The 137,502-nt window shown below is 38.5% G+C and overlaps 2 protein-coding genes across 3 annotated transcripts; both read right to left on the reverse strand.

The window, feature by feature from the left end:
- Positions 1–50,289: 50,289 nt before the first annotated feature.
- MTMR9 (myotubularin related protein 9) lies at positions 50,290–121,542 on the reverse strand. Its single transcript, XM_007192690.3, has 10 exons — positions 120,910–121,542; positions 107,980–108,088; positions 103,340–103,465; positions 86,586–86,759; positions 83,962–84,179; positions 82,908–83,069; positions 68,219–68,360; positions 66,182–66,402; positions 60,200–60,351; positions 50,290–52,943 (listed from the first exon to the last, which is right to left on the reverse strand). Exons 1-10 carry the CDS (start codon positions 121,089–121,091, stop codon positions 52,780–52,782), a joined length of 1,650 nt encoding a protein of 549 aa, XP_007192752.2. The 5' UTR covers positions 121,092–121,542; the 3' UTR covers positions 50,290–52,779.
- Positions 93,559–93,903, reverse strand: LOC103002073 (60S acidic ribosomal protein P1-like). 2 transcript variants are annotated; one of them, XM_007192689.1, is made up of 2 exons: positions 93,833–93,903; positions 93,559–93,757 (listed from the first exon to the last, which is right to left on the reverse strand). In XM_007192689.1, exons 1-2 carry the CDS (start codon positions 93,901–93,903, stop codon positions 93,559–93,561), a joined length of 270 nt encoding a protein of 89 aa, XP_007192751.1. The 2 variants fall into 2 exon arrangements, with proteins under 2 accessions (XP_007192751.1, XP_007192750.1); XM_007192688.1 differs by having other exon boundaries at positions 93,559–93,903.
- Positions 121,543–137,502: the final 15,960 nt, after the last annotated feature.

Genomic DNA, 137,502 nt, shown 5'->3' on the forward strand with positions numbered 1-137,502 from the left:
TGTGACTTTAGGAGAAACAATTATCTACTGTGGTCTTGGGGGGCTATTTTTATGTGAGAGTGTCCCTGTGTAGCTTATGTGAGTTTAATATTTTTGGTGCAAGAGCTATTTTTAGTTCGGATGCCTGCTGCCTCATTCCTCATTGTGTGCTTGCCATTATCCCCTTGATAAGGGGTGTGGAGATGCGGCAGCTGGTACCCGCTGCCTGAGCCAGCATCAGTGGCAGTGTCTGGCACCTGAACCAGGAGCCCAAGGTGGCAGTGGCAGTGGCAGCTGCTTGCACCCACTCCCAGAGCCTGCAGAGGGGGTGCCCTGTTGGCTGACATCATGCATGCGAAGAAAGAGGCTGCTGTGGAGGACCCTACCTTCCCTTCGCGCCCTCCAACAATGATGCCTCGCCTCTATGGCAGGCCCGGTCTCCGTCTGTGTATACCCTTGGTTGCACCCTCACCACACTCCAGCCCCTTCATGCTGTCTCCATGCAGCCAACCCCAGTCCCTCCTCCCCCGACACTGACCTCCAAAGCTCGAGCTTCAAGCATCCAGCCCCTCCCTACACCAATGGACACGTATCTCCATCTGGGGAATACAGGGCTGTGGCATGGACCATCTGTGCAGGTCTCTGTCTGTTCTGCATACCAGTTGCTGCACTAGCCTCCGAGGCTCTGAAGACCTCCCTCCATCCTGGCTGATCTCCCCACCAGTGATGGGGCTTCTCAGGGTGTGGGAAACTTTCCCTCTTCACAGCTCTCTCTCAGGGGCACAGGTCCTGTCATGATTCCCTTCTCTGTCTCTTTTTTCTTTTATCCTATCCTGCCACCTGGAGATACTTCTTGCCCTTTCAGAAGTCTGAGGTCTTCTGCCAACATTCAGTAAGTACTCTGTGAGAATTGTTACACATAGAGATGTATTTTTGATGTATTTGTGGGAGGAGATGAGCTCCACATCCTTCTACTCCTGTGTTAGTATTTGTTTTATGTTTTTAGGGGCTCTTATTGAATGCATATATGTTAAGCAGTGTAATATCCTCTTCTTGTGTGGATCCTTTCATCATTATATAGTGTCCTTTTTCTTTCTTTCTTTTTTTAAACATCTTTATTGGAGTATAATTGCTTTACAATGGTGTGTTAGTTTCTGCTTTATAACAAAGTGAATCAGTTATACATATACATATGTTCCCATATCTCTTCCCTCTTGCATCTCCCTCCCTCCCACCCTCCCTATCCCACCCATCTAGGTGGTCGCACAGCACCGAGCTGATCTCCCTGTGCTATGCGGCTGCTTCCCACTAGTTATCTATTTTACGTTTGGTAGTGTATATATGTCCATGCCACTCTCTCACTTTGTCACAGCTTACCCTTCCCCCTCCCCATATTCTCAAGTCCATTTTCTATTAGGTATGTGTCTTTATTCCCGTCTTGCCCCTAGTTTCTTCATGACCTTTTTTTTTCCTTAGATTCCATATATATGTGTTAGCATACTGTATTTGTTTTTCTCTTTCTGACTTACTTCACTCTGTGAAGGTATTTTTTGATTTCCCCTTTGATTTCTTCAGTGATCACTTCGTTATTAAGTAGTGTGTTGTGTAGCCTCCATGTGTTTGTATTTTTTACAGATCTTTTCCTGTAATTTATATCTAGTCTCATAGTGTTGTGGTTGGAAAAGATACTTGATACGATTTCAGTTTTCTTAAATTTACCAAGGCTTGATTTGTGACCCAAGATATGATCTATCCTGGAGAATGTTCCATGAGCACTTGAGAAAAATGTGTATTCTGTTGTTTTTGGGTGGAATGTCCTATAAATATCAATTAAGTCCATCTTGTTTAATGTATCATTTAAAGCTTGTGTTTCCTTATTTAGTTTCATTTTGGATGATCTGTCCATTGGTGAAAGTGAGGTGTTAAAGTCCCCTACTATGATTGTGTTACTGTCGATTTCCCCTTTTATGGCTGTTCTTATTTGCCTTATGTATTGAGGTGCTCCTATGTTGGGTGCATAAATATTTACAATCCTAAATCTTCTTCTTGGATTGATCCCTTGATCATTATGTAGTGCCCTCTTTGTCTCTTGTAATAGTCTTTATTTTAAAGTCTATTTTGTCTGATATGAGAATTGCTACTCCAGCTTTCTTTTGATTTCCATTTGCGTGGAATATCTTTTTCCATCCCCTCACTTTCAGTCTGTATGTGTCCCTAGGTCTGAAGTAGGTCTCTTGTAGACAGCATATATGCGGGTCTTGTTTTTGTATCCATTCAGCCAGTCTGCGTCTTTTGGTGGGAGCATTTAATCCATTTACATTTAAGGTAATTATTGATATGTATGTTCCTATTCCCATTTTCTGAAATGTTTTGGGTTTGTTATTGTAGGTGTTTTCCTCCTCTTGTGTTTCTTGCCTAGAGAAGTTTCTTTAGCATTTGTAGTAAAGCTGGTTTGGTGGTGCTGAACTCTCTCAGCTTTTGCTTGTCTGTAAAGGTTTTAATTTCTCCATCAAATCTGAATGAGATCCTTGCTGGGTAGAGTAATCTTCATTGTAGGTTTTTCTCCTTCATCACTTTAAATATGTCCTGCCACTCCCTTCTGGCTTGCAGGGTTTCTGCTGAAAGATCAGCTGTTAACCTTATGGGGATTCCCTTGTGTGTTATTTGTTGTTTTTCCCTTGCTGCTTTTAATATGTTTTCTTTATATTTAATTTTTGATAGTTTGATTAATATGTGTCTAGGCATGTTTCTCCTTGGATTTATCCTCTATGGGACTCTCTGTGCTTCCAGGACTTGATTAACTCTTTCCTTTCCCATATTAGGGAAGTTTTCAACTATAATCTCTTCAAATATTTTCTCAGTCCCTTTCTTTTTCTCTTCTTCTTCTGGAACCCCTATAATTCGAATGTTGGTGTGTTTAATGTTGTCCCAGAGGTCTGAGACTGTCCTCAGTTCTTTTCATTCTTTTTTCTTTATTCTGATCTGCAGTAGTTATTTCCAGTATTTTATCTTCTATTTTTATCTTCCACTTATCTGTTCTTCTGCCTCAGTTATTCTGCGATTGATCCCTTCTAGCGTATTTTTAATTTCATTCATTGTGTTGTTCATCATTGCTTGTTTCCTCTTTAGTTCTTCTAGGTCCTTGTTAAATGTTTCTTGCATTTTGTCTGTTCTATTTCTAAGATTTTGGATCATCTTTACTATCATTATTCTGAATTCTTTTTCAGGTGGGCTGCCTATTTCCTCTTCATTTGTTAGGTCTGGTGTGTTTTTACCTTGCTCCTTCATCTGCTGTGTGTTTTTTTGTCTTCTCATTTTGCTTAACTTACTGTGTTTGGGGTCTCCTTTTCGCAGGCTGCAGGTTTGTAGTTCCCATTGTTTTTGGTGTCTGTCCCCAGTGGCTAAGGTTGATTCAGTGGGTTGTGTAGGCTTCCTGGTGGAGGGGACTAGTGCCTGTGTTCTGGTGGATGAGGCTGGATCTTGTCTTTCTGGTGGGCAGGTCCACGTCTGGTGGTGTGTTTTGGGGTGTCTGTGGCCTTATTATGATTTTAGGCAGCCTCTCTGCTAATGGGTGAGGTTGTGTTCCTGTCTTGCTAGTTGTTTGGCATAGGGTGTCCAGCACTGTAGTTTGCTGGTCGTTGAGTGAAGCTGGGTGTTGGTGTTGAGATGGAGATCTCTGGGAGATTTTCACCGTTTGATATTACGTGGAGCTGGGAGGTCTCTTGTGGACCAGTGTCCTGAAGTTGGCTCTCCCACCTCAGAGGCACAGCCCTGATGCCTGGCTGGAGCACCAAGAGCCTTTCATCCACACGGCTCAGAATAAAAGGGAGAAAAAATAGAAAGAAAGAAGGAAAGAGGATAAAATAAAATAAAATAAAGTAAGATAAAGTAAAATAAAGTTATTAAAATAAAAAATAATTATTAAGAAAAAAATTTAAAAAAACAAAAAAAATGGTCGGACAGAACCCTAGGACAAATGGTGAAAGCAAAGCTATACAGACAAAATCTCACACAGAAGCATACAATACACACTCAAAAAAGAGGAAAAGGGGAAAAAATAATACATCTTGCTCCCAAAGTCCACCTCCTCAATTTGGGATGATTCGTTGTCTATTCAGGTATTCCACAGATGCAGGGTACATCAAGTTGATTGTGGAGCTTTAATCTGCTGCTTCTGAGGCTGCTGGGAGAAATTTCCCTTTCTCTTCTTTTTTTGCACAGCTCCCAGGGTTCAGCTTTGGATTTGGACCCGCCTTTGCGTGTAGGTCGCCGAGCGCGTCTGTTCTTTGCTCAGACAGGACGGTGTTAAAGGAGCAGCTGATTCAGGGGCTCTGGCTCACTCAGGCCGGAGGGAGGGAGGGGTATGGAGTGCGGGGAGAGCTTTGGGCGGCAGAGCCCGGCGTGAAGTTGCACCAGCCCGAGGCGTGCCGTGCATTCTCCCGGGTAGGTTGTCCCTGGATCACGGGACCCTAGCAGTGGCGGGCTGCACAGGCTCCCGGAGGGTCGGTGTGGAGAGTGACCTGTGCTTGCACACAGGCTTTTTGTTGGCTGCAGCAGCAGCCTTAGCGTCTCATGCCTGTCTCTGGGGCCCGTGCTGATAGCCATGGCTCGCACCCATCTCTGGAGCTCCTTTAAGCAGCGCTCTTAATCCCCTCTCCTCGCGCACCAGGAAACAAAGAGGAAAGAAAAAGTCTCTTGCCTCTTCGGCAGCTCCAGACCTTTTCCCGGACTCCCTCCCAGCTAGCTGCATGAGCTGCTTATAAATTTTGGAGATTAATCCTTTGTCAGTTGTTTCATTTGCAAACATTTTCTCCCCTTCTGAGGGTTGTCTTTTTGTCTTGTTTATGGTTTCCTTTGCTGTGCAAAAGCTTTGAAGTTTCATTAGGTCCCATTTGTTTATTTTTGTTTTTATTTCCATTTCTCTAGGAACTGGGTCAAAAAGGATCTTGCTGTGATTTATGTCATAAAGTGTTCTGCCTATGTTTTCCTCTAAGAGTTTGATAGTGTCTGGCTTTACATTTAGGTCTTTAATCCATTTCGAGTTTATTTTTGTGTATGGTGTTAGGGAGTGTTCTAATTTCATTCTTTTACATGTAGCTGTCCAGTTTTCCCAGCACCACTTATTGAAGAGGGTGTCTTTTCTCCATTGTATATTCTTGCCTCCTTTATCAAAGATAAGGTGACCGTTTGTGTGTGGGTTTATCTCTGGGCTTTCTATCCTATTCCATTGATCTATATTTCTGTTTTTGTGCCAGTACCATATTGTCTTGATTACTGTAGCTTTGTAGTATAGTCTGAAGTCAGGGAGCCTGATTCCTCCAGCTCCATTTTTCGTTCTCAAGATTGCTTTGGCTATTCGGGGTCTTTTGTGTTTCCATACAAATTGTGAAATTTCTTGTTCTAGTTCTGTGAAAAATGCCAGTGGTAGTTTGATAGGGATTGCATTGAATCTGTAGATTGCTTTGGGTAGTCGAGTCATTTTCACAATGTTGATTCTTCCAATCCAAGAACATGGTATATCTCTCCATTTATTTCTACAATCTTTAATTTCTTTCATCAGTGTCTTATAGTTTTCTGCATACAGGTCTTTTGTCTCCTTACATAGGTTTATTCCTAGGTATTTTATTCTTTTTGTTGCAGTGGTAAATGGGAGTGTTTCCTTAATTTCTCATTCAAATTTTTCAATATTCGTGTATAGGAATGCAAGAGATTTCTGTGCATGAATTTTGTATCCTGCTACTTTACCAAATTCATTGATTAGCTCTAGTATTTTTCTGGTAGCATCTTTAGGATTCTCTATGTATAGTATCATGTCATCTGCAAACAGTGACAGCTTTGCTTCTTCTTTTCTGATTTGGATTCCTCTTATTTTTCTTCTCTGGTTGCTGTGGCTAAAACCTCCAAAACTATGTTGAATAATAGTGGTGAGAGTGGGCAACCTTGTCTTGTTCCTGATCTGAGTGGAAATCGTTTCAGTTTTTCACCATTGAGGACGATGTTGGCTGTGGGTTTCTCATATATGGCCTTTATTATGTTGACATAAGTTCCCTCTGTGCCTACTTTCTGGAGGATTTTTATCATAAATGGGTGTTGAATTTTGTCAAAAGCTTTCTCTGCATCTATTGAGATGATCATATGGTTTTTCTCCTTCAATTTGTTAATATGGTGTATCACATTGATTGATTTGTGTATATTGAAGAATCCTTGCATTTCTCAGATAAACCCCACTTGATCATGGTGTATGATCCTTTTAATGTGCTGTTGGATTCTGTTTGCTAGTATTTTGTTGAGGTTATTTGCATCTATGTTCATCAGTGATATTGGCCTGTGGTTTTCTTTCTTTGTGACATCTTTGTCTGGTTTTGGTATCAGGGTGATGGTGGCCTCGTGGAATCAGTTTGGGAGTGTTCCTCCCTCTGCTATATTTTGGAAGAGTTTGAGAAGGGTAAGTGTTAGCCCTTCTCTAAATGTTTGATAGAATTCACCTGTGGAGCCATCTGGTCCTGGGCTTTTGTTTGTTGGAAGATTTTTAATGACAGTTTCAATTTCAGTGCTTTTGATTGGTCTGTTCATATTTTCTATTTGTTCCTGGTTCAGTCTCGGCAGGTTGTGCATTTCTAAGAATTTGTCCATTTTTTCCAGGTTGTCCATTTTATTGGCATATGTTTGCTTGTAGTACTCTCTCATGATCCTTTGTATTTCTGCACTGTCAGTTGTTACTTCTCCTTTTTCATTCCTATTCTATTGATTTGAGTCTTCTGCTTTTTTTTCTTGATGAGTCTGGCTAATGGTCTATCAATTTTGTTTATCTTCTCAAAGAACCAGCTTTTAGTTTTATTGATCTTTGCTATCATTTTTTCATTTCTTTTTCATTTACTTATGATCTGATCTTTATGATTTCTTTCCTTCTGCTAACTTTGGGTTTTTTTGTTCTTCTTTCTCTAATTGCTTTAGGTGTAAGGTTAGGTTGTTTATTTGAGATGTTTCTTGTTTCTTAAGGTAGGATTGTATTGCTATAAACTTCCCTTTTAGAACTGCTTTTGCTGCATCCCATAGGTTTTCAGTCATCATGTTTTCATTGTCATTTGTTTCTAGGTATTTTTTGATTTCCCCTTTGATTTCTTCAGTGATCACTTGGTTATTAAGTAGTGTATTGTTTAGCCTCCATGTGTTTGTACTTTTTACAGATTTTTTCCTGTAATTGATATCTACTCTCATAGCATTGTGGTCGGAAAAGATACTTGATATGATTTCAATTTTCTTAAATTTACCAAGGCTTGATTAGTGACCCACGATATGATCTATCCTGGAGAATGTTCCATGAGCACTTGAGAAGAAAGTGTATTCTGTTGTTTTTGGATGGAATGTCCTATAAATATCAATTAAGTCCATCTTGTTTAATGTATCATTTAAAGCTTGTGTTTCCTTATTTAGTTTCATTTTGGATGATCTGTCCATTGGTGAAAGTGAGGTGTTAAAGTCCCCTACTATGATTGTGTTACTGTCGATTTCCCCGTTTATGGCTGTTCTTATTTGCCTTATGTATTGAGGTGCTCCTATGTTGGGTGCATAAATATTTACAATTGTTATATCTTCTTCTTGGATTGATCCCTTGATCATTATGTAGTGTCTTTCTTTGTCTCTTGTAATAGTCTTTGTTATAACGTCTATTTTGTCTGATATGAGAATTGCTACTCCAGCTTTCTTTTGATTTCCATTTGCATGGAATATCTTTTTCCATCCCCTCACTTTCAGTCTGTATGTGTCCCTAGGTCTAAAGTGGGTCTCTTGTAGACAGCATATATGCGGGTCTTGTTTTTGTATCCATTCAGCCAGTCTGTGTCTTTTGGTGGGAGCATTTAATCCATTTACATTTAAGGTAATTATTGATATGTATGTTCCTATTCCCATTTTCTGAAATGTTTTGGGTTTGTTATTGTAGGTGTTTTCCTCCTCTTGTGTTTCTTGCCTAGAGAAGTTTCTTTAGCATTTGTAGTAAAGCTGGTTTGGTGGTGCTGAACTCTCTCAGCTTTTGCTTGTCTGTAAAGGTTTTAATTTCTCCATCAAATCTGAATGAGATCCTTGCTGGGTAGAGTAATCTTCATTGTAGGTTTTTCTCCTTCATCACTTTAAATATGTCCTGCCACTCCCTTCTGGCTTGCAGAGTTTCTGCTGAAAGATCAGCTGTTAACCTTATGGGGATTCCCTTGTGTGTTATTTGTTGTTTTTCCCTTGCTGCTTTTAATATGTTTTCTTTATATTTAATTTTTGATAGTTTGATTAATATGTGTCTAGGCATGTTTCTCCTTGGATTTATCCTCTATGGGACTCTCTGTGCTTCCAGGACTTGATTAACTCTTTCCTTTCCCATATTAGGGAAGTTTTCAACTATAATCTCTTCAAATATTTTCTCAGTCCCTTTCTTTTTCTCTTCTTCTTCTGGAACCCCTATAATTCGAATGTTGGTGTTTTTAATGTTGTCTCAGAGGTCTCTGCGACTGTCCTCAATTCTTTTCATTCTTTTTTCTTTATTCTGATCTGCAGTAGTTATTTCCAGTATTTTATCTTTTATTTTTATCTTCCACTTATCTGTTCTTCTGCCTCAGTTATTCTGCGATTGATCCCTTCTAGCGTATTTTTAATTTCATTCATTGTGTTGTTCATCATTGCTTGTTTCCTCTTTAGTTCTTCTAGGTCCTTGTTAAATGTTTCTTGCATTTTGTCTGTTCTATTTCTAAGATTTTGGATCATCTTTACTATCATTATTCTGAATTCTTTTTCAGGTGGGCTGCCTATTTCCTCTTCATTTGTTAGGTCTGGTGTGTTTTTACCTTGCTCCTTCATCTGCTGTGTGTTTTTTTGTCTTCTCATTTTGCTTAACTTACTGTGTTTGGGGTCTCCTTTTCGCAGGCTGCAGGTTTGTAGTTCCCATTGTTTTTGGTGTCTGTCCCCAGTGGCTAAGGTTGATTCAGTGGGTTGTGTAGGCTTCCTGGTGGAGGGGACTAGTGCCTGTGTTCTGGTGGATGAGGCTGGATCTTGTCTTTCTGGTGGGCAGGTCCACGTCTGGTGGTGTGTTTTGGGGTGTCTGTGGCCTTATTATGATTTTAGGCAGCCTCTCTGCTAATGGGTGAGGTTGTGTTCCTGTCTTGCTAGTTGTTTGGCATAGGGTGTCCAGCACTGTAGTTTGCTGGTCGTTGAGTGAAGCTGGGTGTTGGTGTTGAGATGGAGATCTCTGGGAGATTTTCACCGTTTGATATTACGTGGAGCTGGGAGGTCTCTGGTGGACCGGTGTCCTGAACTTCGCTCACCCACCTCAGAGGCACAGCCCTGATGCCTGGGTGGAGTACCAAGAGACTGTCATCCACACGGCTCAGAATAAAAGGGAGAAAAAAAGAAAGAAAGAAAAAGATAAAATAAAATGAAATGAAATAAAGTTATTAAAATAAAAAAAGAAATGATTCAAAAAAAATTTAAATAAAAAATGAAAGAGAAAGAAGAGAGCAACCAATCCAAAAAATAAATCCACCAATGATAATAAGCGCTAAAATGTATATTTAAAAAAAAGAAAAAAGAAAAGGGCAGACAGAACCTTAGAACAAGTGGTAAAAGCAAAGCTATACGGACAAAATCACACACAGAAGCATACACATACACACTCACAAAAAGAGGAAAAGGGAAAAAAATATATGTATCATTGCTCTCAAAGTCCACCTCCTCAATTTGGGATGGTTCGTTGTCTCTTCAGTTATTCTTCAGATGCAGGGTACATCAAGTTGATTGTGGAGATTGAATCCGCTGGTCCTGAGGCTGCTGGGAGAGATTTCCCTTTCTCTTCTTTGTTCGCACAGCTCCTGGGGTTCAGCTTTGGATTTGGCCTCGCCTCTCCCTGTAAGTCGCTTGAGGGCGCCTGTTCTTCGCTCAGAGAGGACAGGGTTAAAGGAGCAGCTGATTCGGGGGCTGTGGCTCACTCAGGCCAGGGTGAGGGAGGGGTATGGATGTTGGGCGAGCCTGCGGCGTCAGAGGCGTCGTGACGTTGCAGCAGCCAGAGGCGCGCCGTGTGTTCTCCTCGGGATGTTGTCCCTGGATCCCGGGACCCTGGCAGTGGCGGGCTGCACAGCCTCCCAGGAGGGGCGGTGTGGATAGTGACCTGTGCTTGCACATAGGCTTCTTGGTGGCGGCAGCAGCAGCCTTAGCGTCTCATGCCTGTCTCTGGGGTCTGCGCTGATAGCCACGGCTTGCGCCCGTCTCTGGAGCTCCTTTAAGCGTTGCTCTTAATCCCCTCTCCTCACGCACCAGGAAACAAACAGGCAAGAAAAAGTCTCTTGCCTCTTCGGCAGCTCCACACTTTTTCCCGGACTCCCTCCCGGCTAGCCGTGGCGCACTGGCCCCCTTCAGGCTGTGTTCACACTGCCAACCCCAGTCCTCTCCCTGCAATCCGATCGAAGCCCGAGCCTCAGCTCCCAGCCCCGCCCGCCCCGGCGGGGGAGCAGACAAGCCTCTCGGGCTGGTGAGCGCTGCTCAGCGCCGAGCCTCCGTGCGGGAGTCTCTCCGCTTTGCCCTCCGCACCCCTGTGGCTGCGCTCTCCTCCGTGGCTCCGAAGCTTCCCCCCTCCGCCCCCCGCAGTCTCCACCCGCGAAGGGGCTCCTAGTGTGTGGACACCTTTCCTCCTTCACAGCTCCCTCCCACTGGTGCAGGTCCCGTCCCTATTCTTTTGTCTCTGTTTTTTCTTTTTTCTTTTGCCCTACCCAGGTACGTGGGGAGTTTCTTGCCTTTTGGGAGGTCTGAGGTCTTCTGCCAGCGTTCAGTAGGTGTTCCTGTAGGAGTTGTTCCACATGTAGATGTATTTCTGATGTATTTGTGGGGAGGAAGGTGATCTACACGTCTTACCCTTCCACCATCTTGAAGCTCCTCCCGTCTGAGAAATTGTTTATCTTTCCTTCTATTCTAAATGATAGTCTTGTGTAGAGTATCCTAGGTTGCTGGTTTTTTCCTTTCAGTGCTTTGAATATATCTTGTAACTCTCTTCTGGCCTGCAAAGTTTCTGTAGGGAAATCAGCTGATAGCCTTATGGGGGTTCCCTTGTAACTGACTCTGTGCTTTTCTCTTGATACCTTTAGAATCCTCTCTTTATCTTTAACTTTTGCCATTTTAATTATGATATGTCTTGGTGTGGTTTGGATTCATCTTGTTTGGGACCCTCTGTGCTTCCTCTACCTGGATATCTGTTTCCTTTAGGTTTGGGAAGTGTCAGCCATAATTTCTCCAAATATGTTTTTGATCCTCTTTTCTCTTTCTTCTCCTTCTTGTATTCCTATTATGCGCACATTGGCATGGTTTATATTATCCCATAGATCTCATTTGTTGCTTTCATTTTTTTCATTTGTCTTTATCTCTACTGTTCTGATTGGGTGATTTCCATTATTCTGTCTTCCAGACCATGTATTCATTTTTCTGTATTATTTAGTTTGCTCTTTATTGCCTTTAGCTCGGTTTTCATCTTGGCAATCGGGATGTCTAATTTTGATTGGCTCCTCTTTATAGTTTCTTGTTCTTTGTTACAGTAATCCACATTTCTACTGATAGTCATTCTTAATTCCTTCAGCATTTTTATTACCTCCTTTTTGAACTCAGGGCCTGGTTGAGTGGAGAGGTCTGTTTCATTGTTTGTTCTTTCAGGGCATTTGTCTTGTTCTTTTAATTGGAAGTAGTTCCTCTGCTTTTTCATTTTACTTATATTTCTCTGACTCTATGAATTTATGAGAAATAGTTATTGGCTGTGGTCTCGAGGGGCTGTTTTTTATGTGGGAGCAACCCTCTGTAGACTGTGAGTCTATTATTTTGTTGCGAGGGCTGTTTTGGGTATGGACGCGGGGCACCTCTTTCCTCAGGGCGTGCTGGCCCTTGTCCCTTGCTAGGGGGGTGTGTTTGGTGTTGTGGTGACCAGCGCCTGCCCTGGATGTTGGCCGGGGCCTTCTCTCTGCTCTGTGGGTGTCACAACCCCATAGGAGGCAGGTTCTGCTTCCCAGTTGTCAGAGTAGATGCCACCGGCTTCTGTGCTCAGCTGTGGTGTGAGGTAGGCGGGTTGCAGCGCTCCACCTCAGAAAGGAGCCTCTGCGTGTTCTTCCCCAGGAGCTGTCTGCCGGGACGTGCGACTCTGTGATGCCACCTCCCACCCGGTACGTGTGCCCGCAGAGACCACTGTTGCTGGCCCTGCCCCTGGGGCCACCTCTGCTGTGAGGCCACTGGCAGTTGGCTCGGATTTCAGCCGGGCCTCCACGTACGTGTGCCCGCAGGGTTCACTGGACCTGCGGCCGCTGGAGCTACAGGCCCGCCGTCAGCGTGCTAACAGTGAGGCTGCTTGCCTGGCGCACGCCCCTCCTCTCCCACGTCGAGGGTGGAGTGCCTGTGGCGGACCTGTGCTCCATCCTGCGTGCATTGCCAGTTGCGGCCCGGGCCACGCTCCAGGCCCTTCAGGCTGTCTCCGCGTGGCCAAGCCGAGTCCTCTCCCGCGGTCTGTCCTCGGAAGCCCAGTTCCAGCACCCAGTTGCTGTGCACACAAGCAGGGGCGTGTCTTGCCCTGGGAAGTGCGGGTGGTGTTTCAAGGACCATCTGTGCTGGTCTCTGTCCACCCTGTGGGGCCTCAGACCAGCTCATGCACTCTCCTCCCAAGCCTCTGAATCTCTTTATCTGTCCCGGCAGACCTCCCAGCTGCTAAAGGAGGTTTCCAGGGTGAGGGAGCCTTTCTTCTTTCACAGCTCTCTCCCAGGGGCACAGGTCCTGTCTCGATTCCTCTTCTCCCTTTTCCCTTTGTCCTTCTCAGTTACGTGGGGATCTTTCTTGCCGCTTGGGTTGTATGAGGTCTTCTGCGGGCGTTCAGTAGGTGTTCTGTGAGAAGCGTTCCACGTGTAGATGGATGTTTGATGTATTTGTAGGAGGAGGTGAGCTCTACATCCCTCTGTTCTGCCATCTTGATCTCCTCCCCAACAAAAATTCTTCACTGTAAGTTGGTTTGGGCATAGTATTTAATAAGACATAAACCAGTCTCTATCTCTTTCTCCTGAAATTTCTGACTCCCTGTCATTGTGATAGTTAATTATCAGTGTCAACTTGACTGAGCCACTGGGTGTCCAGATATTTGGTTAAATATTATTCTGGTTGTGTTTCTCAGGGTGTTTCTGGATGAACGTAACATTTGAGTCAGTAGACTAAGTGAAGCAGATTGCCTTCTCCAATGTGGGTGGACCTCATCCAATATGGTGGAGGCCTGAATAGAACAAAAGGCTGAGTCAGGGAGGATTCGATCTTTCTCTTAGACAGTCTTCAAGCTGGGACATCAGTCTTCGCTGGCCTTTGGACTCAGGCTTATACTGGAACTCACATCATTGGCTCCCCTGTGGGGCTCCAGCTTGCAGCTCTTGGGACTTCTCAGCCTCCCTAACTGCTGATTTGATTCCTTATAATAAATCTCCACATAGATAGATAGATGATAGATAGATCCGATTGGTCCTGTGTCTCTGGAGAACGCTGACTAATACACTCAGTAAGTGAACCTGGCAATTCTGGCAGATAGAGAAGTCACCCAGATCTGGGGCAAATCCCAAAACAGAGTTAGTGCCAGAAAATACTTTCTTAATTAAAAAAAAACTTAATATTTGCATCATTTTTATTGAAATATTTGTATTTATGAACAGAGTCAAATCTCTATCAGGTCAAAATGATGGAACAAAGAGTCCTGTACCACAGAATAGGAAGTCCCCTTTTTTATTTAGGGAAAGGATCTCTGTTGAGTGTGTGTGTCAGAACAGAGTCTGCAAAAGAAATGTATCTTTTGCACAGTTTATTTATATGGTAATTGTGAATACCATGCACCTTTATGGAAAGATATTTATGAATAATTCAGAAAGAATCAAAACAAAATTGTCACTTGGGTAACTGCATTTTAAAAAGGTAAACATGAATAAAGACTAGATAGGAACAACAGAATAATTGTTGGGAACAATAAATGTTTATAAAAGTTTCCTCTGACTTTGTTTTGAACAATACAGGGCAATTTTTAAAAATTAAGAGAGCCTTTGGGGTAAATGCAGAGTATTGAAAACAAAGATTTGACTTCTGCTCCCTACCCAAATTCTCTAATGGCCATAAAGGAATAACAAAGGTATAAATATATCTCAGTAAATAGAAGAGGAGCAGAAATGTTGGCAGGGAAGAAAAGTCAACATTTTGGAAACTGAAAACTGGATTGCAGATGACTTCTTTGTCAGACCTAAGAAAACCAAAATTAGTCTAAGCTTTTAGGTGGGGAAAGATGAGAAGTAAGCAGAGTTCACAAGACCCCTAGGAAGTTGCAGGCCTTGGAGGTACCTGGCACCTCAGAAGGCAAATGGGGTAAAAATATAGAGGACTGGTTAAATGTTTTTAAAACAAAAAGTCGGGCCTTGGAGATCCCCTTTCCCACTCCACCCAGCCAAACAGAAGGCCTGGCCCTCACGGGCACAGCGAACACTGTGACATCGATGCCTGTGTCACATGACCCCCAAGCAGCAGCTTCTGTATGGTAACCAGGATTTGCTGCAAAGCCTTCCCTTGGCCTTTGAAGTCCCCTAAAAACTGGCAGCCTTTCAAGGCACCTGGGAAATGGATCAAACAGTATTCCCATGAGTGAATGTGCCGTCTGTGAAATCAGAAGAGGCCTAACAAGGGCTGTGTCTCTTTCTTCATGCAGGAGATGCAAGCTTGAATAAGTTAAGGCCTTTGCCTTGGGGTGCCTCAGCATGCATGCCCCTGACCACTGGACCTCCAGAAACCTCGGCAGTGTGGCCGGCCCCAGAATCTTCGCAGTTTATTTCCCCTCCCCTGGAGTGCGTTAGTCTTATCAAGGCACCTGGAGTACTTACCACTAGTCTTATCAAGGCACCTGGAGTACTTACCACCTTTGCTCCCTGAGTCTGAAAAAATGATTCATCAACATAGTGAACCACCCTCATGTTCTATAGCAGAGGTCTGCAAACTTTTTTAGTAAGGGGCCAGGTTGTAAATACTTTCCGTTTTGCTGTCACAACTACTCAATTCTTCATTGTAGAGTGAAAGCAGCCATAGACAATACATAAACAAAGGAGTGTAGTTGTGTTCCAATAAAACTTCAGTTACAAAAACAGGCAGTGGGCCAGATTTGACCTGTGGGCATTAAGTTGCTGCTTTCTCTTCTAAATCATCAAGTCCCTTCAGACTACATTGTGCCAGAGAGTGAAAAATTACCGTAGACCTGGGGTAAGATCCTGAATGAATGCTGCTGACGCACCAAGAATTCAGACTGCTTCCTGTTCTCTTTCCTGAGAGGGACTGAAAAGAATAAATTTGCTGGATAACTATTAGTACATCAGTTTTCAGAGGCTGTGATGTTCTGTTCTAGTAAAGAACCAACATCTGGACCACCCGGCTGTAATTGGGACTCCTGCTCAGTTACAGTAGTTCACCATCATCTACTGTAACCCATCTGGATTGTTTTAAAGTCTATTTTGTCTGATGAGTATTGCTACCCCGACGTTCCTGTCATTTCCATTTTCATGAAATAACCTTTTCCATTCCGCACTTGCAGTCTGTGTGTGTATTTTGACCCGAAGTGAGTCTCTTATAGGCAGCCTATTTTAGGTTCTTGGTTTTGTTATCCCACCTGCCACTCTGTGTCTTTTGCTTGGAGCATTTAATCCCTTGACATTTAAAGTAATTATTGATAGGTAGGTACTTATTGCCATTTGAAATCTTGTTTTCCAGTTGTTTTTGTAGGTTTTTTTTCTCTAGAAGAAAATCCTTTTATTTTTTTTGAAGTATAGTTAGTTTACAATATTGTGTTAGTTTCAAGTGTACAGTAAAGTGATTCGGAGATAGACATATATAAATATGTATATAATTTTCAGATTCTTTTCCATTATAGGTTTAATATTACAAGATATTGAGTAGAGTTCCCTGTAGGTCCACAGTAGGTCCTTGTTTACCTATTTTATATATAGTAGTCTGTATGTTAATCCCAAACTCCGAATTTATCTCTTGCCCCCTCCTGCTGTCCCCTTTGGTCATCATAAATTTTTTTTTCTATATCTATGGGTCTATTGATGTTTTGTAAATAAGTTCAGTTGTATCATTTTTTTAGATTCCACGTATAAGTGATATCACATGCTACTTGTCTTTGTCTGACTTACTTCACTTCATATGGTAATCTCTATGTCCATCCATGTTGCTCTAAAAGGCATTATTTCATTCTTTTGTATGGCTGAATAGTATTCCATTGTGTATATGTACCACATATTCTTTATCCATTCATCTGTTGATGGACATTAGGCTGCTTCCATGTCTTGGCTGTTGTAAATAGTGCTGCTATGAACATTGGGGTGCATGTATCTTTTCAAATTAGAGTTTTCTTCAGATATATGCCCGGGAATTGGAAATGCAGGATCATATCATAGCTCTAATGTTTAGTTTTTGAAGGAACCTACATACTGTTCTTTGTAATGGCTGCATCAATTTGCATTCCCACCAACAGTGTAGGAAAGTTCCTTTTTCTCCACATCTTCTCCAGCATTTATTATTTGGAAACTTTTTGATGATGGCCATTCTAACTGGTGTAAGTGATAACCTCATTGTAGTTTTGATTTGCTTTTCTCTAATAATTAGTGATATTAAGCAGTTTTCATGTGCCTGTTGGCCATATGCATTTCCTCTTTGGAAAAGTATCTAGGTTTCTGCCCATATTTTGATTGGGTTGTTGTTTTTTGATATTAAGCTGTATGGGCTCTTTGTATACTTTGGAAATTAATCCCTTATCATAGCATCATTTGCAAATGTTTTCTTCCACTCCATAGGTTGTCTTTTCATTTTGTATATGGTTTCCTTTGCTGTCAAAAAGCTTTTAAGTTTAATTATATCCCATTTGTTTATATTTCATTTTTTTTCCCATTATTCTAGGAGATGGATCCAAAAAGGTATTGCTGGGATTTATGTCAAAGTGTGTTCTGCCTGTGTTTTCCTCTAGGAGTTTTAGAGTATCCACTCTTACATTTAGGTCTTTAATTCATTTTGAGTTTATTTTTGTATATGGTGTTTGAGAATGTTCTAATTTCATTCTTTTACATGTAGGTGTCCAGTTTTCCCAGCACCACTTATTGAAGAGACTGTCTTTTCTCCATTGCATATTCCTGTCTCCTTTGTCATAAATTAATTGGCCATAAGTATGTAGGTTTACTTCTGGGCTTTTTGTCCTGTTCCTTTGTCTGTTTTTGTGCCAGTACCATTCTGTTTAGATGACTGTAGCTTTGTTATATAGTCTGAAGTCAGGGAGCCTGATTCCTCCAGCTCCATTCTTCTTTCTCAAGATTGCTTTGGCTATTTGGGATCTTTTATGTTTCCATACGAATTAAAAATTTTTTATTCTTGTTCTGTGAAAAATGCCATTAGTAATATGATAGGGATTGCCTTAGGTAGTATGGTCATTTTAACAAAACTGATTCTCCCAGTCCAAGAATACAATATATCTTTCCATCTATTTGTGTCATCTTCAATTTCTTTCATCAGCATCTTAGTTTTCAGAGTAATTTTAAGGTCTTTTGCTCCCTTAAGTAGGTATATTCCTAGGTATTTAAAATAAAATTTAAAAAAAGAAAGAAAAAACGATTAAGTCTTATTAAATGTGGATATTTTATCCTAGGAATACACTTCTGCTTTTTATAACACCATTCTGCCTACCAGAATAAAAAGAACAATGGCAAACAATCTTAAACATAAATTGTACAGAAGTCAAAAAAACAAACTTTTTCCATTTTAATTTTGATTTGTCTTTCTGTGGGTCTGTTTGGTTTCATCTTGTATGGGACCCTCTGTGCTTTCTGTACTGGATATCTGTTTCCTTCTTTATGTTTGGGAAGTTTTCATCCATAATTTCTTCAAATACATTTTCAGTCCCCTTCTCTCTCTCTCTTTTCCTTCTGGAACCCCTATTATGTGTAGGTTGGCATGCTTTGTATTATCCCATAAATCTCATATGTTGCTTTCATTTTTTTTCAGTTCTCTTTCTCTATACTGTTCTCATTGGGTGATTTCCATTATTTGGTCTTCCAGAGTACTTATTTGTTTTGTGTTATTTATTCTCTTTATTGCTTCTAGATTGGTTTTTATCTTGGTATTTGAATTGTCTAATTTTTATTGGTTCATCTTTATAGTTCCTTGTTACAGTGATCTGCATTTCTATCATAATCTTTCTTAAATCTTAGCATTTTTATGACCTCCATTTTAAACTCAGCATCTAGGAGACTGATGAGGTCTGTTTCATTGTTTTTTCAGGGGATTTCTCTTGTTCTTTTAATGGGGAGTAGTTCCTCTGCTTTTTCATTTTACTTAAATTTCCCTTTTTCTATGAATTTAGGAGAAACAGTTATCTACCATGGACTTGAAGCAGTGTTTTTATGTCAGAGCATCCATGTGTAGAATTTGAAATTCCACTTGTTCATTGCTGGTATGTAGGAAAATGAGTGACTTTTGAACATCAGTCTTGTATCCTGCAGCCTTGCTGTAAAAATTGCTTGTAAGTTCCAGGTTTTTTGTTTCAGTCTTTTGTTGTTGTCAGTTCTTTCTCAATTTTTGCATAGGCTATCATGTCAGCTGCAAACTAAGACAATTTTATTTCTTCCTTCTCAATCTGTATACCTCCTATTTTATTTTCTTATCTTATTGCGTTAACTAGGACTTCCAATATGATGTTGAAAAGTAGTGGTCTGAGGGACATTCTTGCTTGTTCCTGATCTTAGTGGGAAAGCTTCTAGTGTTTCAACAATAAGTATAATGTTAGCTATAAGATTTTGTAGATGTTCTTTATCAAATTGAGAAAGTTCTTCTCTAAGTTTGTTGAGAGTTTTTATCATGAATAGGGGTTGGTCTTGTCAAATACTTTTTCTGAATCTACTGATATTTTTATGTGACTTTTTCTTCTTCAGGCTGTTGGTGTTATAAATTACATTAATTTTCAAGTGTTCAGCCAACCTTGCATACCCAGTAGATAAGGGGTTTTTTAATATTTTTCTTTAAAATTTTAGGATTAAAAACGTTCTTTGTTCTGCTGTTACCTGCCATTTACTGGAAAATTTAATCTATTTATATTTAAAGTAATTACTGATAAGACAGGACTTCTGCCATTTTGCAGTTTGTTTTCTGTATGTCTTACAGCTTTTCTTGTCCTCATTTCCTCCATTACTACTTTCTCTGTGTTTAGCTCATTATTTGGAGTGACAACTTCTGATTTCCTTCTCATTTACTCATTTCCATTTCTATAGCTATTTTCTTTGTGGTTACTATGGCCATTACATATAGCAACCCAAGGTTATAACATTATAATTTGAATTGATATTAACTGAAATAGTGTACAAAAACTCTATTCCTATGCAGCTGTCTCCCCTACCCTTTATATTATTTTTTTAACATCTTCATTGGAGTATAATTGCTTTACAATGGTGTGTTAGTTTCTGCTTTATAACAAAGTGAATCAGTTATACATATACATATGTTCCCATATCTCTTCCCTCTTGCCTCTCCCTCCCTCCCACCCTCCCTATCCCACCCATCTAGGTGGTCACAAAGCACCGAGCTGATCTCCCTGTGCTATGCGGCTGCTTCCCACTAGCTATCTATTTTACGTTTGGAAGTGTACATATGTCCATGCCACTCTCTCACTTTGTCACAGCTTACCCTTCCCCCTCCCCACATCCTCAAGTCCATTCTCTAGTAGGTCTGTGTCTTTATTCCCGTCTTGCCACTAGGTTCTTCATGGCCTTTTTTTTTTCCCTTAGATTCCGTATATATGTGTTAGCATACTGTATTTGTTTTTCTCTTTCTGACTTACTTCACTCTGTATGACAGACTCTAACTCCATCCACCTCATTACAAATACCTACATTTCGTTTCTTTTTATGGCTGAGTAATATTCCATTGTATATATGTGCCACATCTTCTTTATCCATTCATCTGTCGATGGACATTTAGGTTGCTTCCATGTCCTTGCTATTGTAAATAGAGCTGCAATGAACATTTTGGTACATGACTCTTTTTGACCTATGGTTTTCTCAGGGTGTATGCCCAGTAGTGGGATTGCTGGGTCGTATGGTAGTTCTATTTGTAGTTTTTTAAGGAACCTCCATACTGTTCTCCATAGTGGCTGTATCAATTTACATTCCCACCAACAGTGCAAGAGTGTTCCCTTTCCTCCACACCCTCTCCAGCATTTATTGTTTCTAGATTTTTTGATGATGGCCATTCTGACCGGTGTGAGATGATGTCTCATTGTAGTTTTGATTTGCATTTCTCCAATGATTAATGATGTTGAGCATTCTTTCATGTGTCTGTAGGCCATCTGTATATCTTCTTTGGAGAAATGTCTATTTAGGTCTTCTGCCCATTTTTGGATTGGGTTGTTCGTTTTTTTGTTATTGAGCTGCATGAGCTGCTTGTAAATCTTGGAGATTAATCCTTTGTCAGTTGCTTCATTTGCAAATATTTTCTCCCATTCTGATGGTTGTCTTTTGGTCTTGTTTATGGTTTCCTTTGCTGTGCAAAAGCTTTGAAGTTTCATTAGGTCCCATTTGTTTATTTGTGTTCTTATTTCCATTTCTCTGGGAGCTGGGTCAAAAAGAATCTTGCTGTGATGTATGTCATAGAGTGTTCTGCCTATGTTTTCCTCTAAGAGTTTGATAGTGTCTGCCCTTACACTTAGGTCTTTAATCCATTTTGAGTTTATTTTTGTGCATGGTGTCAGGGAGTGTTCTAATTTCATACTTTTACATGTACCTGTCCAATTTTCCCAGCACCACTTATTGAAGAGGCTGTCTTTTCTCCACTGTATATGCTTGCCTCCTTTATCAAAGATAAGGTGACCATATGTGTGTGGGTTTATCTCTGGGCTTTCTATCCTGTTCCATTGATCTATATTTCTGCTTTTGTGACAGTACCAAACTGTCTTGATTACTGAGGCTTTGTAATATAGTCTGAAGTCAGGGAGCCTGATTCCCCCAGCTCCATTTTTCGTTCTCAAGATTGCTTTGGCTATTCGGGGTCTTTTGTGTTTCCATACAAATTGTGAAATTTTTTGTTCTAGTTCTGTGAAAAATGCCAGTGGTAGTTTGATAGGGATTGCATTGAATCTGTAGATTGCTTTGGGTAGTAGAGTCATTTTCACAATGTTGATTCTTCCAATCCAGGACCATGGTATATCTCTCCATCTATTTGTATCATCTTTAATTTCTTTCATCAGTGTCTTATAATTTTCTGCATACAGGTCTTTTGTCTCCTTAGGTAGGTTTATTCCTAGGTATTTTATTCTTTCTGTTGCGGTGGTAAACGGGAGTGTTTTCTTAATTTCACTTTCAAATTTTTCAATATTCGTGTATAGGAATGCAAGAGATTTCTGTGCATTAATTTTGTATCCTGCTACTTTACCAAATTCATTGATTAGCTCTAGGAGTTTTCTGGTAGCATCTTTAGGATTCTCTATGTATAGTATCATGTCATCTGCAAATAGTGACAGCTTTACTTCTTCTTTTCCGATTTGGATTCCTTTTATTTCTTTGTCTTCTCTGATTGCTGTGGCTAACACTTCCAAAACTATGTTGAATAATAGTGGTGACAGTGGGTAACCTTGTCTTGTTCCTGATCTTAGTGGAAATGGTTTCAGTTTTTCACCATTGAGAACAATGTTGGCTGTGGGTTTGCCATATATGGCCTTTATTATGTTGAGGAAAGTTCCCTCTATGCCTACTTTCTGCAGGGCTTTTATCATAAATGGGTGTTGAATTTTGTCGAAAGCTTTCTCTGCATCTATTGAGATGATCATATGGTTTTTCTCCTTCAGTTTGTTAATATGGTGTATCACATTGATTGATTTGCGTATATTGAAGAATCCTTGCATTCCTGGGATAAACCCCACTTGATCATGGTGTATGATCCTTTTAATGTGGTTGGATTCTGTTTGCTAGTATTTTGTTGAGGATTTTTGCATCTATGTTCATCAGTGATATTGGCCTGTAGTTTTCTTTCTTTGTGACATCTTTGTCTGGTTTTGGTATCAGGGTGATGGTGGCCTCGTAGAATGAGTTTGGGAGTGTTCCTCCCTCTGCAATATTTTGGAAGAGTTTGAGAAGGATAGGTGTTAGCTCTTCTCTAAATGTTTGATAGAATTCGCCTGTGAAGCCATCTGGTCCTGGGCTTTTGTTTGTTGGAAGATATTTTTTTTTTTTAAGATTTTTAGAAATTTCATGTAATGTCTGAAACATTTATATTAACATATTTCCATACAAATAACCCAATGAAAGTTTAGTATTAGTTGTTTTGTTTGTTTTTTTATACTGCAGGTTCTTATTAGTCATCAATTTTATACACATCAGTGTATACATGTCAATACCAATCGCCCAATTCAGCACACTACCATCCCCACGCCACCGCAGTTTTCCCCCCTTGGTGTCCATATGTCTGTTCTCTACCTCTCTGTCTGAACTTCTGCCCTGCAAACTGGCTCATCTGTACCATTTTTCTAGGTTCCACATACATGCGTTAATATACGATATTTGTTTTTCTCTTTCTGACTTAACTTCACTCTGTATGACAGTCTCTAGATCCATCCACCTCTCGGCAAATGACTCAATTTCGTTCCTTTTTATGGCTGAGTAATATTCCATTGTATAGATGTACCACAACTTCTTTATCCATTCTTCTGTTGATGGGCATTTAGGTTGCTTCCATGACCTGGCTATTGTAAATAGTGCTGCAATGAACATTCGGGTGCATGTGTCTTTTTGAATTACGGTTTTCTCTGGGTATATGCCCAGTAGTGGGATTGCTGGATCATATGGTAATTCTATTTTTAGTTTTTTAAGGAACCTCCATATTGTTCTCCATAGTGGCTGTATCAATTTACATTCCCACCAACAGTGCAAGAGGGTTCCCTTTTCTCCACACCCTCTCCAGCATTTGTTGTTTGTAGATTTTCTGATGATGCCCATTCTAACTGGTGTGAGGTGATACCTCATTGTAGTTTTGATTTGCATTTCTCTAATAATTAGTGATGTTGAGCATCTTTTCATGTGCTTCGTGGCCATCTGTATGTCTTCTTTGGAGAAATGTCTATTTAGGTCTTCTGCCCATTTTTGGATTGGGGTGTTTGTTTCTTTAATATTGAGCTGAATGAGCTGTTTATATATTTTGGAGATTAATCCTTTGTCCGTTGATTCGTTTGCAAATATTTTCTCCCATTCTGAGGGTTGTCTTTTCATCTTGTTTATGGTTTCCTTTGCTGTGCAAAAGCTTTGAAGTTTCATTAGGTCCCATTTGTTTATTTTTGTTTTTATTTCCATTACTCTAGGAGGTGGATCAAAAAAGATCTTGCTGTGATTTATGTCAAAGAGTGTTCTTCCTATGTTTTCCTCTAAGAGTTTTATAGTGTCCAGTCTTATATTTAGGTCTCTAATCCATTTTGAGTTTATTTTTGTGTATGGTGTTAGGGAGTATTCTAATTTCATTCTTTTACATGTAGCTGTCCAGTTTTCCCAGCACCACTTATTGAAGAGACTGTCTTTTCTCCATTGTATATCTTTGCCTCCTTTGTCATAGATTAGTTGACCATAGGTACGTGGGTTTATCTCTGGGCTTTCTATCTTATTCCATTGATCTATGTTTCTGTTTTTGTGCCAGTACCATATTGTCTTGATTACTGTAGCTTTGTAGTATAGTCTGAAGTCAGGGAGTCTGATTCCTCCAGCTCCGTTTTTTTCCCTCAAGACTGCTTTCGCTATTTGGGGTCTTTTGTGTCTCCATACAAATTTTAAGATGATTTGTTCTAGCTCCGTAAAAAATGCCGTTGGTAATTTGATAAGGATTGCATTGAATCTGTAGATTGCTTTGGGTAGTATAGTCATTTTCACAATGTTGATTCTTCCAATCCAAGAACATGGTATATCTCTGCATCTGTTGGTATCATCTTTAATTTCTTTCATCAGTGTCTTATAGTTTTCTGCATACAGGTCTTTTGTCTCCCTAGATAGGTTTATTCCTAGGTATTTTATTCTTTTTGTTGCAATGGTAAATGGGAGTGTTTCCATAATTTCCCTTTCAGATTTTTCAATATTCGTGTATAGGAATGCAAGAGATTTCTGTGCATTAATTTTGTATCCTGCAAGTTTACCATATTCATTAATTAGCTCTAGCAGTTTTCTGGTGGCAGTTTTAGGATTCTCTATGTATAGTATCATGTCATCTGCAAACAGTAACAGTTTTACTTCTTCTTTTCCAATTTGTATTCCTTTTATTTCTTTTTCTTCTCTGATTGCCGTGGCTAGGACTTCCAGAACTATGTTGAATAATAGTGGTGAGAGTGGACATCCTTGTGTCGTTCCTGATCTTAGAGGAAATGCTTTCAGTTTTTCACCGTTCAGAATGATGTTTGCTGTGGGTTTGTCATATATGGCCTTTATTATGTTGAGGTAGGTTCCCTCTACGCCCACTTTCTGGAGAGTTTTTATCATAAATTGTTGTTGAATTTTGTCAAAAGCCTTTTCTGCATCTATTGAGATGATCATATGGTTTTTCTCCTTCAGTTTGTTAATATGGTGTATCACATTGATTGATTTGCGTATGTTGAAGAATCCTTTCATTCCTGGAATAAACCCCACTTGATCGTGGTGTATGATCCTTTTAATATGTTGTTGGATTCTGTTTGCTAGTATTTTGTTGAGGATTTTTGCATCTATATTCATCAGTGATATTGGTCTGTAATATTCTTTTTTTGTAGTGTCTTTGTCTGGTTTTGGTATCAGGGTGATGGTGGCCTCATAGAAAGAGTTTGGGAGTGTTCCTTCTTCTGCAACTTTTTGGAAGAGTTTGAGAAGGATGGGTGTTACCTCGTCTCTAAATGTTTCATAGAATTCACCTGTGAAGCCATCTGGTCCTGGACTTTTCTTTGTTGGAAGATTTTTAATCACAGTTTCAATTTCATTACTTGTGATTGGTCTGTTCATATTTTCTATTTCTTCCTGGTTCAGTCTTGGAAGGTTATACCTTTCTAAGAATTTGTCCATTTCTTCCAGGTTGTCCATTTTATTGGCATAGAGTTGCTTGTAGTAGTCTCTTAGGATGCTTTGTATTTCTGCTGTGTCTGTTGTAACTTCTCCTTTTTCATTTCTCATTTTATTGATTTGAGTCCTCTCCCTCTTTTTCTTGATGAGTCTGGCTAATGGTTTATCAATTTTGTTTATCTTGTAAAAGAACCAGCTTTTAGTTTTATTGCTCTTTGCTATTGTTTTCTTTGTTTCTATTTCATTTATTTCTGCTCTGATCTTTATGATTTCTTTTCTTCTGCTAACTTTGGGTTTTGTTTGTTCTTCTTTCTCTAGTTCCTTTAGGTGTAAGGTTAGATTATTTACTTGAGATTTTTCTTGTTTCTTTAGGTAGGCTTGTATAGCTATAAACTTCCCTCTTAGAACTGCTTTTGCTGCATCCCATAGGTTTTGGATCGTCGTGTTTTCATTGTCTTTTGTCTCTAGGTATTTTTTGATTTCCTCTTTGATTTCTCCAGTGATCTCTTGGTTATTTAGTAACGTATTGTTTAGCCTCCCTGTGTTTGTGTTTTTTACGTTTTTTCCCTGTAATTCATTTCTAATTTCATAGCGTTGTAGTCAGAAAAGATGTTTGATATGATTTCAGTTTTCTTAAATTTACTGAGGCTTGATTTGTGACCCAAGATGTGATCTATCCTGGAGAATGTTCTGTGCGCACTTGAAAAGAAAGTGTGATCTGCTGTTTTTGGATGGAATGTCCTATAAATATCAGTTAAATCTATCTGGTCTATTGTGTCATTTAAAGCTTCTGTTTCCTTATTTATTTTCATTTTGGATGATCTGTCCATTGGTGTAAGTGAGGTGTTAAAGTCCCCCACTATGATTTTGTTACTGTCGATTTCCTCTTTTATAGCTGTTAGCAGTTGCCTTATGTATTGAGGTGCTCCTCTGTTGGGTGCATATATATTTATAATTGTTATATCTTCTTCTTGGATTGATCCCTTGATCATTATGTAGTGTCCTTCCTTGTCTCTTGTAACATTCTTTATTTTACAGTCTATTTTTTCTGATATGAGTATAGCTATTCCAGCTTTCTTTTGATTTCCATTTGCATGGAATATCTTTTTCCATCCCCTCACTTTCAGTCTGTATGTGTCCCTAGGTCTGAAGTGGGTCTCTTGTAGACAGCATATATATGGGTCTTGTTTTTGTATCCATTCAGCAAGCCTGTGTCTTTTGGTTGGGGCATTTAATCCATTCACGTTTAAGGTAATTATCGATATGTATGTTCCTATGACCATTTTCTTAATTGTTTTGGGTTCGCTTTTGTAGATCCTTTTCTTCTCTTGTGTTTCCCACTTAGAGAAGTTCCTTTAGCATTTGTTGTAGAGCTGGTTTGGTGGTGCTGAATTCTCTTAGCTTTTGCTTGTCTGTAAAGCTTTTGATTTCTCCATCGAATCTGAATGAGATCCTTGCCGGGTAGAGTAATCTTGGTTGTAGGTTCTTCCCTTTCATCTCTTTAAGTGTATCATGCCACTCCCTTCTGGCTTGTAGAGTTTCTGCTGAGAAATCAGCTGTTAACTTTATGGGAGTTCCCTTGTATGTTATTTTTCGTTTTTCCCTTGCTGCTTTCAGTAATTTTTCTTTGTCTTTAATTTTTGCCAATTTGATTACTATGTGTCTCGGCGTGTTTCTCCTTGGGTTTATCCTGCATGGGACTCGCTGCGCTTCCTGGACTTGGGTGGCTATTTCCTTTCCCATGTTAGGAAAGTTTTCAACTATAAGCTCTTCAAATATTTTCTCAGGTCCTTTCTCTCTCTCTTCTCCTTCTGGGACCCCTATAATGCGAATGTTGTTGCATTTAATGTTGTCCCAGAGGTCTCTTAGGCTGGCTTCATTTCTTTTCATTCTTTTTTCTTTATTCTGTTCCGCAGCAGTGAATTCCACCATTCTGTCTTCCAGGTCACGTATCCGTTCTTCTGCCTCAGTTATTCTGCTATTGATTCCTTCTAGTGTAATTTTCAGTTATTGTATTGTTCATCTCTGTTTGTTCTTTAATTCTTCTAGGTCTTTGTTAATCATTTCTTGCATCTTCTCAATCTTTGCCTCCATTCTTTTTCCAAGGTCCTGGATCATCTTCACTATCGTTATTATGAATTCTTTTTCTGGAAGGTTGCCTATCTCCACTTCACTGAGTTGTTTTTCTGGGGTTTTATCTTGTTCCTTCATCTGGTACATAGCCCTCTGCCTTTTCATCTTGTCTATCTTTCTGTGAATGTGGTTTTTGTTCCACATGCTGCAGGATTGTAGTTCTTGCTTCTGCTCTCTGCCCTCTGGAGCACTATTCCTTCTTTAACAATGTTTCTTAAACTATGTTGACATATATATTTATTTATATGTGTGTGTGCACACATATTTTAAAGGTTCTGAAATATCATAATTGAGCTCTCCAGGACGAGCAGAGCTGTGTTGAGCAAGTCCAAAATGGCATGAGAGAACCGGTATTATGATTTTTAATTTCAAATTCCACTTGTACATTGGTGGTATGTAGGAAAATGATTGACTTTTGTATTTCAACCTTGTCTCTTGCAACCTTGCTATAATAATCATAAGTTCCAGATTTTTTGTTGCTGTCAGTTCTTATGTTCTGCATGGATTATCATGTCAGCTGCAAACTAAGACAGTTTTATTTCTTTCTTCTTAGTCTGTATGCCTCTTATTTCATTTTCTTACCTTACTGCATTAGCTAGGACTCCTAATATGATGTTGAAAAGTAGTGGGGACATCCTTGTCTTGTTCCTGATCTTAGTGGGAAACCTTCCAGTGTTTCACCAACAAGTGTGATGTTAGCTGTAGGCTTTTAGTAGATGTTTGTTCTTCTCTAAGTTTGTTGAGAGTTTTTATCATGAATCAGAGTTCATTTTTGTCAAATACTTTTTCTGAATCTACTAATATAATTATGTGATTTTTCTTCTTCAGCCTGTTGATGTGATGAATTACATTAACTTTCAAATGTTGAACCAATCTTGTGTACCCAAGGCATCATGGGTTTTTTAATTTCTTTTCTTTGAAATTTTAGAATTAAAAATATGTTTCTTTTTTCTGCCATTACCTGCCTTTCATTGGCAATTTTAATCTCTTTGTATATAAAGTAATTGCTGATAGGACTTCTGCCATTTTCCAATTTGTTTTCTGTATGTCTTGTAGGTTTCTGTCCCTCATTTCCTCCATTACTGCTTTCTATTGTGTTTAGTTCATAATTTGGAGTGACAACTTTTGATTTCCTTTTCATATCCTCATTTCCTTTTCTACAGATATTTTCTTTGTGGTTACTATGTGCATTACATAGAGCAACCCAAAGTTATAACATTCTAATTTGAATTGATATTAACTTAAATAGCATACAGAAACTCTACTCCTATGCAGTTCTATCCCCCATCCTTTACTGATGTCACAAATTATATCTTTATACACTGTATTCCCAATAAGATAGCTTTATAATTATTTTTATACCTTTGTTTTTTAAATCCTGTAGAAAATAAAAAGTGGAGATACAAACCAAGATTACAATAATATTGATTTTTGTATTTGCCCATTTTTTACACTTAACAAAGATATTTATTTCTTCATATGGATTTAAGTTATTGTCTAACGTTCTTTCATTTCACCATGAATGTCTTCCTTCACTATTTCTTGTAGACCAGGTCTAGTGGTAACAAGCTCCCTGAGTTTTTTTTTTTTAATCTGGGTATATCATAATTTTTGGATCACAGTTTTTCTGAATATACAAATCTCAGTTGACAAGTTTTTTTCTTTCAGCATTACAAATGTATCATCCCACTGCCTTCTGGCCTCCCTGGATTCTGATGAGAGATCAGTTGATAATCTCATTGAGGGTTCCTTGCATGTGTTGATTTTCTCACTGCTTTTAAGATTCCCTCATTGTGACTTTCAGTAGTTTGATTATAGTGTCTTTCAGTGAAGATCTCTCTGAATTTAAAGTACTTGGATGTTTTTGAGTTTTTTGGGTTTGTAGATACATTGTCTTTCTTCAAATTTGGGAAGTTTTCAGCCCTTAATTTTTCCTATAATGTTTCTTCTCCTTGCTGTTTGACTCCCATAATCTATATGTTGGTCCACTTGATGGTGTCTCAGGTCTCTTGGGCCTATTCACTTTTCTTCATTCTTTTTATTTCTGTTCCTCAGACTGGATAATTTAAATTTTCTTGTCTTCATCTTTGCGGATTCTTTCCTCTGCCTGATCAGATAATTTGTTGAACCCTTCTAGTTAATTTTTCATTTCAGTTGTTGTGCTTTTCAGCTCCAAAATTTCTGTTTGGTTCCTTTTTATAATTTCTTTTTGTTGGTATTTGCATTTTGATCATACATTTTCCTGATTTCCATTATTTCTTTGTCCATGTTTTTCTTCAGCTCTTTAAGCCTATTAAAAACAGTTATTTTAGTCTTTTTCTAGTATATCCAATGTCTGGAATTTCTCAGGGATAGTTACTTTCAATTAATGTTTTTCCTTTCAATGGGTCATACTTCCTGTTTCTTTGTATGCCCTGTGATTTTTTTGTTGTTGTTATCAAAAACTTGATACTTGAATATTATAGTGTGGTATCACTGGAGATTAGATTCTTGCCTTTCTCCAGGGTTTGCTAGGGGCTTTATGTTTGTTTTATTATAATTATTGAAGGCTGTAGTAGTCCATTTGTTTAGTTACTTTTCCAATCTGTTTTTGAGAAGATGTATTCCTTGTCATGTGTTGTCACTGAGAGGTCTGTGTTCCTTTAGCTCACGTTCACCTAATGTTTTGACAGAGATTTCTTTGAATGCCAGAAGCTTAAAAAAATAACTAAAAACAAGCAAACCAAAAAGAAAAAAAACCTCTTCCAATCTTTGCAGATCCACTTCTATGTTGGGGCCCTCCTTCAGTACCATGCTTGCCCTGAACCTAGGGATAACTGTGAAGTGAAAATTTGGGGTCTCCTCAGCACTTTTCTAAATATATGTCTTAATCTAGGCATGCACATAGCCTAGATTACCTAAATTACCCCGTATATATGTTTTTGTTTTTCTTTTTGTTTTGGCTGCTTTGGGTCTTTGTTGCTGTGCGCAGGCTTTCTTTAGTTGCAGCGAGCGGGGGCTACTCTTCGTTTGTGGTGTGCGTGCTTCTCAGTGTGGTGGCTTCTCTTGTTGTGGAGTGCGGGCTCTAGGCACATGGGCTTCAGTAGTTGTGGCTTGTGGGCTCTAGAGCGCAGGCTCAGTAGTTGTGGTGCATGGGCTTAGTTGCTCCATGGCATGTGGGACCTTCCCGGAACAGGGCTCAAACCCGTGTCCCCTGCATTGGCAGGCAGATACTTAACCACTGCGTCACCAGGGAAGGCCTACATGAGTTTTTTGAATGTCTTAATCTCCCAAAGAATGTCCCCCAGCTTTTCCTCCCATGCTTTAGGTATCCTGACTGTTATATATTTTGACTGTAACATTTTCCCCCAGGTGTTTGTGGGTTGTTAGTTCTCCTTGCAGTATTTTCAGTCAAAGCCAACTACTTTTCCAGCCTGAGTTCTGAGTTAGGTAAAACAGAGATGAACGCCTTCTGTAAGTCCTTCAGGTATCCCTTAGACAGGTTACAACAGACATAAGCAACACTTTGTGACTAGAGTCTGCTCTCCTCCCTCAGAACCAGACAGGAGGTGCCCATAACACAGGCTAGCACTGTTCTCCTCACTCAGAACCAGACAGGAGGTGCCCATAACACAGGCTAGCACTGTTTCAAGACTGCCCTATGCTGGAAAGGGGGTGGGACAACAGCAAGTAAAAATGCCACAAATATTTCCTAAAGTTTTCAACTTGCCTTTTTTTTTTTTTTTTTTTTTTAATTCAGCATGTTCTTGGTTGCTGTAAATCTTTGACTGTTTTCCAGAGTTCTGACAAACTTGGTTTTGCAGTTTGCTTCTTGATGTTTCTGTGTGGGCATAAGAGGTTGGATCTGCCTACTCTGTCAATTTGCTGATGTCACCCTATTTGCTTTTTCAATGGTTTACTTTTTCCTGAACATTACAGTAGTTTAAAAATATTTAAAAATCATAAATTGGTTTATTAAACTTACAGTATTACTTTATTATAAAAATTTATTATCTTAATCATTTTTAACTGTACTGTTCAGTATTGTTAAGTATATTCACAACAATATATTTCCCCCTCCCCCAGCCTCTGGCAACCACCATTCTACTTCCTATTGCTACAAATTTGACTACTTTAGATACCTTATGTAAGTGAAATCATACAGTATTTGTCTTTTTGTGACTGGTTTATTTCATTTAGCCTAATGTCAAAGTTCATCCATGTTGGAGCAAGTGACAGGATTTCCTTCTTTTTAAAGACTAAATAATATTCCATTGTATGGATAGACCACATTTTCTTTATTCATTCATCTACTGCTGGATATTCATGTTGTTTCCACCTCTTGGTTATTACGAATATTGCTGCAATGAACATGGGTGTGCAAATATGTCTTAGAGATCTTGTTTTCAATTTGTTTGTGTATATACGCAGAAGTAGGATTGCTCAATCATAAGGTAATTTTATTTGTAATTTTTAAAAAATTTTTATTTATTATTTATTTTTGGCTGTGTTGGGTCTTCGTTTCTGTGCGAGGGCTTTCGCTAGTTGTGGCAAGTGGGGGCCACTCTTCATCGCGATGTGCGGGCCTCTCACTATCGCGGCCTCTCTTGTTGCGGAGCACAGGCTCCAGATGCGTAGGCTCAGTAGTTGTGGCTCACGGGCCTAGTTGCTCCACGGCATGTGGGATCTTCCCAGACCAGGGCACGAACCTGTGTCCCCTGCATTGGCAGGCAGATTCTCAACCACTGAGCCACCAGGGAAGCCCTATTTGTAATGTTTTTTTTTAATTTTAAATTTTCTTGAGGAACTGTCATACTGTTTTCCATAGTGGCCCCACCATGTTACTTTCCCAGCAGTTGGACATAAGGGTTCCAGTTTCTCCACATCCTCAATACTTGTTATTTTTTGTTTTTCCTACAATGGCCATCATAATGGGTATGAGATGATATCTCATTGTGGTTTTGATTTGTATTTCTCTAATGACTAGTGATGTTGAGTATCATTTCAGCCTTGTTAGCAGCCAAAACAAAAACAAATGTTGAGTATCATAACAGCCTTGTTAGCCATTTGTAATCTTCTTTGGAGAAATATCTATTCAGGTCCCTTGCCCATATTTTAATCTCATGATTGGTTTTTTGTTCGTTTTTTAATTGTAGGAGTTCTTTATATATTCTGGCTATTAATCCCTTTTTAAATATATGATTTGCAAATATTTTCTCCCATGTATATTGTCAATTAACTCTTTTGATTATTTCCTTTGATGTGTAGAAGTTTCTAGTCCAATTTGTGTATTTTTGCTTTTGTTGCCTGTGCTTTTGGTGTCATATTCAAGAAATCATTGCCAAATCTAATGTCATCAAGCTTTTCCCATGTTTTCTTCTAGGAGTTTTATTGTTTTAGGTCTTATATTAAAATCTTTAATCCTTTCTGAATTAATTTTTTTGTATATGATATAAGGTAATTGTCCAACTTCATTCTTTGTCATGTGGGTATCTAGTTTCCTAGGACCACTTTTTGAAGAGACTGTCCTTTCCCCATTATGTGTTCTTGGCACCCTTCTTTTTTTTTTTTTCTTTTTTACTTTTTTTTTTTTCATACACACACACTGTATTTTATTTTTACAAGAGATAAATAGACTGACACCAAGCATTGTACATGGATGACCACAACAAAAGCAACAGTGATTGCAATTACCAAACATGAAACACACTCATACTATGTCATAATATTGACATTCAGTCCAGTAATCCTCCACTGTAACAGCTCCTTTACTTTGCAGTGAAAATTGATTTGTATATTCTTTGCCTCTGAGTCCTTGTGGGATTTTTTTTTTAATTCAGACAGAAAGTCACAAAAATTATACTCATCCTCATCAGTTCACTCAGTCCCATGTAATTGATTTTTTTTTCATCTTGATCTTTTGTTAGCACTTTTATGAGTTCATCAGTTTTTCATTAGAGTTCTGAAAATGCTTATTCATTCAGTTCAGCAGTACAGTCAGTTACCAGAAACCTGTACTTGTCAGAGTCTTTTCCATGAATTTCTTGAAGATGAAAGCCTTTTATAGGAACATACTTGCAAAAGCATCAGAGTACACCCAGAACTGTCTGTAAATGACAAAAGACTTAAAAATGACCACTGTTAAAGATTTGATGAAAGTTCATAATAATGCAGTTGACAAGAAAATTAGTTATTTCTGAGATATACATTTTAAAGTAATAACTAGGATTATTACTTATAACATTATACCAGAACATATAAGATTTTTAGAAATTTCATGTAATGTCTGAAACATTTATATTAACATATTTCCATACATATTTCCATACAAATACAAATATAAGATTTTTAGAAATTTCATATAATGTCTGAAACCTTTATATTAACATATTCCCATACATATTTCCATACAAATACAAATATAAGATTTTTAGAAATTTCATGTAATGTCTGAAACATTTATATTAACATATTTCCATACAAATAACCCAATGAAAGTTTAGTATTAGTTGTTTTGTTTATTTTTTTATACTGCAGGTTCTTATTAGTCATCAATTAATACACATCAGTGTATACATGTCAATCCCAATCGCCCAATTCAGCACACCACCATCCCCACCCCACCGCAGTTTTCCCCGCTTGGTGTCCATATGTCCATTCTCTACCTCTGTGTCTCAACTTCTGCCCTGCAAACCGGCTCATCTGTACCATTTTTCTAGGTTCCACATACATGCATTAATATACGATATTTCTTTTTCTCTTTCTGACTTACTTCACTCTGTATGACAGTCTCTAGATCCATCCACGTCTCAACAAATGACTCAATTTCGTTCCTTTTTATGGCTGAGTAATATTCCATTGTATGTATGTACCACAACTTCTTTATCCATTCGACTGTTGATGGGCATTTAGGTTGCTTCCATGACCTGGCTATTGTAAATAGTGCTGCAATGAACATTCGGGTGCATGTGTCTTTTTGAATTACGGTTTTCTCTGGGTATATGCCCAGTAGTGGGATTGCTGGGTCATATGGTAATTCTATTTTTAGTTTTTTAAGGAACCTCCATACTGTTCTCCATAGTGGCTGTATCAATTTACATTCCCACCAACAGTGCAAGAGGGTTCCCTTTTCTCCACACCCTCTCCAGCATTTGTTGTTTGTAGATTTTCTGATGATGCCCATTCTAACTGGTGTGAGGTGATACCTCATTGTAGTTTTGATTTGCATTTCTCTAATAATTAGTGATGTTGAGCATCTTTTCATGTGCTTCGTGGCCGTCTGTATGTCTTCTTTGGAGAAATGTCTATTTAGGTCTTCTGCCCATTTTTGGATTGGGGTGTTTGTTTCTTTAATATTGAGCTGAATGAGCTGTTTATATATTTTGGAGATTAATCCTATGTCCGTTGATTCGTTTGCAAATATTTTCTCCCATTCTGAGGGTTGTCTTTTCATCTTGTTTATGGTTTCCTTTGCTGTGCAAAAGCTTTGAAGTTTCATTAGGTCCCATTTGTTTATTTTTGTTTTTATTTCCATTACTCTAGGAGGTGGATCAAAAAAGATCTTGCTGTGATTTATGTCAAAGAGTGTTCTTCCTATGTTTTCCTCTAAGAGTTTTATAGTGTCCAGTCTTATATTTAGGTCTCTAATCCATTTTGAGTTTATTTTTGTGTATGGTGTTAGGGAGTATTCTAATTTCATTCTTTTACATGTAGCTGTCCAGTTTTCCCAGCACCACTTATTGAAGAGACTGTCTTTTCTCCATTGTATATCTTTGCCTCCTTTGTCATAGATTAGTTGACCATAGGTGCGTGGGTTAATCTCTGGGCTTTCTATCTTGTTCCATTGATCTATGTTTCTGTTTTTGTGCCAGTACCATATTGTCTTGATTACTGTAGCTTTGTAGTATAGTCTGAAGTCAGGGAGTCTGATTCCTCCAGCTCCATTTTTTCCCTCAAGACTGCTTTGGCTATTCGGGGTCTTTTGTGTCTCCATACAAATTTTAAGATGATTTGTTCTAGCTCCGTAAAAAATGCCATTGGTAATTTGATAGGGATTGCATTGAATCTGTAGATTGCTTTGGGTAGTATAGTCATGTTCACAATGTTGATTCTTCCAATCCAAGAACATGGTATATCTCTGCATCTGTTGGTATCATCTTTAATTTCTTTCATCAGTGTCTTACAGTTTTCTGCATACAGGTCTTTTGTCTCCCAAGGTAGGTTTATTCCTAGCTATTTTATTCTTTTTGTTGCAATGGTAAATGGGAGTGTTTCCATAATTTCTCTTTCAGATTTTTCATCATTAGTGTATAGGAATGCAAGAGATTTCTGTGCATTAATTTTGTACCCTGCAACTTTACCATATTCATTAATTAGCTCTAGCAGTTTTCTGGTGGCAGTTTTAGGATTCTCTATGTATAGTATCATGTCATCCGCAAACAGTGACAGTTTTACTTCTTCTTTTCCAATTTGTATTCCTTTTATTTCTTTTTCTTCTCTGATTGCCGTGGCTAGGACTTCCAGAACTATGTTGAATAATAGTGGTGAGAGTGGACATCCTTGTCTCGTTCCTGATCTTAGAGGAAATGCTTTCAGTTTTTCACCATTGAGAATGATGTTTGCTGTGGGTTTGTTATATATGGCCTTTATTATGTTGAGGTAGGTTCCCTCTATGCCCACTTTCTGGAGAGTTTTTATCAGAAATGGGTGTTGAATTTTGTCAAAAGCTTTTTCTGCATCTATTGAGATGATCATATGGTTTTTCTCCTTCAGTTTGTTAATATGGTGTATCACATTGATTGATTTGCATATATTGAAGAATCCTTGCATCCCTGGGATAAATCCCACTTGATCATGGTGTATGATCCTTTTAATGTGTTGTTGGATTCTGTTTGCTAGTATTTTGTTGAGGATTTTTGCATCTATATTCATCAGTGATATTGGTCTGTAATTTTCTTTTTTTGTAGTGTCTTTGTCTGGTTTTGGTATCAGGGTGATGGTGGCCTCATAGAAAGAGTTTGGGAGTGTTCCTTCCTCTGCAATTTTTTGGAAGAGTTTGAGAAGGATAAGTGTTAGCTCTTCTCTAAATGTTTGATAGAATTCACCTGTGAAGCCATCTGGTCCTGGACTTTTGTTTGTTGGAAGATTTTTTTTTTAAATATTCCTGCATTTTATTTATTTATTTATTTTTGGCTGTGTCGGGTCTTCATTTCTGTGCGTGGGCTTTCTCTAGTTGTGGCAAGCGGGGGCCACTCTTCATCGCGGTGCGCGGGCCTCTCACTATCGCAGCCTCTTTTGTTGTGGAGCACAGGCTCAGTAGTTGTGGCTCACGGACCTAGCCGCTCCGCGGCATGTGGGATCCTCCCAGACCAGGGCTCGAACCCGTGTCCCCTGCATTGGCAGGCAGATTCTCAACCACTGCGCCACCAGGGAAGCCCTGTTAGAAGATTTTTAATCACAGTTTCAATTTCATTACTTGTGATTGGTCTGTTTATATTTTCTGTTTTTTCCTGGTTCAGTCTTGGAAGGTTATACCTTTCTAAAAATTTGTCCATTTCTTCCAGGTTGTCCATTTTATTGGCATAGAGTTGCTTGTAGTAGTCTCTTAGGATGCTTTGTATTTCTGCGGTGTCTGTTGTAACTTCTCCTTTTTCATTTCTCATTTTATTGATTTGAGTCCTCTCCCTCTTTTTCTTGATGAGTCTGGCTAATGGCTTATCAATTTTGTTTATCTTCTCAAAGAACCAACTTTTAGTTTTATTGATCTTTGCTATTGTTTTCTTTGTTTCTATTTCATTTATTTCTGCTCTGATCTTTATGATATCTTTCCTTCTTCTAACTTTGGGTTTTGTTTGTTCTTTCTCTAGTTTCTTTAGGTGTAAGGTTAGATTGTTTACTTGAGATTTTTCTTGTTTCTTCAGGTAGGCTTGTATAGCTATAAACTTCCCTCTTAGAACTGCTTTTGCTGCATCCCATAGGTTTTGGATCGTCGTGTTTTCATTGTCTTTTGTCTCTAGGTATTTTTTGATTTCCTCTATGATTTCTCCAGTGATCTCTTGGTTATTTAGTAACGTATTGTTTAGCCTCCCTGTGTTTGTGTTTTTTCGTTTTTTTCCCTGTAATTCATTTCTAATTTCATAGCGTTGTAGTCAGAAAAGATGTTTGATATGATTTCAGTTTTCTTAAATTTACTGAGGCTTGATTTGTGACCCAAGATGTGATCTATCCTGGAGAATGTTCTGTGCGCACTTGAGAAGAACGTGTAATCTGCTGTTTTTGGATGGAATGTCCTATATATATCAATTAAATCTATCTGGTCTATTGTGTCATTTAAAGCTTCTGTTTCCTTATTTATTTTCATTTTGGATGATCTGTCCATTGGTGTAAGTGAGGTGTTAAAGTCCCCCACTATGATTTTGTTACTGTCAATTTCCTCTTTTATAGCTGTTAGCAGTTGCCTTATGTATTGAGGTGCTCCTCTGTTGGGTGCATATATATTTATAATTGTTATATCTTCTTCTTGGATTGATCCCTTGATCATTATGTAGTGTCCTTCCTTGTCTCTTGTAACATTCTTTATTTTAAAGTCTATTTTATCTGATATGAGTATAGCTACTCCAGCTTTCTTTTGATTTCCATTTGTATGGAATATCTTTTTCCATCCCCTCACTTTCAGTCTGTATGTGTCCCTAGGTCTAAAGTGGGTCTCTTGTAGACAGCATATATATGGGTCTTGTTTTTGTATCCATTCAGCCAGTCTATGTCTTTTGGTTGGAGCATTTAATCCATTCACGTTTAAGGTAATTATCAATATGTATGTTCCTATGACCATTTTCTTAGTTGTTTTGGGTTTGTTTTTGTAGATCCTTTTCTTCTCTTGTGTTTCCCACTTAGAGAAGTTCCTTTAGCATTTGTTGTAGAGCTGGTTTGGTGGTGCTGAATTCTCTTAGCTTTTGCTTGTCTGTAAAGCTTTTGATTTCTCCATCAAATCTAAATGAGATCCTTGCCAGGTAGAGTAATCTTGGTTGTAGGTTCTTCCCTTTCATCACTTTAAGTATATCATGCCACTCCCTTCTGGCTTACAGAGTTTCTGCTGAGAAATCAGCTGTTAACCTTATGGGAGTTCCCTTGTATGTTATTTGTCGTTTTTCCCTTGCTGCTTTCAATAATTTTTCTTTGTCTTTAAATTTTGCCACTTTGATTACTATGTGTCTCGGCGTGTTTCTCCTTCGGTGTATCCTGTATGGGACTCTCTGCGCTTCCTGGACTTGGGTGGCTATTTCCTTTCCCATGTTAGGGAAGTTTTCGACTCTAATCTCTTCAAATATTTTCTCTGGTCCTTTCTCTCTCTCTTCTCCTTCTGGGACCCCTATAATGCGAATGTTGTTGCATTTAATGTTGTCCCAGAGGTCTCTTAGGCTGTCTTCATTTCTTTTCATTCTTTTTTCTTTATTCTGTTCCGCAGCAGTGAATTCCACCATTCTGTCTTCCAGGTCACGTATCCGTTCTTCTGCCTCAGTTATTCTGCTATTGATTCCTTCTAGTGTAGTTTTCATTTGAGTTATTGTATTGGTCATCTCTGTTTGTTTGTTCTTTAATTCTTCTAGGTCTTTGTTAATCATTTCTTGCATCTTCTCAATCTTTGCCTCCATTCTTATTCCGAGGTCCTGGATCATCTTCACTATCATTATTCTGAATTCTTTTTCTGGAAGGTTGCCTATCTCCACTTCATTTAGTTGTTTTTCTGGGGTTTTTTCTTGTTCCTTCATCTGGTACATAGCCCTCTGCCTTTTCATCTTGTCTATCTTTCTGTAACTGTGGTTTTTGGTCCACAGGCTGCAGGACTGTAGTTTTTCTTGCTTCTGCTGTCAGCCCTCTGGTGGTTGAGGCTATCTAAGAGGCTTGATGGGAGGCTCTGGTGGTGGGTAGAGCTGACTGTTGCTGTGGCGGTCAGAGCTCAGTAAAACTTTAATCCACTTGACTGTTGATGGGTGGGGCTGGGTTCCCTCCCTGTTGGTTGTTTTGCCTGAGACAACCCAACACTGGAGCCTACCTGGGCTCTTTGGTGGGGTTAATGGCAGACTCTGGGAGGGCTCACGCCAAGGAGCACTTCCCAGAACCTCCGCTGCCAGAGTCCTTGTCCCCACAGTGAAACAGAGCCACCCCCCGCCTCTGCAGGAGACCCCCCAACACCAGCAGGTAGGTCTGGTTCAGTCTCCCCCAGGGTCACTGCTCCTTCCCCTGGGTCCCGATGCGCACACTACTTTGTGTGTGCCCTCCAAGAGTGGGGTCTCTGTTTCCCCCAGTCCTGTCGAAGTCCTGCAATCAATTCCCACTAGGCTTCAAAGTCTGTTTCTCTAGGAATTCCTCCTCCCGTTGCCGGACACCCAGGTTGGGAAGCCTGACGTGGGGCTCAGAACCTTCACTCCAGTGGGTGGACTTCTGTGGTATAAGTGTTCGCCAGTCTGTGAGTCACCCACCCAGCAGTTATGGGATTAGATTTTACTCTGATTGCGCCCCTCCTCCTGTCTTGCTGTGGCTTCTTCTCTGTCCTTGGATGTGGGGTATCCTCCTTGGTGAAGTCTAGGGTCTTCCTGTCAATGATTGTCCAGCAGCCAGTTGTGATTCTGGTGCTCTCGCAAGAGGGAGTGAGAGCACGTCCTTCTACTCCGCCATCTTGGTTAATCCTCCGGCACCCTTCTTGAAGATCATTTGAAAACATACACAAGGGTTTATTTTTGGACTCTCTCTTCTGTTCCATTGTTCTCTCTCTTCTGTTTCATCTGTTCTTTATGTCTGTGTTTATGCAAGCACTACACTGTTTTGATTACTGTGGCTTTGTAATATATTGAATCCTGACTGGTACACCATTCCTGTTTCTTAACATTTCTGAGTCACTTTGTTTTAAATCTGTCTGTTGTATGCAGCCAAGTTGGGTTTTGCTTTATAAGTCAACTTGACTATCTTTTCTTTAAATATTAATAGATGAATCAAGCCCACTCATTTATTGATATGTCTAATGTTTGATTTTAATTGTCATATTGTTTTCTTATATTTACTGTGTGCATTGTTATATTTACTGTATTTATTTAACTTGTTCCTTTGGAGTTCATATTTCCTTGGGTATGAAAAGATTGGAATTTTTTCCGAGAGATAGCACCATAATACTGTTTATACAGGTGGCCATAGATACCTTTATCCTAACTTTTTACAATTTGATTTGTTAGGTTTAAATATCTTTGATTACTATTATTTAAATGACAATCAATGAGCTTATTCTTTCTCCATTTTTTTTCTCTTATTTAAAAAAATTGCAGTTTCTACATTGTCAAAGTACATAAATTCTACATATTCTGCCACCATTGTCTCTACCTTTGTCATAGTCTTGGATCTACAGTTACAATGTATTTACAGCTGTAGTCTATAGTTTTCCATCATCTCTTAATTGGATAAAACTCATTCTTCCACGGATTTTTCAGGAAGCACTCTTAACTGCCATATTCCCTGAGTTCTCACATGCTTAAAAACTTTTTCAATAGCTTTGATTCTAAAAGTACAGGTTAGCTGAATATAAAATCCTTGGGGTTATGCTTTTTCTTTCCATTTCTTGAAAATGCTGTTCTCCTTGTCTTACTTTGTATGTTGTTGTTGAGAATTCTAATGGCAACCCGATGGGTTTTTTTTAACATCTTTATTTGAGTATAATTGCTTTACAATATTGTGTTAGTTTCTGCTGTATAACAAAGTGAATCAGCTATGTGTATACATATATCCCTATATGCCCTCCCTCTTGTGTCTCCTTCCCACCCTCCCTATCCCACCCCTCTAGGTGGTCACAAAGCACTGAGCTGATCTCCCCGTGTGATGCAGCTGCTTCCCACTAGCTGTTTTACATTTGGTAGTGTATGTATGTCAGTTCTACTCTCTCACTTCATCCTAGCTTACCCTTCCCCTTCCCCATGTCCACAAGTCCATTCTCTACGTCTGCATCTTTATTCCTGTCCTGCCCCTAGGTTCATCAGAACCTTTTTTTTTTTTAGATTCCATATATATGCATTAGCATATGGTGTTTTTCTCTTTCTGACTTACTTCACTCTGTATGACAGACTCTATGTCCATCCACCTCACTACAAATAACTCTATTTCGTTTCTTTTTATGGCTGAGTAATATTCCATTGTATATATGTGCCACATCTTCTTTATCCATTCACCTGTCAATGGACACTTAGGTTGCTTCCATGTCCTAGCTATTTAAAGAGTGCTGCAGTGAACATTGTGGTACATGACTCTTCTTGAATTATGGTTTTCTTAGGGTATATGCCCAGTAGTGGGATTGCTGGGTCATATGATAGTTCTATTTTCAGTTTTTTTGTTTTTTTGTTTTTTAAATTATTTATTTATGGGTGTGTTGGGTCTTCGTTTCTGTGTGAGGGCTTTCTCTAGTTGTGGCAAGTGGGGGCCACTCTTCATCACGGTGCGCGGGCCTCTCACTATCGCAGCCTCTCTTGTTGCGGAGCACAGGCTCCAGACACGCAGGCTCAGTAATTGTGGCTCATGGGCCTAGCTGCTCTGCGGCATGTGGGATCTTCCCAGACCAGGGCTCAAAACCATTTCCCCTGCATTAGCAGGCAGATTCTCAACCACTGCGCCACCAGGGAAGCCCTATTTTTAGTTTTTTAAGGAACCTCCATAGTGACTATATCAATTTACATTCCCACCAACAGTGCAAGAGGGTTCCCTTTTCTCCAAACCCTCTCCAGCATTTATTGTTTGTAGAGTTTTTGATGATGGCCATTCTGACCAGTGTGAGGTGAAACCTCGTTGTAGTTTTGATTTGCATTTTTCTAATGATGAGTGATGTTGAGCATCCTTTCATGTGTTTGTTGGCAATCTGTATATCTCCTTTGGAGAAATGTCTATTTAGATCTTCTGCCCATTTTTGGATTGGGTTGTTTGTTTATTGATATTGAGCTGCTTGTATATTTTGGAGATTAATCCTTTGTCAGTTGCTTCGTTTGCAAATATTTTCTCCCATCCTGAGGGTTGTCTTTTTATCTTGTTTATGGTTTCCTTTGCTGTGCAAAAGCTTTTAAGTTTCATTAGGTTCCATTTGTTTATTTTTGTTTTTATTTCCGTTTCTCTAGGAGGTGGGTCAGAAAGGATCTTGCTGTCGTTTATGTCAAAGAGTGTTCTTCCTATGTTTCCACTAAGAGTTTTATAGTGTCTGGGCTTACATTTAGGTCTTTAATCCAATTTGAGTTTATTTTTTGTATGGTGTTAGTTAGTGTTCTAATTTCATTCTTTTACATGTACCTGTCCAGTTTTCACAGCACCACTTACTGAAGAGGCTGTCTTTTCTCCGCTGTATATTTTTGCCTCCTTTATCAAAGATAAGGTGACCATACGTACGTGGGTTTACTTCTGGGCTTTCTATCCTGTTCCATTGATCTATATTTCTGTTTTTGTGCCAGTACTATACTGTCTTGATTACTGTAGCTTTGTAGTATAGTTTGAAGTCAGGGAGCCTGATTCCTCCAGCTCTGTTTTTCTTTCTCAGGATTGCTTTGGCTATTTGGGGTTTTTTGTGTGTCCATACAAATTGTGAAATTTTTTGCTCGTCTGTGAAAAATGCCATTGGTAGTTTCATAGGGATTGCATTGAATATGTAGATTTCTTTGGGTAGTATAGTCCTTTTCACAATGTTGATTCTTCCAATCCAAGAACATGGTATATCTTTCCATCTGTTGGTATCATCTTTAATTTCTTTCATCAGTGTCTTATAGTTTTCTGCATACAGGTCTTTTGTCTCCCTTGGTAGGTTTATTCCTAGGTATTTTATTCTTTTTGTTGCAATGGTAAATGGGAGTGTTTCCTTAATTTCTCTTTCAGATTTTTCATCATTAGTGTATAGGAGTGCAAGAGATTTCTGTGCATTAATTTTGTATCCCGCTACTTTACCAGATTCATTGATTAGCTCTAGTAGTTTTCTGGTAGCTTCTTTAGGATTCTCTATGTATAGTATCATGTCATCTGCAAACAGTGACAGTTTTACTTCTTTTCTGATTTGGATTCCTTTTATTTCTTTTTCTTCTCTGATTGCTGTGGCTTAAAACTTCCAAAACTGTGTTGAATAATTGTGGTGAGAGTAGGCATCCTTGTCTTGTTCCTGATTTTAGAGGAAATGGTTTCAGTTTTTCACCATTGAGAACAATGTTTGCTGTGGGTTTGTCATATATGGCCTTTATTATGTTGAGGTAGGTTCCCTCTATGCCTACTTTCTGGAGAGTTTTTATCGTACATGGGTGTTGAATTTTGTCAAAAGCTTTATCTGCATCTATTGAGATTATCATGTGTTTTTTTTCCTTCACTTTGTTAATATGGCATATCTCATTGATTGATTTGCATATATTGAGGAATCCTTGCAATCCTGGGATAAAGCCTACTTGATCATGTTGTATGATCCTTTTAATGAGCTGTTGGATTCTGTTTGCTAATATTTTGTTGAGGATTTTTGCATCTATGTTCATCAGTGATATTGGCCTGTAGTTTTTTTGTGTGACATCTTTGTCTGGTTTTGGTATCAGGGTGATGGTGGCCTTGTAGAATGAATTTGGGAGTGTTCTTCTGCTATATTTTGGAAAAGTTTGAGAAGGATATAGGTGTTAGCTCTTCTGTAAATGTTTGATAGAATTTGCCTGTGAAGCCATCCGGTCCTGGGCTTTTGTTTGTTGGAAGATTTTTAATCAGTTTCCATTTCAGTGCTTGTGATTGGTCAGTTAATATTTTCTATTTCTTCCTGGTTCAGTCTCGGAAGGTTGTGTTTTTCTAAGAATTTGTCCATTTCTTCCAGGTTGTCCATTTTATAGGCATATAGTTGCTTGTAGTAATCCCTCATGATTCTTTGTATTTCTCCATTGTCAGTTGTTACTTCTCCTTTTTCATTGCTAATTCTGTTGATTTGAGTTGTCTCCCTTTTTTTCTTGATGAGTCTGGCTAGTGGTTTATCAATTTTGTTTATCCTCTAAAAGAACCAGCTTTTAGTTTTATTGATCTTTGCTATTGTTTCCTTCTTTCTCATTTATTTCTGCTCTGATCTTTATGATTTCTTTCCTTCTGCTAACTTTAGGGTTTTATTGTTCTTCTTTCTCTAATTGCTTTACGTGTAAGGTTAGGTTGTTTGAGATTTTTCTTGTTCCTTGAGGTAGGATTGTATTGCTATAAACTTCCCTCTTAGAACTGCTTTTGCTGCATCCCATAGGTTTTGGGTCGTGTTTTCATTGTCATTTGTTTCTACGTATTTTTTTATTTCCTCTTTGATTTCTCCAGTGATCTCTTGGTTATTTAGTAGTGTATTGTTTAGCCTCCATGTGTTTGTATTTTTTACAGTTTTTCCCCTGTAATTGATATTTAGTCTCGGAGCGTTGTGGTCAGAAAAGATACATGATACGACTTCAATTTTCTTAAATTTACCAAGGCTTGATTTGTAACCCAAGATACAATCTGTCCTGGAGAATGTTCCATGAGCACTTGAGAAGAAAGTGTATTCTGTTGTTTTTGGATGGAATGTCCTATAAATATCAATTAAGTCCATCTTGTTTAATGTGTCATTTAAAGCTTGGGTTTCCTTATTTATTTTCAGTTTCAATGATCTGTCCATTGGTGAAAGTGGGGTGTTAAAATCCCCTACTATGATTGTGTTACTGTCGATTTCCCCTTTTATGGCTGTTACTATTTGCATTATGTATTGAGGTGCTCCTATGTTGGGTGCATAAATATTTATAATTGTTATATCTTCTTCTTGGATTGACCCCTTGATCATTATGTAGTGTCCTTCTTTGTCTCTTGTAATAGTCTTTATTTTCACGTCTATTTTGTCTGATATGAGAATTGCTACTCCAGCTTTCTTTTGATTTCCATTGCATGGAATCTTTTTCCATCCCCTCACTTTCAGTCTGTATGTGTCCCTAGGTCTGTAGTGGGTCTCTTGTAGACAGCATATATACAGGTCTTATTTTTGTATCCATTCAGCCAGTCTATGTCTTTTGGTTGGAGCATTTAACCCATTTACATTTAAGGTAATTATTGATATGTATGTTCCTATTACCGTTTTCTTAATTGTTTTGGGTTTTTGTAGGTCTTTTCCTTCTCTTGTGTTTCCTGCCTAGAGAAGTTCCTTTAGCGTTTGTTGTAAAGCTAGCTTGGTGTTGCTGAATTCTCTTAACTTTTGCTTGTCTGTAAAGGTTTTTATTTCTCTATCATGTCTGAATGAGATCCTTGCTGGGCAGAGTAATCTTGGTTGTAGGTTTTTCCCTTTCATCACTTTAAATTATGTCCTGCCATTACCTTCTGGCTTGCAGAGTTTCTGCTGAAAGATCAGCTGTTAAGCTTATGGGGATTCCCTTGTATGTTATTTGTCGCTTTTCTCTTGCTGCTTTTAATATTCTTTCTTTATATTTAATTTTTGATAGTTTGATTAATATGTGTCTTGTTTTGTTTCTCCTTGGATTTATCCTGTATGGGACTCTCTATGCTTCCTGGATTTGATTGACTGTTTCCTTTCCCATGTTAGGCAAGTTTTCAACTATAATCTCTTCAAATATTTTCTCAGACCCTTTCTTTTTCTTTTCTTCTTCTGGGATCCCTATAATTGGAATGATGGTGCGTTTCATGTTGTCCCAGAGGCCTCTGAGACTGTCCTCAATTCTTTTCATTCTTTTTTCTTTATCCTGCTCTGTGGTAGTTATTTCCACTATTTTATCTTCCAGGTCACTTATCCATTCTTCTGCCTCAGTTATTCTGCTATTGATCCCTTCTAGAGAATTTTTATTTTAATTTATTGTGTTGTTCATCATTGTTTGTTTGCTCTTTAGTTCTTCTAGGTCCTTGTTAAACGTTTCGTGTATTTTCTCCATTCTATTTCCAAGATTTTGGATCATGTTTACTATCATTATTCTGAATTCTTTTTCAGGTAGACTGCCTATTTCCTCTTCATTTGTTTGTTCTGGTGGGTTTTTACCTTGCTCCTTCATCTGCTGTAACCCGATTTTAAATGACTCTCTTTGCCTGGAGGCCGTGGGGATTTTTACCCCCTCTTCATATTTAAAGTCTAATGGTTTTGCTAGGATATGTCTTGAAACTGACCAATCTGGATCCAAGTCTACTCAGACTTTCTTTTATTTCTGGAAACAGTTCTTGGATTATAGGTTTAAATATTTGTCCTGTTCCATTATTTTGTTTTTCTTCTTCAGGGACTACAATTATTCACATATTGGCTCTTCTCTGAGTGTCCTCTATGTCCATCGCTCTCTCTCTCATCCTTTTTGCTTACTATTTTTATTTTCACTCTTGGCCTTTCATGCTTTTCTTCAACGTTTTTAAATAAATCTTCAGTTGAACCTATTCTCCCTTGAGTAATTTCACCTTCAAGATGACTTTGTCTTTATTCCTCAGATTCTTTCCTGAGTTCATTTAACTCTTATTTTCTACCTTCCTGTTTCATTTTTGGTTATTTCTGTTGTGAGTTTTCTGATTTCTCATTTGAGGTTTTTTTCCTTATCATATACAGAAATTTTGTTTAAAGGTATTTATTCCTTTTGGAATGTGTGTTAGTTTTATTTTGCTTAATGTTTCATTTATTGGGGGATAATTTTCATCAGCTGAAATATTTTTATCCTCATTTTAATTTTATAGTTTTGCATAAATACTGTCTATTCTCTGTTCACTTTGTGCTTTTAAATTTTTTAAAAATAATTTTAAACTTACAAATACATTTTCAGTCTTTCCTTTTCCTCTGTAAGCTCCATAATTTACAAGAATACAGACTTATTTGGTAGAATGTCCCTTAATTTAAAGGCTGCCTGATGCTTCCTCATAATTAGATTCAGGTTGTGCTTTTTGTTTTTTGCAAAAAATGCCGTAAAAGTGATGCTGTGTTCTCAGTGGATCCTATCAGAAGGCACATGATGTTGATTTATTCCATTACTAGTGACGTTAATTATGTTTGGATTAGGTGGTATCTGCCAGGTTCCTTCACTGTAAAGTTACTGTTTTCCTCTTTGTAACTCGTATTTTATGGAAAGATACTTTTGAGACTATATGCTTTTGCTCACAAACTTTGACCTGCTAGTTTTAGCATCCACTGACAATGATTCCCTAGATCAGTTATTACTAGTGACTAAACAGTGATTTTCTAATGTCATCATTCTTTCTACATTTCATAGTTGGCATTCTACCCTAAGGAAGAGCTTTGCCTGTTCCCTCATTGATTTATTCATATCAATACATACTGAATAAATAGTATGTGTAATATATACTCCTAATTCTTGGGAGATATAGGTGGAAAGTATTTAGGTGGAAAGGTCATGATGTCTACAGCTTACCCTCAAATGTTTCAGCAAAATAATAGCAATCATACATACACACACTCAAGGGTGTTAAAGCAAATGTGAAAAAATGTTATACTGTTCACCTAGATTGAATATTTAAGGAATATCACTGTACTATTTTGCAACTTTTTTGCAGATCTGAATTTTTTCAAAATATAAGGTCCAAATATATATATAGCAATTTTAATCAAGACACTGCCAAAACCTTCACAAATATTTGAAAAAAAGTCAGCCTATAGATTTAATTTACTGCATTTGAGTGTATTCAAAGTTTATTACCATTGTCTATAGATATTTAACAATAGCATCTGTGCAACAGTCCTCTGAGGCAGAGGGAGAACATGACACAGAAATCTTATACACTAAGAGAACAGTACCGTGTTCGACACGTTTGTTTCTTGATTCAGTAAACCAAGCTTGACAGAGCAGCCAACTCAAGATAAATGATTCCAGTCTTAGGACATAAGTGAACTTACCACTTAAGGGAACATTACAAATAATACTAAAATGTTATGCAGACTTAACAGAAGTTCAGGATTTCCCCTATATGCTGACAGGTTCATCATATAGAAACCTGTACATTACAGCACTCTGAGGTTTTAGCAAAGCAAACATTACAGACACATTTGCTATACAGTGCAGTTTTATTGTGTAAGACATGAATAATAGTGCACTTAAATCCAAGAGTCATATTCAAATATATCAAGAGTCACAATTCAAATACATGGCTACTGAAGAAATACATACTTTTTTTAAAATTTATTTTTTAAAATAACTAAGTTGTGCAAGTACAACACTTTCAGTGTAGATGATAATAGATCTATAAGGATCCTAAAAAGCAGAATTCAGGGTGTATTTGTGTAGAATAGTCCACCTCTCCAAAAATACATGCATTTGAAAAAGTGAAGCAAATGTCTTGGGCAGACAGACACAGGCAGTGTTGCACAACTTGTTTTTATTACAAATCACAAATATATTTAATCTGTATACTCACAGATAAACAGAATGGCCCTAGAAGACAGTAAGCTCTCATCGTGAAGTATCTTTCACGACAATGCAGTGTCTGCAGTGAGCCCTGTTATTTTTCATTAATTAAGCAGAAACTACAGTTCTGCACTGTAGTTCAAAAATAGGACATTAGTTTATTTTAAAGGGAATTTAGATTAGAAGTTCAGACTTTCTAAAACCTAGCCCTAAAGTTTCAGAAGGTCTCTTCTGGGCTTTTGGTTTAAAGGAAGAAAATGCTGTGGACACTAGATTATAAGGACTGAGTGAAGGCAGAAGTCGTTTTATTCAAGAAAACAAAAATTAGCATTTCATACCATCTGAGAATAAATATTAATGTAGAAACCAGTCTTTTACTGTTTTTTGTTAAGATGGTGAATTACACAAAAATACTACCTATAATAACTTATTGTACCAGCTCTGGAGAGGGAAGATCTGAGCCATGTTAAAGAATAAGAAATAATTAATCTGTGTTGTCCTGAGGTATAGGATAAACCTGTATCAGAGGTACTGAATGAACGACTTCATTCTCTCGTAAATTTCAAAGCTTCCAGAACCAGGGGACTAACTGTTCTAAATACTGCCCATTTTTTGTCCAGGAAATACCTCTCTGATAAAGAGTGCTCCTAATAGGCTCATGTCATTTTAATTCATTAAATCTGGATATGGGTAAATACCAAAACTGTGTCTCAGGTTAAGGTCTGATAGTAAGTGAACCGGATGACTTAGTTAAGACTGACAATTAAAACAGCTAATCTTGAAACCAGATAACTTTAAGAGTTACATCTTTAAGCAGATTATTTTTAAATGCAGCAAAATGTTCCTATTTTTCACTTCAAGAGACAATTACTGGTCAAATATTTTCCATGATATTGACTTTTTTATTTAACATAAATACTGACTGAATCAAAGAATAAAATCTCACTAAATTTTCATCCTTTAAAATGAAAAGCAGTGACATCACCTCTACAAAATCAGGCTTTAGAATTCAAAGAAAAGTTTTAAAATTCTCCATACGGATCTTAAATGACTATCTATTGTCTTCCAAAGTTTTTCCAAAAATCACTTTAAAAACTTGCTTCAAAGGCCTAATTTTTCTTAGAAATAAATTTATAGGTGTCTTAAACCTATAAGGTTTTATAATGTCTGCTTGTTTTCTTCCCATTTAATAAAATCAAAATGGAAAATTTCAAACAGCTACTGAAAAGTCTTAGACCACCCAAAAAGTTTCAGCATTTCTATATAACCAACAAACTATGTTCTTCTGATTTTTAAAAAATTATTAATTTAAATCTAAGGATCCCTGTACTGTAGCAATATTTTTAAAATATTCTTTGTGGAGCTTACTTTTTTAAAAATTATTTATTTATTTATTTATTTTATTTATGGCTGTGTTGGGTCTTCGTTTCTGTGCGAGGGCTTTCTCTAGTTGCGGCAAGTGGGGGCCACTCTTCATCGCGGTGTGCAGGCCTCTCACTATCGCAGCCTCTCTTGTTGCAGAGCACAGGCTCCAGACGCGCAGGCTCAGCAATTGTGGCTCACGGGCCCAGTCGCTCTGCGGCATGTGGAATCTTCCCAGACCAGGGCTCGAACCCGTGTCCCCTGCATTGGCAGGCAGATTCTCAACCACTGTGCCACCAGGGAAGCCCCGGGGCTTACTTTTTTCATTCCAAAAATGTAAACCAGCCTTCACAATAATGTACACGAACTTGATTATATCTCACTTTATTATTGGCTTGTAATGGGGCAATCTGCATGCTCACTAATTCGGCCATCATTCTCTTCATTAAAGTTTTTAAAGCCATATTTATCAAAGACAATTCTCCAAACTTAACCTTTAATAAGTAGCTTCTCATAAGTATATCCACTGTAATTATTCTTTTTATCCAAGGGATGAGTAACTTTAATAGTATTACTAAAAACCCTCTGCAAATTATATTGAGAAAGCACTTGTCTTTGACAGAGTTCTCAGGTTTGGGGAAACCTTAGTATTTGCCTTATTAGATGACCCCTTTGAAAGTGCATTGATACCAAAGTTTGTTTTTACACCCTGTAAACAGAACTGAGGTTTGGACAATCCCTAATTATAAATTAACACTAAAACACAAACTTGTCCAAACAGCTTATGAATGCTGTCTCAATAAGAGAAAGAAAAATTGAAACACTATGTATGCTATTATTGTACTCTGGCTCACATGTAAAATGTTCATCAGGAAGACAGGTATAAGTTGATGGCATACAATTTCTCCATGACCAAGCCTAATAAAAAATCCCTCCAAAGTTTCCACCCACAGAATCCTTATGGCCAATTAATATTACCAGTGAGAGTCACTTCTAAAGAATCACTTAAAAAAAAAATCTCTATATGGTTTTCCTTATGGGTCCATTAACTGAGGAGAAAAAGGCTCCTTCTTCAATTTGGAGGATCCATAAAATGCTAGGGTGTTTCCTCTTTTAAAAAATTAATAGACATTTCACACAACACACAGATATCTACAGCAAGAAAGTACATCTTCTTTGCTCCTTGCCTTATTAGCCTTTAGGTGAGGCCTTTAATGCCCCAAGATTCATAACTATAGCCAAGAAAACAGGTCATGAATAAAACTGGGCTTGGCTTAGAGGAGAAAGCAGACAAATTTACCAAAAGAGAGCTCCAGCTGTGGATTGCTGTCTAGCCTTTTGCTACAAGTCTGAGGAAACAGAAAAAAAAAAGCTTGGGCAACTGGAGATAGAAAGTATTTGCCACTTTCTAAGGCTTCTGAACGTGGCCGTTAGATTTTGCTACAGTCGATTTTGAAGAATTACAATTTTAACTCAATACATAGCCCTAAAGCAGGGTTCAGTTTTGTTGTGTTTTACAATAAAATGGTTATATATAGATGGGATGGAAACGGTATTGATTGCCCTTCAACTATCCTTTTAAAGGAAAACTAGAATTGACAGTATCTGTTAAAACGACCTGTGCCACAAAACAAAAATGTACAAGGAAAGCACCAAACCACAAACTTTTAGAATTGCAGGCATAAACCAGCATAGCATATAAATATAGTCATCATTGTTTCTGTAACATTGAAACATTTCAAATTGGCTTCTGAAGTTTAAAACATAGCTGTATCATGTTCATAAACTTTCACCTCCACTTAAATTATTATTTGCCTAACAAACATATAATGGACAAATCAGCAGAGTCAAGATAAATTTTCAAAAGGCTCAAGACAATAAGAAAATTTTAACCTTAGTAAACTCTTAGAATATTTAAAAATAAAACACAATAAAACACACATATCCGTACATAAACCAGTGCAATAAGAACTTCAGACAAGGGCAGTGCATCTCTGGTTAAGGAAACCATATTTGTAGCTTAATCATAACAAATTAACGTGTATTCTAAATGACAGTTTAAGGTTACATCCAGCATTTGACACACATTTAACATGTGTCAAAACCCTGAAAAACCAATTCAACACTAATGATACCTTATCAGTAACAAATTCCTACTTTATTTCTATATTGTACATATTTTAGTGTCTACTGTTACAATAAATTTACTTCTTCTTAATGTAAATATCAGGACTATAGCTGTTGCCCTTGTAAAAATAATTGACCTTGAATAAATATTCAGCTTTTGCTTTCTTGACAAATCAGAATGAGGATGAATTCAGCTCTGTCAGTCCAAAAATATTTTAAAGAGAATGGCTTCTTTATGTGGCAAAGATATTGGAAATGGCATGTTAAACACAAAATTCTTGGTTTACCATTTCAGGTTTGAAAAATATTTCTATATTCGGAGTGCTTCCAAGTCTAAGCCTTTTTTTTAAACTAACAGATATTCCCTAAGAGATTAATCATATCCTTGACTGGTCTGGAGCACTGTTTGGAAAGTGGATGCAGAGAAAAGCTTAGGGTGAAATGGCGTATAACACAAATGGCATTAAATAGGTCACTTGTTTCGTGTAAAATAAAATGACTAGCACCTCCTTCCTGCTCCCAAAGTGAAGAGGCCTAACAGGCCACATGAAATGTGAATAATTATAGTAAGTTCCATTCATAAAGTTTTGAAGAGTCCATTATATTAGAAGGTTCTCACACCTAAAGCCTTAAGTTTAAGGATACTGTGTGAAAGTGAACTGAAGGGCAAGGGAGAGAGAGATGGGATACCAGTCCGGACAGTCCTCCAAGGGCTGCAGGGGATCTGGAATTCAGGGGCTCTCCTGCATCCCATCCTCAGTCTCCAGTTCTGCCAACTGCCGCCTAAGGATATTTACTTTTGCTTGTAATTCCTTGTTATATTCAATGATGTTAACCATTTCTTCATATGCTTCATCCAAATACTTGGAGGATCTGTTCCAACGTAGAAAAATACCTATTGAATGCACGAAAGAAAAACAGAAGGGTAAAGATACACACAATAGATTAGCATTATAATCCCATGCATTATAATCCTTCTCATTTTTTCACAATTCACATCTGTGTTTTATTATACTCTAAAATATACAGCAATCTTGAGGTAGTGAAAGAGTACAATTGAATACAGTATTCAAGAAGTCACTATGAGGGAACCCCCATAAGGTTAACAGCTGATTTCTCAGCAGAAACTACAAGCCAGAAGGGAGTGGCATGATATATTTAAAGTGATGAAAGGGAAGAACCTACAACCAAGATTACTCTATCCAGCAAGGATCTCATTCAGATTCAATGGAGAAATCAAAAGCTTTATAGACAAAAGCTAAGAGAATTCAGCACCAAACCACCTCTACAACAAATGCTAAAGGAACTTCTCTAAGAGGGAAACACAGGAGAAGAAAAGGACCTACAAAAACAAACCCATAACAATTAAGAAAATGGTAATAGGAACATACATATCGATAATTATCGATAATTACCCTAAACGTGAATGGATTAAATGCTCCAACCAAAAGACACAGGCTTGCTGAATGGATACAAGAACAAGACCCATATATATGCTGTCTACAAGAGACCCACTTCAGACCTAGGGACACATACAGACTGAAAGTGAGGGGATGGAAAAAGATATTCCATGCAAATGGAAATCAAAAGAAAGCTGGAGTAGCAAAACTCATATCAGACAAAACAGACTTTAAAATAAAGGATATTACAAGAGACAAGGAAGGACACTACATAACAATCAAGGGATCTATCCAAAAGGAAGATATAACAATTATAAATCTATATGCACCCAACATAGGAGCACCTCAATACATAAGGCAACTGCTAACAGCTATAAAAGAGGAAATTGACAGTAACACAATAATAGTGGGGGACTTTAACACCTCACTTACACCAATGGACAGATCATCCAAACAGAAAATTAATAAGGAAACACAAGCTTTAAATGACACAATAAACCAGACAGATTTAATGGATATTTATAGGACATTCCATCCAAAAACAGATTACACTTTCTTCTCAAGTGCGCAAAGAACATTCTCCAGGATAGATCACATCTTGGGTCATAAATCAAGCCTAAGTAAATTTAAGAAAACTGAAATCATATCAAGCATCTTTTCTGACCACAATGCTATGAGATTAGAAATCAATTACAGGGAAAAAAACATAAAAAACACGAACACATGGAGGCTAAACAATACGTTACTAAATAGCCAAGAGATCACTGAAGAAATCAAAACATACCTAGAGACAAATTACAACGAAAAAACGCCAATCCAAAACCTCTGTGAGGCAGCAAAAGCAGTTCTAAGAGGGAAGTTTATAGCAATACAAGCCTACCTCAAAAAACAAGAAAAATCTCAAATAAACAATCTAACCTTACACCTAAAGGAACTAGAAAAAGAACAAACAAAACCCAAAGTTAGCAGAAGGAAAGGAATCATAAAGATCAGAGCAGAAATAAATGAAATAGAAACAAAGAAAACAATAGCAAAGATCAATAAAACTAAAAGCTAGTTCTTTGAGAAGATACACAAAATTGATAAACCATTAGCCAGACTCATCAAGAAAAAGAGGGAGAGGACAAATCAATAAAATTAGAAATGAAAAAGGAGAAGTTACAACAGACACAGCAGAAATACAAAGCATCCTAAGAGACTACTACAAGCAATTCTATGCCAGTAAAATGGACAACCTGGAAGAAATGGACAAATTCTTAGAAAGGTATAACCTTCCAAGACTGAACCAGGAAGAAATAGAAAATATGAACAGACCAATCACAAGTAATGAAATTGAAACTGTGATTAAAAATCTTCCAACAAACAAAAGTCCAGGACCAGATGGCTTCACAGGTGAATTCTATCAAACATTTAGAGAAGAGCTAACACCCATCCTTCTCAAACTCTTCCAAAAAATTGCAGAGGAAGGAACACTCCCAAACTCATTCTATGAGGCCACCATCACCCTGATACCAAAAACAGACAAAGATACTACAAAAAAAGAAAATTACAGACCAACATCACTGATGAATGTAGATGCGAAAATCCTCAACAAAATACTAGCAAACAGAATCCAGCAACACATTAAAAGGATCATACACCACGATCAAGTGGAATTTATCCCAGGGATGCAAGGATTCTTCAATATACGCAAATCAATCAATGTGATACACCATATTAACAAATTGAAGAATAAACACCATATGATCATCTCAGTAGATGCAGGAAAAGCTTTTGACAAAATTCAACACCCATTTATGATAAAAACTCTCCAGAAAGTGGGCATAGAGGGAACCTACCTCAACATAATAAAGGCCATATATGACAAACCCACAGCAAACATCATTCTCAATGGTGAAAAACTGAAACCATTTCCTCTAAGATCAGGAACGAGACAAGGATGTCCCCTCTCACCACTATTATTCAACTTAGTTTTGGAAGTCCTAGCCACGGCAATCAGAGAAGAAAAAGAAATAAAAGGAATACAAACTGGAAAAGAAGAAGTGAAACTGTCACTGTTGGCAGATGACATGATACTATACATAGAGAATCCTAAAGATGCTACCAGAAAACTACTAGAGCTAATCAATGAATGTGGTAAAATTGCAGGATACAAAATTAATGCACAGAAATCTCTTGCATTCCTATACACTAATGATGAAAAATCTGAAAGAGAAATTAAGGAAACACTCCCAAGGAAACACTCCCATTTACCACTGCAACAAAAAGAATAAAATACCTAATAAACCTACCAAGGGAGACAAAAGACCTGTATGCTGAAAACTATAAGACACTGATGAAAGAAATTAAAGATGATACCAACAGATGGAGAGATATACCATGTTCTTGGATTGGAAGAATCAATATTGTGAAAATGACTCTACTACCCAAAGCAATCTACAGATTCAATGCAATCCCTATCAAATTACCAGTGGCATTTTTTACAGAACTAGAACAAAAAATCTTAAAATCTGTATGGAGACACAGAAGACCCTGAATAGCCAAAGCAGTCTTGAGGGAAAAAAATGGAGCTGGAGGAATCAGACTCCCTGACTTCAGACTATACTCCAAAGCTACAGTAATCAAGACAATATGGTACTGGCACAAAAACAGAAATATAGATAAATGAAACAGGATAGAAAGCCCAGAGATAAACCCACGCACCTATGGTCAACTAATCTATGACAAAGGAGGCAAGGATATACAATGGAGAAAAGACAGTCTCTTCAATACGTGGTGCTGGGAAAACTGGACAGCTACATGTAAAAGAATGAAATTAGAACACTCCCTAACACCATACACAAAAATAAACTCAAAATGGATTAGAGACCTAAATGTAAGACTGGACACTATAAAACTCTTAGAGGAAAACACAGGAAGAACACTTTCTGACATAAATCACAGCAAGACCTTTTTTGATCCACCTCCTAGAGTAATGGAAATAAAAATAAAAATAAAAATAAACAAATGGGACTAATGAAACTTCAAAGCTTTTGCACAGCAAAGGAAACTACAAACAAAACGAAAAGACAACCCTCTGAATGGGAGAAAATATTTGCAAACAAATCAATGGACATAGGATTAATCTCCAAAATATACAAACAGCTCATGCAGCTCAATATTAAAAAAACAAACAACCCACTCAAAAAATGGGCAGAAGACCTAAATAGACATTTCTCTAAAGAAGATGTACAGATAGCCAAGAAGCACATGAAAGGCTGCTCAACATCACTAATTATTAGAGAAATGCAAATCAAAACTACAATGAGATATCACCTCACAGCGGTCAGAATGGGTATCATCAGAAAATCTACAAACAACAAATGCTGGAGAGGGTGTGGAGAAAAGGGAACCCTCTTGCACTGTTGGTGGGAATGTAAATTGATACAGCCACTATGGAGAACAGTATGGAGGTTCCTTATAAAACTAAAAATAGAATTACCATATGACCCAGCAATCCCACTACTGGGCATATACCCTGAGAAAACCATAATTCAAAAAGACACATGCACCCCAATGTTCATTGCAACACTATTTACAATAGCCAGGTCATGGAAGCAACCTAAATGCCCATCAACAGATGAACGGATAAAGAAGATGTGGTACATATATACAATGGAATGTTACTCAGCCATAAAAAGGAACGAAACTGGGTCATTTGTAACGACGTGGATGGATCTAGAGACTGTCATACAGAGTGAAGTAAGTCAGAAAGAAAAAACAAATATCATATATTAACGCATATATGTGGAACCTAGAAAAATGGTACAGATGAACCAGTTTGCAGGGCAGAAATAGAGACACAGATGTAGAGAACAAACGTATGGACACCAAGCGGGGAAAGCGGCCTGGGGGTGGGGGTGGTGGTGGGATGAACTGGGAGATTGGGATTGACATGTATACACTAATATGTATAAAATGGATAACTAATAAGAACCTGCTGTATAAAAAAATAAAATTCAAAAATTCAAAAAAAAAGTCACTATGTACATGCTCATTAATTCTTCAAAAACCCCTCAAAATTATGAAATAGATCAAAATCCCATTCTCTGATATATTCAGGAATACAAACTGATCATTTACAATGCGATAAACTTTATAGTTTCACAATACAAATCTTTCTTTCTTTCTTTAAACAATTACAGAACTTTATCCAGACCTGTAAGACCTACATGTGTGAAATCACTTTCACTGGAAAAGTGGCAGTTACAGCAAAAGCAGAACTACACAAACTGTTATTTAAAAGCCTAAACTTCAGCACTCTCTCTCCCTCTGTGTTACTTACGAGACAGTCTTCCAATTCTGTAGGCAACTGCTTCTTTCCCCAAATAACAATAATTATCCTTTTATTATGGAGTAAAAGACATTTTCTCCTCTACACAGATGTACATTAACATATCAGCCCAGATGTACATTAACATATCAGCCCAAAGTAACGGCTTAAAGATACTCAAGTCAGGAGGCACAAACACCTTCCAGGCTGCAACAAGTCAGCAGCTGGCAAGTTCACAAAGGTTTTATGATTAGAATACTTTGTATTAGAATACTTTCCATAAACCAAACTGCCATGCACCCTAGAGAGTCCTTCTGTAATGTTTCCAAATAAACAGCAGAGAGACATTTTAAGGCCAGAGTAGTGTCATTATACAATCCATATACTTACCAGGAGAATATTATACCTAACATAGGATTTCTTCCAGTTCTAAGTTGAGGAGGTACTAAACATACAGAGAAACCCCTTTCTTAATGGAGTAGCAGGAACTCATTCATATAACAAAAAAATTTTCTTCTATCAATCACAATCCCTAAACTGTCAATAAGTTTTGGTAAAAACAAGTTAAATTGTCCTTTAGGCCATCGGACTCCCAATTTTGGCTTTCCTCCCAACTAACTAGATTCTCGTTTCAGTTATTAAACATGACAGTAGCTTTTAGGTAAATTGTCCCATAAGTCTTAAACAAGTAGTACAGCTGTAATCTCTCATTTAAGAGATCACCTGTCCTGCATATGTGACTATCTAAACACTCAATAAGCAAGGAGAAGTTCTGAGCAGCCCCAAATCCCCAAAGCACTAAAGCTCAGACTCAGAGACCCTGGAGACTGAGGCCACTTTCCCACAATTCTAACTAGGGGACACCTCGACTGATAAGATTAGAAGCATAAACTGAGGGGGAGGAAGCAGCTAATGACAGATATGCCAAGTGGAACAAGCCGTGAGAACTGACAGCCGGAGAAGTGACAGAAACAGGCTCGGTCTCAAAACAAGGAAGCAAAGCAACCTGAGACCCTTTTACACACAATGGGCAGTTTCCACACAAGAATTGCCCTTGAGAGCATAACGTATTAGAACACAGTATACTAACTGACATTTATAGTACTTCAGTTTACCAAACAGCTATCATTCCTGTGTGTATGCCTTATATTGTTTAATATAAAGATGAATAAAAATGTACTTACTACCTTCAAATTGGTTAAAAAGAAATTAAATGGTATTTTATAGTCTTTTGTTTAATGAACGGATAATATGTTTTAGATAGGTTTTGGTTATTTTTTAAAAAACAAGCTTTAGTATTTAAGGAGATAAGCTTCAGGAATCTGAAAAATTAATGCAGGTAAAACACGTTCTGGAGAACAGACATGAAAATTAAGCCTGGATTACTGTTCCACACAAACAGGACATCTGTCTTACTGCATTGATGGACGGCATTTATGTACGTTTCATGGAATCTGACTAGAATGACTAGCTCGTTACCCCTTCAACAGCCTTCAACAGAAGAATCTACCTAAGGACTACTTAATAAAGCAAACAGAAACCATCTCCTAGGAGCTTCCAGTTTATTCCTGTCCCAACCACCTATCACTTTTCTACACAAAAAGTAATATACTTTTCCTCACACCCATTAGGATGGCCTATCAAAGGGGGGAAAAAGCAGAAAATAACAAGCATTGATGAAGATGTGGAGAAACTGGAACCCGTGTTCGTTGCTGGTGGGGTTGTAAAATGATGCAGCCGTTACGGAAAACAGAATTACTGTTCCTCAAAATACTGAATGTAGAATTACCATATGATCCAGCAATTCCACTTCTGGGTACATACGCCAAAGAATGGAAAGCAGGGCCTCAAAGAGATGTTTGCACGCCCATGTGCCAAAACGTGGAGGCAACCCAAGTGCCCACTGATGGATGGATAAATAAAACGTCACGCACACACACACAATGGAAAATTACTCAGCCTTAAAGAGGAAGGAGATCCTGTCCCATGCTACCACATGGATGAGCCTTGAGCACATTAATTATGCTATGTGAAATAAGCCAGTCACAAAAGGACAAATACTGTATGGTTCCACTTATATGAGGTACCTGGAGTAGTCAAATCCAGAGACAGAAAGCAGAATGGTGGTTGCCTGGAGCTGGAGAGGGGCCCTGAGAAGTTGTTTATGGGTACAGAGATTTAGCTTTACAAGATGAAAAGTTCTGGAGACCTGTTTCACAGCAACATGATATACTTAACCATACTGAACTGCACACTCAAAGATGGTTAAGTTGGTAAATTTTGTGTTTTTGTCACAATAAAAAAAAAGTAATGTACCTTCTTATCTTAAGAAAATATCTGATATAAACAGCAGTATCCATGTACTCATGTACCCACAGGCAGTCAAGAGAACATCCTAGACTCTACTAATAAAAGGTTTGCAAAGGATGCATGGCTTACCCTCCCACAGCTGAAGACTCTGTGGAGCAACCGAAGGCCAGATGACAAGATTGTTGGCTTCAAAGAGAGGGTTGGTGAACTTACTCAGTTCACTGGGCCGGTTCACCCAGGACCATAGAGACATCGTTTTCTGCTGTAGCTTCAACTTACATCTGATCAAGAAAGAAAATTGCCATTAAAGCAATTAATTTATGACAACCACTATTAAATGCTCCTTCTAATAGGACAATTTCTTTTCTCTGTATGTTAGAAAGCAGAACACAAGACTTGTAGCAGAGGAACAAAATGTTGTAAAATTAAAATATTTGTCAGCATTTTTACCTGTCAACAACATCAAAACAAAGACTGTTTTGCAGGCTTCCAAAGCTGGCAACAAAGAGTTAATCCACCAAGAAGATATAATAATTATAAATATATATGTATGTTGCACCCGAGCCACACAACATATGAAGCAAAAACTGACGTAATGGAACAGAGAAACAGACAATTCTCTAATATAGTTGAGGATTTCACTATCCCAATAACTAGACAGAAGATAAATAAGGAAATGCAGGACTTAAACAAAATGTAAGACAAATATAGAAAACTCTACCCAACAGCAGAACACACATTCTTCTCAAGTGGACATGAAGCATTCTCCAGGCCAGACCATGTGGTAGGCCACAAAACAAAGCTCAATAAATTTTAAAAGACTGAGATCATCCAAAGCATCTTCTTCAACCACAAGGGAATGAAGTTAGAAATTGATAACAGAAGAAAAACTGGAAAATTCATAAATATGTGGAATTATATAACACACTTTCAAACAACCAATGGTTTAAAGAAGACATCACAAGAGAAGTTAGAAAATACTTACAGATGACTGAAAACAAAAACACAACATGCTAACACAACTCCTGTGAAAGTAATGCTCAGAGGGAAATTTATAGCAAGAACCTATGTTAAAAAAGAAAGATCTCAAATCAATAATCTAACTTTACACCTTAAGGAACTAGACAAAGGAGAGCAAACTAAGCCAATGCTTGCAGAAGGAAGGAAAAAATAAGATTACAGAGGAGACAGGCAAAAAAACTTTTTTAAAGAATAACATCAATGAGACCAAAAGTTGGTTCTCTGAAAAGATCAACAAAATTGTTCCTCTGGATAGAATGACAAAGAAAAAGGAAGATGCAAATAACTAAAATCAAAAATGAAAATGGGACATTACTACTGATCTTACAGAAATAAAAAAGATTTTAAGAAAATACTATTAACAACTGCACACCAACAAATTAGATAATCTGGATGAAATGGACAAATTCCTATAAACACAAAAATTACCTAAACTGACTGAAGAAATAAAAAATCTCAACAGACCTATAACAAATAAGGAAATTGACTCAGTAACAAATACTCTCTCCACAAAGAAAAGTCTAGGACCAGATGGTTTCACTGGTAAATTCTATCAAATATAAAAGAAAAATGAACACCAATCCTTCTCAAACTCCCCAACAAATAGAAAAGGAAGGAATATTTCCTAACTCATTTTATGAAGCTATTATCGCCCTGATGCCAATGATACAAGAAAACTGTAATAGGCCAATGTCCCTTACTAATATAGATGCAAAAATTCTCAGCAAACTACTAGCAAACCAAATACAACAGCATATTAAAAGGATTATATACCATGACCAAGCGAGATTTATCCTAAGTATATGAGAATGGTTCAACATAAGAAAATCAATTTATGTAATACACCACATTAACAGAACAAAGGGAGAAAAACCACATGATCATTGCAATTAATGCAGAAAAAGCAGATGACAAAACCGAACATCTTTTCATGATAAAAACACTCAATAAGGGGCTTCCCTGGTGGCGCACTGGTTGAGAATCTGCCTGCCAATGCAGGGGACACGGGTTCGAGCCCTGGTCTGGGAAGACCCCACATGCCGCGGAGCAACTAGGCCCGTGAGCCACAATTACTGAGCCTGCGCGTCTGGAGCCTGTGCTCCGCAACAAGAGAGGCCGTGATAGTGAGAGGCCCGTGCACCGCGATGAAGAGTGGCCCCCACTTGCCACAACTAGAGAAAGCCCTCGCACAGAAACGAAGACCCAACACAGCCATAAATAAAATAAATAAAAAATTTAAAAAAAGAAAAAAGAAAATGCTCCCTATTTCAAAAAAAAAAAAAAACACTCAATAAATTAGGAATAGAAGGGAACTTCCTCAACATGGTAAAGGGTACTTATGAAAAAAAACACAGCTAACATCATACTCAACATCACACTCATGTGAAAGACTGAAAGCTTTCTCCCTAAGATCAGGAATAAAACAAGAGCGCCTGCTTTCACCACTGCCATTCAACACTGTACTGGAAATTCATTAGACATGAAAAAGAAAGAAAACACATCCAAAGTAGAAAAGAAGAAGTACAATGATCTCTACTTGGAAATAACATGATCCTATGCATAGAAAATCCCAAAGAATCCACACACACACACGAACTACTAGAGCTAATGCATAAATTTGGCAAAACTTCAGGGTACAAGATAGACACACAAAAACAGTCACGTTTCTATATGCCAGCAGTGAATACTCCAAAAAAAAAAACAAACAATTCCATTTACAACAGCATTCAAAATATTAACATACCAAGAATAAATTTAACCAAAGAGGTAAAATATTTGTGTACTGAAAACTATAAAATATTGCTGAAAGGAATTAAAGACCTAAATAAATGGAAAGACATCCCATGTTCATAGACTGGAAGACAACATTGTTAAGGCAGTAATAACTACCCAAAGTGATTCACAGATTCCAATGCAATCTCTATCAAAATTTTCTTACAACTCAATAAAAAGACAAATAACCCAATGAAAAAATTGGCAAAAAATATCCAAATAGATATTTTTCCAAAGAAGTGATACACAAATGCCCAACAAACACATGCAAAGCTGATCAACACCACTGGTCCATTAAGGAAATGCAAATCACTATAATGAGATTTACACCACTTTACACCCACTAGGATGACTAAATCAAAAGGGCAAAAAAAAAAAAAAAAAAAAAAGGGCAGACAATAAAAAAATGGTGGAGATGTGGAGAAACTGGAGCCCTCATACATTGCTGGTGGGAATGTAAAATGGTGCTGCCACTTTCTTTCACAGCTCCTCAAAATGTCAGTTACCATATGACCCACAATTCCACTCCTAGGTTTATATCTAAGATAAATGGATATATGTCCACACAAAAACTTGTATACAAATGTTTAATGCAGCATTATTTATGGTAGCCAAATGATGGAAACAACCCATTCTACGACATGGATGAACCTTGGAAATAGTGAAAGAAGCCAATCATAAAAGACCACATACTGTATGATTCCATTTATATGAAATATTCAAACAGGCAAATTTATAGACCAAGAGCAGATTTGTGGTTAGCAGGGGCTAGGGGATGGAGGGAGGGAAAATGGATAGTGACTGGCAATGGATATGGGGTTTGTTTTGGGGGCGATGAAAATGTTCTAAAATTAGGTGCAGTGCTGGCTGCACAACTCTGAATATACCATTAAAAAAATCACAATAAATACACTTTAAATGGCTGAATATTATGGTAAATGCATTATATCTCAATAAAGCTGTTTTTAAAAAATGTTACATCTTCCCTTTTAACTGAAGTCATCTTTTACCAAGAAGTTTCAGTGGTTTTTAAAGATTTTTTAAAAATCTTTAAAGTTTAAAAAATCTTATTAGGCTAGTTAATACTCCAATCTCCCAAATTCACAGGGTTCAAGTAATTTCAGCCTTTGTATTCATAACAAATCTTAAAAGTTCTCGTTCTTTAGTGTGTAATATTTCAAAGGGAAAAAAAGGATGGTCATTGCTTTCTCTTAGGTCATCTCTTCTGATTAAACTCTATTGTGACTAGCAGAATTCTAGAACAGAGATGAATAGAACCCTAAAGTCAGGAAGCATTAAACTTTTCATCTATTGTTAATAAGGAAAAAAATAGGAAAAAATTAATAATTTATGTTCTATTTAGATTAACTACAGTGTTACAGAATAGTTTCTGGGGTGGAAAGGGAAATATTAATGGCATCTCCATCACAAATCAATCCAAATCCTACTTTTTGGAAGTAGGCCTGTTCTTTTGGCATAAGTAATGAATTCAAATATAATAATGTAAGTATAATCATTTCTAGAAAGTCAACTTAAAATGATACTAAAATACCCAAAGTAAATTTCATTAATTGAAAAAACTGAGGTACGACATTGAAAGATTCATTTAAGCCTAAATCATGAATGAACAGCTTAGGGACAATCCCAACCACCAACCTATCTGAAGGTTTTCACAGAGGTTTGATTTTGCAATGCCAACATAATGTAATAGGGAAGAACAAATCTGGCTCCATACTGGATCTGTTTCTTTTACTTTAACCTTTGTATTCTACTGCTTTTGCTACAAGTTAATCACTAAAGGAATGTTGCTACAGCTTAAAGAATACATAATGGCCCATCTGGGGAACCCTGTCTCCCATCCTGAGCAGTAAGCTAAAACACCTTTGTTTAGCTCCCAGGAAACATCCTGACCAGGCCCACCTGTGAAGGACTGCAGGGAGGAAGAAATGAACGCATCCCCTCCAGAGTCTGGCAGGAACCAGGAAACATTTGCAACAACTTATCACCTTGTTTTTTTTCTTTTTCTTTTTTAATTTTACCTCCTTACCTCCCCCTCTTTGTTTTGTAAAAGAAACTAGCACCCAAACCCAGGTAAGATGGTTCTTTGAGACACTAGTCCACCATCTTCCCAGTCTGCTGGCTTTCTGAATAAAGTTGCTATTCCTTGCCCCAGCATCTCGTCTCTTGATTTATTGGCTTGTCGTGCAGCAAGCAGTACAAGCTTGGACTTGGTACCAATAAGACATTTTATCTTGAGCAAGTCAGTCCTGTCCCAACTCCATATATTATCAGAGAAAACACTTAGAGCAAATACCCTTGGGATACAGAAGAAACAGTGCAAATTATAAACACACCCATTAAATCAGTCAAACTGATCATATGAATCACGTGTGGCTGCAGTAACTACAGCCAAAGCACAGTGAGAAAACTGTGGTGACACAGAACTTTCTATAGCAAATAGTTCTAAATTTTTCCCTACTTCTGAAGACAAGAATCTGTTAAGACACTCTAAAGTTGAAATATTTGCCAATTCAGCTTTAAGTAAAAAAAACATGTATTGCTCTATGTGCTTGAATTTCAAACAGGTAAAGATGCAATAATTCTATTCTTTTATGAAAACTGTTAATTGTTTAAATTTATTATTCAACTAAATGATGCCAGGTACCAGCCAAGGGACAAACCCTGCCTCCCACCCAGAGGAAGCCTTTAGATTGTACCCAAATGAGAAGATTACCAGTTAAGCATCTTTAATGATCATTCTGATATGAATCTTCTAATTAAACCTATAAACTTGATGGTGTCTGGGTTATGAAGTAAGGTTGTCACTCTGGGCCTAAGGACAGTTTCTCGGTATAAGAGAGAAAAATCTAGAGCAGGAGTAGGAAGACCTGTACTACAGCCATACTTTTGGTGACCAACAGGCTGTGTGTCCCTGGACAAGTCATTCACTTCTCTGGATATTACCTTCCTAATCTATAAAATTGGACGGAGGGTAGAATTGAATTATATGTTAAAGCTTCTTCCAGATGTAAGATACTATGCTCCTATATAAGGAAAGTAACATTTTAATGGCTGCTCAATTATTCAAAGCTTTGTAATCAGTGTATGGACTAATTTTAATCAAATAGAACAAAATCCAGGATATGCTCTCACCTAGCATGTGATAGGCTCACAATAAATTACGTAATTTAATTTATACTAACTGTAACCTCTACCATCTTATAAATAACATTAATGTAGAACCAAATCCTGGTATCTTTTAGGAAATGACCAAAACAGCTAAAAATAAAATGCCCCCCCCATGAGCAGTGTACCCACCTTTCACTTTCATTGTTGCCCAGAAATGTTCCAAACTGTGAGGCATATGCATGCTCAAAGAGCATGATGAGGAGATTCTCATTAAATTCAAACGAACAAGGGAACTGACGAAGTATCTGCCACACACAGTCCAAGAAGAGAAGAAATACAGGCGACTCCCACTTCTGCTTACTATTACAATAGGCCGACTGTGCACAGCGCTGTTGGAATGGGTGACCAGCCTAAGAGAAAAGATGGAAATGCAGCAATCATATCCTAGTGAGATCACACTGTAGTGCATTATTAACAAATTTCACACAGTTGCAACAAAACTATTAAATGGAACATCATATAATTTGGGTGGCTGCTCTTTAATGATTTCTTGGTTTAAGACAATCTTCAGCAACTAAGGAAAAAGACAAGATTTCCAAATACTTAACAAGTGTATATATACAGTTAGCCATAACATCTGCAGTTGGTCTTGGAATATCAAATAGAAGAATAATGAACTTCAGTAATAATAAGCATAAAATAAATCTTTCTAGGTCTGTAAAATCTGGAGCAAAGTCAAAGAACATAAGCTCTTCAGGTATAAGACAAAGGACAGCTATCCCCTTCTATCCATCCAAAGCACTGTAGACTACTGCAAGCTACAGAAGCCTCACCACTAAATGCAGATAGATATGGGCTTCTCATAGACAAATTTTATCAGGTTACTCCTGATAGTAAGTCTTTAATTACATACGAAAAAAAGTTACTGTCTTGAAGACATCTGTATGAATACTTTTCTATTAGAGACAAAGCTGTCTTTAGTCTCCCCCTCCCCCCAAAAAGAACTAGAAGAGTCTGTCATCTACTGACCAAAGGAAATTTAAGAATCATTTGGCTCTCTGGCCCACCCAGAACCTGAGTACTGACCTTATCCCCCCAAATCACACCCTTCTAGGTATTTCACAGACATGCTTTATCTTTGGGTTCTTGTGCTACTTTATCTGACAAAGATAATGCCAGGAACATGAATGGGATTTTGATGCCCATGAAAATGGTAATATATAAATAAATCAGTCATACTCATTTGTTTGTTTGCTATGCATCACAAGGAATGTAGTTGAATAAGATCTGCACCAAATATTTAGGATGGTCTGCCTTAAACAGAGATAAAGGTCAGCTGTCAGGGTGGGTAGACATGGTCAACATAACAGCGTTAACACATAATAAATCTGAATTGTAACTAGAAGGGCCAGAGGTGATTTTTCTCCAGAGATACTTCCTTTCAAGATATATCTAAACATTTGTTTTCAATCACAATTATCTACTAAGTTACACGGTGTATATATATTTAAATTAACCTCTGGCCTGAAGGATTTCCATCTATTTTATGAGACCTTTATTTTAGCTGTCCTTCAGCATTATATAGGACAGCACTGTGTTGTGTCCTAGGGATAAACAGCTGAATTGGGCAAGGTTCCCTGAACTCAAAGAAGTCACTGTATCTGAGCCTAGCTCAGGAAACAAGGTGTGAGGAAAATGGATCAATTTTATCTGTGAAGGAAGTTAAGGTCCCAGAGTCTTCATGAAAGTAGAGATATTTAGCTGGATCTTACAGGATGAGAAGGATTTCACCTGGCTGGGGAAGACGACAGGACAGAGCCAGGGGAGCAGAAGGGAGAAAGCACTGAAGCACATGCCTTGTACTTACAAGTCCCCACTCCCCCTGCCCCCCTTGTTTATGTCTTTTATCTCTAGCAAGACTAAGTTCTGTGAGACAAGACCATGTTTTACACATTCTCTGTGTTTCCCCTATAGGTAACAAGGTACAACTAATAACATTTGTCAGGGGAATGAAGTGCCAAATGAGCAATATAAGCAAAGAGGGAGACAGAAATTGAGAGGCAGTGAAGATCACAGGCATTTATTAAGATGAAGAGAGATTAACTGTCCCCCAGAAAATTAAACATCTGAATCAATCAAAATTTCATGTATTATATCCATTCCCACAAACCAGGATCAAACATCAATTAGGAGCAGTTCCTCTGTGGACAAAATAGCTTTTCTCACCTGAAGCCACTCTCTCTCTATCAAGGCCTCAAAGCCCTGGATGGTCCTGCTTCTTGGTTCCAAGATGATCTGGGCCAGAGAGGTAACCTGGAGTGTGGAATCAGTTCCTTCTGTTCCATGAATCAGTATGGATGCTCCTTCCCTGGTAGGAAAATTCAGAGGACAAATGGGACACTCCTGACATGGTCAACCAACTCTGTTAATAATAAACATTTCTTGAGTATAACAGTTGAAAGTCTTTTGCATTCTGCTCTGTCCAGTAGGTTTAGAGTCTAAATGAGATACATGAAGACAGCTTCCCTTGGGGAAAATATAAAACTATAAGTCCCAGATTTCATAGGGCAAGAACCCCTTTACATTATAACAAATTTCATAAAACCGTTTACTGAATGTTTTCTTCCTTTACAAAACCAGAAAGCAGACCTCATCACATTCACTAGATGCTGACCTTTTCTGCTTTAATAGTTAACTAAAGCCTTTTCTCATCAAGCCTAGAAACACACACTTAAAGTTATTTTTCTGTATCTCTCTGACCTTGATTCTACCTTTCCACCATCAGTTTACTGTAAGGATGCCTTCATAAATCATAAAGAATCTGGAAAACAAGTCCTAAACCACACTTTGAGAAACATGAAAACAGGAAGAAAATTTTAAATATATATATAAAAGTGTCAATCTAGGGACTGCCCTGGTGGCACAGTGGTTAAGACTCCATGCTCCCAATGCAGGGGGCCCAGGTTCGATCCCTGGTCAGGGAACTAGATCCCACATGCATGCCACAACTAAGAGTTTGCATGCCACAACTAAGAGTTCACATGCCACAACTAAGGAGCCCACGTGCCACAACTAAGGAGCCAGCAACCTGCAACTAAGGAGCCCATGAGCCGCAATTAAGGAGCCCACGTGCTGCAACAAAGGAGCCGGCAAGCCATAACTAAGGAGCCCGCAAGCCACAACTAAGGAGTCCGCCTGCCGCAAATAAGACCTGGCGCAACCAGACCCAGTGCAACCAAATAAAATAAATAAATTCCATAGGGGGAAAAAAAAGTGTCAATCTAGAAAGTCAGTGGCAATGATACCACTATACACTCTGTAGGTGGTGCTTAGGACCCCATTACTCTAAAGAGTGGGAGGAAACACCAGAAACTAAACTACATTTTCTCCCCTCCCCTTCTTCTACCTTTTTTAATTGAAATGACAGTGAAGGAAATTGTGGAAAAAAGGAAAATGAGCTCACCACTTTCCCATAAAAGTTTTATGTTTGGCTACTGTTAATTCTTTCCTCATGTACAGATGTACTTTACATAGCTGTAACAAAAAGTAACTTATTATTTCTACTTTTATTATAAACATTTTCCCATGTTTCTATGTCATCTGTAGAAGTACTGTATTAATGGTTACATAATATTCTATTAAGTGATGAACTACAATTTACTTAATCCTATAGTTGGACATTCAGGTCACTGCCAATTTTTGTTACACTTTAGATGGTGTACTTAGCTTTTTGTCTTTTGCTGAATTATTCTAGAGTTCTTAATTTGAAAATAAGACTCCCTGATGTTCACCTATAATAGGTTAACAACCCATTCTCACGATGAAATCTAATGACTAGACTGAAGGGTATGAGCAAATGTTTTCAGGCTTTTGATATATATTAGATACATATCCTAGTTATCTGTGGTATACTCTAAATTTAATTCAATTAACTTAACGTCTATTTTTACATTTTGAGTGTTGTAAGGGCAGATTGTTATGGAGGTATAACTAATGAGCTAATATACATCAAAAAAGTGAACTCAAACATGGCAAAATAAACCAAAACCTTCAATTCTCCTAGGAGTGTGGAAGTTCCTGTTTGTTTAAGGTAGCCCAAACTAAACAAAGGTGGAGATAGCAAACACTGTTCTGCCCCTAGGATTACTTTCACCTGCATCACCTCTTATTATGGCTGAAAACTTAGACAACATGGTTATAAGGGTTTATGACAATTCATGTTTCATAAGCAAACAAAGCCTCTGTACTCATCAGGTAAGGGGAAATATTTTTAACTTAGGTTAAAAAAACCCAAACCCTAAATATATACATCTCATCATTCTGTATTATTTATTTCTCTGCCACAGAAACTTGGTCTTTAATTCCCACATTTTATAAGATAAATGGGCTTCCCTCTTGTTTTTTTCTTTATTTTTTTGGCTGCATCGGGTCTTGGTTGCGGCATGCAGGATCTTTTCGTTGCGCTGCGGGCTTCTCTCTAGTTGTGGCGTGTTGGTTTTCTCTCTCTAGTTGTGGCGCGCGGGCTCCAGAGTGTGTGGGCTCTGTAGTTCGCGGCACATGGGCTCTCTCATTGAGGCGCGCAAGTTCAGTAGTTGTGGCGTGTGGGCTTAGTTGCCCCGCAGCAAGTGGGATCTTAGTTCCTCGACCAGGGATCAAAACCATGTCCCCTGCATAGGAAGGTGGATTCTTTACCACTGGACCACCAGGGAAGTCCCTACACCAGGAATCCCGGGGAATCCTGACTCATGGCACTTGGTGACCGTGTGGTAAGGTGCTAACTCACCACATGATCTTAAGCAACCTGTTCTATTATCAATTTCTCATTAATTATTTTTAAAATGACATACATATTTCCCTAATTTGGAAGCATCAATAAAACAAATTAAAGTCTCAAAGAAAAGTGCCATCCAACTATGGTCGTGACAACACTTCTAACTACCTACTGTTTCCGTGGGAATCCCCTTCTTAAAAAGGGTATTCTAACAGAGGGCAGACAGCAGAAGCAAGAAGAACTACAGTCCTGCAGCCTGTGGACCAAAACCCACATTCACAGAAAGACAAGATGAAAAGGCAGAGGGCTATGTACCAGATGAAGGAACAAGAAAAAACCCCAGAAAAACAACTCAATGAAGTGGAGATAGGCAACCTTCCAGAAAAAGAATTCAGAATAATGATAGTGAAGATGATCCAGGACCTCGGAATAAGAATGGAGGCAAAGATCGAGAAGATGCAAGAAATGTTTAACAAAGACCTAGAAGAATTAAAGAACAAACAAACAGAGATGAACAATACAATAACTGAAATGAAAACTACCCTAGAAGGAATCAATAGCAGAATAACTGAGGCAGAAGAACGGATAAGTGACCTGGAAGACAGAATGGTGGAATTCACTGCTGCGGAACAGAATAAAGAAAAAAGAATGAAAAGAAATGAAGCCAGCCTAAGAGACCTCTGGGACAACATTAAATGCAACAACATTCGCATTATAGGGGTCCCAGAAGGAGAAGAGAGAGAGAAAGGACCTGAGAAAATATTTGAAGAGCTTATAGTTGAAAACTTTCCTAACATGGGAAAGGAAATAGCCACCCAAGTCCAGGAAGCGCAGCAAGTCCCATGCAGGATAAACCCAAGGAGAAACATGCCGAGACAGATAGTAATCAAATTGGCAAAAATTAAAGACAGAAAAATTACTGAAAGCAGCAAGGGAAAAACGAAAAATAACATACAAGGGAACTCCCATAAGGTTAACAGCTGATTTCTCAGCAGAAACTCTACAAGCCAGAAGGGAGTGGCATGATACACTTAAAGAGATGAAAGGGAAGAACCTACAACCAAGATTACTCTACCCAGCAAGGATCTCATTCAGATTCGATGGAGAAATCAAAAGCTTTACAGACAAGCAAAAGCTAAGAGAATTCAGCACCACCAAACCAGCTCTACAACAAATGCTAAAGGAACTTCTCTAAGTGGGAAACACAAGAGAAGAAAAGGATCTACAAAAGCGAACCCAAAACAATTAAGAAAATGGTCATAGGAACATACATATCGATAATTACCTTAAACGTGAATGGATTAAATGCCCCAACCAAAAGACACAGGCTTGCTGAATGGATACAAAAACAAGACCCATATATATGCTATCTACAAGAGACCCACTTCAGACCTAGGGACACATACAGACTGAAAGTGAGGGGATGGAAAAAGATATTCCATGCAAATGGAAATCAAAAGAAAGCTGGAATAGCTATACTTATATCAGATAAAAAAGACTGTAAAATAAAGAATGTTACAAGAGACAAGGAAGGACACTACATAATGATCAAGGGATCAATCCAAGAAGAAGATATAACAATTATAAATCTATATGCACCCAACAGAGGAGCACCTCAATACATAAGGCAACTGCTAACAGCTATAAAAGAGGAAATCGACAGTAACACAATAATAATGGGGGACTTTAACACCTCACTTACACCAATGGACAGATCATCCAAAATGAAAATAAATAAGGAAACAGAAGATTTAAATGACACAATGGACCAGATAGATTTAATTGATATTTATAGGACATTCCATCCAAAAACAGCAGATCACACGTTCTTCTCAAGTGCGCACAGAACGTTCTCCAGGATAGATCACATCTTGGGTCACAAATCAAGCCTCAGTAAATTTAAGAAAACTGAAATCATATCAAGCATCTTTTCTGACTACAACGCTATGAGATTAGAAATGAATTACAGGGAAAAAAACGTAAAAAACACAAACACAGGGAGGCTAAACAATACGTTACTAAATAACCAAGAGATCACTGAAGAAATCAAAGAGGAAATCAAAAAAAACACCTAGAGACAAATGACAATGAAAACACGACCATCCAAAACCTACGAGATGCAGCAAAAGCAGTTCTAAGAGGGACGTTTATAGCTATATGAGCCTACCTCAAGAAACAACAAAAATCTCAAATAAACAATCTAACCTTACACCTAAAGGAACTAGAGAAAGAAGAACAAACAAAACCCAAAGTTAGCAGAAGGAAAGAAATCATAAAGATCAGAGCAGAAATAAATGAAATAGAAACAAAGAAAACAATAGGCAAAGATCAATAAAACTAAAAGCTGGTTCTTTTAGAAGATAAACAAAATTGATAAAATATTAGCCAAACTCATCAAGAAAAGGAGGGAGAGGACTCAAATCAATAAAATGAGAAATGAAAAAGGATAAGTTACAACAGACACCACAGAAATACAAAGCATCCTCAGAGACTACTATAAGCAACTCTATGCCAATAAAATGGACAACCTGGAAGAAATGGACAAATTCTTAGAAAGGTATAACCTTCCAAGACTGAACCAGGAAGAAATAGAAAATATGAACAGACCAATCACAAGTAATGAAATTGACACTGTGATTAAAAATCTTCCAACAGGGGCTTCCCTGGTGGCGCAGTGGTTGAGAGTCTGCCTGCTAATGCAGGGGACACGGGTTCGAGCCCTGGTCTGGGAAGATCCCACATGCCACGGAGCAGCTGGGCCCGTGAGCCACAATTGCTGAGCCTGCGCGTCTGGAGCCTGTGCCCCGCGACGGGAGGGGCCGCGATAGAGAAAGGCCCGCGCACCGCGATGAAGAGCGGTCCCCGCACCGCGATGAAGAGTGGCCCCCGCTTGCCGCAACTGGAGAAAGCCCTCGCACGAACCGAAGACCCAACACAGCCAAAAATAAATAAATAAATAAATAAATAAATAAATAAGAAAATCCTTTAAAAAAAAAAAAAAAATCTTCCAACAAACAAAAGTCCAGGACCAGATGGCTTCACAGGTGAATTCTGTCAAACATTTAGAGAAGAGCTAACACCCATCCTTCTCAAACGCTTCCAAAAAATTGCAGAGGAAGGAACACTCCCAAACTCATTCTATGAGGCTACCATCACTCTGATACCAAAACCAGACAAAGATACTACAAAAAAAGACAATTACAGACCAATATCACTGATGAATATAGATGCGAAAATCCTCAACAAAATACTAGCAAACAGAATCCAACAAAACAGTGAAAGGATCATGCACCGTGATCAAGTGGGATTTATCCCAGGGATGCAAGGATTCTTCAATATACGCAAATCAATGTGATACACCATATTAACAAACTGAAGGAGAAAAACCATATGATCATCTCAATAGATGCAGAAAAAGCTTTTGACAAAATTCAACACCAATTTATGATAAAAACTCTCCAGAAAGTGGGCATAGAGGGAACCTACCTCAACATAACAAAGGCCATATATGACAAACCCACAGCAAACATCATTTTCAATGGTGAAAAACTGAAACCATTTCCTCTAAGATCAGGAACAAGACAAGGATGTCTACTCTCGCCACTCTTATTCAACATAGTTTTGGAAGTCCTAGCCATGGCAATCAGAGAAGAAAAAGAAATAAAAGGAATACAAATTGGAAAAGAAGAAGTGAAACTGTCACTGTTTGCAGATGACATGATACTATACATAGAGAATCCTAAAGATGCTACCAGAAAACTACTAGAGCTAATCAATGAATGTGGTAAAACTGCAGGATACAAAATTAATGCACAGAAATTTCTTGCATTCCTATACACTAATGATGAAAAATCTGAAAGAGAAATTAAGGAAACACTCCCATTTACCACTGCAACAAAAAGAATAAAATACCTAGGAATAAACCTACCTAGGGAGACAAAAGACCTGTATGCTGAAAACTATAAGACACTGATGAAAGAAATTAAAGATGATACCAACAGATGGAGAGATATACCATGTTCTTGGATTGGAAGAATCAATATTGTGAACATGACTATACTACCCAAAGCAATCTACAGATTCAGTGCAATCCTTATCAAATTACCAATGGCATTTTTTACGGAACTAGAACAAATAATTTTAAAATTTGTATGGAGACACAAAAGGCCCCGAATAGCCAAAGCAGTCTTGAGGGAAGAAAACGGAGCTGGAGGAAGCAGACTCCCTGACTTCAGACTGTACTACAAAGCTACAGTAATCAAGACAATATGGTACTGGCACAAAAACAGAAACATAGATCAATGGAACAAGATACAAAGCCCAGAGATAAACCCACGCACCTATGGTCAACTAATCTATGACAAAGGAGGCAAAGATATACAGGGGAGAAAAGACAGTCTCTTCAATGAGTGGTGCTGAGAAAACTAGACAGCTACATGTAAAAGAATGAAATTAGAACACTCCCTAACACCATACACAAAAATAAACTCAAAATAGATTCGAGACCTAAACATAAGACTGGACACTATAAAACTCTTAGAGGAAAACATAGGCAGAACACTCTTTGACATAAATCACAGCAAGATCTTTTTTGATCCACCTCCTAGATTAATGGAAATAAAAATAAAACAAATGGGGGCTTCCCTGGTGGCGCAGTGGTTGAGAGTCTGCCTGCCAGTGCAGGGGACATGGGTTCGAGCCCTGGTCTGGGAGGATTCCACATGCCGCGGAGCAACTGGGCCCGTGAGCCACAATTGCTGAGCCTGCGCGTCTGGAGCCTGTGCTCCACAACAGGAGAGGCCGCGATGGTGAGAGGCCCGCGCACCGCGATGAAGAGTGGTCCCCACTTGCCGCAACTAGAGAAAGCCCTCGCACAGAAACGAAGACTCAACACAGTCATAAATAAATAAATAAATAAATAAAAGAACGTGAATTTCTTAAAAATAAATAAATAAATAAACAAATGGGACCTAATGAAATTTAAAAGCTTTTGCACAGCAAAGGAAACCATAAACAAGACGAAAAGACAACCCTCAGAATAGGAGAAAATATTTGCAAACGAATCATCGGAGAAAGGATTAATCTCCAAAATACATAAACAGCTTATGCAGCTCAATATTAAAGAAACAAACAACCGAATCCAAAAATGGGCAGAAGACCTAAGTAGACATTTCTCCAAAGAAGACATACAGATGGCCAAGAAGCACATGAAAAGCTGCTCAACATCACTAATTATTAGAGAAATGCAAATCAAAACTACAATGAGGTATCACCTCACAGCGGTCAGAATGGGTATCATCAGAAAATCTACGAACAACAAATGCTGGAGAAGGTGTGGAGAAAATGGAACCCTCTTGCACTGTTGGTGGGAATGTAAATTGATACAGCCACTATGGAGAACAGTATGGAGGTTCCTTAAAAAACTAAAAATAGAATTACCATATGATCCAGCAATCCCACTACTGGGCATATACGCAGAGAAAACCATAATTCAAAGAGACACATATACCACAATATTCATTGCAGCACTATTTACAATAGCCAGGTCATGGAAGCAACCTAAATGCCCATCGACAGACAAATGGATAAAGAAGTTATGGTACATATATACAATGGAATATTACTCAGCCATAAAAAGGAACGAAATTGAGTCATTTGTTGAGACGTGGATTTATCTAGAGACCGTCATACAGAGTGAAGTAAGTCAGAAAGGGAAAAACAAATATCGTATATTAACGCATGTATGTGGAACCTAGAAAAATGGTACAGATGAGCCGGTTTGCAGGGCAGAAGTTGAGACACACATGTAGAGAACGAACGTATGGACACCAAGGGGGGAAAACCGTGGGGGTTGGGGATGGTGGTGTGCTGAATTGGGCGACTGGGATTGACATCTATACACTGATGTGTATAAAACTAATGACTAATAAGAACCTGCTGTATAAAAAAAAAAAAAAAAAACTAATACTAAACTTTCTTTGGGTTTTTTGTATGGAAATATGTTAATATAAATGCTTCAGACATTACATGAAATTCCTAAAAATCTTATATGTTCTGGTATAATGTTATAAGTCATAATTCTAGTTATTACTTTAAAATGTATATCTCAGAAATAACTAAATTTCCTTGTCAATTGCATTATTATGAACTTTCATCAAATCTTTAACCGTGGTCATTTTTATGTCTTTTGTCATTTACAGGCAGTTCTGGATGTACTCTGATGCTTTTGCAAAAATGTTCCTATAAAAGGGTTTCATCTTCAAGAAATTCATGGAGGGCTTCCCTGGTGGCGCAGTGGTTGAGAATCTGCCTGCTAATGCAGGGGACACGGGTTCGAGCCCTGGTCTGGGAAGATCCCACATGCCACGGAGCAGCTGGGCCCGTGTGCCACAACTGCTGAGCCTGCGCGTCTGGAGCCTGTGCCCCGCAACGGGAGGGGCCGCGATAGTGAAAGGCCCGTGCACCGCGATGAAGAGCGGTCCCCGCACCGCGATGAAGAGTGGCCCCCACTTGCCGCAACTAGAGAAAGCCCTCGCACAAACTGAAGACCCAACACAGCCAAAAATAAATAAATAAATAAATAAAGTAGCTATTAAAATATCATTTAAAAAAAAAAAAAAGAAATTCATGGAAAAGACTCTGACAAGTACAGGTTTCTGGTAACTGACTATACTGCTGAATTGAATGAATAAGCATTTTCAGAACTCTAATGGAAAAGTGATGAATCCATAAAAGTGCTAACAAAAGATCAAGATGAAAAAAAAATCAATTACATGGGACTGAGTGAACTGATGAGGATGATTATAATTTTTGTGACTTTGTTTGAATAAAAAAAAGTTAATAAAAAAAAAACAAAGGTAAATGATCTGTAATGTGCTTGGAAGCATCAAAAAGTAAGACGAATTAATGGACAGATCAGATGAATAAATGGAAAGAGACGTCATAAAAAAAAAACAATGCATGTATGAAAACGGAATCCTAACATCATCAATTAAATTGTTCCATCATATCTAAGAATGCATGCTACTGTCTATGTAAATTTTTTGTAGTCAATATCCTTTTTTCAAAGCTGAGAACAACTGAATCTTCTTGATGACTTAGGAAAAAACAAAAGTAGGCATTTTCTTTTCGGGTTTGATAATTTAGCCAATTCTCTCACCAGTATCTGTGTATGTGTGGTCGACACATTAACAATTGCTGTCCTGATTATACTGTCTGATTATACTGTCTAATTAATGTTGAACCTAAAATTTTTACTTAATCACAGAGCTTCATATAGTACTAAAACGTCTACCTCAAGCCCAAGTCACGGCTTCTGGCTTGTCACTTATGACCTGTCTTTGTGGAAATATTAGAATTAACCCCTCAGTGTGCTGGGAAAACTGGACAGCTACATGTAAAAGAATGAAATTAGAACATTCTCTAACACCATACACAAAAATAAACTCAAAATGGATTAAAGAACTAAGTGTAAGACCAGATACTATAAAACTCTTGGAGGAAAACATAGGCAGAACACTCTTTGACATAAATCACAGCAATATCTTTTTCGATCCACCTCCTAGAGTAATGAAGATAAAAACAAACCGACACAGCAGTGTAAAGCAACTATATTCCAATAAAAAAAAAAGATAAACAAATGGGACCAAATAAACTTAAAAGTGGGACTTCCCTGGTGGCACAGTTGTTAGGGATCTGCCTGCCAATGCAGGGGACACGGGTTCAATCCCTAGTCCGGGAAGATCCCACATGCCACAGAGCAACTAAGCCCAGGCGCAACAACTACTGAGCCTGCACTCTACAGCCTGCGAGCCACAACTACTGAAGCCCGTGCACCTAGAGCCTGTGCTCCACAACAAGAGAAGCCACTGCAATGAGAAGCCTGCACACTGCAATGAAGAGTAGCCCCCGCTCGCCACAACTAGAGAAAGCCTGTGTGCAGCAACAAAGACCCAATGCAGCCAGAAAAAAAAAAAACTTAAAAGCTTTTGCACAGCAAAGGAAACCATAAACAAAATGAAAAGAAAACCCACAGAATGGGAGAAAATATTTGCAAATGAAGCAACTGACAAGGGATTAATCTCCAAAATATACAAACAGATGATGCAGAAAACAAATAACCCAATCAAAAAATGGGCAGAAGATATAAATAGACATTTCTCCAAAGAAGACATACAGATGGCCAAAAAGCACATGAAAAGATGCTCAACATCACTAATTATTAGAGAAATGCAAATCAAAACTACTGAGGTATCCCCTCACACCGGTCAGAATGGCCATCATCAAAAAGTCTACAAACAATAAATGCTGGAGAGGGTGTGGAGAAAAGGGAACCTTCCTACACTATTGGTGGGAATGTAAATTGATATAGCCACTATGGAAAACAGTACGGAGGTTCCTCAAAAAACTAAAAATAGAGCTACCATATGATCCAGCAATCCCACTCCTGGGCATGTATCTGGAGAAAACCATACTTCGAAAAGATACATGCACCTCAGTGTTCATTGCAGCACTGTTTACAATAGCCAAGACATGGAAGCAACCTAAAGGTCCATCGATAGGTGAATGGATAAAGAAGATGTGGCACATATGCACAATGGAATACTACTCGGCCACGAAAAGGAACGAAATTGGGTCATTTGTAGAGACGTGGATGGATCTAGAGACTGTCATACAGAGTGAAGTAAGGCAGAAAGAGAAAAACAAATATAGTATATTAACGCATATATGTGGATCCTAGAAAAATGGTACAGATGAACTCGTTTGCAGGGCAGAAATTGAGACACAGATGTAGAGAACAAACGTACGGACGCCAAGGGGGGAAAGTGGCAGGGGTGGGGGTGGGGGTGTGATGAGAGTTGGGAAATTGGGATTGACATGTATACACTGATGTGTATAAAATGAATGAAAAAAGAATGAAATAATGCCTTTTGCAGCAACATGGATGGGCCTAGAGATGATCATACTAAGTGAAGTCAGACAGAGAAAGACAAATATCAAATCATATCACTCATATGTGGAATCTAAAAAAATGATAGAAATGAACTTATTTACAAAACAGAAACTGACTCACAGACTGGTTACCAAAGGGAAAGGAGGGGAAGGGATAAATTAGGAGGTTGGGATTAACATATACACACTACTATATATAAAATAGATAATCAGCAAGCACCTACTGTAGAGCACAGGGAACTCTACTCAGTACTCTGTAATAATCTATATGGGAAAAGAATCTGAAAAAGAATAGATATATGTTTATGTATAACTAAATCACTTTGCTGTACACCTGAAACTAATACAACACTGTAAATCAAATATACTTCAATTAATTAAAGAAAGGAATTAACCACTTAGGAGTATAAAATAATTTTATGACTCTAGAAAGTTTTATTTTGTAATTATTTTCATATTTCTTTTTTAAGTTGTTTAGAAATGAATAACAAAATATGTTTTCCCCCTCCAAAGGTCTAGCTTTAATATGATATCAATATGTTTTTTCTGGCAGACAAATAGATTATTATTTTAAATAACTCAGTTGATAGGAAGATATCTTTGGAAGCTTTCCTTGTGTACATATACTAGCCCCTGGGAATTAAATACTGGTGTCAGGGCTAGGTTTAGAATTTGACCCAAAATAAGCATGCAAAATGCTTGCACAAAAAGAAAAATCCCTCTGATAAACTGAAAAACATTATAAAATCAGTAACTACCAGTGACATTATCTGTTGTTCTTCTTGGTTATAAGTATTTCTCACTTTATTCAGAGATGTATGTTTTTGTTGATGAAATTGCTGGTGTGCAAACATTTAAAAATTAACCCCCCAAAAGGCAACTGGGGTCACATCTGCCCTATTTTAAAACAGCAGCCTAGATTTTTCTTTTAATATAGAAGGATAATGTATCAAAATATTTCGTGTTCCATCTTGCACAAGAGTGGGGCAAGTTTTCACGCTTTCCTATAGAAAAAGTTGTTAGCATATATTAATGTGCTCCCAGAGTCTTCCTTCAGCTTTCTGAAGCAAACGAGGAGTCCCTTCTGAAACAACCAAGGACTGGGCATTTTTCCCTCACATCCTTACTGGGTACTCTGAAATAGATTTGCTCTCCCAGCTAGAAGTTTGTATGTTAACCATCCCTGATGTTACTTAAACCAAAAAGAACAACAACCACAAACAAACAAAATAGCATAGGAAATACCAGAGCAGAACAACAGCCATTTAAAGATCCAGGAAAAGATCCAGAGACATACACTCAGGGGTCTATCTGTGTTATTCCTTAATTATTTCTTACAAAAAGGTTGGAATCTCAGCACTGCCACTTGGGCTGTAATCAGTACAACTCAGGCAACTTACTCTGATTTTATTTTTCCTTATCTATAGAGGTAGGGTAATAATACATAACAAGGTTGTTTGGAAGCTTAAATGAAATTATACATGTATAGGAATTTGAGACATGACTGAGGCAAATCAACAAAGAATAATGCACGTAGACTTAGAAGTTCAATCCAGGAAAGAAAGAAAAAAGGTGACTGAGGTGGACATGTGGTTTGTGAAAAGCAACGTGCCTGTTGATGTTTGAACTGTTCTTTGAAGACAAGGCTTTTGTTCTACTTGAGATACAGAAGGACAAAATCAAGGAGAAACAGCTCAGTGCTCCTTGGACTGCTCTGGCCATTACTCCTGGCAGGGCTTCAATACCAATTGAATGTGACAGTAACAGTCATTTAGAAAACAGGAAGGAAGAAAAGAGACAATGGAAACAAGATGGGAAAGAAATTAAATTTAAGGCATTCTTTTAAAAATCTGGTTTGCAGAAAACCTCCTTTCAGTCTTTGTCCTGTCTGCTTTCAAGTGGAGTAATTGATGCCTTATCAAGGAGACATCTATTCTCTGTGGAAGCTAATGAAGACATTAGAGTAGATATGGACCAAGACAAGGACTTAGCCAGCTCTTCTAGGGCCTGTTGCAGCATCCTGTGTGACTGCAGATCAGGGTTCTAATTGAAATTCATGTTTATGTGGGTTCATTTTTAAGCAAAGTGTTCTCTGTCTTTGAATTGGCTGCTAGGAAGCTCAGCACCCCCCTCCACCCCATCTTTGCAAGTGTATAAGATTTTAAAACGACTTCCCCTGGTGGTGCAGTCGTTAAGAATCTGCCTGCCAATGCAGGGGACACGGGTTTGAGCCCTGGTCCTGGAAGATCCCACATGCTGTGGAGCAACTAAGCCTGTGCGCCACAACTACTGAGCCTGCGCGCCACAACTACTGAAGCCCACACGCCTAGAGCCTGTACTCTGCAACAAGAGAAGCCACCACAATGAGAAGCCTGCACACCGCAATGAAGAGAAGCCCCCGCTTGTGGCAATTAGAGAAAGCCCGCATGCAGTAACGAAGACCCAATGCGGCCCTAAATAAATAAATAAATTTATTTAAAAAAAAAAAAAAACAGGTTTAAAATGAAAAATAAAATAAGAGGGCATTCTAAGCTTCTGCAACAACTTATACCAATCCTTCTGCCCCTGTTCATGTCTTCTGCCTCAAGTCTCAAGGATTAGCAACTTTCAACTGAGTAAATAAACTAAAATCACTTCATATGCTTCACATCACTACCATCCGGTTTTCTCAACTTGAGATCCAGATATAACTGCACATATCAAGTAGTTTGTAACAAGATAGCTGAGACATTAGAAAGGATCATTTACTGTGTAACAAAATTACATGTTTCCTTTCATTTCTATTTCAAAAGTTCCTTGAAGGCCAAGTTTGGCCCTCTGAGGAGAAATAAGAAAACTTCTTTTCATTCTTTTTCAGTCTAAGAAAAGGAAAATTGGTAGATTCACATTTTAAGGATATTTATAGAAAAAAATAGGTCCTTTAGTACTTAAAAAATTTTTGTCATGGAAGACATGTATATGTACATGGTTCACATTCATTCAACAAACATTATCAATTAAATGCCAGACTCTACACACACACTTCACTGACACTGAATGGTGTTGACTATCTTCTATAGTTATTTATAAAATGATGTGAACATAAGATACAGACAGGCATGAACAGTAACATAATACACACCACAGGTCTGGATGGAAGCGAAGTCTAGTTGGTGTGAGTGACCCGCTCCAGAACCCTGAGATGCACTTTACCTGTCGAGACACTGAGCTGCCAGACAGGCAGTTGTCAGAATCTCTTTGATGTGAGTCAGCCAGTTGGAGGCCTCCAATCTACTGAGCCATCGGTCCATGTTATGTGTTTGGTCATTACAAGCTTCCACGAGTTTGATTAAGCTCTCCTGAAGAATGTGATACCTTTCAAAAACAAGAAAAAGTTAAAAAGAAGAAAGAAAGAAAACAGAACATAGAACAATGAAGGAAGAAACCAAATCAAAAACTCTGCCTCCAATATATATCCAAGGGCAAAAGCAGCTCAAAATACTATAAAAATATTTACCTTGCTATATAATAACTTATAGGGTTAAAGACTGAAAAACTAATATTTAAACATGATTGTGAAATGCTTAAAATGCCTGCAATGGTAAACTCTTCCTCATCTGAACAGATTAAACCCAGTTTGCATAACTGAATTATCTGACTGAGGAGAGCGGCACAGCACTGCTTTTGTGACAGGTCACAAGACAGCACCACTAACATCTGCGTCCCGTTCCCACAGACTCAACTCTGGACACCTGTACTGCCAGCAGGGATGCCCAAGGCCAGCTCAGATCCCATTGTTTTATTAGCTCCAACTCCCACCCACTCACCCACCCAGAAGCAATTATAAACCACTAACTGCAAGCATAAAGGAGATGATATGGGTAGAGGAAACAAGGTGTGAAAATAAGTGGATATCAGGGAAATTAAATGTCTAAGTCTTTTTGACTTAGGAAAATATAATTATGCGTAGCATATCTTTTCAGTAAGTTTGGTGACCGCTGATCTACAAGTAGAGGAGCAGACCTCATGGTGATGAAATTACAGAACTAACAGAGAAAAAATGCTATCTGATCAAAACTCACTTCTGAGCATCCACCATAAGTTTTCTGCTTATCTTATAAAACACAAGGACAGGATATCCAGCCCATTTTTGGCTCAAGTTAATATGAAGGTTCGTTTGAAAATCTGTGATTGTTGAAGAGCTAAGGGCTCACCCACTCTAAACATCTGCAAATAAGAGTCCAGTACTGTCTCCCGAACCTTTTACCTCTCAATGGACTTATGAATCCGCCTCCACTGGGGATAATGAGCTTCCTGCTCAAAGCCGCCCCCTCTGGCTCTAGCTTGCTGGGCCGAGTTCAGAGGGCGGGTGTCGATGATGTAGCCACGCTTCCCTGCCCTGAGGGTAGCATTTACCAGCTTCTCATCTTCTCTGCACCGCCTCCCGTTTGTGCCGGTGAGTGGCTGACCACTTCGCATAATAACCTGCAAGGACAACAGAGTCTAAAATTTAACAGTGGCTGCTTTTTAAAGTTTCTGAAAACAGAAATGAATTAGCTAGATTAAGAGTATCTCAAAAAACAATTCTGTGAAGAGTCATGTACCACAATGTTCATTGCAGCTCTATTTACAATAGCCAGGACATGGAAGCAACCTAAGTGTCCATCAACAGCTGAATGGATAAAGAAGATGTGGCACATATATACAATGGAATATTACGCAGCCATAAAAAGAAACGAAATTGAGTTATTTGTAGTGAGGTAGATGGACCTAGAGTCTGTCATACAGAGTGAAGTAAGTCAGAAAGAGAAAAACAAATACTGTATACTAACACATATATATGGAATCTAAAGAAAATGGTCATGAAGAACCTAGGGGCACGACGGGAATAAAGACACAGACCTACTAGAGAATGGACTTGAGGATGCAGGGAGGGGGAAGGGTAAGCTGGGACGAAGTGAGAGAGTGGCATGGACATATAGACACTACCAAATGTAAAACCAACAGCTAGTGGGAAGCAGCTGCATAGCACAGGGAGATCAGCTTGGTGCTTTGTGACCACCTAGAGGGGTGGGATAGGGAGGGGTGGGAGGGAGATGCAAGAGGGAGGAGATATGGGGATATATGTATATGTATAGCTGATTCACTTTGTTATATAGCAGAAACTAACACACCATTGTAAAGCAATTATACTCCAATAAAGATATTTTTTTTAAAAATTGTGTGTCACTCGGAGATGAATTTGATCCTAAAACAAAGAAATGTTTCTATGTATTGACAATAGTTAATCATTGTAAAACAAAAACAAGACTTGCACTTTTACATGATTTTTCTTCCTACTATCTCAAAATACTTTCACATAATAAATTATAGTTCCTCTTTAAGATCAAATATTACAATTCATTTAGTCAGTGAATTAATTATCCAGCAGATCTGGGCCTGTAATTAAGATAATGATAACAGCCTACACACCAGGAAACTTTGGCTTCAACTACATAAACTTAGGCTTGGCAGGTTTTATCAAGAATTATAAAGAGAAAAGGCACCAATGGTAAAATAAAAAAAATTTATGCACTATTATTCTTGTTTTGGGAATCACTTTCAATATCTTGAAAGCTACTTATTTATTCTTTATTCTCCAGTGGCCTTCTTCCAGTATTCCAGGACTTAACCACTTGTCTCCAAAGACCAAAAACTACATACTTCGAAGTCTGCTTTTGAAACTTTTCTCAAGAAATCAGTATCTGTTATACTGATCTATTCCCTGGCGAATGGTTTAGGATTATTTCAAGCTCATCCCATAATACAGGGGTCCCCAACTCCCAGGCCGCAGACCGGTACCAGCCCACAGCCTGTTAGGAACCGGGCCGCAGAGCAGGAGGTGAGCGGGGGGTGAGCGAGCGAAGCTTCATCTGCCACTCCCCATCACCCGCATTACCGCCTGAACCATCCCCCCACCCTTTCCGTGGAAAAACTGTCTTCCATGAAGAGTCCCTGGTGCCAAAAAGGTTGGGGACCGCTGCCATAATACATGCTGTTATCTTAACCACCTTGAAACTTAACATAAGGAAGGTCATCCAGAGGATGACAATGGCTAACTCTCAGACTGCACTTACCATGTAACTGGACACAATAATATATTTTATGAGTTGTTAAAATGCTTTATGGTGAACCCTGGTGAAGAGAAATACTGCTGAGCAGGCAAGATAGGTGACCTGATTTCTAGAAATCCCTTTATCCTAAATATCTACATTTGACTTACTACCAGGGGAAGAAGGAAAATGGAAGATAGCTGTAACTTACCCACTCATTTACTATTGGATTCAAAATGAGAAGCAGAGTTTACTGACAAAGAGAAAATAAGAGGAGAGAAATAAACTTCGAAAATATTTAGGAAACGAACACACAGTGAGCACTTGCCTATTCAATTCCTGACTCCTGTGTTTACTTAAGTTGTGACTAATGACATGTGTCACTCTTTTCCCTTTTGAAAATAAAAACGTCTGTTCAATTTACCTTTCACAGGAAAATCTGGTGAGAATAATTAAAATAAAGTATCATACCATTATTCTGGTCAGAGAAATTTATTTTTCTACCTAAGAGTGTTAATTTTAAGTATCAACTAAACATTAGCTCCCTTTGTACTGAGTCCTAAAGATAAACTTCTCTTGGCTTTTCTAAGGTTAAGCAGCATCATGGAAAGAATTCAAAGTCATATCCTGATCACAGAAAACACTCTACTCCTGATTCCCTAAAGCTTAAATAACAGGAAGTCCCAGCAGGAGAGACTAATCACTTCAATGAACAGGCACACAGAAAAGGGGAACATTTCTAAGCACCTCAAACCAAGTCTTCCAGTCGATTAAGCAGCAGTGTTTATTGTTCACTTACCATTCCATTTTTCTTATGATAATAGCTGAGCACTGGGAAGCGTCCTCCGTGCCGAAACGTAGCTACCTTCCGAAGAGCTTCATCATCGATGGCGTTGGGCACTATGACGATTGGTGGGTAAGAGGGGCAAACAGCAAATTCCTTATTGACATAGCTTAACCTCCATTCACTGGTCTGAAAAACACAAAATACTTCAAAGCTAAGCAAGTATCTCAATGTCACAAAATAATCTGAAAACTTTTAAAGGAGCTTAGAGATCAATTTTCATACAGTGAAGAAGCCATCTCACAGGAATGTACTAGAAGGATACCTAGCCCATATTCAAATACTTCCACAGAAAAGGAGCTCCCCTCTCCAGAGCCAGCTTCCTACAGTGCTAGGTATCCCTAGTTCCTAGAAAGTTCTTCCTCCTATTGAGCAAAACTTATTGCTCTGTAACTTCCTCTATTGTTTTTTACTGTGATTTCAGTACAAGTTCCCCATTTCACATGACATCTTATGGAATATATGAAAGACAGTTGTTTCTCCCTTAGTCTTCTATTCTCCAAGTTAAATATATTAAGTATATTCATGAATATCAGGGCCAACATCATCTCATTCATTCTTGTCTTGGTACCATTTACTTTGTTAACGGTACTCTTAAAGTACAGCAACAGGAAGACTAAAACTCCAGATGATGCTTAACCAGAACAGAAGAGAACACTGCTACTACCTACATCAAACCCCTTGCTCATTTCTGTTATTTAAAAAAGGAGAAAAATGAGGAAGGACAGTTAACATCTTTCTTAAAGCAATAACAACTTAATACTAAGAAAGATTATACTTATAAGTCAATGAAATAATTTTAAACTCAGTATGCTAAGAACCAAAAGTACACAATATAAAACTATCAAATGACAACTTATTTCTAACATCAAAAATGAAAATCACTTAAAGACTGTAAAAAGCTTTGCACAGCAAAAAACAAACAAAATTATGTGTATGTAAATTTCAATATGTTCCTATAAATCAGAGTTGCCCTAACATGCTGGCCATGGCTTGTAGTATCAGGAGGATAAACCAAAGCATGTTTGATAAGTGTATTTAAAAAAAAAAAAAAAGTCCTTTTACAAGATACAATATCATATTTTTTAATTAAATTTTTCCACTGTTCAAAGTTATTCACATTACTAATTTAAAAGACAGTTTCTAAAAAATTATTTTTAAAAAAGGAAGTTACCTGTTTCCTGCTCACTCATCATCTAATTCCTTTTCCCCAGAAGCAACCATTTTCAACTCTTTCAGCTTTTTTTTGTTTTTTTTAAATTTTTGGCTGTTTTTCACAATTAGGTATTACTTACTGATTTCCTACTCCAGAGAATGCTATGATTCTTCATTGACCTGCAATGCCACTTCTGTCAAATATTAACTTTCCACACATGTTGGCCTCTCTATTCTGTCCCACTTGTCTAGCTGCAGCAAGTCCATGGCTTTTAGAATAAGCCTTGTATTTAGTAGGCTAAGTCTCCTAGAATCCTCTTCCCTCCTTCTTGTTCTTCAGAAGAACCTTGGTTCCCCTTGATCCTTTGCTCTTTCATGTAACTTTTATCAAATTCCACTTAAAAACCCACTGGTGTTTTAATAAGATGGCACTGACTTTATAGATTGATTTGGAGACGTCTTTATAATATTTAATATCCTTATCTATGAGCATAGTGTCTGTCCCTCCACTTTTCAAAGCTTTCTTAATTTTTCAATAAAGTTTTAAAATTCTCTCAATAAACATCTTTCATATCTTTTCTTAGATATACTCCTAGGAACCTTATATTTTTATGGCATTTTAGTTGTATGTCTTCAAAATTGTGTTTGGTGTAGAGAAATGCCTACAATTTCAAGATTCTTTCAATTTCCTATGTAGAGAAGCGTATAATCAACAACTAAGAGCAGGGACTTCCCTGGTGGTCCAATGGTTAAGACTTTGCGCTCCCAATGCAGGGGGGCAGGTTCAACCCCTGATCGGGGAACTAAGATCCCACGTACTGCATGGCCAAAAAAACAAAAAAAAAACCCAACTAATAGCAATTTTGCTTCTTTCATTTCAATCCTAATACCTTTTATTTTTCCTTCTTGTCTTCCTGAGCCAGCTAGGAGTAGTGATGGCCGGCGTCTTTGTCTCACTCTTGAACTTAAAGGGAATAATGAAAGATTTGCTTTTTGTATATTTTTGTTTTTGTAGCTACCCTGTATCAGATTAAATAAATTCCTTTCAAATCCAACTCTGCTAAGAGCTTTTTATCATAAATAGATGTTTAATATTATCAAATTGTTTTTTTTCCCTCTTCTAATTTTGTTTCACCATGTATGTAATTTGTCTTTTCTCTTTGGTTAATTTTGTGATATTCTCTTTGCCTTACTGTTCGATAGCTGAACTCAATACATCTAAGTAAAAACTTCCTTTTGATTATCCTACATGGTGTTTGCTGGGATACCCTTGTGCATCTTTGCAGTCCATACCTTCCCCTCCACATCCAATACTAGGAAATCACTAATCTGCTTTTGGTCACTTTTAGTGTCTTATCTAAGAAATCTTTGCCTAATCGATGGTCATAAAGATTTTCTCCTGTGTTTTCTTCAAGAAATTGTATACCTTTAGCTCTTATGTTTTGGTCTATAATATATTTTGAGTTAATTTTTGTGGATGGAAGTAAAGGTCTAGATCTATCTTTTATCAGTCCAATTGTTCCAATGCCATTAGCTGAAAAAAACTCTCCTTTACCTACAGAATTGTCTAGGCACCTTTGGCAAAAATTGACCACAAATGGGAGAGTTTATTTCTAGACCCTCTATCTTATCCTGTTCCATGGATTTATATATCTATCCTTAAGCCAATATACCACATTCTCTTGATTACTGTAACCTGACAGTAAATTTTGAAATCAAGTAATGTAAATAATTTAGCTTTTTTTTTTTTCAAAGTTGTTTTGGCTATTCTAGTAACTCTGAAGTTCCATATAAATTTCAGGATAATCTTGGCAATTTCTACAAAAACATCTATTGGAATTTTGATAGGAGTTGCATTGAATCAATAAATCAATTTGGAGAGAATTAGCATCTTAATGAGAGGTCAGCAAACTATAGTCCACAAGCCAAATCCAGTCCCCTGCTTGTTTTTGTAAATGCAGGCATACCTCAGAGACATTGCAGGTTTGGTTCCAGACCACTGCAATGAAGTGAATATTGCAACAAAGCGAGTCACAAATTTTCTGCTTTCCCAATGCATGTATAAGTTATGTTTACACTATACTGTAGTCTATTATAAGTGTGCAACATCAATATGTCTTAAAAAAGTAAAATGTGCATACCTTAATTGTAAAATATTTTGTTGCTAAAAAATGCTAACCATCATCTGAGCCTTTAGTAAGTCATAATCTTTCTGCTGGTGGAGGATTTGAAATATTTTCAGAATTACCAAAATGCAACAGAGACATGAAGTAAGCAAAGGCTGTTGGAAAAATGGCACTGAAAGACTTGCTTGACATAGGATTGCCAAAAACCTTCAATTTGTAAAAAACGCAATATCTGAAAAGCACAATAAGATGAAAATGCAATAAAATGAGGTATGCCTGTAAGATATTATTGGAACACAGCACCACCCATTCATTGATATATTATCTGTTGCTGTTTTCATGCTGTAACAGCAGAGTGGAGCAGCTGCAACAAAGATTTCATGACCCACAAAGCCTAAAATATTTACTATTGGGTCCTTTACATAACTCAGCCCATTACTGATCTTGACAATATTGTCTTCCAATCCATGAACATGTGTTTCTCCTTTTATTTAGATGTCCTTTAACTTCTCTCAGCAATGTTTTGTGTTTTTCAGTGTATAGATCCTGCCCTTTTGTTAAACTTATTACTAAGTATTTTATTCATTTTAAGATTGCTTATTGCCAGTTAGTTTTTGTACACTTGTATAGAGCAACCTTGCTAAACTTATTAGTTCTAGTTATTTTATTCATTTCTGCTCTTATTTTTATCATTTCATTCTTTCAAGTTCCTTTGCTCATTTTTTTCCCCAGTTTCTTAAGTTGGAGCTTACGTTGGTGATTTTAGACCTTCCTTCTTGTTTTATATTAGCACTTTAACATTATAAGTTTCTCTCTAAACACTGCTTTAGCTATATTCTACAAATTTTGATATTAACATTCAGTTCAAAATATTTCCTAATTTCCTTTCTGATTTCATCTTTGAGTTACAGATTATTTACAAGCATTTTGTTTAATTTAGAAATACTCTGGGTATTCCTCGATACCTTAGTGTTAACTGATTTCTAATATAATTACTTTGTGATCAGGGATTATATTCTGTATGGTTTCAATCCTTTTAAATTTATTGATATTTATTTAATAGCCCAGCGTATGTTCTGTCTTAGAAAACATACCATGTTGCTCTTGCATGTTGTTTATTCTGCAGAAGTTGGGAAGTAGTATTCAATGAATATCAGAGAGTGCTGTTCAGATTCTCTGTCTCTACTTGTTTTGTTGTTGTTTTGTTTTAGTTTAGTTGTTCTATTACTTGCTGAGAGGGCAGTTTAAACAATCTACAATCATCACAGAGTGGCTTATTTCTTCATTTCCATCAATTTTGGCTATCAGGCATAAATATTTATTTTTATATATAAATCATTATGTTGTCCTGATGAATTTTATTATTATGGAATGACCCTCTTTATTTGATAATATTCTGTGTCTTGAAGTGTTTTTTTTAAATCTGGAATTAATAAAGCTACTTGTTTTCTATACTTATTATTTTCATGGCACATTTGCCCCACGCATTTATTTTCAATGTTTCTTTATATTCAAAATGCATCTCTTGTACACAGCAGTATTTGGATCTTGCTTTTTCTTCTTCTTCTTCTTCTTTTTTTGGCCACACCACACAGCTTGAGGGATCTCAGTTCCCCGACCAGGGACTGAACCCGAGCCCTCAGCAGTGAAAACCTTGGAATCCTAACCACTAGGCCACCAGGGAACTCCCTTGCTTTTTTTCTTTAATTCATTCTGACAATCTCTGCCTTTTAATTGGAGCATTTAGCTCATCAATATTAAATATCGACACAGCTGGATTTTAGTCTAGCATTTATTTTCTGTTTGCCCCTTCAGTTTTTATTGCTGTTTCTTCTTTCCCACTTTCTTTTGAATTATTTAAATACTTTTTAGAATTGTACTTTAATGTATTAATCTTTTAATTATACCTCTTAACATTTTTAAGAAGTGACTGCTGAGGACAATGGTTCTCAGCTAGGGGTGATTTTGCCCCAAGAGAACATCTGTCAATGACTGAAGACTACTGGGGTTGGAGGAGAAGAATGCTACTGCCATCTAGTGGCAGGCCAGGGATACTGCCAAACATCCTACAATGCACAGGACAGCTTCTCACAACAAAGAATTATCTAGCCCAAATGTCAACAGTACCAAGTTTGAGAAACTCTGCTCTAGGGATTATAATATATGTTGTTAATTTAAATATTAGCCCACATTACATAATATGTAAAAACCTTTAAGCTGTATTGGTCTATATCCATTCAGCCACACCACACCCAGTCATTTTTAATGACATAGTTTCCATATATAATATGTCTACATACACTATAAACACCACAAAGGCAATACCATACTTTTTGTTTTTTTAATAAATTTATTTATTTATTTATTTTTGGCTGCATTGGGTCTTCGTTGCTATGTGTGGGCTCCTCGTTGTGGTGGCTTCTCTTGTTGCGGAGCACAGGCTTCCGTAGTTGTGGCACGCGGGCTCAGTAGTTGTGGCTCGCAGGCTCTAGAGCACAGGTTCAGTAGTTGTGGCGCATGGGCTTAGTTGCTCTGCGGCACGTGGGATCTTCCCAGACCAGGGCTCGAACCCGTGTCCCCTGCATTGGCAGGCAGATTCTTAACCACTGTGCCACCAGGGAAGCCCCCATTGCCATAGTTTTTGCTTTAAGTAGTCATACATATTATAAAGACACTAAAAAGAAAAAAAATAGCTTGTTATATTTACCTAGAATTTACCATTTCCAATATTCTTCAATCATTTTGAATATTCAGGATTCCCTCTGGTATTATTTCCCTTCAGTCTGAAGAACTACCTTTAACATTTCTTATAGTGAAGGTCTCTTGGTGACAAATTCTTAGTTTCTTTTTATTTGAAAATGTGGTCTCACCTTCCTCCTTGAAAGATACTTTCACCAGATACAGAATTCAGGGTTGGTAGGTTTTACTCCTTTCAACACTTTAAAAGTTTTGTCTTCTAGTCACCATGATTTCTGATGAATAGTCCACGGTCATTTGAATTGTCTGTGTTTGTAATGTGTTGTTTTTATCTGGCAGCTTTCAAGCTCTTCATGTTATCATGGTGCGTTGACAGTTTGACTATGATGTGCCTAGCATGATTTTCTTCATACTTATCCTGTTTGGGGCTTGCTGAGTTTTTTGAATTCAGAAAATCCACCAAATTTTTAGTTTCTGAACATTACTTCCTTAAATATTTTTTCTACCTATTCTGTCTATTCTCTCCTGGATCTGTAATTACACATATACCAGACATTTTGATATTGTTCCACATGTTCCTGAGGCTCTGTTTTTCCATAATTTCTCTTCTCTATTTCTCCAAATAATTTCTATTGCTCTAATTTCAATTTTACTGTTTCTGTCCTCTGTCATTTAGCCTAGTGAATATTTTATTTCAGATACAAATTTTTCAAAAAATGCTGAGTTCCATTTGACTCTTCTTAATGTTTTCTATTTCTCTGCTGAGGTTTCTTTTCTCTCATTTTAAGCATAGTTTCCTTTATGGAAAGTTGGGCAGTTTAAACAGCTGCTCGGAAGACCTTGTATGATCATTTGAACATCTGAGTCATCTTGGGGTTGGCAATTGCTGATTGTCTTTTTTTTTTTTTTTGCAAAGAGCCCAGCTTTTTCTGTTACTAAAGAGGTTTAGTTTAGTCAAAAAAACCAAAGCCCATGTCATCATCAGACTCTTCAGATTCTTCTTTCTTTGCTTCCACTTTCTTCTCCTCAGCTGGGACAGCACTGGTGGAGGGGGCAGGACCTCCTGCTGGGGCAGCACCAGCTGCTGGGGCAGGTCTACCGGCCCCCACGTTGCAGATGAGGCTCCCGATGTTGACAGTGGCCAAAGCCTTTGCAAACAAGCCTGGCCAGAAAGGTTCAACATTTACACCTGCTGCTTTAATGAGGGCATTGATCTTATCCTCCGTGACCATCACCTCATCATCATGCAGGATAAGGGCCAAGTAGATGCAGGCGAGCTCCGAGATGGAGGCCATGGTGCGGGTGAGTGCTAGGCAGGTGCTGCCAGGAGCAATGCTAGTCACCGGATGAAGTGAGGACCGCACCCCAACGCAGCCTTAGCTTCCTCGGAAGGACCAAGCACCTTAGCGGCAGCTGAGGAAAGGAAGCTGATTGTCTTTTTTCTTGAGAACGGGTCATAATATCCTGGCTCATCTGTGGACTGTATCCTGGACATTGTGAATGTTATGTTGCGGAAACTGCATTCTATTACACACCTTTGAAGAGTGTTATGGTTCTGTTTTACAAGGAACTAACTTGTTCAGACTTCAACTGCAAACTCTGTAACATCTGAGGTGCATGGCAGCTCAGACCTTAGTTCTGACTGCTCCCAGTCTGTCCCATGCAATCACGGTTCAAGCCAGAGAGTGCAAGGTTTTTAGCATAAGCCACCTGTTCTCCTTGCATGGCCCTGCAATAAACCTTTCTCTGCTCCAAATTCCAACGTTTCAGTTGGTCTGGCCTCACTGTGTGGTGGTCAAACAAACCTGCATTTGGTAACAGTTTTGGGAGCCAGTCCAGGAGTTCATGCCTATGGCAAGTCGACCCTGGCCAGGAGCAGCCCTTTCCCCGAATCCCCAGGAGCTGCCAGAGCTCATTTTGTTCTGGGGAACTCAGAGGGACTCTCCATGGCAGGTGCTGGCCGCCTCAGCCCAAGTCTGTTTGGAGCCAAGGGACGACCTAAGCTACAGTTCACTTTCGGTGTCGCTTGGGGTTTGATTCAAATGAGCCAGGTATTGAACTGAAGAGAGTAGAGAGAAGGGTTTTTTAACTTCCCCTGCACCCCAAGACAGCCTTTTGCAGAGTGTGCAGTGAGACCTCCTGGTGGCCCAAGAGCCGTGTGGATGAAAGGCTCTTGGTGCTCCACCCAGGCGTCAGGGCTGTGCCTCTGAGGTGGGAGAGCCAACTTCAGGACACTGGTCCACAAGAGACCTCCCAGCTCCACATAATATCAAACGGTGAAAATCTCCCAGAGATCTCCATCTCAACGCCAACACCCAGCTTCACTCAATGACCAGCAAGCTACAGTGCTGGACACCCTATGCCAAACAACTAGCAAGACAGGAACACAACCCCATCCATTAGCAGAGAGGCTGCCTAAAATCATAATAAGGCCACAGACACCCCAAAACACACCACCAGACGTGGACCTGCCCACCAGAAAGACAAGATCCAGCCTCATCCACCAGAACACAGGCACTAGTCCCCTCCACCAGGAAGCCTACACAACCCACTGAATCAACCTTAGCCACTGGGGGCAGACACCAAAAACAATGGGAACTACAAACCTGCAGCCTGCGAAGAGGAGACCCCAAACACAGTAAGTTAAGCAAAATGAGAAGACAAAAAAACACACAGCAGATGAAGGAGCAAGGTAAAAACCCACCAGACCTAACAAATGAAGAGGAAATAGGCAGTCTACCTGAAAAAGAATTCAGAATAATGATAGTAAAGATGATCCAAAATCTTGGAAATAGAATGGAGAAAATACAAGAAACGTTTAACAAGGACCTAGAAGAACTAAAGAGCAAACAAACAATGATGAACAACACAATAAATGAAATTAAAAATTCTCTAGAAGGGATCAATAGCAGAATAACTGAGGCAGAAGAATGGATAAGTGACCTGGAAGATAAAATAGTGGAAATAACTACTGCAGAGCAGAATAAAGAAAAAAGAATGAAAAGAATTGAGGACAGTCTCAGAGACCTCTGGGACAACATTAAACACACCAACATTCGAATTATAGGGGTCCCAGAAGAAGAAGAGAAAAAGAAAGGGACTGAGAAAATATTTGAAGAGATTATAGTTGAAAACTTCCCTAATATGGGAAAGGAAAGAGTTAATCAAGTCCTGGAAGCACAGAGAGTCCCATAGAGGATAAATCCAAGGAGAAACACGCCAAGACACATATTAATCAAACTATCAAAAATTAAATACAAAGAAAAAATATTAAAAGCAGCAAGGGAAAAACAATAAATAACACACAAGGGAATCCCCATAAGGTTAAGAGCTGACCTTTCAGCAGAAACTGTGCAAGCCAGAAGGGAGTGGCAGGACATATTTAAAGTGATGAAGGAGAAAAACCTACAATGAAGATTACTCTACCCAGCAAAGATCTCATTCAGATTTGACGGAGAAATTAAAACCTTTACAGACAAGCAAAAGCTAAGAGAATTCAGCACCACCAAACCAGCTTTACAACAAATGCTAAAGGAACTTCTCTAGGCAGGAAACACAAGAGAAGGAAAAGACCTACAATAACAAACCCAAAACAATTAAGAAAATGGGAATAGGACAAACACATCGATAATTACCTTAAACGTGAATGGATTAAATGCTCCAACCAAAAGACATAGACTGGCTGAATGGATACAAAAACAAGACCCGTATATATGCTGTCAACAAGAGACCCACTACAGACGTAGGGACACATACAGACTGAAAGTGAGGGGATGGAAAAAGATATTCCATGCAAATGGAAATCAAAAGAAAGCTGGAGTAGCAATTCTCATATCAGACAAAATAGACTTTAAAATAAAGACTATTACAAGAGACAAAGAAGGACACTACATAATGATCAAGAGATCGAGCCAAGAAGAAGATATAACAATTGTAAATACTTATGCATCCAACATAGGAGCACCTCAATACATAAGGCAAATAGTAACAGCCATAAAAGGGGAAATCAACAGTAACACAATCATAGTAGGGGACTTTAACACCCCACTTTCACCAATGGACCGATCATCCAAAATGAAAATAAATAAGGAAACACAAGCTTTAAATGATACATTAAACAAGATGGACTTAATTGATATTTATAGGACATTCCATCCAAAAACAACAGAATGCACTTTCTTCTCAAGTGCTCATGGAACATTCTCCAGGATAAACCATATCTTGGGTCACTAATCAAGCCTTGGTAAATTTAAGAAAACTGATATCCTATCAAGTATCTTTTCCGACCACAACGCTATGAGACTATATATCAATTACAGGAAAAAATCTGTAAAAAAATACAAGCACATGGAGGCTAAACAATACACTACTTAATAAACAAGAGATCACTGACGAAATCAAAGAGGAAATCAAAAAATACCTAGACACAAATGACAATGAAAACACGACGACCAAAACCTATGGGATGCAGCAAAAGCAGTTCTAAGAGGGAAGTTTACAGCAGTACAATCCTACCTTAAGAAACAAGAAACACCTCAAATAAACAACCTAACCTTACACCTAAAGCAATTAGAGAAAGAAGAAGAAAAAACCCCAAAGTTAGCAGAAGGAAAGAAATCAAAAAGATCAGATCAGAAATAAATGAAAAAGAAATGAAGGAAACAATAGGAAAGATCAATAAAACTAAAAGCTGGTTCTTAGAGAAGATAAACAAAATTGATAAACCATTTACCAGACTCATCAAGAAAAAAAGGGAGAAGACTCAAATCAGTAGAATTAGAAATGAAAAAGGAGAAGTAACCACTGACACTGCAGAAATACAAACGATCATGAGAGATTACTACAAGCAACTCTATGCCAATAAAATGGACAACCTGGAAGAAATGGACAGATTCTTAGAAATGCACAAACTGCCGAGGCTGAGCCAGGAAGAAATAGAAAATATGAACAGACCAATCACAAGCGCTGAAATTGAAACTGTGATTAAAAATCTTCCAACAAACAAAAGCCCAGGACCAGATGGCTTCACAGGCGAATTCTATCAAACATTTAGAGAAGAGCTAACACCTATCCTTCTCAAACGCTTCCAAAATATAGCAAAGGGAGGAACACTCCCAAACTGATTCCACGAGGCCACCATCACCCTGATATCAAAACCAGACAAAGATGTCACAAAGAAAGAAAACTACAGGCCAATATCGCTGATGAACATAGATGCAAAAATCCTCAACAAAATACTAGCAAACAGAATCCAACAGCACATTAAAAGGATCATACACCATGATCAAGTGGGGTTTATCCCAGGAATGCAAGGATTCTTCAATATACACAAATCAATCAATGTGATACACTATATTAACAAATTGAAGGAGAAAAACCACATGATCATCTCAATCAATGCAGAGAAAGCTTTCAACAAAATTCAACACCCATTTATGATAAAAGCCCTGCAGAAAGTAGGCATAGAGGGAACTTTCCTCAACATAATAAAGGCCATATATGACAAACCCACAGCCAACATCATCTTCAATGGTGAAAAACTGAAACCATTTCCACTAAGATCAGGAACAAGACAAGGTTGCCCACTCTCACCACTATTATTCAACATAGTTTTGGAAGTTTTAGCCATGGCAATCAGAGAAGAAAAAGAAATAAAAGGAATCCAAATTGGAAAAGAAGAAGTAAAGCTGTCACTGTTTGCAGATGACATGATACTATACATAGAGAATCCTAAAGATGCTACCAGAAAACAACTAGAGCTAATCAATGAATTTGGTAAAGTAGCAGGATACAAAATTAATGCACAGAAATCTCTAGCATTCCTATACACTAATGATGAAAAATCAGAAAGTGAAATGAAGAAAACACTCCCATTTACCATTGCAACAAAAAGAATAAAATTTCTAGGAATAAACATACCTAAGGAGACAAAAGACCTGTATGCAGAAAATTTTAAGACACTGATGAAAGAAATTAAAGATGATACAAATAGATGGAGAGATATACCATGTTCTTGGATTGGAAGAATCAACACTGTGAAAATGACTCTACTACCCAAAGCAATCTACAGATTCAATGCAATCCCTATCAAACTACCACTGGCATTTTTCACAGAACTAGAACAAAAAATTTCACAATTTGTATGGAAACACAAAAGACCCCAAATAGCCAAAGCAATCTTGAGAAAGAAAAACGGAGCTGGAGCAATCAGGCTCCCTGACTTCAGACTATACTACAAAGCTACAGTAATCAAGACAGTATGGTACTGGCACAAAAACAGAAATATAGATCAATGGAACAGGATAGAAAGCCCAGAGATAAACCCACACACATATGGTCACCTTATCTTTGATAAAGGAGGTAAGCATATACAGTGGAGAAAAGACAGCCTCTTCAATAAGTGGTGCTTGGAAAACTGGACAGGTACATGTAAAAGTATGAAATTAGAACACTCCCTAACACCACACACAAAAATAAACTCAAAATGGATTAAAGACCTAAATGTAAGGCCAGACACTACCAAACTCTTAGAGGAAAACATAGGCAGAACACTCTATGACATAAATCACAGCAAGATCCTTTTTGACCCACCTCCTAGAGAAATGGAAATAAAAACAAAAATAAACAAATGGGACCTAATGAAACTTAAAAGTTTTTGCTCAGCAAAGGAAACCATAAACAAGACAAAAAGACAACCCTCAGAATGGGAGAAAATATTTGCAAATGAAGCAACTGACAAAGGATTAATCTCCAAAATTTACAAGCAGCTCATGCAGCTCAATATCAAAAAAACAAACAACCCAATCCAAAAATGGGCAGAAGACCTAAACAGACATTTCTCCAAAGAAGATATACAGATTGCCAACAAACAAATGAGAGAATGCTCAACATCATTAATCATTAGAGAAATGCAAATCAGAACTACAATGAGATATCATCTCACACCAGTCAGAATGGCCATCATCAAAAATCTACAAATAATAAATGCTGGAGAGGGTGTGGAGAAAAGGGAACCCTCTTGCACTGCTGGTGGGAATGTAAATTGATACAGCGACTATGGAGAACAGTATGGAGGTTCCTTAAAAAACTAAAAATAGAACTACCATATGACCCAGCAATCCTACTACTGGGCATATACCCTGAGAAAACCATAATTCAAAAAGAGTCATGTACCACAATGTTCATTGCAGCTCTATTTACAATAGCCAGGACATGGACGCAACCTAAGTGTCCATCGACAGATGAATGGATAAAGAAGATGTGGCACATACATACAATGGAATATTACTCAGCCATAAAAAGAAACGAAATTGAGTTATTTGTAGTGAGGTGGATGGACTTAGAGTCTGTCATACAGAGTGAAGTAAGTCAGAAAGAGAAAAACAAATACCATATGCTAACACATATATATGGAATCTAAAAAAAAAATGGTTCTGAGGAACCTAGGGGCAGGACAGGAATAAAGACTCAGACGTAGAGAATGGAATTGAGGACACAGGGAGGGGGAAGGGTAAGCTGGGACGAAGTGAGAGAGTGGCATGGACTTATATATACTACCAAATGTAAACTAGATAGCTAGTGGGAAGCAGCCGCATAGCACAGGGAGATCAGCTCAGTGCTTTGTGACCACCTAGAGGGGTGGGATAGGGAGGGTGAGAGGGAGACACAAGAGGGAGGAGATATGGAGATACACGTATATGTGCAGTTGATTCACTTTGTTATAAAGCAGAAACTAACACACCATTGTAAAGCAATTATACTCCAATAAAGATGTTAAAAAAAAAGAATACAGTAGAGAGTAAGAATGACATGTATGTTTCCCACCATCCTAAAGTTTATATTCTAGCAGCTTGTATCCTAGACCAGAAGAGAGAGAATAAACAAACAATGAATAAGAAGCTTTCACATTAGTGACCCCATCCTACTCGAAGCTCGCTCTTCCCTTGGCTTTTTCCTCCACTCATCCCTTACATGGTTCATCCTTGGCCCCCTACTTACTTTAGATGCTTTCCCTCAGTAATATCAACTTCTCCCCATGGTTCCCACAATGTATACATTGATTACGCTCAATATTTCATTTTTAACACAGATCTCTCATATAAGCTCTAAACTATCTCTTGTACATATTCAATGACGTGCCACACAGGCCCTTTGAATTTGCCATCCCCAAAACTGAACTCAGCTCATTCCCTGTCAAACACATTTCTCTTTCTGTCTTTCCCATGTCAATGGTAAAACCTAGATGCCATTGCCTGTTTTACCTCTCACATCCAGGGAGTGGGTCACCAACTCCTTTTAATTCCACTTGCTGACTCCTTCTGCACTATAACCTCGCTGCTACTGGTCCAACCATCTTCCTTACATGATTACAGCATCCTCTTAAGCAGTTTCTCAGCATTTTGCAACAGAAATGACTTCCTATAACACAGATCTAATAATTTCATTTCCCCTGGGCCTTGTGGAAATTTTGTCAGCACTTATTTTATTGTAGTCAATTACTTAGATAATTATTAGACTTTGAACAATTAGAAGGAAGGGACCATGCTTTGCTTATCTAAAATTTCCATAATCTAGCAATAGTAAGTAAATACCTCAAATCAAGGCATTAAAGATGTTCTCATTAAATTTGTGGATTACAAAATTTGCAGGAATATAAAACAGAAATTCAAATATACAAATTGCTTAAATAATTAGCTAACCCCAAAAGGAAATGCCTACGAGGAAAACAGAGTTGAATATAAGAAAGAATGAATGGACAAACAAATAAAAAGGCAAGGAGGATCCCTTAATAACACATGTATAAGGATGAAGGAATTTTAGTTTATTTCGTTAGTAATTTAATTCTGAAAAAGGCCAATGCAACTTTGGGCTACAGTAAAGTATCAGTAATAGTTCCAATCTACGCTAAATGTTATGGGTACCATATTTTAAGAGAATCAATGACAAACTGAAGGCCTTGCTGAGGAAAGCAGCCAAGACAGGGTGGGGCCCTGAGTTCAGTATTATGGGAAAAGGCTGAAATAAATACTGATATTTAATCTGTAGAAGAGAAAACTTAATGGGGACATAAAAGTTATTAATTTGAAGAACAATTCATAGTAGAGGAATAAGACAACCTGAAAAACACAAGGCAACATCAGAAACATGGGGTCTAAGTACAGGGGAACTTCAGCTTGGTATTAGGACTGTTCCCATCTGGGACGTTACTGTGTGATTTTGCAAATTCTCTTGCACTAGAGATTTCAAGCAGAAGCTGAACAACCGCATCATGGATGTGTTAGCACAGAGGATTTCTGCACAGAATAGGAGACTGATCTGAATGTTGGCTTGTTGAATGTAGACTTCGACTGGTTCACTTATGGCACCTAACTACAAGATAAATCATGAGCAAGTCATTTATACAGACGTTTTTGGATAACCAAAGAAAATCATCCAGACATCTCCCTTCCAGATCAAATTCTGAGTGCCATTTTCCACCTAGGGAGTAACTAAGGATTCCTCTAAGGTAGCTGTTAGCTAGTAGTTAATGGATACGAAAGAAAAGCATCATGCATTTGAGAATGTTTACTATGCAGTTTTTAATGCTATAAAGACCCTGAATATAAATGTAAATACAGGTAGTTATCCACAAACTACATAAAAATGCTCCATACACAAGAATGTAAAATTCCCCTTCCTTTCTCACTTTGCTGCTATGGACATCTTTGTTCTTTAAATTACATGGCACCCTGGTCCCTACTTCTTGATCCTCCTAGGACCCACTTACAGAGGTATGTTGGAAAAAGAAAAGTAGTAAAAAAAAAAAAAAAAAAATTTTTTTTTTGAAGACCAACAGCATCTATTTATTGGACAATTGCAGCTTCTTTCCTAATGAGATACAGCCCATTCCTTTTTTCGGGTATTTGTACATTTCAGCCAGTTAGGGGAGAAGGGAAAGGAACACTCAATGACAGACACAGATGTTTCTTTTTTGGTGAAAGCAAAAAACCTTTATAAACAACATCCCACTCATAAGTAAAAGTGGGATAGAAAAAACTTCATTGTTTTTAATCTGGCATTTATGTATATCTTCTCATTTCATATATACAGTTTATTTGGGTACTATTACCGTCCACTGGCAGAATACTTAACAGTAAAAGCAAGTATCAGGATGGAAAAAGTATTAACAAAAGCTAAGAAAAAAATGGCTTCAGGAGGGTGGGCAGCAGTAGAAGCAGAAAGTGTGCAGGAAGGTCCTGCCAATCTTCCAATCTTCCAGAAAGAACACGTGGATCTAGTACACTGGTCTTAGTAACCCAAATTATAAAATCACAAAAATCTTCCCACAAAAACAAATCGATACATGGTTCTCTAGTGCTCTCCTAGATACACAGTGGGTTCAACAGACTTTTCGGAGATGGCTCAGAACCTAATTACTGTATATAAAGCTGTTTCTAGGAAGACACTTTTAAAACACCCCCAAATTAAAACATGTCAGGACTATCTTTATGAAGATCTTAATGTTTTATCAGTAAATCCACTAGAAGAAAAATTACTTAAACTGCAGCACTGGGAACAAATTATACAAATCTCTGAATGGCAAAGGCTGCAGCACTAATAGCTAATAGATACTTCTTTTAGGCATGGATAAGTCAACTGCACCTTATTACTCGTCAAAAGGAAGTGATCATTTTCACAAGTAAAGTGCAGGGTTATTTCTCATTACCCATAGCTCTCTCAAAAGTTACTCACAGCTGAAGAGTAGAGTTCAAACTCTTGCTCAGGAAGGAAAGAATGCCAGCCATCTTCTATCACTTCAAACATGGGCCGGTAAAAGAAAGGGTACATCAGAGTGATGGAGTCCAGGGTAGATAATGCCTAGAGGAAAAAAGAAATAAAGAAAGAAAATTGAAACATATCACAATTTTAAACACTTCCTAATTGCCAAATTGGTATTAAATACGGCCTAATAACGATGGACACCCAATGTATTTCTCTAACATGGTATTTATCACTAGACACAATTATACCTTACTGAGGCTAATTACCATGCTTTCAGCCTCTAACAAAGTTTCTGGCACATAACATACACTCAATTAGCATTTGCTGAATGAACAAAAGAACAAAACAATGTGCACACCTACTCAGGAGAAAAATGAAAAAACTCCTTCTTGAGACCATTTAATAAGCCCTAATAAAAAGGTCCAAATATTTCTGGGGACCAGAGAACAGGTTTTGGTTAGTCAGTAAGGCCTTGGCTCAAAATCCAGTTATTAACTATATATAAACATATGTAAATTATTTAAAATCAGTGTGTGTTAGCAATTGTAAAAAAGCTTAGTAGCCAAAGAGTCCAAAGGGAGTCAGACTGCTGGACTCAAATTCCAGATGCCAATGCAAGAGTGTTTAAGTAATGTAACCACTCTACACCTCACTTTCCTTAGCTGTAAAATAGAAGAAATAACCTCATAGGTCTACCTCACAGTACCTACCTCTTAGGGCTGATGGGAGCATTAAGAGAGAAAATGTATGTAACAGGGCTAGAACAGTGCCTGGCACATAATAAACTCTAAAATAATTTTACCTGTTACATGCTCCACATAGCTTCCATCGATGTGAAATTTCCTCCCTTCCTAGAGTGATATGGTCAGGTATCCTCCTCATACCTTTATGCTACACTGACCCAAAACCGGGGCAATAACTCTGTGGTCCCAAAATGAGCCTACTGCCATCTGAAGCACTTGAATTCTGGTGACACCACCAGGAAAACTTGACTAGATGGAGGAACTGAGAAACGGATCACCTGGCAGTTTCATCCTTCTGACAGGGGAGTTTTAGAAGCATTTCTATGAGTGGGAAAAAAAGGCACCAAAATCAATTAGCATAATTCAAACTGCAGTAATTTTGGAGACACTCAGCTGGAGGGGGGAAGAGAGCCCAACATCATGCTAACATCCCCTAGCTCTCAGAATAAAGCTACCTCCTTTTAGGTCACAGAAAGATCAGGTCAGTAGAACCTTTATTTTATTTATTTAATTTTTAAATTTTATTATTTAAAAGATATTCTTCGCAATATTAAAAAAATTTTTTTTCCAGCTTTACTGCGGTATAAATTGGCAGTTTTATTAAACTGTAAGATATTTCAAATGTACAAAGTGATGATGTGATACACATGCACATCGCGAAAGGGTTTTCCCCCATCGAGTTAATTAACACATCCATCACCTCACATATTTACCTTCTGTTGTTGTTTATGAAAACATCTAAGTTCTACTCTCTTAGCAAACTTCAGTTACATAATACAGTGTTATCAACTATAGTCCATGTTATGCATTAGATTCTCAAACCTTATCTCATAAACAAACATCTGTAACTTTTACCAACCTCTCCCTATTTCACCCACCTCCAGCCCCTGGAAACCACTTTTCTACTCCCTGTTTCTATGTTTGCTTTTTTTTATTTTTTAGATTCCACATATAAGTGATACCATGCAGTATTTGTCTTCCTCTGTCTGGCTTATTTCACTTAACACAACACCCTCCAGTTTCATCCACGTTGTTGCAAATGGCAGGACTGCTTTCTTTTTTAAGGCTGAATAATATTCCATTGTGTGTGTGTGTGTGTGTGTGAGTGTGTGTGTGTGTGTGTGTGTGTGTGTGTGTGATTTTCCTTATTCATTCATCCATCAACAGACACTTGGGTTGTTTCTATACCTTGGCTATTATGAATAATGCTGCAGTGAACATGGGAGTACGGATATCTCTTTAAGACAATGATTTTATTTCCTTTGGATATATACCGAGAAGTGGGATTGCTGGATCATATGGTAGTTCTATTTTTAATTTCTTGAGGAACCTCCATACTGTATTCCATAGTGATTGGTACAACCATTATTTTAAATGCACGTCAGCAACCATTCTGGCAGGCAATAAGCACTCAGGCTCAGACTTGTCGTGATTACATTTCATGTCACTAGAGACAGAACTTTTCCTTTAAACACATTAATGCTCAAAGAACTGAAGTCATTTCAACCCTAAAAGGCCACTGAAACTATACAGAAAATAAGATTCATCTGACTTCCTGCTATAATTTAGAAAACCAAGCACTTGCCAGTTATTCTTCCAATGGGATTCTATTTATGGCAACAGAATATATTTGGGTATATGGATTTTGATAACAAAGAATAGTTCAACTGTGCTTTATAAGAAATGCACTTATTACTACCAAATTATGTCAAGAAGTATAGAATAAGGGAGCGATATTGGATGCCAGGAAAAGGCTAGAGGCCAAGTACACTATGTGTATTTACTATGCTGTTAAAACAATCAACAGAGCATTCATTTTCTAAGGTCAAATTACTTACGGCTTCTTTTCAGCCTTAAGGGCTTCTACATAATCAGTCAGTTTCTACATAATCAGTCAGTTTCTACAGAGCTTTAGGTAATATGTGTAGCTAAATAAACAACTGATTAGTGTCAGATGCCAAGAAGTTAAGTAAATGCAATCAGCAAGTGGGGTAATAGGCTTTTTGCCCTGTTTCTTCACCGCAGGCAACTTCACTAACACCCACCAGCTATCTTACAAGTTATAAAAGGGATAAGAAAAAAAAATGTGGATGGGACAGTGAAAATCCAACCCCACAACTGAAAAAAAAACACATGCTCAACTGAAGTGGGTGAGTGGCATTCCCCCGCCCAAACAGCAGGACAGCATGTCCCTTTAACAGCCTAGAAGCCACAGTGCGTTTCTCACTCATGTCAGCAAATTCAGCCAAATCAACATTACTGTGTTATTTCCAAATGATGAAAATGTAAGACAAACAGTTCAGCTCATCTTCTCATTTCCTTAAGTAAAATTTAGCAAAAGCAGAAAGAAGAATGCTACATGCCATTTTCTCAGTACCACAATGGTGGTTCCTCTATTTCTCTATTTTTGTTTAAAAGCCAAATGAGATCCTACAGATTTAAGCCTTTCTGCTCCCTTTAACAGTTAAGCCAATAGCATTTATTTTGCATACAAAGCCCAGATCAGTCACTCAAAGACAGAAGGAAAAAAAAATCAGTGTGTCTCTATAATTACCTAGAAAATACTGTAAACATAAAGTTAATTGCTATAATTTAGTGGCAATGATTTAAAATAAAGCAACTTAAAATCTGAGGGTATACCAAAATAGTTGGTTAAAATGGGAAAGAAAACACTGTGAGCTCTTCAATTTGAAGATTAAATTATTTGGGCTTCCCTGGTGGCGCAGTGGTTGAGAGTCTGCCTGCCAATGCAGGGGACACGGGTTCGAGCCCTGGTCTGGGAAGATCCCACATGCCGCGGAGCAACTAGGCCTGTGAGCCACAACTACTGAGCCTGCGCGTCTGGAGCCTGTGCTCCGCAACAAGAGAGGCCGCGATAGTGAGAGGCCCACGCACCGCGATGAAGAGCGGCCCCCACTTGCCGCAACTAGAGAAAGCCCTCGCACAGAAACGAAGACCCAACACAGCCATAAATAAATAAATAAATAAATAAAAAATTTTTAAAAAAATATTAAATTATCCAAGTAAAATTTCTATTATTTGTAATCTGAACAGATATTCAATATCATTTCTGTAAATATAAAACAAATACATCCTGTCTTAAGCAAACATAATATATGGAAATTCAGATTTACTAAAAACAAACAAAAGACTACATCATTGTTGATAATTACTTGCTTTACAAAAGAAATAACGTTTTTAAGAAGTCTCAGCATTTATATACACACAATGGAATATTATTCAGCCTTAAAAGGGAAGGAATTCCTGTCACATGCTACAACGTCGATAAACCCAGAAGAATCAGCAGCATTAAAAACTGCTGTTAAGTCAATGAAATCTTTTTACATTCCTATAACAATGACTCAGGGTGAGGCTCTTCCATTCAGTCTTCAATATTTGAGTCACACAACATGACTAAGTATCTAAAAGAAACATATAGGGGCAGGACAGGAATAAAGACTCAGACGTAGAGAATGGACTTGAGGACACGGGGAGGGGGAAGAGTAAGCCGGGACGAAGTGAGAGAGTGGCATGGACTTATATATACCACCAAATGTAAAATAGATAGCTAGTGGGAAGCAGCCGCATAGCACAGGGAGATCAGCTGGGTGCTATGTGACCGACCACCTGAGGGGTGGGATAGGGAGGGTGGGAGGGAGACGCAAGAGGGAGGAGATATGGGGATATATATATATGTATAGCTGATTCACTTTGTTATAAAGCAGAAACTAAGACACCATTGTAAAGCAATTATACTGCAATAAAGATGTTAAAAAAAAAAAAACATAAGAGCCACAGTGAAGCAGAAAATAAGGTTCCTTTTAATGATTATTTATTTTCATCACATTTTGCTTCCAAAATACTTACCTCAATGGAACTGGCTATATTCAAACATTCCTCCATTCCAGGAATATCCAACTGAATAATTCGAAAATCCTTACATTTTATGATGATGGTACCCAGTGGTCCCACAAACCTATAAAAAAATTATAAATTATGCTTAGGGACCTATATACTCCCAACTCAAAGTATATGATTATTTCTTTAAAAAGAGGAGGTTAGTTATAATCACCATCTATACAGGCAGACCTTCTTTTATTGCACTTCACTTTATTGAGCATCGCAGATATTGCGTTTTTTAAAGATTGAATGTTTGTGGCAACCCTGTGTCCAGCAAGTCTATCGGCGCCATTTTTCCAACAGCATTTGCTCACTTCATCTCTCTGCATCACATTTTGGTAATTCTTACAATATTTCAAACTTTATTATTATTATTGTTGTTATTGTTATTATATTTGTTATGGTGATCTGTGATCAATGATCTTTGATGTTACTATTTTAATTGTTTTGGGGCACCAGTAACCATGCCCATATACTACAGTGAACTTAATTGATAAATGTGTCCTCTGACTGCCCCACCAACTGCCGTTTCCCCATCTCTCTCCCTCTCCTCAGGCCTCCCTATTCCCTTAGACACAAAAATATTTAAATTAAGCCAATTAATAACTCTATAATGCCCTCTAAGAGCTCAAGTAAAAGGAAGAGTCACACATCTTACTTTAACATCAAAAGCTAGAAAGGATTAAGCTTAGTGAGGAAGGCATGTCAGAAGTCGAGACAGGCCAAAAGTTATACCTCTTATGACAAATAGGTAGCAAGGTATGAATGCAAAGGAAAAGTCCTTGAAGGAAATTAAAAGTGCTACTCCAGTGAACACATGAATGATAAGAAAGCAAAACTGCCTAATTGCTGATATGAAGAAAGTTTTAGTGGGCTGGATAGAAGATCAACCAGCCACAACATTCCCGTAAATCAAAGCCTAATCCAGAGCAAGGCCCTCACTCTAATTCTCTGAAGGCAGAGAGAGGCAAGGAAGCTATAAAAGAAAAGTCTGAAGCTAGCAGAAGTTGGTTCATGAGATTTAAGGAAAGAAGCCATCTCCATAACATAAAAGTAAAAGCAAAGCAGCAAGTGCTGATGTAGAAGAAGCAGCAAGTTATCCAGGAGATCTAGCTAAGATAATTCATGAAGGTAGCTGCACTAAACAACAGATTTTCAAGGTAGACAAAGCCTTATACTGGAAGGAGAGGCCATCTGAGGACTTCCGTAGCTAGAGAGAAGTCAGTGCCTGGCTTCAAAGATTCTAAGGACAGACGGACCCTCTTGTTAGGGGATAGTGTGGCTGGTGACTTTAAGTTGAAACCAGTGCTCATATACCATTCCCAAAGTCCTAGGGCCCTTAAGAATTATGTTAAATCTACTCTGCCTGTGCTCTATAAATGGAACAACAAAGCCTGGATGACAGCACATCTGTTTACAACGTGGTTTACTAAGTATTTTAAGCTCACTGTTGAGACCTATTGTTCAGAAAGATTCCTTTCAAAATATTACTGCTCATTGACAATGCACCTGATCACCCATTATCTGATGGAGACGTACAATGACACTAATATTGTTTTCATGCCTGTTAACACAATGCCCATTCTGCAGACCATGGATCAAGGAGTAATTTTGACTTTCAAATCTTATTATTTAATAAATATATTTCAGGGACTTCCCTGGTGGCACAGTGGTTACGAATCCGCCTGCCAATGCAGGGGACATGGGTTCAAGCCCTGGTCTGGGAAGATCCCACATGCTGCAGAGCAACTAAGCTCATGCGCCACAACTACTGAGCCTGCGCTCTAGAGCCCATGAGCCACAACTACTGAAGCCCACATGCGTAGAGCCCGTGCTCCGCAACGAGAAGCCACTGCAATGAGAAGCCCATGCACCACAACAAAGAGTAGCCCCCACTCGCCACAACTAGAGAAAGCCTGCGAGCAGCAACAAAGACCCAACGCAGCCAAAAATTAATTAATTAATTAATTATTTAAAAAAGAAATAGATTTCATAAGGCTATAGCTGCAATACATAGTGATTCTTCTGATAGAACGGGGCAAAGTAAATTGAAAACTTTCTGCAAAGGATTCACCATTCTAGATGCCATTAAGAATATCTCTGATTCATGGGAAGAGGTCAAAATATTAACATTAACAGGAGTTTGAAAGAAGTTGATTCCAACCCTCAAGGATAATGTTGAGGGGTTCAAGACTTCAGTGGAGGAAGTCACTGCAGATGTGGTGGAAATAGCAAGAGAACTAGAATTAGAAGTGGAGCCTGAAGGTGTGAATGAACTGCTGTAGTCTCATGATAAAACTTTAATGGATAAGGAGTTGAACAAAGTGTTTTCTTGAAATGGAATCTACACCTGATGAAGACTGTTGAAATGACATCAAAGGATTTAGAATATTACATAAACTTAGTTGATAAAGCAGCAAGAGGGTTTGAAAGGATTCACTCTGATTTTGAAAAAAGTCCTACTGTGGGAAAAATGCTATCAACAGCATTGCATGCTACAGAGAAATTGTTCTTGAAAGGAAAGAATCAATGTGGCAAACTTCACTGCTGTCTTATTTTAAGAAATTTTCACAGCCACCTCAACCTTCAGCACCCATCACCCTGATCAGTCAGCATTCATCAGCACTGAGGCAAGACCCTCCACCAGCAAAAAGATTACAACTCACTGAAGGCTCAGATGATGATTAGCATTTTTTAGCAATAAAGTATTTTTAAATTAAGGTATGTACACTGCTTTTTTAGATATAATGCTACTGCACATTTAATAAACTACAGTATAGTGTATAATAACTTTTACATGCATTGGGAAACCAAAAAGTTCATGTGACTTGCTTTATTGTCATATCGACTTTACTGAGGCAGTCTGGAACTAAACCTGCAATACCTCCGCCGTGTGCCTGTATTCAACTTTCTTCTCCCCTAGTAATCTAATTAAGGAAGAATCAAGCCTGCATCATTAAAATGTGAGCCACAAATAATTTTAAATATATGTATTTAAAATTTTTTTCAAATATATAAAGTAATTCATGCTGGCCAATTCATTATTGGAGATTATTAGGGGCCTTACTTCAAATAATAGGAAAAACAGATCTGTAATTAATGTATTAAGTGTTTGTGTAGAGATATTTCCAAAGCATAGAAAAACAGTTCATTTCAGATTTTACTTACTTCCAAACTTACAGCAGTTGATTTGAAAAATAAGTATCTTTTTTTCAGTCTTTAAAACCTATTAACTTGCAATATCTATTCTAAGTCAAGGAAAACTTCAGAGTAAATGCCACGTGTAATCATAAATTTTGTATCAGTAAGTTTTGAACAAATTTAATTTTACCTTAGTTGGGATTTTTGTCTTCCTTTTCTTGTTTTTTTTTTTTGTCTGCACTTGTTGATGGTTCTGATTTTTCTTTTGCTTTGCCACTGACTGCCCCAATTCTTTCCCATTAATACTTCTGAGTATTCCCTAAATTAAGAATTCTTATATTGATCTAAAGCGGATAATTTTATTTATACTGTGCCTAGCTTAGGAAAACAACTCCTACAGCTACTCTTCCCAAATTCTACTTCAACTGTAAATACCCCCATGCCCAACATCACTGCACTGTGAATTTGGATAAGCAAAAATTATCAACATGGGTCAAATCCTAGCAAAGAAAATTCCACCAGATATCCACTACTAAACAACACAGTGGAATGCCTCTTATGAAATGTATTTTGAAAACTCATACTCTTGGCACTTCCACTTCTGGCAAAGGTGGAATAACAGGGACCAGATTTACCCTCCTACCTGAAACAACCAAAATAACTGGGCAAAATATAAGGAAAGACTGTTTTCAAGACACTGACCATCAGACAACAAAGAACAGAGCTCTCTGGGAGATGGGTGAGTCCAGTGACTGCCCCAATTTACTGTTTTGAGATTTTCCAAGTTATAGTGAAGGGAGAGGAAAGCTGGGTGGGGTTGATAGTCTGAGGAGACCACCTATATTAGGAAAGAAGGAAATTAATGAAGAAAATTTGGGTCTCAAACTAGTGACCTCAGATTCCACTATACAAGAAATAGAACAGCAAGTTAAATCCAAAGCAGAGAAAATTAAATAATAAAGATAAAAAGAAAAAAAAATAATGAAATAAGAGAAGATTCTAGGGAAAAATGAAAGCAAAAATGATTGTTTCAAAAGATCAATAAAAGTGATAAAATTCTAGCCAGACTGATTAGGAATAAAGAAAGTCACAATTTACCAATGTCAGAAATGAGAGAGGTTACAATCACTACAGACTCCACAGACATTAAAAAATAATAAGGGAATATTAGAAACAATTTTATCCCAATAAATTCAACAAGGTAAATGATATGGACAAATTCCTCAGAAGACACAAACTAGTAAAGATCATTCAAGAATAAATAACCTGGTTAGATCTATATTTACTAAATAAACTGAAATTTTCAATAAAATCTTCCCCACAAAGAAAACTCCAGTCCTGGGTGGCTTCACTGATGAATTCTATAAAACATTTAAGGAAAAAATACTATCAAGTCAAGACACACTCTTCCAAAAAACTGAGAAGAGGCAATTACTTCTCAATTCACACCTAAAGTCCAGCATTTCCCAAATACAAAACCCAAAAATATCACAAGAAAACTACAGACGAATATCCCTCATAGACACAGATGTAAAATTTCTAAACAAAACGTTAGCATATTAAATCCAACAATATATAAAAAGGATAATGTACCACGAGCAAATGGGGTTTATCCCAAAAATGCAAGGGTGGTTTAACAAAGTAATTTACCATATTAACAAGCTGAAAAAGAAAAACAATATGCTCATCTCAATAGATATAGAAAAAGCATTTGACAAAATCCAACAGCTATTCATGATTTTAAAATGAAACAAAACAACCCAACTCTCAGCAAACTAGGAACAGAAGTGAACTTCTTCCACCTGGTAAGAGCATTTACAAAAACAAAAAAACCAAAAAACTCTACCACTAATAGCATACTTAATGAGAAAGACTGAATGCTTTCTCACTAAGATCAGGAATAATACAAGGATGTTCCCTCTCACCACTTCTGTTCAACATTGTACTGGACTTCCCTGGTGGCGCAGTGGTTAAGAATCTGCCTGCCAATGCAGGGGAAATGGGTTCAAGCCCTGGTCCGGGAAGATCCCACATGCTGCAGAGCAACTAAGCCCATGCGCCACAACTACTGAGCCTGCGCTCTAGAGCCCGTGAGCCACAACTGCTAAGCCCGTGCACCACAACTACCGAAGCCCACATGCCTAGAACCCATGCTCCGCAACGAGAGAAGCCACCACAATGAGAAGCCCGTGCACCGCAACGAAGAGTAGCCCCCACTTGCCGCAACTAGAGAAAACCCATGCACAGCAATGAAGACAGAATGCGGCCAAAAATAAAATAAATAAAAATTTTTTTTAAATGATTAATACAAACAGGTAATTGGAAACTGAAATTTGAAAAATATCACTTGAAATAGCATAAAAAAATATGAAATACATAGAGGAAATTCTGACAAAAGATGTGAAAGACCTGTGAGTGAAAACTATAACACACTGCTGAAAGAAATTTGAGACCTAAATAAGATAAATGGAGAGAGAGATTTGTTCATAAGTCAGAAGACTTAATATTATGATATCCTATGTTAATTCTCATCAAGTTCATTTATCAACAGGTTCACCACAATTCTCACAACAGGCCTTTCTTAAAAAGAAATTGACAAGCTGATTCTAAAATTCATATGGAGGAATTCCCTGGCGGTCCAGTAGTTAGGATGCTGTACTTTCACGGACGAGGGTGTGGGTTCAATCCCTGGTCGGGGAAGATCTTGCAAGCTGCATGGTATGGCCAAAAATGAATTTTTAAAATTCATATGGAAATGCAAATGATCTCAAATAACCAAAACAACTTGGAATAATAACAAAATCAGACAGCTAACACTATATAATTTAAAGACTTAATATAAAAATAAAGACTGTGGCAGCAATGGCATCAAATAGATCAATGGAATAGAGAAGAAAGTCTAGAAATACATTCACTTACATATGGACAAAGGTGTGCAAAGACAATTCACTGAAGAAAGGGCAGACTTTTCAAGAAATGGTGCTACAATGATCAGATGTCTATATGAAAAAAAGAATTTGGATCTATACATGAACTATATACAAAACCAACTAAAAATGGATCATATATCTAAACCTAAAACTATAAAACTTCTAGAAGAAAACATGGGAGAAAATCTTTGTGACCTTTGGTTAGGTAAAGATTTCTTAGATATCACAACCCCAGTCTATAAAAGAGCTAATAAACTGTATGTCTTCAGAATTTTAAATGTTTGCTCTCTGAAAGACACAGCTAAAGAGAATAAAAAGACAAGCCACAGACTGAGAGAAAACATTTGCAAATCTTATATTTGATAAAAGACTTGTATCAGAATATACTTAGAAAAAAAAAAAAAAAAACTCAAAACTCAATAAGGGATAGGATTCTGGAAGATAGTGGAATCAGAAGCATTAGGAATCTGTCTTCCCACCTAGATAACAATTGCACTGGCAGAATCTCTTTGCTGTACCTATTTTGGAACTCTGATGTCTATTAAAGGCTTGCAACTTCTAGGGAAAGACTTGGATAATAAATTGCAGTTAATTTTGGATAAATTCAGCTCTTAGCAAAACAGCAGCTACCCATTCCCCACCCCCACCCAAGTGGCAGGCAGCTGTGTAGATGTTCTTAGAGCAGCTTGCACACAGCTTATAGGAGCCAGGGTGGGCAGAAGGGACCCTGTCCTCCAAATAACAGGGATCTGTGCTGTGACTGTTGATTGCTGATTCTAATCACAGAGGTGCAAAGAGGCAGGCAGCCATTGTTGCAACTCCTCCCACTGTTGCAAGCTGCCCCCAGCCCCCAATCGGTGACTTTCAGTGGGTTTAGAGGGTCAGCTCTCTTCCCACTCCTCTTCATTTTTCACTTTTCCCCTTTCGGGAACCAGACAATAAAGATCAGGACATCTGAAAACAACTGTATATATAGGAAAATTAGGAGGTGACTGTGACTGCACATACCCAGGCTCAGAAAAGACCTGAGAAAGCCTTAAGTTTACACCTCAGGCTGATCCTTGGCATAGACGTCCTACAGCAGTCAAAAAAACAAAAACAATAAACAAAAGAAACACCCCAAAACAGCAAACCCTGGGGAGGAGGGAGAATCTGTTTTCCAGAGTTACCACATTATTAGATCTAAACATCCAATGTTGAGCAAAGGAAAAAAAAAAAAATCACAAGGCAGAGAAATTATCAGGAAAGCATGGCCCATTCAAAAGGTAAAAAATAAATAAACAGAAACTGTCCCTGAAAAAGATTTGATGGCAGTTGATATCTTAGACAAAGTCTTTAACAGTCTTAAAGATGCTCAAAGAACTAAAGGAAGATATGGAGAAAGTCAAGAATATAATGTGTGAACAAAACAGAAATATCAATAAAGAGATAGAAAACCTAAAAAAAAAAAAAAAAAAGAAAGAAATTCTGGAGCTGAAAAGTATAAGAACTGGAATCAAAAATTCACAAGAGGGATTCAAAAGCAAATTCTCAGCAAGCAGAAGAAAGAATCAGCAAACTTGAAGACAGGACAATGGAAATTATCAAGTCTGAGAAACAGAAAGAAAAAAAGATTAAAGAAAAGTAACCTGTGAGGCACCAACAAGCAGACCAACACACACACAGTGGGAGTCCCAGAAACAGAAGAGAGAAAGAAAAGGGCAGAGAGGATATCTGAGAAAATAATGGCTGAAAATTTCCCAAATTTGATGAAAGACGTGACTATAAACATCCAAAAACCTCAATGAACTCCAAGTAACATTAACTCAAAGAGACCCACACCAGGAACTCAAAAACTTTGGAGCTAGAAGACAGTGGGCTGATACATTCAAAGTGCTAAAAGGAAAAACTGTCAACTAAAAATCTGATATCAAGGGCTTCCCTGGTGGCGCAGTGGTTAAGAGTCTGCCTGCCAGTGCGGGGGACACGGGTTTGAGCCCTGGTCTGGGAAGATCCCACATGCCGCGGAGCAACTAAGCCCGTGTGCCACAATTACTGAGCCTGCGTGTCTGGAGCCTGTGCTCCGCAACGGGAGAGGCCGCAACAGTGAGAGGCCCACGCACCGTGATGAAGAGTGGCCCCCACTCGCCACAACTGGAGAAAGCCCTCACACAGAAACGAAGACCCAACACAGCCAAAAATAAATAATAAATAAATAAATAAATAAATTTATTAAAAAATCTGATATCAAGCAAAACTGTCCTTCAAAAGTGAGGGAGAAATTAGGACATTCCCAGATAAACAAAAGCTGTGGGAGCTTGTGAGCACTAGATGTGCTCTGCAAGAAATACGCATGGGAATCCTGCAAGGTGAAATGAAAGGACACTAGACAGTAATTTGAAGCTGAATGAAGAAATAAAGATCTCAAAAAGGTAAAAAAAAAGGCAATTATAAAAGCTAGTATTGGGACTTCCCTGGTGGTGCAGTGGTAAGAATCCACCTGCCAATGCAGTGGACATGGGTTCGAACCCTGGTCTGGGAAGATCCCACATGCCACAGAGCAACTAGGCCCGTGTGCCACAACTACTGAGCCTGCGTTCTAGAGCCTGCGAGCCACAACTACTGAGCCCGCATGCCACAACTACTGAAGCCCGCACACCTAGAGCCCATGCTCTGCAACAAAGAGAAACCACCGCAATGAAAAGCCCACACAACGCAATGAAGAGTAGCCCCCACTCGCCACAACTAGAAAAAGCCCACATGCAGCAACGAAGACCCAACACAGCCAAAAATAAATAAAGTTTTTTAAAAAAGCTAGTATTATTGTAACAATGGTTTGTAAACGCACATTTTATTTTCTACATGATTTAAGAGACTAACACATTTAAAAGAATTATTAGATTATGTTTTCAGGCCCAAATACATAAAAATATAATTTTATGACATCAATGGAAAGCAGTGGGGACAGAGCTATAAAGGAGTAGAGTTTTTGTATGTTTTTGAAGTTAAGCTGGTATAAATTCAAATTAGAGTATTATAACTTTAGGATGTTAAATTTAATCCCCATGGTAACCACAAAGAAAACAACTACAGAATATACACAACAGTAAATGAGAAAAAATTTTAAACATTTCATTATAATAAAATCAACTATGTGCAAAAGAAGACAATAATGAAGGAAATGAGGGACAGAAAAGCTTTAAGGCATATAGAGAACAAACAGCACAATGACAGAAGTAAGTCCCTCCTTACCAATAATTACTTTAAATGTAAACGGATTAAACTGTCAAAGGATAGACATTGGCAGAATGGATAAAAACATATGATCCAACTATAGTCTGTCTCACAAGAGACTCACTTGAGATCCAAAGACACAAACAAGTTGAAATTGAAGGGATGAAGGAAAAAGATATTCCAAGCAAATAGTAACCAAAAGACAGCAACGAAGTCTTTACTAGTATTAGACAAAATAGTCTATAAATAAAAAATGGTTATGAGAGACAAAGGACATTATCTATTAATAAAAGGTTCAACACAGCAAGAAGGTGTAACAATTATAAACATTTACACATCTAATGACAATCAAAATATTTGAAGCAAAATCTTGACAGAAGTGAAAGGAGAAATAGACAGTTCTACAATAATAGTCGGAGACTTTAATACCCCACCAGATAGATATACATATGGAAACAGAGGACTTAATACAATAAACTAACTAGACCTAACAGACATAAACACGCTACCCAACAACAATAGGATACACAATCTTCTCAAGTGCACATGGAACAATTTTCAGGATAGACCGTATGTTAGGCCACAAATCAAGTCTCAACAGATTTTAAAAGACAGATATAGAGACCTCCCTGGCAGTCCAGTGGTTAAGACTCTGAGCTTCCACTGCAGGGGGTATGGGTTCGATCCCTGGTGTGGGAACTAAGATCCCGCATACCGCTAGGTGCAGCCAAAAAAAAAAAAAGATACCATACAAAGTATCTTCTCTGACCACATGGGATGAAGTTAGAAATCAGTAACAAAAGTAAAATTGAGAAATTCACCAAATTATGGAAATTAATACACTTTTAAACAACCAATGGATCAAAGAAGAAATCACAAGGGAAATTATAAAACACAGACAAAAAAATGAAAACAAAAACTTGACATTACAAAACTTATAGGGCACAGCAAAAGCTGTATATATTATATATACATATATATAAAATCACCTGATATATGATAAATCAGTCAAGGATGGGTTGTTAGATGATGGTTTTAGGAAAACTGGCTTGCTACATGAAGAAAAACAAGGTTGGATTCTTATCACACTTGAAACAAAGGTAGAATCCAAATGAATGAAAGACCTAAAAATGAAGGGTAAAACTATAAAGCTAATATGGAAGAAAATGTAGGAGAATATCCTAGTAATTTTGGGATAAGGAAGGACTTCTTAAGACTTAAAAAGCACAAACCATAAAGTATCGATGAATTTTGTACTAAAATTAGGACTTCTGTTCCACAAAGGGTGGTGACACAAGAGTTAACAAATGGGTGAGAGATATGGAGAAGATATCTGCAATGTCTAAGCGAAGAATTAATACCTAGAGTATATAAGGAACTGGTGCCAAAAAAAAAAAAAACCCCAGAAAAAGAAACACCAAGGAAATTCACAGGCAATCCACAGAAAGGGAAAAAAATTTTAACGATTTGCTAACAAATCATTGCCCTTCTACAATCCATTTTCTGCCAGCCACCAGAATCACCTTCTAGAAGTCTACCGATTGCTACTTCCACGCTTTCAACTCTCCAAGGCTTCCCATGAAAACCATCCCCATGGCGTAACAGGCTCTACACCATCTGGCCCCTGCTTATCCCTCCAACCACGTTTCTGCCGTCTCCTTAGTCCCCCTAGCTTCTACCCCGTGCTCACTGCCCTCCTGCCACACCTGCCTCTTTGTTCTTCCTCCTACATGCCAGGCATGGTCCTGTCTCAAGTCTCTGCCTTTGCATTCCCTTTGGCTGGAACGCTCCTTCCTCCAATATTCACACTGCAGGCTTCCTCCCTTCATTAATTCAAATGTCACTTGTCTTCTCGAACATTCTTTCTAAATACACTGACTCCAGGCATTCTCTATCCTAACATCTTCCTTTATTTTCCTTTCTGGCATTTATTACCTGACGTTGTTATATATTTATTTGTTGATTTATGTGAACGTCCATCTCCTCCCCTAGTACATAAGCTCCTCATCTGTCTTAGTCACCATTGCATCTGCACAGCCCAGACAGAGCTCAGCATATAGAAGACACATGAAAGTAACCCTTTTTTGAAAGCAACAATTCAACAAACTCTGATCTGACCACCGAGCTCTTTCCATTACATCATGCTGCTTCCCAGGAAAAAGATAAATGTGTACAGTTTGTCATTTCTCCCCGAACAGATTAAAAAGTCCTTACCTTAAATACTTGGTTTAGCCCAACCAGGCCCAGCGTGTAGTAACTGCTAGGTAAATACGATGAAACGAGAGAGTGAAAAGCAACCACAGAAAGAGGTAAGGAAGAAAGAAGAGTTGGCGGCACGGAGAGACTCTAATGTGTATCCTATGACACCACTGACCATTCAGCGGTTAATCCTTTTACTGCCTATGTGCCTATCTGCCCATGCCACAGCTTTGAAGGAGATAAAAATCAACCAAATTCGCGTCCTGGCTTCAAGCAGCTAACATATATGTAACGATCAAAATACAGATTGTAAAATATACTTACGAAAAGAGGTACAATTAAAGAGCTATAGGATTTCAAGGTGAGGGGAATTATTTCTCCTTGTGGGATTAACAGAAGAACCTGTGAAAGGGGTGGCAGATTGAAATGGTTAAACTGAATATTGATAGATGAGTAACAGCTGAAAACTTTTACACAGGAGAAGGTGATCTCAGGAATCTAACAGGAGCCCTCTGCTTGAAAAAATAAATTTATCACCACTTCACCCGTATTAACTTCTACTATTAGGAAGTATTTTCTTTTAAGGCATAACCTCTCTAGGAATCTTCTTAATACTGTATCCAAATTCTCCTGAGAGATAATAGAAAAAGCTGTTGTCATTCATTTATACTTTAGTGTTCACTGGATAACCAATTTACCTTCTTCTGGCTAGAGTAAGTACAAAGCCATTGGGGAAATGATAATTTTGACTGCAAAGGAAGTGTAACTTTTCAACTCTGAGGCACTACCCTGGAAAGAAAGAGTCTGGGGTGCAAAATAAGAGGTTAATTAATTAATACCTTTGTTTAAGAGCCTACTCTGTTCTTTCCAAAAGCCAAACAGAGTAAAAATAAATAAAAGACATTATAATCTCCTATAATGTGAAATCTTAAATTGATGACCCAGAAGGTAAGAAATAAAGAGAAATATGATAAACTGAACATTTTTGAGAGGAGGGGGAAAGGTTTTGTGGAATTTAGACACTACAATACTGAAGTCTACATACTCGAAAGTGGCAAGACTTTACCTAAATCACATTCAATCACAACTTCATGAACTATGATGGACAATTAACATTCAAGGAATATGACGGTGCAAGGAAAAGAAATTTTAAAAGAAAACGTTGCATATCCCCCCACATGGTGTTATGTACCAAAAATGATAATCACGATAACAACCACGTGATAACCCAGCCAGATTGAATGGAAACCTGGTATCTCATTTGGATGGTTTTCTGCTTTCTAAAACTCAAATCCTCAATCTAGGCCAGAGGGGGCTCGATCTGCTGGCTGGGTGGGCGATGGGACGCGTTTCCGCAGACCTGCACCCGAGGACCCCAGGTTCCCCGCGGAACAGGGGTGGGATGTGCACTCACCGCTTGTCGATGGCGTCGATGTTTGAATGCAGGAGCCACAGCTCCTCCGTGTTGTCCTGCCGGGAGGACAGGATCAGGTGGTGGCCAGTAAGACACAAGGTCCCCTCGACGGCCGGGAAGAAAGGCCGGTGCAGCACCACATTGTCCACCCGTGGGGTCTTAATCAGCTCCGCAAACTCCATGTTCCCCAGCGGCCGGAGCCAGGGAACTGCCGAGTCCCGGAGGGGCGAGACGGTTACGCCGCCGCTGGGCTGACGGGAATGACCAGGCGCTGGGCAGGCAGGAGGGGCGGGGACCCGGGCGGGGAGGTCGCGCCCCGCCCCAGGCTGGGATGGGCGCGGCGAGGCCTGTGGCCACCGTCACAGGCCCCGGGAAAGCCGGGGCTGGGCCTGGCCGGGGGCCGCTCCCTCACCGCTCGGTTCCCCCAGGCCCAGGACTCGGGCAAAGAGAACGCTCCGCGACAGGCCCAGCCGCCGCCGCCGGCACCTGGGGACCCGGCCTCGGGTGGGCAAGCTGAGGGGACAAGAAGGAGGCCGCCCCAGGGCCACTTTCCACATCGGAGACGCTACAGACTCCTGGCGAAAGTAGCTACTCGCAGCGGAGCCTAAAGCAACTCCGGGCGGAAGCGGCGGGCTCGAAACTCGGAAGTCTGGGAAGTCCGATCCGGAAGTCAGTCCCCGCCTAGGTCCGATGAGAATGCTTCCGGAAACACAGCGGGAATCGAAGATTTGTGTTCCTAGCAGGAAAAAGCTCTGCCTGCAAGCCAACCGTCGCACCCGCCATCCCTACAAACATTCCGTTTGAGAAAAGGCTGGGGAAAATGGGACGACGAGAAGAGGTCCCTGACCTGCCTCCCTCCACTTGAGCAGTAATCCCTCTTCAGAGCATGGGGCTGCCGTAAATTTTGGCGATTTTCATCCATTGGCCGTGAAGAGATGACACGTGGGATTGAGTAGGTGATCGTGACCCCACAGAAGCGCCAGGTGTAAGGGAGGGACACGGCCGGACACCGCAGACGCCCAGAGGGCGAGCGCCAAGGTGCTGTGACCTTGAACAAGAAAGAGGAAAAGCATACAATCACCTATGAGAGGGACCTAGGTAGAAATACGTACAGTACACTGAAGAGGAAGTGACCAATCCTATACTTTGCGGAAACTCAAGTGACGCGCTAAAACACAGTTAATCTGTAGCAGAACTGGCTTCAGTCTAGGTCTATGAAATTCAAGGAATTGGGCCTTGGTCACCATCGCACGCCCTCCCCATTAAATACAATCCAACTGAACTACTTCCAGACACCTAAACTATGCCAGAAATTTACCTGGTGTCTCCCTCCCCTTTTAAACTAACATTTTCATACTAAAATAGGGCATTAGAGGGGAAATATGCAAGGGTTTAAGTCCCGGTCTACTGCCACTTCATTAACCTTTGAAATCTTCACCATCTAGTACCTAAGAACAGCGAGTTGCCTTAAGTCTCAGAGCAAAGACAAAATAAATTGCCTGAATTCTCATCAGATCACCCAACACGTGTCTCTGCTTCTGTCCTTGTCCTTCCTAAAACGTTCTCTTTCTTAAAACAAAGCCCTTTATGAGATTGTTACAGCTGAGAGTCCAGTTTTATGTTGATTGTCTACAATAGAAAAACAAGAACCATCAGAGAAGAAAGAATGAGAGGAAACGATTTATAAAGTTTTGTTTTTAATTTTGGAATTTTTGTTGTCCTTCCACCATGTGGTTCATTATAACAATTACCAATTGTGGAGGGGAGAATTGACTCCTAGAATGAAGAATTAGAGAAGGTTTTATGGAGAAGGTATCATTTGAGAGGAGGACCTTGAAGGATGAGTTAAGATTTACACCCTGAATGAAGTGTAGCCTAGATAGCTGTCCAGTTTAATGATGTCTTCTAAATGTAGAGAAAAGTTCTTCAGAAATGTCATGACCTTTTTCTTTTAATTTTCCTGGAAAAAAAAAAAGCCTATGAAAAGACCATTGTGTCATTACATTTTTAAATGGTTAATATTCCATAAAGGCATAAACTCTTTTTTGCCAATGAGAGAAAAATTGTCAATATCATGTTGGGTTGTTGTAATGAAATGCCAGAAACTATCAGAAAATTGCATCTTCTCTGGATTGAAACTCCAAGCATAGAAAGCCCTTGAGATCTGAAGAAAACATACATTCAATAGTAAAGAAGAAAGGAGGTGGGAAGCACAATAGCTTAACTTACCACATGAACAGTAGATGGCAGTAGAGTTCAACAGTAATGGGATAGGCTTTCATTCTATTAAAATAATTAAGTGAAGCTGTAGTCAAACAAGTTATTACCCAAGCTGCCCGGATACAAGGGTCTCAGAGGATTCTGATAAACCAAATAAGATGATGTCATTTATAATGTATATAAAACACTCAACACCTGACAGATATTGTCATCATTTCATGCGTAATAAATGGCACTGACATGTAAACATCTAGATGTTATTCTATCAACTAGTCAGCTAGCATGTATTAACTGCCTACCTGGTCATCGCCACTGTGGGGAATGGGAACAATAGATCTGACACGGCCCTTGCCCGCAAAGAGTAATAACTAATCTGGGGAGGCCAACACACCCCACATAACGAATGAACAAAATAAGAGAGTAAGTGCTAAATTATGAAGTACAGATTTACTTTCCTGGTTTTGTGTCTCTCCATTAGGCCTTGAGGAGTTAGTAGAAATGAAGGTATTTTGAAAACAGTAGGTCAACAATTGCCTAAAGTAGCAGGAGCATCTCAGGTGGAGAAGATAGTGCCTCTGTGTACCATTGACGAGCAGCTATTCTCCATGTGCTTTGTAATTATGTGTTGACCGTAGGCAGCTGAGACGAACTGATAACCTTGTGCTGTGCCTTTCTTGTGTTCTCCATCCCCTTCATCCGCCACGCAAATCAATCACTAAATTGTTGATCATATCTTCTAACAGCTCTTGAATTCCTCCACTTCTCTCCATCCCCAGGGCCACTGCCATAGCTTGTACCATCATTTCTCACCTACTGTTACTTGATAGGAGAAGCCTCTCAGTTGGTCACCTTTCTTCTGGAGAGGTTCTCCTCCAACCCACTTTCCACTTGGCAGTTAAAGCCCTCTTTGCTGTTCCAAATTGCTTTTTTCTTCTCTTAACTTGTAAGTCCCTTTGTGATCAGCATCCTAGACCTCATCTCTCCTACTTCTCTCTACTCAACACAACAGTCCCCCACCCCCATTTTCATGCCAACCATCCTTAAATAGCTCGCTGTATCCTTTTGAGATTTTGCACCCGTTTAGAACCTTGCTACCAAGTGGAAGTGTAGAACAGGGATTCATCATCAGCGTTCCCTGGGAACTTCACTGGAAATGTTCTGTTCCAGAGCTACTGAATCAGAATCTGCACTTCAACAAGACTCCTAGATGATTTTTGTGCACATGAGAGTTTGAGAAAGCACTCAAATCTGACTGTTCTTTCTGCCTCGTATATACTCATCTCACTCCCAGTACCTTGTCCCCTGACCTGCTAATGCCTATCATCCTTCAGATTTCATCTCAGATGTCACTACTTCTGGGAAGCCTTCTCTGACTTCCCCTCCAAAACTATGGGCTCCATGTTATAAAGGTTCCACAGCACTAGGTAATAATAATAGTAATAACAGTTCACATTTTTGAGTGTTTACTCTGTGTTCCAGACATTGTGATAAATGCTTTACAAGCATTGGCTCATGTAGTCCTTCCACAATTCTTTGAGGTTGGTTAGTATTCTCCTTTTACTGATGAGGAAACTGGGGCCCAGAGATTTTAATAATGTTTCCAAGGTCAGACAGCAATAAGTGGTGGAAGCGGGATTTGGAACCAAGTAGTCAAGTGCAGACTCTGCTCTTCATCACCATGCTACATGGCCACCCAGGAGATCTGAGCCCACCTTGGTTACTCTCTCTGATTTCACCTCTTCAACTGTCTTGAAATAGACTCCTTATGTGTCCATAACAGCATTCCACTAGACAGTAAGCTCCTTGAGAGGAAGGACAATTTCTTTTTTTTTTTAAATAAATTTAATTATTTTATTTATTTTTATTTTTGGCTGTATTGGGTCTTCGTTGCTGCGCACAGGCTTTCTCTAGTTGCAGCGAGCCGGGGCTACTCTTTGTTGCAGTGCGCAGGCTTCTCATTGCGGTGGCTTCTCTTGTTGTGCAGCACGGGCTCTGGGCGCACAGGCTTCAGTAGTTGTGGCACGTGGGCTCAGTAGTTGTGGCTCGCGAGCTCTAGAACACAGGCTCAGTAGTTGTGGCTCATGGGCTTAGTTGCTCCGTGGCATGTGGGATCTTCCTGGACCAGGGCTCAAACCCATGTCCCCTGCATTGGCAGGCGGATTCTCAACCACTGCACCACCAGGGAAGTCCCGGGACCATTTCTTTTTTTTTTTTTGGGGGGGGGGGACCATTTCTTGATTGCAATATGCCCAGCGTCTAGCTTAGTGCCAATACATAGTAGCCACTCAATGTATATTTGTTGAATACATACTCTGTATTTTACTTAACATATTCCACCCTGACCTCTCCTCCACCCCCAATCTGAGTGACTTTAGATATTACTGTGGATGCTTAAAGCAGTATTTTGATGAGAGCAGGAGGAAGGTGGTGTTATATTGTTCCCACCTTGCAGATGAGGAAATTAAAGCAGATGAATAACTTCCCAGTGATGATGATATCTATCGTCTCTTATGTTTAGTCACTGTTTTACAATTTACATGTTTTCTAATATTCTGTCACATATAGCTCTCAGTACCCTGGCGAAGCAGATAGGAGAGGTATTGGTCCCAGCTCAGAGAAGAATGGAGGCTCAAAGGATGCCGATGTCCTTTCAATGACAAACTAAGCGGAGAAGCAGAAACCCAAAGGCAACAATTCTGAGTCCCAAACCCAGGCCTTTGCTAAATTAAATTAGATTCACTTGGCATTGCTTTTATCTGTTAAGATTCTGAAATGTGGGTGTTGGGAGAAGACAGCCATTCTTAAGTAAGAAAAGGAGGGCTGAGGTTTCACTGCACACAGCAACAAAAGGAAGCCTCTGGTGACAGTGATATGGTCCATAGGTCTGTGTTCAGATACTACATTCTAATAGCCACATTCCTGTGTCTCAGTCACTGAGCTGCTTCATTTTTTTAGACCAGTCAGAAGCACAGGAACCCAGCACTTTAGAAAAAAGTAGCAAACTGGAGGGCAGAGGAGCTGATTTATTTTATTGCACATAAAATAAATCAGCCCAAACAGAATTGCTTGAAACAACATCCAATAGTTGATAGTTAGAGCTGGAGTAGTGGGAAGGGGAATGGGATGGGGAGTGAGAGCTGCCCAGTCATCTGTTTCTATGGTCTCAGGTTCTCTTCCCTGTGGTCTCCTTGGGAGTTAATTCTGTATTCCGGCTAGTACAGTTATAATAGGGAAGAACAAATCTGACTCCATATTAGCTCTGTTTCTTTTACTTTAATCTTTGTATTCTGTTGCTTTTGCCACAAGTTAAGAATGTTGCCTATACCCTGAAATATACAGGATAGCCCGTTCTCAAGGCTCTGATCTTTAAAGGTGTACACTTTTCTATTCGTATAGAGATAAAAAGTTGTAGAACAGAGAGTAACGGTTGTCTTGTCGAGGTTCACAGGAACGTGGTGATCAGACCTACAGGGACAGCTCCAAGAACAGAGGATTCCCACACCAAGAAGTTTGCAGCAATCAACCATACCCCCTCCCCTTTGAGTATAAGAGAAGCCCGAATTTTAACTGGGGAAAGATGGTTCTTTGGGACACTAGTCCACCATCATCTTGGTCTGCTGGCTTTTCTAATAAAGTTGATATTCCTTGCCCCAACACCTCGTCTCTCGATTTATTGGCCTGTCATGAGGCCATCAATACGAGCTTGGACTCGGTAACACAGCGGCCTTAGCACAGGCGGGCTGCATACATGGCAGCTGAAGGTCAAGAGTGAATATTCCCAAGAGCAAATCAGAGCTGCATCAACTTTTATGACCCAGACTCGGATGTCACATAATGTCATTTCCACTGCACTCTGTGGATCTTAAACAGTCACAAAACCCACTCAGTTTCGAAGGGAGAGGACACTGATCCCATCTCTCAATAGGAGTGGTGTCAGAAAACGTCTGCCACAAGGGTGCAGTTGATAGTGGGAAACATATATGTATGAACTCAACTTCCCCTGTGCACACGGGCAGCTGGAAGGAGGAATAAAGAGAATATTTGGAAAGAGAGAACACTCCGGTAAAGTGCTTTTCTGCTCATAGCCATAATGAAGTGAACTAAGAATCTGCAATTGCATATAATTGGATATAATTAAAAGAAAGAGACACGTCTAAAATAAAGGCATAATTAAGAAGTAGAAAAATTTACTAGGTGGGACTGTCAGCAATGCAAATTCAGTGAATACTGTTGGGGTTTATTTTATTGTCACTGAACCTAAATCAGGATCAATGTCCAATAAAGGAGGGAAGAAGTCTGCCCTCAGCTCTTTAAGTCACACTTCCCTAGCCTCCCATTCCTTCTTTCCCCACACGATTTAGGGGAAGCTTTGTATACAAGTTTAAGTGCGACATATAGTTTTGTTTTCAACCCTTTAATTTGTTTAATAGACTATGATACCTGTTCCAATATCCCTTCCTGTCGTCCCTAACTTTCCTTCCTTTGCCTTTACTCCACTGTCCTTTGCTTTCTCATCTTATTCTGCTTTTCTCTCCCCAATCTTTCTTCTCAGAGATGACCACCTTAAGAAGACCTGCAAGTATCACCCCAAAGATGACTCAGTAATTACAAAAAGAACAGCATGTCTTTATACTGGAGAGATCTGGTGATCATCACCATGACCAAGTGTCAACAGTGCGACACCCAGACATTCTGTGCCTCCTGATGAGAGGCAAGGTCAGGTTCACAGCATCACCTGGGACATGTTCTTGCCAGACACACTTAACTCAAATCTAAAGGAAAACATCAGACACATCCCCAGGGTGGAATATTCTACAAGGCAATTGCCCTGGGTTCTCCTAAAAATTCAGTGCCACGGAAAACAAAAGCAAAAGGCAAGAGAACCATCCCAGATTCAGAGGTGAAAGGGATATAACAACCAAATGCAAGGCAGGAAACTTGATTAAATTCCCGATCCAAAGAAAAAATTACTGCAAAAGGCATTCTGGGGGGAGTGTGAATATGGAATTTATACTAGATGATATTATTGAGTTAATGTTAGTTTTCTTAGGTGGGATAATTATCATGTGGTTGTGCAGGAAAATGTCCTTTTTCTCAAGAAATGCATGCTGAAATATTTAAAGACGAAGTGTACATATACATACATGTATATAGATACATATGTACATACACATGAAGTATGTACACACACACACAGGGGATGAAAATGTCCCTTTTCTCAAGAAACGCATGCTGAAATATTTAAAGATGAAGTGTACATATACATACATGTATATATATACATATAGATACATATATACATACACATGAAGTATGTACACACACACAGTATGAAAATGTGGCATTTATTTATTATTGATAATTGGTTAATGTGGGTGAAGGGTTTAAGGATGTGTAGTATACCATTTTTCCAACTTTTCTATACCTGGAAATTTTTTCAAAGTTAAGATTGAAAAAAAAATCAAAATAAAAAAAAAAACCCACCAATTATGACACGCTGAAATAGAATGGGCAGTAAGGCAAGTTCTGGCATTTGACAGCTAAACACAAGAACGCACTTGGAACTGTGGTTTAGCATCGTGTGTAGTCTGGAGTGGCCTGGATTGGTGATTCAATTTTAATGTGCCCTGACCCACGGAAGCATAATTGTTGATCTTTCTGAGGAGGTCTAGATTCGTAAAGCTCACCAAAGACCAAAAGACTTGGCAATAGTTAACTACTGCTGTGAACTTTATTGTTTCTTTGTAAGGGGTTACTTGTAGGAATTCAAATATGAGTTGTTAAATCATACATTCATAATTTAAAGCCCACATAATGTAATCTCTTCATCAGTCAGAACTTCTCTACATCTGACAATTTCAAATCCCCAAATCCAACTTCTGACCACAGTTTCCTTTACATGACTTTCACTCACACTAAATCTGCCCTGCTCAGGTTGACTTCAAGTCTCTACTAGCCTTACTTAGTGTCACTTCCTTCCCTGCCCAGGCCCCACCCACTGGTCAATAATTTCCACCACACTCTCCAGCAGCCTTAGCTCCACCTGCGTGAAGGAAAGGATTGCATTTCCTTTATCCTTGTAGCTCCAGCAATGGGCATGCAATAAATATTTGACAAATACATCTGAATGAAATTGAATTTTCTAATCCAACCCTCTCATTTCACAGATGAGGAAATTAGGCTCAGAGATTTGAAATCACTGATCTAAGATCACATGGCTAGTTAGTGGCAGATTGGGGACTAAAATCCATTTTCATTTTTTCTTCCAGTTTTATTGAGATGTAATTGATTTACAGCACTATAGAAGTTTAGTTGTGCAGCATAATGATTTGACTTACATACATCATGAAATAAGTACCACAATAAGTTTAGTGAATATCCATCATGTCATATAGATACAAAATAAAAGAAATAAAGAAATATTTTCCCTTGTGATGAGAACTCTTAGGATTTATTCTCTTAACAACTTTCATATGTCACATACAGCAGTGTTAATTATATTTATCATGTTATACATTATATTCCTAGTACTTACTTATCTTATAACTGGGAGTTTGTACCTTCTGACCATCTTCATCCAATTCCTCCTCCCCCCAGCCCCACCTCTGATAACCACAAATCGGATTTCTTTTTCTGTGAGTTTGTTTGTTTCTTTTGTTTTGAAGTATAATTGGTCTACAGCACTACGTTAGTTCCAGTTACACAACATAGTGATTCGATATTTCTATACATTTCAAGATGATCACCATGACAAGTCCTGTTACTCCATGTCACCATACAAAGATATTGCATAGTTATTGACTATCTTCCCCACCCTGTATGTTTCATATCCATGACTCATCTGTTCTGCAACTGGAAGTTTGTACTTCCTAATCTCCCTCACTTATTTCTTTCCTCACCTACTCCCCTCCCCTCTGGCAGCCACCTGTTTGTTCTCTGTATCTATAAGTCTGTTTCTGTTTTGTTATGTTTGTTCATTTGCTTTGTTTTTTAGATTCCACATGTAAGTGAAATCATACAGTATTTGTCTTTCTCTGTCTGACTTATTTCACTTAGCATAATACACTTTAGGTCCATCCATGTTATTGCAAATGGCAGAATTTCATTCTTTTTTACAGCTGAGTAATATTCCATTGTATAGATATACCACATCTTCTTTATCCATTCATCTGTTGATGGACACTTAGGTTGCCTCTGTGTCTTGGCAATTGTAAATAATGCTGCAAAATCCATTTTCTTTTAACTTTCTGGTCAATGTTCTTTCTACTGCCAATGCTTTCTTTGCTATCACTTATTTAGTCTAGTTTAGTTGCTATTTTTTGAGATAAGATAAATGAGGAACAGAGAAAGAATGAAGAACCAATTTGTCTAAAAATACCAAATAATGGCCCAGGATATGTCTCCCACAGTCTGGCCTCTGGGTCTGTGTTTCCTCCAATTCCTCATCCCCAGGGGAGTAGAGGTATATGTGACTATACACAGGAAAGAAGTTCTCTCCTCTTCTGGTTTTCTGCTGCATTTTTAATCAGTTCCTCCCTGACAAAAAGACTCTTGCCCCTTGATTCACTTTGACTTTTTCTCCTTGGTTTCAGTGTGTGTGTGTGTGTCCCTCAGGTTTTCGCTTTTAAGGAGCAATGAACATCTATTTTTCTCAACTCTCAATTTGAGAACATCTCCTGTCCTAAGACTTAAGAGAACATTCTGGGGCTTCCCTGTAGCGCAGTAGTTGAGAATCTGCCTGCCAATGCAGGGGACACAGGTTCGAGCCCTGGTCTGGGTAGATCCCACATGCCGCGGAGCAACTAAGCCTGTGAGCCACAACTACTGAGCCTGCGCGTCTGGAGCCTGTGCTCCACAACAAGAGAGGCACGATAGTGGGAGGCCCACGCACCGCGATGAAGAGTGGCCCCCGCTTGACGCAACTAGAGAAAGCCCTCACACAGAAACGAAGACCCAACACGGCCAAAAATAAAATTAATTAATTAATTAATTTTTTTAAAAAAAGAGGACATTCTGTCATCATCAGTATCAAAGATAAACAAAACCAGATACTAGTTAAAGTGGTAAGGGCAGATTTTAATCAGGAATATAGTATTGCAATAGGGAAGAGGGTCCAGAGTGAATTGAACTTTGATTTGTTCAAAGGTGACTGGGTGTTTTAAAGGGAAAATGAGATTATTTCTTTAATTTCTCTTTCTAATATTTCATTGTTAGTGTACAGAAATGCAACAGATTTCTGTATACTAATTTTGTATTCTGCAACTTTACCAAATTCATTGATGAGCTCTAGTAGTTTTCTGGTAGCATCTTTAGGATTTTCTATGTGTAGTATCATGTCATCTGCAAACAGTGACAGTGTTACTTCTTCCTTTCCAATTCTAATCAGGCCCTCTGAGCTGCATTCTTCACTAAGCCTCAGCCTTGGCCTCTAAAAACTGCAAACCTTTAGCATAAGTGACTTCATCCACTCGCCTCTCCTTACCCCCCACACATTAAAAGCCTTGAATAACACTAACACGATCTCTAACAGCTCAAGGCCACAGCCCTAGGGTGAACCTAGCCACCTTGAAGCACTTGCCTGAAAAACCTCAAACCTACCAAAAGAATTTACTATTTGTTCCACCCAACACCTGACGATAGGCCCTGACCTGACTTTACAGAACATTTACTAAAAAGGGCCTACAACTGTGAACCCTTCCTCTGTCCCTTTGAGATATATATTTATCTCCTACAACTCAGGAGTGTCTTTGTCAAGGACCTGAAAGCCATTCCTTTGAAATGCAATCCTCAGGAAGGATAGGGCCCCTGTCTGCCAGTCTGTGGGAGGACACAATCCTAACTTGATAGTAATTGCCATCTAACAGACACAGTGGCCTGATGGCTGAACTGTGTCCCCCAAAATTCATATTTTGAAGTTCTAACTCCCAGGACCTCAGAATGTGACTGTCTGTAGAGACAGGGTCTTTTAAGAGATGATTAAAGTTAAATGAGGTCCTTAGGGTGGCCCTAATCCAATATGTCTAAAGCCTTTATAAGAAGAGAATATTAGGGACTTCCCTGGCCATCCAGTGGTTCAGACTCCACGCTTCCAATGCAAGGGCCATGGGTTCGATCCCCGGTCGGGGAGGTAAGATCCCACATGCTGTGCAGCACAGCTGAAAAATTTTTTAAATAAAGAGAGAGAGAATATTAGGACACAGACACACAGAGGGGGAGGCCATGTGAAGACATGGGGAGAAGACAGCTGTCTACAAGCCCCAGAGAGAGGTCTCAGGAAAAACCAACCCTCTGACACCTTGATCTTGGACTTCCAGCCTCCAGAGTTCTGAGAAAATAAGTTTCTGTTGTTTAAGTCTCTCTGTCTGTGGTACCTTGTTATGGCAGCCCTAGCAAATTAATGTAGATGGTCTTCTATTTATTTTTTTTTAAAAACCTGTATGAAACCAAAGATTAAGAAATAATTGACACGGGGGCTTCCCTGGTGGCACAGTGGTTGAGAATCCGCCTGCCAATGCAGGGGACACGGGTTCGAGCCCTGGTCCGGGAAGATCCCACATGCCACGGAGCAACTAAGCCTGTGCCACAACTACTGAGCCTACGCGCCTAGAGCCCGTGCTCCACAACAAGAGAAACCACCACAATGAGAAACCCACGCACTGCAGCAAAGAGTAGCCCTGCTTGCCGCAACTACAGAAAAACCTGCGCTCAGCAACGAAGACCCAACGCAGCCATAAATAAATAAATAAATAAATAAATAAATAAATAAATAAATTTATTTTAAAAAAAGAAGAAGAAAGAAATAATTGACATGGTCAACCCAGACAACTCTGGTCTCCCTCACTCCTCCATCGTGGTTCTTCAGGTGATGCAATAGCAGAAACTAGTTGAGGCACCCCCATTATGTTAACCCTCATTCAGCCCTTATTCTTTCTGCTCATTCAACCGGTCTCCTACAGATGTTTTTACCCCCCTCTCTTTCTTGCTTAATTGCACTCTGAAAATGATTGCCCTCTAGCTAAAGTTGTATTATGCACCTGATGTTTGCTTCTCCAAGACAACACTCCCTAACACTCCTTTCCTTCGTGAGCATCCTTCATTCCAGAAAGAAGGTCACGGAACGATAACCTCGAGGACCAACAGAACCTGTTCTGGAACCACCTGACACCAGCCCTAATATTCTCAATGTCTCCAGGAGGAAAGAAGAATGCAAGACTACATCAGCCCCAATCCTTATCTACAGCTTTATTTTTCACCCTGAAACTATAAGACCCTTTCCTATTTCTCAGGAAGGGGGGCACAGTCTTGAGGGTGTTGGCCTGCTGTAGCCCCCTTTGCCTGGCAAAGTAATAAAGCTACTCTTTTCTACTCCTCGAACAGTGAAGGTGGGCCGAAGGTAGTCACTGAACATTTACTATGTGCCCAGCCCTTGTATACTGTATATGTTTCCTATGGCTGCTGTAACGCATTACCACACACTTAGTGGCTTAAAACAACACACATTTAAGGCAGCACAGTGGTGCAGTGGAAGCATGCTGGGCCCGTAACCCAGAGGTTGATGGATTAAAACCATCCTCTGCTATGAGGTTTTACGCTTGCTTCCTTTTTTCTAAACTTTTGTCCAACTAGGGTATGAGCACAAAAACCAAATCAATTTCTAGATCTTCCAATGCAGTATATATATACAATGGAATATTACTCAGCCTTAAAAAAGAATGAAATAATGCCATTTGCGCAACATGGATGGACCTAGAGATTACCATACTAAGTGAAGTAAATCAGACATAGAAAGACAAATATACAATATCACTTACATGTGGAATCTAAAAAAAATGACACAAATGAACTTATTTACAAAACAGAGACAGACTCACAGACATAGAAAACAAATTTATGGTTACCAAAGGGGAGGGGGGGAGGAATAAATTAGGAGTTTGGGATTAACATATACACACTACTATATATAAAATAGATAATCAACAAGGACCTACTGTATAGCACAGGGAACTCTATTCAATATTTTGTAATATCCTAAATGGGAAAAGAATCTGGAAAACAATAGGTGTATGTATATGTATAACTGAATCACTCTGCTATATACCTGAAACTAACACAACATTGTAAATCAACTATACTCCAATATAAATTTAAAATGTTTCAAAAAGACAAATGCTCTATGATAAGAGCATTTATAAACAAGGTGGAGATAAATATTTTAAAAAGACAAATGCTTTACAATATCAGCAAGGTGGAGAAAAATAAACACAGGAATCTTCTGAGTAGAGAGGCAGAAAATAAGAAAAGGGATACCCAGGCTTCACTGCAGGAAAAAAGAGAAAATAGAACATTGGAACTTCCATCACAAAGATGTAACTTAATTATAATATTTACATTGTAACAAATAGTGTCCTAAAAAAGGAGAGAAAGCAAACTTTTCTGTTCCAATCAAAGGTAAGGAAGGTCTTCCAAAGTTGGATGTTTTAATTGTTAAATGGAACGTAGTCTTCATTTAGTGTTTTCTCATTTCTAAAAAGGCTGTGCATTGTAATTTAAATCTTTCTATAACAAAACAATCTTTAAGTTCTAGAAAATGGCTTATTTATTTATATATTTACATATATTATATTTTATACATTTGATATTTCAAAGAGTTGGAACAGTTCCTCACAGTTGGTAGGAATGGGATTCATCCTGGGTTCTGAGTTTCTGTATTTAGATGGGGTTGCATTTACAAATCAACTATTAACACTTAGTCTCTTACTAGCAGTCTCAGATTACTTTTATCTGGACCCAAATCCTAAAATCCACCCACCATCCTAATCACCCATCTTTATTTAGGTCCCACCATCCTGGAAGAGTCAGGTATAAAAGAGTGAACGGTAAATAGTAGATCCTCAGTGATGAAGCTCACTGGGGAAAAGCTGGTGTATGAGAGCAGAGGAAATGCAATGAATAAAGCACTGTAAAAAAGAATAAAGGTCATTTTGAACCTTTTGTATCAAAAGGAGTCAGGGCTGGGGTGGGTAGCAGACATTAACCAAAGGTATGAAAGCAATCTGTTAATTACTTGATATTTGCTTTGCCCCTAAAGTTGAACTCATCAGAGCTCCTAACACACTCATTTAGTGCCCATTTTCCATTGTACCTTCCTTTTATGCTGTTTGAATCTACAGAAAAAAGATTTAACCCTATCTCAAACTAATCACAAAAATAAGTTCTAGCTGAAATAAAGCTCTAAGCGTAAAAAAAAAAAAAAAACCCACAAAATTATTGCCTTCCATTTTTAGCAATATGGCAGACTACAAACCCTAATAACACTTTGTGTAAAACACCTATAATGGTCTGACTGTGTTTAAAAAAACAAGTATTTTTAAATATTTTTAAAATAACCCAACATATTATTAAATGTATAGCTGGCCTAGCAAAAAAGTAAAAGAAAATTCTCAAAGGCCAAAAATAATGGAAATCATGAATTCAGTGATGTGAGCAAGGATCAGAAGCAGTTACTGTTCAAGGAACATCTAGGGGCCTGGAGTTTCCATTTAATAATTTGGTTGAGGGGAAAGGAGACAAAGTCTAGTGCCTACACAGGTTGTAAGTCTACCATCTGGAGACCTTCATTATTTGGGACCCTGAAAGCCACATTTCATTGAGTAATCCAGGAAAAAAATCCTTCTTCTCTTAAGGAGATAGTAAGGAAACTTGTCTCTCTCTCTCTCTTTTTTAAAATTTATTTATTTATTTATTTTTGGCTTTGGTCTTTGTTGCTGCGCCTGGTCTCTCTCCAGTTACGGCAAGCAGGGGCTACTCTTCGTTGCGGTGTGCGGGCTTCTCATTGTGGTGGCTTCTCTTGTTGCAGAGCACGGGCCCTAGGCATGCGGGCTTCAGTAGTGTGGCTCGCAGGCTTAGTTGCTCCGCGGCATGTGGGATCTTCCCGGACCATGGCTCGAACCCGTGTCCCCTGCATTGGCAGGCAGATTCTTAACCACTGCACCACCAGGGAAGCCCGGAAACTTGTCTCTCTTGACCTTACCTCTGAGTGATGGGGAGACAAATATATTTAAGAATTTGCACTTCACCCTCACACAGGTTTAGGGCGAGAAGGTATACTGTCTGAGAATCCTGGGAACACCAAACTGATAATTTAGTTTTAAGACATCCTGGATTGCTCATATATCAGGTGCCTGAAAAAGCAAATGTAACTATTTGCTCAAAGAATACACCTCAGACTCAAGCCAAAGAAATGTTACAGATGGGTTCCATGGGACACAATCTCACAATGACAATTTATAAGACACAAACGGAAACAAGTCACAATAGCAGGAGTTAGGTGAAAGAGGAAACAGTAGAAACATTCACAAAAGACTGAAGATATTGGAAAAGAAAGTAAAGTAAATATTTTAATATGTTTATAGAAATAAAAGGAGGTGCTAGAAGTATGACCTTAGAATATCAAATAAGAATGAATTTTGCAAGCTTTACAAGCAATAACTTAGATCTGTTGTAATCTGTACTTAACAATTAGTGCCCAGGGCTTCCCTGGTGGCGCAGTGGTTGAGAATCTGCCTGCCGATGCAGGGGACATGGGTTCGAGCCCTGGTCTGGGAAGATCCCACATGCTGCGGAGCAGCTAGGCCCGTGAGCTACAACTACTGAGCCTGCGCATCTGGAGCCTGTGCTCCGCAACAAGAGAGGCCCCGATAGTGAGAGGCCCACGCACCGCGATGAAGAGTGGCCCCCACTTGCCGCAACTGGAGAAAGCCCTCGCACAGAAACGAAGACCCAACACAGCCAAAAATAAATAAATAATTAATTAATTAATTAAAAAACAAAAACAAAAAAAAAAAACAATTAGTGCCCAGATAACTACAGAGTATCTACTCAATTGGCTACAAAGACATGCTAAGATCTGGCCACAAAGTCTTATTTAATGCTTAGACCAATATAACATTTTATATGCACTCACCTTAGCAAACAATCTCATGTAAACAACCGAATTCTGCATTAAAAATCCTTCCCCAGAGATCCTCATGGAATCTGTTATTTGACTGTCTGCTATACATACCATAAAATTTTGACAAAGCTCAATTCTGTTGCCCCTTTGTTTTAAACATTTTTGGAGCTCCAACAGAGATCACTCAGAGCTTGCCCCTCAATTCTGGACCAGTGGACATTTTGGCAGCATGAGAAAACGTCTCTGTGCCTCTTAACCTTCTCACCTGAGAGGCCATTACTAACTGGAGAGTCCAAGTTGTTGCAGTGATTGGGAACCACTGAGTTATATCACTTGTCAAAACTCTTACAGGTGGCCGTGAGATTGTTGAAGCTGAATGGTGAGTAAATGACAGTTCATCATATGCTATTTCTACTTTTGTA

This window comes from Balaenoptera acutorostrata, chromosome 6 (assembly GCF_949987535.1).
Source record: "Balaenoptera acutorostrata chromosome 6, mBalAcu1.1, whole genome shotgun sequence".
NCBI lineage: Eukaryota > Metazoa > Chordata > Mammalia > Artiodactyla > Balaenopteridae > Balaenoptera > Balaenoptera acutorostrata.

Coding starts and splice junctions, on each gene's coding strand:
- LOC103002073 (XM_007192688.1), bottom strand. CDS start 93,903: ATGGCCTCCATCTCGGAGCTCGCCTGCATCTACTTGGCCCTTATCCTG.
- MTMR9 (XM_007192690.3), bottom strand. CDS start 121,091: ATGGAGTTTGCGGAGCTGATTAAGACCCCACGGGTGGACAATGTGGTG. Junction 83,070..83,961: donor ATTCATAAGTCCATTGAGAG/GTAAAAGGTTCG, acceptor TGTTTTTGAAAG/GTATCACATTCTTCAGGAGA. Junction 60,352..66,181: donor GGCAACAATGAAAGTGAAAG/GTGGGTACACTG, acceptor TTTCTTGATCAG/ATGTAAGTTGAAGCTACAGC.